General features: G+C 45.8%; 2 protein-coding genes across 6 annotated transcripts; both read left to right on the top strand.

The window, feature by feature from the left end:
* Nucleotides 1–29,875: 29,875 nt before the first annotated feature.
* CYSRT1 (cysteine rich tail 1) lies at nt 29,876–39,464 on the top strand. 4 transcript variants are annotated; one of them, XM_073640507.1, is made up of 3 exons: nt 29,894–30,021; nt 32,834–32,981; nt 37,807–39,464. In XM_073640507.1, the coding sequence occupies exon 3, from the start codon at nt 37,871–37,873 to the stop codon at nt 38,282–38,284; it is 414 nt and encodes a 137-aa protein (XP_073496608.1). In that variant the 5' UTR covers nt 29,894–30,021; nt 32,834–32,981; nt 37,807–37,870; the 3' UTR covers nt 38,285–39,464. The 4 variants fall into 4 exon arrangements, with proteins under 4 accessions (XP_073496610.1, XP_073496608.1, XP_073496611.1 ...); XM_073640508.1 differs by having other exon boundaries at nt 30,002–30,026; XM_073640509.1 differs by lacking the exon at nt 32,834–32,981 and having other exon boundaries at nt 29,876–30,021.
* A 692-nt stretch (nt 39,465–40,156) lies between these two features.
* RNF224 (ring finger protein 224) lies at nt 40,157–133,106 on the top strand. 2 transcript variants are annotated; one of them, XM_073640506.1, is made up of 2 exons: nt 40,157–45,299; nt 132,316–133,106. In XM_073640506.1, exon 2 carries the CDS (start codon nt 132,323–132,325, stop codon nt 132,836–132,838), a length of 516 nt encoding a protein of 171 aa, XP_073496607.1. In that variant the 5' UTR covers nt 40,157–45,299; nt 132,316–132,322; the 3' UTR covers nt 132,839–133,106. The 2 variants fall into 2 exon arrangements, with proteins under 2 accessions (XP_073496607.1, XP_073496606.1); XM_073640505.1 differs by lacking the exon at nt 40,157–45,299 and adding an exon at nt 57,257–57,366.
* The last annotated feature ends 11,073 nt before the right edge of the window (nt 133,107–144,179 follow it).

Genomic DNA, 144,179 nt, shown 5'->3' with positions numbered 1-144,179 from the left:
GCACGTCACAGGGCCCTGTAACAGGCCCTGTGACGTGCACTGTGCTCCCTGATTTCCCGGGCATGCGCAAAGCACCGCTCACATAGAGTCAGGGAGCACAGTGCACGTCACAGGGCCTGTTACAGGGCCCTGTGACGTGCAGGGGAGGGGGGATATGATAATTAAGCAGAGAGGCGGAGGTTTAGGGGAATAATAAGCAAATAAGTGGGGATTGCTTGGCGTCCCCCGGACGCCAAGCCTGTGGAAAAAAGAATTGATTAAAGTGATTTTCTCAGACCTCTACTATGGACCATATAGGTATGTATAGATTTACTTTTCTATCACCTGTATGGCCATAGTAGAGGTCTGATATCGCCCAGGGGGGTGACACATTCCCTTTAAAGCCTGGCCGGTATAACTGCTGTCTGACATGAAAGGTGAGCCACGGCTCCAGGCATTACCAGAAGATCTGCCACCAGTGCCGCTCCCCTGCCGCTGACCTATGGCACGATGGGGGGCTGCAGCTCCTCCAGTAACTAACGGGAGGGGGAGGGAGAATCCTGTACATTGGATGGTACTGCACACTCCTCACCATCAATCTCTATGGTAATGTCAGTACAGTCATCAGACGGATTATCTGGCACAGGAGAGTCCACATTGCACCGCACATCAGCGCCCACATTATCCTGCACATCAAAGTCCACATTGTTCTGTACAGCAGAGCCCATATAGTCCTGCACAGTTATAACAGGAGCGCCATGATGTGCTGCTGCACCAATACTTTCAGATAAAAGTCTACTGTTTTGCTTAGGCGTACTTACCGTACTGCTGGACATGTGGAGCCACGCCAGAAGACACTGCAGCTCTTTGCTGCTGCTGCTGCTGCACACTTGCTGCGTCTCTCCAGTACAAATTTCCTCTCAAAAGGGAAACTAGCTGGGTGCAATATCAGTCTTGCATGGGACTGCTGCGCACTGTTTACAGGATGGTCTCTCACAGGTAGAATTTTCTCTCCTCTTATTCCTGGCACAAGTCTCTGCTGGTTCTTACTTGCTGCAGCTGATAGCAGGTCAGAATCTCCAGACTGGAGTCCAGGTCCTGGTGTTTTTCCAGCGGCTGCACTAGCGGCACCATGAAGCCTGTCTGATACTTCTCCTTTGGTCTTTACAGCTTTCTGTTTGCAACTAGATCGCATGCAGTGGTGAATTGTCTGCTTCTGCAGAGACTTTTCTCTGCCTGCACAGGGCAGGGAAGGGTTACACTGATCACCTGCAACTGCTTTTACCAAACTTTTACTTTCTGCTGCAACAGTATCTTCATTCTTTACTGCAATAATTTTCTTTCCATCATTGCTTACACAGGAACCGCTGCCACAACGTTCCCTCTGTCCTTCCAGAACAACTTTAGGATTTCCATTCACAAACTGAGCCTGGGAGTTAGTTACCAGTGTAGGCCTGGAAGCCTGGGCCTCGCTTGGGGAGCTTCCCTGCCCAGGATGTCCCCGCCCTAAGCTTTCTCCAGACAGGTGCGCCCCTCCTATCCCCCCCTCACACACACACACACCCACACACCCGATGTATCACGTGACATGTCACCTGATCCCCTGTGATAGATCATGTGATAGTTCACGTGAAATTAATTAGGCACAATATTAATATATTAATTATAATATTTTTTTACATTAATTGTATGACTTAATATTGAGCACAATTAAGTGTGCTGACATCCCCTATATATAGTATGAGACCCTACAAACAATATGAGCTGCCACAATCCTCCTATACACAGCAGGAGGCCGCACGTAGCCATCTATACACAGCGGGAGGCCGCATGTAGCCATCTATACACAGCGGGATGCCGCACGTAGCCATCTATCCACAGCAGGATGCCGCACATAGCCATCTATACACAGCGGGAGGCCGCATGTAGCCATCTATACACAGCGGGAGACCGCACGTAGCCATCTATACACAGCGGGAGGCCGCACGTAGCCATCTATACACAGCAGGAGGCCGCACGTAGCCATCTATATACAGCGGGAGGCTGCACGTAGCCATCTATACACAGCGGGAGGCCGCACGTAGCCATCTATACACAGCGGGAGGCCGCACGGCGCCATCTATACACAGCAGGAGGCCGCACGTAGCCATCTATACACAGCGGGAGGCCGCTCGACGCCATCTATATAGAGCAGGGGGCCGCACGGCGCCATCTATACACAGCAGGAGGCCGCACGTAGCCATTTTATACACAGCGGGAGGCCGCACGGCGCCATCTATTTACAGCAGGGGGCCGCACGGCACCATCTATACACAGCAGGAGGCCGCACATAGCCATCTATACATATCGGGAGGCCGCACGTAGCCATCTATACACAGCGGGAGGCCGCACGGCGCCATCTATGTACAGCAGGGGGCCGCACGGCGCCATCTATACACAGCAGGATGCAGCACGTAGCCATCTATACATAGCAGGAGGCCACACGGCACCCCCCCAGATACAGCGAGAGGCCGCACGGCCCTCCACAGAGACAGCGGGAGGCCGCACGCAGTCATGCACACACACAAACATATACAGAAATATACAAACACGCATAAACACATTTGAAACACAATAATACATATAAACAGACATCAAACAATGATATCTGCCTGCACACACACACACACACACACTCACTCACCATTCCCCAGCTCGGCTCCAGTCCTCCAGCTCCTCTCTGGTGCAGCAGTGCAGCGCGCACTGCGTGACGTCACACTAGCAGACACGGCCGCGCAACGGGCCATGTCTCCTAGTTGTGACGCGGCCGGGCCAGCACACAGGGAAGTTAACAGGTGCAGTGCTGACCCGGCCGAAGAAGAAGCCCCCGGGCCCCCCCACCTCTGCCTGCCGGTATGTGCCGCATTGGCGCCCACATATTATACTGAGGGCAATCTGGCCATGGGCCCCCGGGGCCCTGGGCGGTAGCCCAGATTGCCCTCATTATAATCCGCCTATGAGTATTATAGTAGTTATATTCTTGTACATAGGGGCAGTATTATAGTAGTTATATTTTTGTACATAGGGGCAGTATTATAGTAGCTATATTCTTGTTCATAGGGGGCAGTATTATAGTAGTTATATTCTTGTACATAGAGGGCAGTATTATAGTAGTTATATTCTTGTACATAGGGAGCAGTATTATAGTAGCTATAATCTTGTACATAGGGGCAGTATTATAGTAGTTATATGCTTGTACATAGGAGCAGTATTATACTAGTTACATTCTTGTACATAGAGGCAGTACTATAGTAGTTATATTCTTGTACATAGGGGGCAGTATTATAGTAGTTATATTCTTGTACATAGGGGATAGTATTATAGCAGTTATATTCTTGTACACAAGGGGCTGTTTTATAGTACTTATATTCTTGTACATAGGAGCAGTATTATAGTAGTTATATTCTTTTGCTTAGGGGCAGTATTATAGTAGTTATATTCTTGTACATAGGGAGCAGTATTATAGTTGTTATATTCTTGTACATAGGAGCAGTATTATAGTAGTTATATTATTGTACATAGGGGATTGTATTATAGCAGTTATATTCTTGTACATAGGGGATAGTATTATAGCAGTTATACTCTTGTACATAGGGGGCTGTATAAAGTAGTTATATTCTTATGCATAGGGGGCAGTATTATAGTAGTTATATTCTTGTACATAGGGGCAGTATTATAGTAGCTATATTCTACTACATGTAGTGCCGGCGTCCCTGCCCTCTGCTAGGCAGGGACGCTGCTCCTCTCACCGCTCTGCTCCGTGCCCGGCATCCTCCCCCCGCTCTGCTGTCAGCGCGCGCTCCGTCCCGGCGTCCTCCTCCTGTTCTGCTCTCAGCGCGCGCTCCTTCCCGGCCCCTGTGCTTAGGGCGCGCGCGCGCGCGCTCCCCTCCTCTTAAAGGGGCCGCGCGCGCCGCCCTAAAGAGTCCCCGGCCAATGGCCGGAGGACTTCATCATATATAAGGCACCTCCTCCAAAATGGAGGTGCCCGAGCAATGTTGTTTGCACCTGTGTCTCACCTGTGCTTCAGCCCTCAGGTCCCGTTGCCAGTTACCTGCCAGTTACCTGCCAGTTTCCTGCCAGTTTCCTGCTAGTTACCTGCCTGATTCCTGCCTGAATACTTGTTACCTGCCTGCCTGCCTGAGGTCCGACGGTCTGCCTTACAACTCCGGTCAGTCTGTCTAAGGACCAACTTGTCCGCTCACCTGGGAGCGCACATCAGCTACCTGCCTGCTTGCCTGAGGTCCGACGGTCTGCCTTACAACTCCGGTCAGTCTGTCTATGGACCAGCTTGCCCGCTCACCTGGGAGCGCTTCTCCGCTACCTGCCTGCTTGCCAGCCCGGAGGCTCCGTTGTCACGTGCTGTGACCACCAGCTATCTCAGAGACTCTTGCCCGCTCACCTGGGAGCGCATCTCCGTTACCTGCCTGCTTGCCAGCCCGGAGGTCCCGTTGTCACGTGCGGTGACCACCAGCTATTCCAGAGACTCTTGCCCGCTCACCTGGGAGCGCTTCTCCGTTACCTACCTGCCTGCCAGCCCGGAGGTTCCGCCGTCACGTGCCGTGACCACCTGCTATTCCAGAGACTCTCGCTTGCTCACCTGGGAGCACACATCTACCATCTGCCTGCTAGCCTACCCGGAGGCTCTGCCATCACAGGTCGTACCTACCCCTTACCCAGAGACTGCCCTGATCACTTGCCGTAACTCCCTGTCCGTTCACCCAGAGACTGCCACCCGCTCCCTTACAAGGGCCGCCCCCTTGTATAGTAGCTCAGAGGTTCCGTCTCCCGGACCCGTTACAGTTTGCTCGGGCCATGGAACCCGGTGGCACCCAAGCTCCCTCGCTCTCGGACCTCTGTCTTGAACTGTCCCGTCAGAGGTCCCAACAGGAGGCCATCCTGGGTCACCTGCGGAATGTTAATACTCGCCTGAACACTCTGTCTGATCCACCAACAACCTCCGCCAGTGCCATATCTTGCAATCCGGCAGCTCCGCTGCCCACTAATACTATGGTATCCTACCCCGGACCCCGGCTCTCTGCACCTCCTCGCTTCGGAGGCGACCCCGTCCAGGCTCGGGGCTTCATAAATCAGTGCACCCTGCACTTTGAACTTTTGTCCCATCAGTTTAATTCCGACCGGGCCAAAATTGCCTTTATCATGTCCCATCTCACCGGGGAGGCCCTGGCCTGGCTAAATCCTCTATGGGAGAGAGGAGACCCCCTGGTGTCCAACTTGCCTGCTTTTCTCTCGGCTTTCCGGAAAGTCTTCGACGAACCCGGACGGAAGACCTCATCCGCATCCTCTCTGCTACGCCTCCGTCAGGAGGGTCTCACCGTGGGCCAATATGCCATACAGTTCCGCACCCTTGCCTCGGAGCTGGCCTGGGATAACGACGCTCTGGTATCCGTCTTCTGGGAGGGTCTGTCCGGTCGTATTAAAGATGAACTTGCTGGTCGGGACATTCCTACCTCTCTCGATGATCTAATAACCCTTGCCACCCGGATTGACCTACGGTTCCAAGAGCGTGCCAAAGAGGTCACCCGTGAGAGAAGGATTCCACGTTTAGCTCCTACTTTCCAGAAACCCGTCATTCCCTCCGTCTCTCCCCAGGTACACTCTCCTGAGCCTATGCAGGTCGACCAGACCAAGATGGTCAAAACCCGTCAGGACTCACGCCGTGCCGAGGGGAGCTGCTTCTACTGTGGCAGTAAGGAGCACCGGATCCGTGCCTGCCCGGAGAGGTCGGGAAACGCCTGTGTCTAGGTTCGCTCAGAGAGGTCCACCTAGACAAGAATAAATCCTCTCCATCCCTGCTGTTGTCTGTTTCGATCATCTACGGGGAGAACCGTTATTTCGAACTAGCCCAACTTGACTCTGGAGCAGCCGGGAACCTTATTTCACAGTCCCTGGTTGAGAAATACCGCATCCCCACCAAACCTCTGGCTGTACCCTTGTCTGTCGCTGCCGTGGATGGGGGCCTCTTACCTCGCCCCATTCAACTCATCACCGAATCCATTACCCTGCAGGTGGGAATGCTGCATTCTGAAAGTATCTCCTTTCATGTTCTGCCTGGACTCTCTCACGCCCTCTTGCTAGGTCTGCCCTGGCTCCAGAGACATGCACCCGTGCTAGACTGGCAAACCGGAGAGGTCCTTCGCTGGGGACAAGACTGTCATAAAACCTGCCTGGTTCCCGTCCATCCCGTCCGTCCTTCTCCTACCCCAGCTAATCTACCTGGACTTCCGATTCCTTATTGGTCTTATGCAGATGTCTTTAATAAAAAGGAGGCAGAGACATTACCACCACATAGACCATACGACTGTCCCATCGATCTGCTACCCGGTACTACTCCTCCCCGTGGGCGTATCTATCCTTTATCCGCTGCTGAGACCCGGTCAATGTCCGAATATATTGAGGAGAATCTGGCCAGAGGATTCATCCGGAAATCTACCTCCCCGGCGGGAGCAGGCTTCTTTTTCGTCAAAAAGAAGGACGGCTCTCTCCGTCCCTGTATAGACTATAGAGGCCTAAACCTGATCACGGTGAAGAATAAGTACCCCCTTCCGCTCATTCCAGAATTATTTGATCGTCTGAGGGGGGCTAGGATCTTCACCAAACTGGACCTTCGTGGGGCGTACAACCTGGTTCGTATTCGTCAGGGGGATGAATGGAAGACGGCATTCAACACCCGGGACGGCCACTATGAATACCTGGTAATGCCCTTTGGTCTCTGTAACGCTCCTGCCGTCTTTCAAGAGTTGGTCAATGACATCTTCCGGGACCTTCTCTACTCCTGCGTAGTGGTGTACCTGGACGACATCTTGGTCTTCTCTCCGGATCTCCAGACTCACCGGAGGGACGTTCGTCAGGTCCTGCTCAGGCTAAGGCAGAACCATCTCTACGCTAAATTTGAGAAGTGCCTCTTTGAGCAGACCTCGCTTCCGTTTCTGGGCTACATTATCTCTCAGACCGGCCTACAAATGGATCCTGAGAAACTGTCTGCCATCGAGAAATGGCCCCGACCGGAGGGGTTGAAGGCCATTCAGCGATTCCTGGGCTTCGCCAACTACTACCGCCTCTTCATACCACACTTCTCTTCCCGGACGGCCCCAATTTCTGCGCTCACCCGTAAAGGTACTAATCCCAAAGAGTGGCCACCCGAAGCAGAGGAGGCCTTTCTTTCCCTTAAACAGGCCTTCTCTTCCGCCCCGGTGCTGCATCGCCCAGATGGCAACAAGCAGTTCTTCCTGGAAGTTGACGCCTCCTCCTCTGGAGCCGGAGCAGTACTTACTCAAAAATCATCTTCCGGGAGGATGGTAACTTGTGGCTTCTTCTCAAAACTCTTCTCCTCCTCAGAGCGCAATTATTCCATAGGAGACCGAGAGTTATTGGCCATCAAACTGGCATTGGAGGAGTGGCGTTACCTGCTCGAGGGGGCTCTTCACCCGGTAATAATTTACACTGACCACAAGAACTTGGCTTACCTCCAGCATGCCCAGAGACTTAACCCGCGCCAAGCCCGGTGGTCCTTGTTTTTTGCTCGTTTTGATTTTGTCCTTCATTTTCGCCCGGCTGACAAAAACGTCAAGGCGGACGCCTTGTCTCGATCCTTTCTGGTGTCTGATCTCGAGGAGGATCCGAAACACATCATCGATCCCGCCAGAGTAATGCAGGTGGCTCCCGTGAGTCTAAATCGTCTTCCTCCTGGTAAGACGTTCGTACCAGTACCTGATCGGGAGAAGATCCTACACTGGGGTCATTCGTCTAAACTAGCTGGCCACGCCGGTCAGAAAAAGACCCTCCAGCTTATTACCCGGCACTACTGGTGGCCTAACCTGCACAAGGATGTAATTGACTTTGTTTCTGCCTGTGTGTCCTGCGCCCGCAACAAAGTTCCGAGACACCTGCCGGCCGGCCGCCTCCTACCTCTGCCAGTACCTGCTGCCCCCTGGCAGCATATAGCGATGGACTTCATAACTGATCTGCCCGTCTCTGCCGGTTGTACGGTCATTTGGGTGGTCGCTGACCGCTTTTCCAAGATGGCTCACTTCATTCCACTGCCAGGTCTTCCGTCTGCACCCGAGCTGGCTAAAGACTTTATCCGCCACATCTTCCGTCTTCATGGCCTGCCCCGTCACATCGTGTCGGATCGAGGAGTACAGTTCACTTCCCGTTTCTGGAGAGCCACTTGTAAATTGCTGGACGTCACCCTGGACTTCTCCTCCGCTTACCACCCACAGTCTAATGGTCAAGTGGAGCGGATCAATCAGAACCTGACCAGTTACCTTCGGCACTTCGTTAATGCCCACCATTCTGACTGGGTGGATCTCCTGCCATGGGCCGAATTCTCGTACAACAATCACGAGAGCGAGTCTTCCTCCAAATCCCCGTTTTTTGTAGTCTACGGTCAGCATCCTCGGATCCCGTTTCCCGTCTCCACCTCGGTGGACAATCCGGCTGCGGAATCTCTTGTTAACAAATTTTCCTCCATATGGGAGAGTACCCGGTCCGCACTCCTTCTGTCATCCGAGCGTATGAAAAGACACGCTGACAAAAAACGTCTGGACCCTCCTCAATTCCGCCCTGGGGATAAAGTCTGGCTCTCGTCCAAATATGTCCGGCTCAAGATCCCTTCCTATAAGTTAGGGCCTCGGTTCATCGGCCCACTGGAGGTCATCAGTCAGATCAACCCGGTGGCCTATAAATTGAAACTCCCGGCCAACTTACGGATCCCTAACTCCTTCCATGTGTCTCTCCTCAAACCTGTGGTGCTTAACTCTTTTTCCAAGTCTACAGGTACGCCTCCTGCTCCGGTTTCTGCTGAGGACGAGTTTGAGGTAGAGAACATTCTTGCCACCAAAAGGGTAAGAGGAAAGACCTTTTTTCTGGTAGATTGGAAGGGGTTTGGTCCTGAGGAGAGAACGTGGGAGCCCCGGGAGAACATCCATGCCCCTCTCATCCTAGCTAAATTTCTGTCTGGCCTAAAAAAGGGGGGGCCTAAAGGGGGGGGTACTGTAGTGCCGGCGTCCCTGCCCTCTGCTAGGCAGGGACGCTGCTCCTCTCACCGCTCTGCTCCGTGCCCGGCATCCTCCCCCCGCTCTGCTGTCAGCGCGCGCTCCGTCCCGGCGTCCTCCTCCTGTTCTGCTCTCAGCGCGCGCTCCTTCCCGGCCCCTGTGCTTAGGGCGCGCGCGCGCGCGCTCCCCTCCTCTTAAAGGGGCCGCGCGCGCCGCCCTAAAGAGTCCCCGGCCAATGGCCGGAGGACTTCATCATATATAAGGCACCTCCTCCAAAATGGAGGTGCCCGAGCAATGTTGTTTGCACCTGTGTCTCACCTGTGCTTCAGCCCTCAGGTCCCGTTGCCAGTTACCTGCCAGTTACCTGCCAGTTTCCTGCCAGTTTCCTGCTAGTTACCTGCCTGATTCCTGCCTGAATACTTGTTACCTGCCTGCCTGCCTGAGGTCCGACGGTCTGCCTTACAACTCCGGTCAGTCTGTCTAAGGACCAACTTGTCCGCTCACCTGGGAGCGCACATCAGCTACCTGCCTGCTTACCTGAGGTCCGACGGTCTGCCTTACAACTCCGGTCAGTCTGTCTATGGACCAGCTTGCCCGCTCACCTGGGAGCGCTTCTCCGCTACCTGCCTGCTTGCCAGCCCGGAGGCTCCGTTGTCACGTGCTGTGACCACCAGCTATCTCAGAGACTCTTGCCCGCTCACCTGGGAGCGCATCTCCGTTACCTGCCTGCTTGCCAGCCCGGAGGTCCCGTTGTCACGTGCGGTGACCACCAGCTATTCCAGAGACTCTTGCCCGCTCACCTGGGAGCGCTTCTCCGTTACCTACCTGCCTGCCAGCCCGGAGGTTCCGCCGTCACGTGCCGTGACCACCTGCTATTCCAGAGACTCTCGCTTGCTCACCTGGGAGCACACATCTACCATCTGCCTGCTAGCCTACCCGGAGGCTCTGCCATCACAGGTCGTACCTACCCCTTACCCAGAGACTGCCCTGATCACTTGCCGTAACTCCCTGTCCGTTCACCCAGAGACTGCCACCCGCTCCCTTACAAGGGCCGCCCCCTTGTATAGTAGCTCAGAGGTTCCGTCTCCCGGACCCGTTACACTACATAGGGAGCAGTATTATAATAGTTATATTCTTCTACATAGGGAGCAGTATTATAGTAGTTACATTGGGTAGGGAAAGTATTCAGACCCCTTTACATTTTTCACTCTGTTTCATTGCAGCCATTTGGTAAATTCTAAAAAGTTCACTTTTTTTTCTCATTAACGTACACTCTGCACCCCAACTTCACTGATAAAAAAACAGAAATGTAGAAATTTTTGAAAATTTATTTAAAAAGAAAAACTGAAATATCACAAGGTCATAAGTGTTCAGACCCTTTGCTCAGACATTCATATTTAAGTCACATGCTGTCCATTTCCTTGTGATCCTCCTTGAGATGGTTCTACTCCTTCATTGGAGTCCAGTTGTGTTTAATTAAACTGATAGGACTTGATTTGGAAAGGCACACACCTGTCTATATAAGACCTCACAGCTCACAGTGCATGTCAGACCAAATGAGAATCATGAGCTCAAAGGAACTGCCCAAGGATCTCAGAGACAGAATTGTGGCAAGGCAAGATTTGGCCAAGGTTACAAGAGAATTTCTGCATTACTCAAGGTTCCTAAGAGCACAGTGGCCTCCATAATCCTTAAATGGAAGACGTTTGAGACCACCAGAAGTCTTCCTAGACCTGGCCGTCCAGCCAAACTGAGCAATCGTGGGAGAAGAGCCTTGGTGAGAGAGGTAAAGAAGAACCCCAAGATCACTGTGGCTGAGCTCCAGAGATGCAGTAGGGAGATGGGAGAAAGTTCCACAAAGTCAACTATCACTGCAGCCCTCCACCTGTCGGGCCTTTATGGCAGAGTGGCCCAATGGAAGCCTCTCCTCAGTGCAAGACATATAAAAGCCCGCATAGAGTTTGCTCAAAAGCACATGAAGGACTCCCAGACTATGAGAAATAAGATTCTCTGGTCTGAGGAGACAAAGATAGAACTTTTTGGTGATAATTCTAAGCGGTATGTGTGGAGAAAATGAGGCACTGCTCATCACCTGCCCAATACAATCCCAACAGTGAAACATGGTGGTGGCAGCATCATGTAATGGGGGTGTTTTTCAACTGCAAGTACAGGACGACTGGTTGCAATTGAAGGAAACATGAATGCAGCCAAGTACAGAAATATCCTGTATGAAAACCTCTTCCAGAGTGCTCTGGACCTCAGATTTGGCCGAAGGTTCACCTTCCAACAAGACAATGACCCTAAGCACACAGCTAAAATAACAAAGGTGTGGCTTCAGAACAACTCTGTGACCTTTCTTGACTGGCCCAGCCAGAGCCCTGACCTAAACCCAATTGAACATCTCTGGAGAGACCTGAAAATGGCTGTCCACCAACGTTCACCATCCAACCTGATGGAACTGGAAAGGATCTGTGAGGAAGAATGGCAGAGGATCCCCAAATCCAGGTGTGAAAAACTTGTTGCATCATTCCCAAGAAAACTCATGGCTATACTAGCTCAGAAGGGTGCTTCTACTCAATACTGAGCAAAGGGTCTGAACACTTATGACCATGTGATATTTCAGTTTTTCTTTTTTAATAAATTTGCAAAAATTTCTACATTTCTGTTTTTTTTTCAGTCAAGATGGGGTGCAGAGTGTACTTTAATGAGAAAAAAAAATTAACTTTTTAGAATTTACCAATGGCTGCAATGAAACAAAGAGTGAAAAATGTAAAGGGGTCTGAATACTTTCCGTGCCCAATGTATATTCTTGTACATAGGGAGCAGTATTATAGTAGTTATATACTTGTACATAGGGGCAGTATTGTAGTAGTTATATTCTTGTACATAGGAGGCAGTATTATAGTAGTTATATTATTGTACATAGGGAGCAGTATTATAGTAGTTATATTATTGTACATAGGGGGCAGTATTATAGTAGTTATATTATTGTACATAGGGAGCAGTGTTATAGAAGTTATATTCTTGTAGGGGGCAGTAATATATACTAGTAATATATAAGTATTATAATAGTTATATTCTTATACTGCCCCCTATGTATAAGAATATAATACTGGCCTTATGTACAGGAATATAACTACTATAACACTGCCTCTATGTACAAGAATATTAGTTATACTTGTATTTTGACTTCCTCCCCTGATCTAGGATAGAGAATATGTGTTTATACTTTTATCATGAAGCTCAGAAAGTTTTACTGCATGATCGATGTTGATTTAGCAGAGATTTCTTTCTAAAGCCTCTAATAAAGACATCTTCCAAATCTGTATAATGTGAGAGGAATGTGTCTTCATTATTATTTGTTATGCATTTGACAGAAAACATCTCTATTATCAAAATAAGATTTTATATGTAAACAGAGGGAAACAAGATTATATATCGTCCCTAAAGCCATAACAGAGAATAATAGAATTTACAGTATATCATATCTCTGTGTTGTCAAACAGGATCTACATGCTAGACAATGGGGAATGAATTTCCAAATATCTCACATGTCAGGAAGTGATAACTATTTTACTTTGTTGACCTTTGAATTTCTACAGCAGTAGTTACATCCAACAAGAACCACATATATAGCAAATAACTGCCAAGCAATCCTGTTACTTACTGCCTGGTGCACTAAATATTACTGCTCCCCATGAACAAGCACATACTGTAACTGTTATATTATTGAACATAAGGGGAAGTATAGTAGTTATATTCTTGTTCATAGGCGGCAGTACAAGAATAACTACTATAATACATCCTCCTATGGACAACTACTATAATACTGCTCCTATGTGCAAGAATATAACTACTATAATACTGCGCCTATGTACAAGAATATAACTACTATAATACTGCTCCTATGTATAAGAATATAACTACTATAATACTGCTCCTATGTACAAGAATATAACTACTATAATACTGCCCCTATGTACAAGAATATAACTACTATAATACTGCCCCCTATGTACAAGAATATAACTACTATAATACTGCCTGCTATGTACAAGAATATAACTACTATAATACTGCTCCTATGTACAAGAATATAACTACTATAATACTGCCTCCTATGTACAAGAATATAACTACTATAATACTACTCCTATGTACAAGAATATAACTACTATAATACTGTCCCCTATGTACAAGAATATAACTACTATAATACTGCCCCCTATGTACAAGAATATAACTACTATAATACTGCTCCTATGTACAAGAATATAACTAATATAATACTACCCTCTATGTACAAGAATATAACTACTATAATACTGCTCCTATGTACAAGAATATAACTACTATAACACTGCTCCTATGTACAAGAATATAACTACTATAATACTGCTCCTATGTACAAGAATATAACTACTATAATACTGCTCCTATGTATAAGAATATAACTACTATAATACCACCTCATGTACAAGAGTATAATTACTAGAATACTGCCGCCTTTGTATAATAGTATAATTACTATAGTACTACCCCCTATGTACAAGAATATAACTACTATAATACTGCAAGAATATAACTATTATAATATTGCTCCTATGTACTACAGTATAACTACTATAATACTGCCTCATGTTCAAGAGTGTAATTACTATAATACTGCCCCTTTTGTTCAAACTATAATTACTATAATACTGTCCCCTATGTACAAGAATATAATTACTATAATACTGCCTCCTTTTTACAAGAATATAACTACTATAATACTGACCCCTATGAACAAGAATATAACTACTATAATACTGCCCCTATGTACAAGAATAGAACTACTATAATACTGCCCCTATGTTCAAGAATATAACTACTATAATACTGCTCCTATGTACAAGAATATCACTACTATAATACTGCCCCCTATGTACATTATAACTTCTATAATTCCGCCCCCTATGTACAAGAATATAACTTCTATAATACTGCCCCCTATGTACAAAAATACAAATTCTATAATACCGCCCTTATGTACAAGAATATAACTTCTATAATACGGCCCCTAGGCACAAGAATACAACTACTATTGTTAGGGTGAACACTTTGGTATGTTCACTAGTTGCCTGCTCCTGGCCTAATGGATATGATCAAGTGCATGCAAGAAAGAATACTGTAACGGGTCTAGTAAGCGGAACCTCTGAGCTACTATACAAGGGGGCAGTCCTTGTAAGGGAGCGGGTGGCGACCAGGGAAGACGGGCAGGAGGTCACAGCAGGTGACCGGGACAGTCTCTGGGTGAACGGGCTGGAGGTCACGGCAAGTGACCGGGGCAGTCTCTGGATGAACGGGCTGATGGTCACGGCAAGTGACCGGGGCAGTCTCTGAATGAACGGGCAGATGGTCACAGCAAGTGACCGGGGCAGTCTCTGGATGAACGGGCAGATGGTCACGGCAAGTGACCGGGGCAGTCTCTGGATGAACGGGCAGATGGTCACGGCAAGTGACCGGGGCAGTCTCTAGGTAAAGGGTTGGTACGACCTGTGGCGGCTGAAGATAGACGTGAGCTCCCAGGTGAGCAGGCGAGAGTCTCTGGATGAACGGGTGGTCACAGCATGTGACGGCGGAGCCTCCAGGAAGACCAACAGACAGGCGGCAGATGAGCGCTCCCAGGTGAGCGGGCAGAAGTCTCTGGACAGGCGGGTGGTCACAGCACGTGACGGCAGAGCCTCCAGGTAGGCTAGTAGACAGGCAGCAGATGAGCACTCCCAGGTGAGCGAGCAGGAGTCACTGGACAGGCAGGTGGTCACAGCACGTGACAGCGGAGCCTCCAGGTAGACTAGCAGGCAGGTAGCAGGTGTGTGCTCCCAGGTGAGCGGGCAAGCTGGTCCATAGACAGACTGACAGGAGTTGGAAGGCAGACCGTCGGACCTCGGGCAAGCAGGCAGGTGGCTGATGTGCGCTCCCAGGTGAGCGGGCAGGCTGGTCCTTAGACAGACTGACAGGAGTAGTAAGGCAGACCGTCGGACCTCAGACTAGCAGGCAGGTAGCAGATAATCAGGCAGGAATCTGGCAGGTAACTGGCAGGTAACTGGCAACGGGACCTGAGGGCTGAAGCAGAGTAGTGAACAGTGCAACAACATTGCTCGGGCACCTCCATTTTGGAGGAGGTGCCTTATATATGGTGAAGTCCTCCGGCCATTGGCCGGGGACTCCTTAGGACGGCACGCGCAACCCCTTTAAGAGGGAGGGAGAGCGCGCGCGCGCGCCCTAAGCACAGTGGCCGGGAAGGAGCGCGCGCTGCCAGCAGAGCGGGAGGAGGACGCCGGGCACGGAGCAGGGAGGTGAGGGGAACAGCGTCCCTGCCTAGTAGAGGGCAGGGACGCCGGCGCTACAGTACCCCCCCCTTTAGGCCCCCCCTTTTTTAGGCCAGACAGAAATTTAGCAAGGATAAGAGGGGCATGGATGTTCTCCCGGGGCTCCCACGTTCTCTCCTCAGGACCAAACCCCTTCCAATCTACTAGAAAAAAGGTCTTTCCTCTTACCCTTTTGGTGGCAAGAATGTTCTCTACCTCAAACTCGTCCTCAGCAGAAACTGGAGCAGGAGGCGTACCTGTAGACTTGGAAAAAGAGTTAAGTACCACAGGTTTGAGGAGAGATACATGGAAGGAGTTAGGGATCCGTAAGTTGGCCGGGAGTTTAAATTTATAGGCCACCGGGTTGATCTGACTGATGACCTCCAGGGGGCCGATGAACCGAGGCCCTAACTTGTAAGAAGGTATCTTGAGTCGGACATATTTAGATGAGAGCCAGACTTTATCTCCGGGACGAAATTGTGGAGGATCCAGGCGTTTTTTGTCAGCGTGTCTTTTCATCCGTTCGGACGACTGAAGGAGTGCGGATCGGGTACTCTCCCAAATGGAGGAAAATTTGCTAACGAGAGATTCCGCAGCCGGGTTGTCCACAGAGGTGGAGATAGGAAAAGGAATCCGAGGATGCTGACCGAAGACTACAAAAAACGGGGATTTGGAGGAGGATTCGCTCTTGTGATTGTTATAAGAGAACTCGGCCCATGGTAGGAGATCCACCCAGTCAGAATGATGGGCATTAACGAAGTGCCGGAGGTAACTGGTCAGGTTCTGATTGATCCGCTCCACTTGACCATTGGACTGTGGGTGGTAAGCGGAAGAGAAGTCCAGGGTGACATCTAGCAGTTTACAAGTGGCTCTCCAGAAGCGTGAGGTGAACTGTACCCCACGATCCGACACGATGTGGAGGGGCAGGCCATGAAGACGAAAGATGTGATGAATAAAGTCTTTAGCTAGCTCGGGTGCAGACGGGAGGCCTGGCAGGGTAACGAAATGAGCCATCTTGGAGAAGCGGTCAGCGACCACCCAAATGACCGTACAACCGGCAGAGACTGGGAGGTCTGTTATAAAGTCCATTGCTATATGCTGCCAGGGGGCAGCAGGTACTGGGAGCGGAAGGAGGCGACCGGCTGGCAGATGTCTCGGAACCTTGTTGCGGGCGCAGGACACACAGGCAGAAACAAAGTCTATTACGTCCACCAGTAGTGCCGGGTAATAAGCTGGAGGGTCTTTTTCTGACCGGCATGGCCAGCTAGTTTAGACAAGTGACCCCAGTGAAGGATCTTCTCCCGATCAGGTACTGATACGAACGTCTTTCCGGGAGGGAGACGATTTAGACTCACGGGAGCCACCTGCATTACTCTGCCGGGATCGATGATGTGTTTCGGATCTTCCTCGAGATCAGACACCAGAAAGGATCGAGACAAGGCGTCCGCCTTGACGTTTTTGTCAGCCGGGCGAAAATGAAGAACAAAATCAAAGCGAGCAAAAAACAAGGACCACCGGGCTTGGCGCGGGTTAAGTCTCTGGGCATGCTGGAGGTAAGCCAAGTTCTTGTGGTCAGTGTAAATTATTACCGGGTGAAGAGCCCCCTCGAGCAGGTAACGCCACTCCTCCAATGCCAGTTTGATGGCCAATAACTCTCGGTCTCCTATGGAATAATTGCGCTCTGAGGAGGAGAAGAGTTTAGAGAAGAAGCCGCAAGTTACCATCCTCCCGGAAGATGATTTTTGAGTAAGTACCGCTCCGGCTCCAGAGGAGGAGGCGTCAACTTCCAGGAAGAACTGCTTGTTGCCGTCCGGGCGATGCAGCACCGGGGCGGAAGAGAAGGCCTGTTTTAAGGAAAGAAAGGCCTCCTCTGCTTCGGGCGGCCACTCTTTGGGATTAGTACCTTTACGGGTGAGCGCGGAAATTGGGGCAGTCCGGGAAGAGAAGTGTGGTATGAAGAGGCGGTAGTAGTTGGCGAAGCCCAGGAACCGCTGAATGGCCTTCAACCCCTCCGGTCGAGGCCATTTCTCGATGGCAGACAGTTTCTCTGGATCCATTCATAGGCCGGTCTGAGAAATAATGTAGCCCAAAAACGGAAGCGAGGTCTGCTCAAAGAGGCACTTCTCGTATTTAGCGAAGAGGTGATTCTGCCTGAGCCTGAGCAGGACCTGACGAACGTCCCTCCGGTGAGTCTGGAGATCCGGAGAGAAGACCAAGATGTCGTCCAGGTACACCACTACGCAGGAGTAGAGAAGGTCCCGGAAGATGTCATTGACCAACTCTTGAAAGACGGCAGGAGCGTTACAGAGACCAAAGGGCATTACCAGATATTCATAGTGGCCGTCCCGGGTGTTGAATGCCGTCTTCCATTCATCCCCCTGACGGATACGAACCAGGTTGTACGCCCCACGGAGGTCCAGTTTGGTGAAGATTCTAGCCCCTCTCAGACGATCAAATAACTCCGGAATGAGCGGAAGGGGGTACTTATTCTTCACCGTGATCTGGTTAAGGCCTCTATAGTCTATACAGGGACGGAGAGAGCCGTCCTTCTTTTTTACGAAGAAGAAGCCTGCTCCCGCCGGGGAGGTAGATTTCCGGATGAATCCCCTGGCCAGATTCTCCTCAATATATTCGGACATCGACCGGGTCTCAGCAGCGGATAATGGATAAATACGCCCACGGGGAGGAGTAGTACCGGGTAACAAGTCGATAGGGCAGTCGTATGGTCTATGAGGGGGTAGTGTCTCTGCTTCCTTTTTATTAAAGACATCAGCATAAGACCAATAAGGAATCGGAAGTCCAGGTAGATTAGCTGGGGTAGGAGAAGGACGGACGGGATGGACGGGAACCAGACAGGTCTTATGGCAGTCCTGTCCCCAGCGAAGGACTTCTCCGGTCTGCCAGTCAAGCACGGGTGCATGTCTCTGGAGCCAAGGTAGACCTAGCAGGAGGGTGTGAGAGAGTCCAGGCAGAACATGAAAGGAGATACTCTCAGAATGCAGCATTCCCACCTGCAGAGTAATGGATTCGGTGATGAGTTGGATGGGGCGTGGTAAGAGACCCCCATCCACGGCAGCAACAGACAAGGGTACAGCCAGAGGTTTGGTGGGGATGCGGTATTTCTCTACCAGGGACTGTGAAATAAGATTCCCGGCTGCTCCAGAGTCCAGTTGGGCTAGTTCGAAATAACGGTTCTCCCCGCAGACGATTGAAACTGACAGCAGCAGAGATGGAGAGGATTTATTCTTGTCTAGGTCGACCTCTCTGAGCGAACCTAGACACAGGCGTTTCCCGACCTCTCTGGGCAGGCACGGATCCGGTGCTCCTTACTGCCACAGTAGAAGCAGCTCCCCTCGGCACGGCGTAAGTCCTGACGGGTTTTGACCATCTTGGTCTGGTCGACCTGCATAGGCTCAGGAGAGTGTACCTGGGGAGAGACGGAGGGAGTGACGGGTTTCTGAAAAGTAGGAGCTAGACGTGGAAACCTCCTCTCACGGGTGACCTCTTTGGCACGCTCCTGGAACCGTAGGTCAATCCGGGTGGCAAGAGTTATTAGGTCATCGAGAGTGGTAGGAACGTCCCGACCGGCAAGTTCATCTTTAATACGGCCGGACAGACCCTCCCAGAAGACGGATACCAGAGCGTCGTTATCCCAGGCCAGCTCCGAGGCAAGGGTACGGAACCGTATGGCATATTGGCCCACGGTGAGACTTCCCTGACGGAGGCGTAGCAGAGATGATGCGGATGAGGTCTTCCGTCCGGGTTCGTCGAAGACTTTCCGGAAAGCCGTGAGGAAGGCAGGCAAGTCGGACACCAGGGGGTCTCCTCTCTCCCATAGAGGATTTAGCCAGGCCAGGGCCTCCCCGGTGAGATGGGACATGATGAAGGCAATTTTGGCCCGGTCGGAGTTAAACTGGTGGGACAATAGTTCAAAGTGCAGGGTGCACTGATTAATGAAGCCCCGAGCCTGGGCGGAGTCGTCTCCGAAGCGAGGAGGTGCAGAAAGCCGGGGTCCGGGATAGGATACCATGGTATTGGTGGGCAGCGGAGCTGCCGGGTTGCGAGTCATGGCACTGGCGGTGGTTGCTGGTGGAGCAGTCAGAGTGTCCAGGCGAGAATTGACATTCCGCAGGTGACCCAGGATGGACTCCTGTTGGGACCTCTGACGGGACAGTTCATGACAGAGGTCCGAGAGCGAGGGAGCTTGGGTGCCACCGGGTTCCATGGCCCGAGCAAACTGTAACGGGTCTGGGAGGCGGAACCTCTGAGCTACTATACAAGGGGGCAGTCCTTGTAAGGGAGCGGGTGGCGACCAGGGAAGACGGGCAGGAGGTCACAGCAGGTGACCGGGACAGTCTCTGGGTGAACGGGCTGGAGGTCACGGCAAGTGACCGGGGCAGTCTCTGGATGAACGGGCTGATGGTCACGGCAAGTGACCGGGGCAGTCTCTGAATGAACGGGCAGATGGTCACGGCAAGTGACCGGGGCAGTCTCTGGATGAACGGGCAGATGGTCACGGCAAGTGACCGGGGCAGTCTCTGGATGAACGGGCAGATGGTCACGGCAAGTGACCGGGGCAGTCTCTAGGTAAAGGGTTGGTACGACCTGTGGCGGCTGAAGATAGACGTGAGCTCCCAGGTGAGCAGGCGAGAGTCTCTGGATGAACGGGTGGTCACAGCATGTGACGGCGGAGCCTCCAGGAAGACCAACAGACAGGCGGCAGATGAGCGCTCCCAGGTGAGCGGGCAGAAGTCTCTGGACAGGCGGGTGGTCACAGCACGTGACGGCAGAGCCTCCAGGTAGGCTAGTAGAGAGGCAGCAGATGAGCGCTCCCAGGTGAGCGAGCAGGAGTCACTGGACAGGCAGGTGGTCACAGCACGTGACGGCGGAGCCTCCAGGTAGACTAGCAGGCAGGTAGCAGGTGTGTGCTCCCAGGTGAGCGGGCAAGCTGGTCCATAGACAGACTGACAGGAGTTGGAAGGCAGACCGTCGGACCTCGGGCAAGCAGGCAGGTGGCTGATGTGCGCTCCCAGGTGAGCGGGCAGGCTGGTCCTTAGACAGACTGACAGGAGTAGTAAGGCAGACCGTCGGACCTCAGACTAGCAGGCAGGTAGCAGATAATCAGGCAGGAATCTGGCAGGTAACTGGCAACGGGACCTGAGGGCTGAAGCAGAGTAGTGAACAGTGCAACAACATTGCTCGGGCACCTCCATTTTGGAGGAGGTGCCTTATATATGGTGAAGTCCTCCGGCCATTGGCCGGGGACTCCTTAGGACGGCACGCGCGGCCCCTTTAAGAGGGAGGGAGAGCGCGCGCGCGCGCCCTAAGCACAGTGGCCGGGAAGGAGCGCGCGCTGCCAGCAGAGCGGGAGGAGGACGCCGGGCACGGAGCAGGGAGGTGAGGGGAACAGCGTCCCTGCCTAGCAGAGGGCAGGGACGCCGGCGCTACAAATAACATCAGACACACACAGTCGGATGTAAGTTCTCCTTGATCAGCTATGGCACAGCTCCAAGTGTCTTTATTCAACCCGAACATAGACTTATATAAACACTGTATGTGGGCTCGGTTAGCCCAGAATGTGAGTAGCCAGCTGTATTGATTGGTTAGTCCAGGGGGCGTGGTCCATGAGGTCATCAGGGGGCGTGATCCATGAGGTCATCAGGGGGCGTGATCCATGAGGTCATCAGGGGGCGTGACCCATGAGGTCATCAGGGGGCGTGATCCATGAGGTCATCAGGGGGCGTGATCCATGAGGTCATCAGGGGGCGTGATCCATGAGGTCATCAGGGGGCGTAGTCCATGAGGTCATCAGGGGGGCGTAGTCCATGAGGTCATCAGGGGGGCGTAGTCCATGAGGTCATCAGGGGGGCGTAGTCCATGAGGTCATCAGGGGGGCGTAGTCCATGAGGTTATCAGGGGGGGCATAGCCCATGCGATGTGTCGCTCTGTGGTTGGTTAGTCCTTCTATAGAATGCAGCTTCCTCCCAGAACAGAGCATGGTGTGATGAAACAGGAAATGGCAGCCATCTTTTGATCTAAACAACCTTATGTAAGGTGAAATAATACACTTTGTGGGTCTTTCCTCTCAATCTCCTATGTCTGGAGGTTAATTAAGTATTTGAGCGTATAGCTCTCCTCAACACTATAATACCGCTCCTATATACAAGAATATAACTACTATAATACTGCCCCTATGTACAAGAATATAACTTCCATAATACCGCCCCTATGTACAAGAATATAACTACTATAATACTGCCCTCTATGTACAAGAATATAACTACTATAATACTGCCCCCTATGTACAAGAATATAACTACTTTAATACTGAAAGTCATAGGAAACCTTGCGGTAACCTGGTATTCAGCTCACCCATGGACCGAGGATCTCCTCTGCACGGACGGTCTTGTAGTATAGAAAGGAACAATGAAGAGAAAAGGAAGGTACATCCAACACTGGGTCCTCATAAAAAAAATCTTCTTTATTGCAAATCCATAAAAACTCCAGACATACAGTCATGGCCAAAAGTATTGAGAATGAGACAAATAGTAATTTTTCCAAAGTTTATTGCTTCATTTTTTGTAATGGTAATTTGCATATACTCCTGAATGTCAAAGAGTGATCAGCTTAACAGCAATTACTGTACTTGCAAAGTCAATATTTGCCCAGAAAATGAACTTTAACCCCCAAAACACATTTCAACATCATTACAGTCCTGCCTTAAAAGGAGCAGCTAACATCGTTTTAGTGATTGATCCATTAACACAGGTGTGGGTGTTGATGAGGACAGGGCTGGCGATCAATCAGTCATGATTAAGTAAGAATGACATCACTGGACACTTTAAAAGGAGGCAGGTTCTTGGTATCATTGTTTCTCTTCAGTTAACCATGGTTATCTCTAAAGAAACACGTGCAGCCATCATTGCACTGCACAAAAATCGCCTAACAGGGAAGAGTATCGCAGCTATAAAGATTGCACCTCAGTCAACAATCTATCGCATCATCAAGAACTTCAAGGAGAGAGCTTCCATTGTTGTCAAAAAGGCTCCAGGGCGCCCAAGAAAGACCAGCAAGCGCCAGGACCGTATCTTAAAACTGTTTCAGCTGCGGGATCGGACTACCAGCAGTGCCGAGCTTGCTCAGGAATGGCAGCAGGCTGGTGTGAGTGCTTCTGCATGCACTGTGAGGTGGAGACTCTTTGAGCAAGGGCTGGTTTCAAGGAGGGCAGCAAAGAAGCCAGTTCTCTCCAGAAAAAACATCAGGGACCGACTGATATTCTGCAAAAGGTACAGGGAGTGGACTGCTGAGGACTGGGGCAAAGTCATTTTCTCTGATGAATCCCCTTTTCGATTGTTTGGGACATCTGGAAAACAGCTTATTCGGAGAAGAGGTGAGCGCTACCACCAGTCTTGTCTCATGCCAACTGTAAAGCATCCTGAAACCATTCATGTGTGGGGTTGCTTCTCAGCCAAGGGAATCGGCTCACTCACAGTCTTGCCTAAAAACACAGCCATGAATAAAGAATGGTACCAGAATGTCCTCCAAGAGCAACTTCTCCCAACCGTCCAAGAGCAGTTTGGCGCCCAACAATGCCTTTTCCAGCATGATGGAGCACCTTGCCATAAAGCAAAGGTGATAACTAAATGGCTCATGGAACAAAACATAGAGATTTTGGGTCCATGGCTTGGAAACTCCCCAGATCTTAATCCCATTGAGAACTTGTGGTCAATCATCAAGAGACGGGTGGACAAACAAAAACCAACAAATTCTGGCAAAATGCAAGCATTGATTATGCAAGAATGGACTGCTATCAGTCAGGATTTGGTCCAAAAGTTGATTGAGAGCATGCCAGGGAGAATTACAGAGGTCTTGAAGAAGAAGGGGCAACACTGCAAATATTGACTTGCTGCATTAACTCATTCTAACTGTCAATATAACCTATTGGTACTCATAATATGATTGCAGTTATATTTCTGCATGTGATATAAACATCAGACAAACACTAATAAAAACCAGAGGCCAGCAGATCATGTGAAAATATAATTTTGGTGTCATTCTCAAAACTTTTGGCCATGACTGTAGAGTAATCGCATACGCATTTCAGACAATTACGTCCTTAGTCATTACATCCTTTTCTCGTCATTGTTCCTTACTATAATAGTGCTTCTATGTACAAGAATATAACTTCTATAATACCGCCCCTATGTACAAGAATATAACGTCTATAATACCGCCCTTATGTACAAGAATATAACTACTATAATACTGCTCCTATGTACAAGAATATAACTTCTATAATAAAGCCCCTATGTACAAGAATATAACTACTATAATATTGCCCCTATGTACAAGAAAATAACTAGTATAATACTGTCCCCTATGTACAAGAATATAACTACTGTAATACTGCTCCTATGTACAAGAATATAACTACTATAATACTGCCCCCTATGTACAAGAATATAACTTCTATAATAAAGCCCCTATGTACAAGAATATAACTACTATAATATTGCCCCTATGTACAAGAATATAACTAGTATAATACTGTCCCCTATGTACAAGAATATAACTACTGTAATACTGCTCCTATGTACAAGAATATAACTACTATAACACTGCTCCTATGTACAAGAATAAAACTACTATAATACTGCCCCTATGTACAAGAATATAACTAGTATAATACTGCTCCTATGTACAAGAATATAACTACTATAATACTGCCCCTATGTACAAGAATATAACTACTATAATACTGCCTCTATGTACTAGAATATAACTACTATAATACTGCTCCCTATGTACAAGAATATAACTACTATAATACTGCTCCTATGTACAAGAATAGAACTACTATAATACTGCCCCTATGTACAAGAATATAACTACTATAATACTGCCTCTATGTACAAGAATATAACTACTATAATACTGCTCCCTATGTACAAGAATATAACTACTATAATACTGCCTCCTATGTACAAAAATATAACTACTGTAATACTGCTCCTATGTACAAGAATATAACTACTATAATACTGCTCCTATGTACAAGAATATAACTACTATAATACTGCCCCCTATGTACAAGAATATAACTGCTATAATACTGCCGCTATGTAGAAGAATATAACTACTATAATACTGCCCCCTATGTACAAGAATATAGCTACTATAATACTGCCCCTTATGTATAAGAATATAACTACTATAATACTGCTCCCTATGTACAAGAATATAACTACTATAATACTGCTCCTATGTACAAGAATATAACTACTATAATACTGCCCCCTATGTACAAGAATATAACTACTATAATACTGCCTATATGTACTAGATTATAATAAATTGAGCATAAGCTCCTGAGAACTGTTGCCAATTAAATGTAAATGAAAATATAACGTATATGGTCAGTGCGGTATTATATAACTTTGAGCAGTGTCTACTAATATACCTTCTGTAACATTATGGACTCATGATTGACATTCTCTGTGTCGATTTATTATCAGATTATTTCTACTCGCGCTGTGATTCATCGCTCAGTAGTGTACAGTGTGACCGGTGATGATGGATGTGGTGCACATGGTGGTTGATGTAATAATCTTGGGTTAATTATGTGAATGGCTGATCAAAGTCTGTATATTATATGTACTGCTGTAATGTATCTGCCATACAGTCAGGGGGCTCCACTGATCTGGATGTAGGGTGGACCTGGACTGGCGAAGGGATGGTGAGGTGACATATCCAATGTGCCCTTCCTTCAGAACATATCCATAATACATCTTCGTGTGCACCTATGCTCTTTTGGACTTTTTGGGAAATTTATACAAGGTCTTGAAAGTGTGGGCTATTTATTTTGTGTAGAACAGCCGTCCTCTGGAGGCAGGGGGTCTTAGACCCTGGTACCAAGACCTGTGCTACCAAGAAGTCGTCACACCGTTACATAAAGAGACAATGTACATACACCGCCCCCCCCCTGCATACACAGAGCCGACTGCTGTGATTTGTAGTGCATCTCTATGAAGGCAAATCTTTTAGCTTTTGGTGGGAGTTACTTAATAGGAGACCCTCCCCCTACTAGATAAACTGGTTTTACCCTCGATGAACAGTTGTCTCATCCTTTCAGCACAGACCATTGATTTTCACTTCCACATTGTGGGAAATGATTAATGGTGTAAAAATAATCCTGTCTGGTCCATCAGGTATTGTTATTAGTAGTCCAGGATGACTGAGAGCCGCTCTGACCAGACCTACCAGGAGGTTACATAGAGCACCCAGGACTACAAATCCTGAGGGTTTTGTCCCCATAACTTTTTAATAATCTTTATTTTTTATATAGCGCTGACTTATTCCGCAGCGCTTTACAGACATTATCATCGCTGTCCCCATTGGGGCTCACAATTTAAATTCCCTATCAGTATGTCTTTATGATGTAGGAGGAAATCAGAGAACCCGGAGGAAACCCTAAATCAAGTGTAACCAGGGACCCCGCCAGCCGAACCGTGACCTAGGCATCAATGTCAGTCAGAACAAAATATGGGCAAGTTTCCAAAGTACTTCAATGCCCCCAGCCACAGTCCCTTTTACCTACCAGGATGTTACCAATACTAGTGATACCTGTACCAGCCACAGAGCCCCAGTTACCAGCCACAGTGCCCCAGTTACCAGCCACAGTGCCCCACTACCAGCCACAGTGCCCCAGTACCAGCCACAGTGCCCCAGTACCAGCCACAATGTCCCAGTTACCAGCCACAGTGCCCCACTACCAGCCACAGTGCCCCAGTACCAGCCACAGTGTCCCAGTTACCAGTCACAGTGCCCCAGTACCAGCCACAGTGCCCCAGTTACCAGCCACAGTGCCCCAGTTACCAGCCAGTGTCCCAGTTACCAGCCACAGTGCCCCAGTTACCAGCCACAGTGCCCCACTACCAGCCACAGCGCCCCAGTACCAGCCACAGTGTCCCAGTTACCAGTCCCAGTGCCCCAGTACCAGCCACAGTGCCCCAGTTACCAGCCACAGTGTCCCAGTTACCAGCCACAATGCCCCAATTACCAGCCACAGTGCCACAGTACCAGCCACAGTGCCCCAGTACCAGCCAGTGTCCCAGTTACCAGTCACAGTGCCCCAGTACCAGCCACAGTGCCCCAGTTACCAGTCACAGTGTCCCAGTTACCAGCCACAGTGTCCCAGTTACCAGCCACAATGCCCCAATTACCAGCCACAGTGCCACAGTACCAGCCACTGTGCCCCACTACCAGCCACAGTGTCCCAATTACCAGCCATAGCGCCCCAGTTACCAGCCACAGTGCCCTACTACCAGCCACAGTGCCCTAGCCACAGTGCCTCAGTTACCAGCCACAGTGCCCCAGTTACCAGCCACAGTGCCTCAGTTACCAGCCACAGTGCCCCAGTTACCAGCCACAGCGCCCCAATTACCAGCCACAGCGCACCAGTTACCAGCCACAGTGCCCCACTACCAGCCACAGTGCCACAGTCACCAGCCACAGTGCCCCAGTCACCAGCCACAGTGCCCCACTACCAGGCACAGCGCTCCAGTTACCAGCCACAGTCCCCCACTACCAGCCACAGTGCTCCAGTTACCAGCCACAGTGCCCCAGTACCAGCCACAGTGCCCCAGTTACCAGCCACAGTGCCCCAGTACCAGCCACAGTGCCCCAGTTACCAGCCACAGTGCCCCAGTAACCAGCCACAGTGCCCCAGTTACCAGCCACAGTGCCCCAGTCACCAGCCACAGTGCTCCAGTTACCAGCCACAGTGTCCCAGTTACCAGCCACAGTGCCCCAGTACCAGCCACAGTGCCCCAGTACCAGCCACAGTGTCCCAGTTACCAGTCACAGTGCCCCAGTACCAGCCACAGTGCCCCAGTTACCAGCCACAGTGCCCCACTACCAGCCACAGTGCCCCAGTACCAGCCACAGTGTCCCAGTTACCAGTCACAGTGCCCCAGTACCAGCCACAGTGCCCCAGTTACCAGCCACAGTGCCCCAGTTACCAGCCACAGTGCCCCACTACCAGCCACAGTGTCCCAGTTACCAGCCGCAGTGTCCCAGTTACCAGCCACAGTGCCCCAGTTACCAGCCACAGTGCCCCAGTTACCAGCCACAGTGCCCCACTACCAGCCACAGCGCCCCAGTTACTAGCCACAGCGCCCCAGTTACCAGCCACAGTGTCCCAGTTACCAGCCGCTTTGTCCCAGTTACCAGTCACAGTGCCCCACTACCAGCCACAGTGCCCCAGTTACCAGTCACAGTGCCCCAGTTACCCGCCACAGTGTCCCAGTTACCAGCCACAGTGCCCCAGTTACCAGCCACAGTGCCCCACTACCAGCCACAGCGCCCCAGTTACCAGCCCCAGTGCCCCACTACCAACCACAGTGTCCCAGTTACCAGCCACAGAGCCCCACTACCGGTCACAGTGCCCCAGTTACCAGCCACAGTGTCCCACTACCAGCCACAGTGCCCCAGTTACCAGCCACAGTGCCCCAGTACCAGCCACAGTGCCCCACTACCAGTCACAGTGCCCCAATTATCAGCCACAGTGTCCCACTACCAGCCACAGTGCCCCAGTTACCAGCACAGTGCCCCAGTACCAGCCACAGTGCCCCACTATCAGTCACAGTGCCCCAGTTACCAGCCACTGTTCCCCAGTTACCAGCCACAGCGCCCCAGTTACCAGCCAGTGTCCAAGTTACCAGCCACAGTGCCCCACTACCAGCCACAATGCCCCAATTACCAGCCACAGTGCCCCACTACCAGCCACAATGCCCCAATTACCAGCCACAGTGCCCCACTACCAGCCACAATGCACCAATTACCAGCCACAATGCCCCAATTACCAGCCACAGTGCCACAGTACCAGCCACTGTGCCCCACTACCAGCCACAGTGCCCCAATTACCAGCCATAGCGCCCCAGTTACCAGCCACAGTGCCCTACTACCAGCCACAGTGTCCCAGTTACCAGCCACAGTGCCCCAGTCACCAGCCACAGTGCCCCACTACCAGGCACAGCGCTCCAGTTACCAGCCACAGTGCCCCAGTTACCAGCCACAGTCCCCCACTACCAGCCACAGTGTCCCAGTTACCAGCCACAGTGCTCCAGTTACCAGCCACAGTGCCCCAGTTACCAGCCACAGTGCCCCAGTTACCAGCCACAGCGCCCCAGTTACCAGCCACAGTGTCCCAATTACCAGCCACAGCGCACCAGTTACCAGCCACAGTGCCCCACTACCAGCCACAGTGCCCCAGTTACCAGCCACAGTGCCCCAGTCACCAGCCACAGTGCCCCACTACCAGGCACAGCGCTCCAGTTACCAGCCACAGTGCCCCAGTTACCAGCCACAGTCCCCCACTACCAGCCACAGTGTCCCAGTTACCAGCCACAGTGCTCCAGTTACCAACCACAGTGCCCCAGTTACCAGCCACAGTGCCCCAGTTACCAGCCACAGCGCCCCAGTTACCAGCCACAGCGCCCCAGTTACCAGCCACAGTGTCCCAAGTACCAGCCACAGCGCACCAGTTACCAGCCACAGTGCCCCACTACCAGCCACAGTCCCCCACTACCAGCCACAGTGTCCCAGTTACCAGCCACAGTGCCCCACTACCAGCCACAGTGCCCCAGTCACCAGCCACAGTGCCCCAGTCACCAGCCACAGTGCCCCACTACCAGGCACAGCGCTCCAGTTACCAGCCACAGTCCCCCACTACCAGCCACAGTGCTCCAGTTACCAGCCACAGTGCCCCAGTTACCAGTCACAGTGCCCCAGTTACCAGCCACAGTGCCCCAGTACCAGCCACAGCGCCCCAGTTACCAGCCACAGCGCCCCAGTTACCAGCCACAGCGCCCCAGTTACCAGCCACAGCGCCCCAGTTACCAGCCACAGTGCCCCAGTTACCAGCCACAGTGCCCAACGCACTTGAACCTTGTTCCTGTGAGTTTCTGCACTGGAGATTCCCGAGCCTCATCGATCTATGTGATCCTGGACAGAACAGTTGCCTTCCAAGTGGTAATAATCTGTATGTTTACCATGTGCGTAGCTATGGGGGCAGTCAGTGCAAGAGGCATGGTTGCCGGTGGGAAGGGGGTACACACATACACACATGTCTAGGCCTGGCTAAGTGCAAAGTTTGTGCAGTTAAATGAATGTTTGCTCAAGGTGACGGACACCCCAGCTATGACTCAGTTCTGGCACCGATCATCACCCCCATTCTCTCAGGATCAGGGGGTGCCCCAGCAGTCACTGCACCAATGATCAGTCTCCAATGTTGAGTCTTAAAACTCAATAGAAACCCTATTAAAAATGACCTTTCTATTTCCAATAAAAGCTCAGGGCACTGTGGAGCTCGCATGTGTTGTATCCATAGGGGAAGTCAGGTCACACTGAGGATCACACCATGAAATAACAAACAGGAGGAAGAAAATAATATCTGATCACATGGAGATTCGGGTGGAGCGAGATTTTATCAGCGGATGGCGTCCCGCCTCTTGGTATCTCCGGGCACTGTGTGACAGCATTGTAAGGTGTCGGACCACATTCCTGCAGGGTCGGGCAGTGGTTGGTGGAGCTCCAGGATTTCACAGTTGTCTTCATCAGTGACGTCTTTACTGCATCAGGTGAGGTATGCAGAGCGACGACCCTACCCGCAAGGGGCCGGAGATGTACGGGGACGGAATGATGAGCATTCAGCCCTAACATTAAGAAATCTCCAATAAGCCTGGTAAAAATGATCTGTTCCTGTGAAAGCTGATTGACAACTATAATATCCGCCATTATAAGTTTGCAGAGGTTGTCAGCAGCTTTTTAAAACTTCGCAACAGCAGAGCTAATATGAATGCCGGAGAGGGAGCCGGGACAAAGGAAGCTTACTGTCAGTACATAGGACCGGACTCAGATCACCCACTTCTTACATTACAAGACCGAGGAAACAACGAGCTGCATGAAGGCAGCAAATTACCCGTCACCTGCAGGAGTGTCACCGCGTCCTGTCCTCCAAGGACTTTACACATTTATGCCCGAGAATGTCTGACAGCTTCGCAGTCATCCCGACTCCTCCTGTGTGAGGTCTGGAGACCGCAGGCAGCAGGGAAAGGCCTTAGGGTGGTCTTGGGAAGGGATTTCTATTATTCGTGGGCAAATATCAGTGTTTGTTCCAATAAACTTTATTTACAAAGTCTGAGCACGCGCAGTGATAGTATCATTAAACTTTACTAACTCCTAAGAAATCCCTTTAAAGGTGTTGTCTAAGAATAGAAAAATGGCCACTGTAACTGAGGAAGAACCAAAGATCGGGAGGTTATGTACATTAAATGATGTAATCGTAAGGGCATCATGACATCACTACTCTGATCAGTCAGCCAAAGTAGCTGACTTCCACCGTGATGGCAGATGCTGAGGGAAAGAAAGCTCAGGCAGATGGATTTCAACATGCCCAATCCCTTGGTTCCCATAGGAGATAAGCTGCTGATAGAGATATGTCAGCAGCTTACTCCCCTGATAGCAGCTACTTACGACTAAGTTCACATGTCCAGTAATCACCTGTTGGAACGAATCCAGCAGCAATCTGATGAGGAAAAAGTTGTGCAGACATAACTTTTTTGTCCACCTGAAAAAAAAAACTGATTTCAATTGGATCTGTTTTTTTAACACTGAAGTTTATTGAAAACGGATCTCTTACATAGCCGTCCATGTGTTTTTCTCCCATTTGAAAATGATCTTTTTTTTGCTTACTGGATCAGTTTCAAATAGATGATTACTTGAAAGTTCACAGTATATGTTAAATGTTTAATTTTCCATCTCCAGTGATGATTACTGGACATGTGAACTTAGCCTAAATTGTATGGCTTTTCATGGTGTCCCTTGCCATGTAATCATGGTCCCATAAATTTCTAGAACAGGGTTCAGGAAATGCTGGGAGTTTCACAAAAGCTGCAGTACCACAGGTTGTTGACCCCAGTTCAAGAAGTAGAGCGGACGGACAGACAGACGAGGAGTATGCACTGAATGCTGTATGGTGAGGAGAACGGATATGATCCATCCTCATGTTACAAATGTAGCACTGACGACACACGACACAACACTGAGCACGGCAGAGATGAGGTGTCAGCAATGTGAAGAGGATTAAAATTCCTGTAATGTACGAAACACATGCGCTCCACACACACAACCCACAGAGAATGATACATGAGGCATGGAAATGTGTGTAACCTGCACTAGGATTTCATGCTGCACAAGGCCCTAAGTCCAGCAGGGAATGCGCCACATGGGAACAAGCCCTAAGGGCTAGTCCTCAAACAGTGCGATCCGACCGCAGCATAGATTGACATTCTGTGGATGTAAAATCTGCATCGCGGGTAAATCACACAGATTCCCAGCAGATTTTTTTAAACTGATGCTGTAACGCTAAATTCCCATAGTGCAAAAATAAAGCATATTTTCTGCAGTGAATGCGCTAGTGGAATGATCACACAGAGTTTTTTTTACAAGGATTTTGGAGCGGATTCTTCCAATCATGTTTGAATAAGTTTCCTTTTAATAATAATGGAAAATGTAAAAAAAAAAAACCACAATGTGCACTACAGATGCATTTTTCCAGTAGAATACTTGAAGGGTTTTTTATGTAGATTTTAGAGCAGAATCTGCTTAAAAATCCTTATTTACATACTCCTGAGGTATCTCCTCGTGTACCCTAAATGCAGAATATTTTCTGCTGATGATTCACAAATTTTTCACCCTGAAAAATCCACCTGAAAAACACTGCAAACAGTTGTTGTTTTTACATAATCTGCTTGTTTGGGGAAGGTTTCTGCGTCCATTGATTCAGTAGTAAAATTTAAAGCATTTTCTCGTGCAGGAACACGGTAGGTTATGTTCATAGAGACTTATTTTTTTTATATGTCTTTTCAAGCTGCTGCTCTTCCAAAATCAATGACAAAAACTGCAAAGCACCTAAAAATTCACAAGTGAGAAAGCCCAACACTATGTGCACTACAGGCGATTACTCGCTCAGATCAACCAGAAGCTTATTCAGAGCATGTAAAGTGGTTTTTTTCATGTGAATTATGGAGCAAAATCTGCTCCTAAATCCACCTGAAAAACTCAGTATAAATATATTCACCAGGCAGGAAATCTGGATGTAAAGGCATACTCGCCATGTGAACATACAAGGTCAGTATTTTATATTTTAGCAGTCAGATATTCTGTGATTGGATTGGTCAGCCACATTGGAGTTCTCAGACCATACCTGACATTTATTATGCGGTTTATTTCTGCTTAGGAGCAGGCGGTCACCTGTACGTGTGTGATCCGTGTCCGCCCCTCCCCACCCTACAGACAGTGGGCTGATTTACATGGTTCCTTATACTGAGCTATGTGAAACCTGCGTCACACCCTCCTGCTACAGAAACTCACCTCCTCCCTCCCCCTCAGGAGAAAAGTCAGCAGCAGGTGGAACAGTTTCAATGCTGAGCTGTTCTTCCCTGGGATCGCTCTGCTCTCTATGGTCGTGCTGGACGGGAGAGAGAAGACCCTGCTACCCCCAAAATAACACCCTGGCCGTGGAATGACCGCAGCACAGGTGAGAGACTACACATCCCTCTGTCCCTCCTCCTGGCAGTGTACTCCTTGTACTTTACTAAAGTCTTAGATTGCAATGTCAAACTTTCTGGAAAGCGACAAAACTAACAAGAGGTTCTGACCAGGTGGACAGCGAGGACATCGGTCCGCCACATGACGATTATATGACATGTTTGTGTATATGATATGCTCTGCCCTTTGCCCCTGTGCCGCACAGCGTTCTCGTTATCTCATTGCACTGTGATCTTTCGGGTTTCTTGGACAGAAGGAAGTTACTCTTTAAAGGCTGGGGTCATAAAGGCCGACGTCTAATCTGGCCCCCTTCTCCTGAATGAATACAGCTTTGATATTCTCCACTATGGGGTTTTATCTTCTGACTTCAATCAGGAGACTATTTGATATCGCAGCAGAATATTCTAGAACAGTGGTCTGTAACTACAACTCTCATCATGCCCTGACAGATGAATCGCTAAGAGTCATATAGTGAGACCAATGATCCATAACCATCCTCTAGTAGGGGGATGGCTGCATTCAGGTAATTCACGTCAGATGTTAAATGCAAATCAGGATAAATTTACCTATGAGCATAAACAGACGTGTAACCTCAATGGATATTTAAAGGTGACTGTGCCTCCTGGTGCTGGGCCGCGGGGCGCTGGGGTACAGGTGTAGATGCTGTACCTCTGCACTGTGCCCTAATTCCTGCTTGCTATCGGGATATGTGCACACGACTTATTCAGACAGAATCTTCCTGAAAATGTGCTGCAAAAAATGAGCCCTGCAAACCTCCTACCTGCCGGCATCACCGGGTAATTGAGAGGAGGCAGGCATGCCGGCAGGTAGGGCGCAGTTTGCAAGGTACAGCAGCCATGGACCATTTATTTGCTCGTGGCCCCGTGATCAGCTTATTGTTGGGGCCTTGTCCACAGTGAAGAACCCCTTGAAGGAGTATAAGGCACAGGTGGGGTGCACACAGGGGTGATAACTGTGCAAATCGTATACCCCCACACCGTGAGCACAAGCCCTGCCACTGCCACCCCATACTGCAACGTCTTACTGAAGGGGAAAGGGAAGAACGGAGCCGTCCGGTGCATTATTTATCTAGTCTCGGATCTCGTTTCTGTGTAATGAGGTAAACCTTCGTTTGTTGGGTGTAACTGTCACGAGCGACAGACAGGGGGGCCTTTGTTCTGTATTAAAGGTGCAATATCCTCACATCCGCAAACACCAGAGCTGGATTTATAACCCATGTACACGGGTGTGAGGGTCTCTAAAGACAATTCAGCCTCTGCCAAGTTGAATTGGCTGATAACAGAGGGAAATGCAGTGCATTCACCTATCCTATGAATAATTTTCCCTCATAGAACAATCGGATGTTAGGTAACAATGGCAGGCGCGCACACAGGTGCGTCTCTAATCCTCTGCCTGTGGTGTCGCTTTGCTTCTCCCGCGGTGTCATGGCTTCGAGTCCTTCCTGACTGGATCCATTACATAACCCTGAGCCATCTCATTATGCCGTAATAGCTGCTAATGATGCTGCGGATTTACAGGGTTTCCTCACTAGTCATACATCGCTGACGGCTCAGCTGCCAATCCTCAGCGTGTGCAAGGTGGCCACCATGGCTGACTGTCACACCAGATGGTGTCATGACTCAAGTACTGAAAGATGGCAGTCATTGTGGGAGGGACAATGTGGGCAGCTACAGTGACATGGGTACTGATGGGGGCATGAAGAGGGAAGCTCTTCTTCTTCAGGATTATGGACGAGGTGGCTCTGTTATGGTATAGAAAGTTCTGTGAGTCACGGTTGGCACAATTATAGGTGTGGTGGTTGGCACTGTATGGCGCTGTTATTTGGGGACTCTTTGGTAATGTTGTTACTGCAGAGGGTATGTAATATTATATTCCGGTCAGATTATTAGGTTGCCATAGGTTATTCCATATGTCCTGCAGAGAATCTGCTGCCCGTTCTTGCGTCACCCCAGCAACCACACAGATAACAGCTTAAATCTGCTGTGGGTGAGTGTGGAAATCCGGCACACGTCTCCCTCAGGACTTCTTAGGATTAATGAGGAGTGACCCACCATCCTAAAAGCAACGGTTTTGGGCAACCTAATGGCAGCAGATGGGATTCTTAACCTGTCAACTGCCATCCTGCCTGGCCTGTTCCTCCTGATCTTTGTGGCACTCCCCCCTCCCATCCAGCCTGTTCCTCCTGATCTCATTGTGGTGGCACCCCCCCCAATCTGGCCTGTTCCTCTTGATCTTATTGTGGCACCCCCCCCCCCCCATCTGGCCTGTTCCTCCTGATCTCATTGTGGCACCCCCCCCCCAATCTGGCCTGTTCCTCTTGATCTTATTGTGGCACCCCCCCCCCTCATCTGGCCTGTTCCTCCTGATCTCATTGTGGCACCCCCCCCCACCCCAATCCGCCCTGTTCCTCCTGATCTTATTGTGGTGGCACCCCCCCCCCCCCCCATCTGGCCTGTTCCTCCTGATCTTGTTGTGGCACCCCCCCCCCCCCCCCATCCTGCCTGTTCCTCCTGATCTCATTGTGATGGCACCTCCCCATCCGGCCTGTTCCTCCTGATCTCATTGTGGTACCCCCCCATCCGGCCTGTTCCTCCTGATCTCATTGTGGCAACCCCCCCCCCCCCCCCCTTATCTGACCTGCTCCTCCTGATCTCATTGTGGCATCCCTGCCCCCACCAGCTGGCCTGCTCCTCCTGATCTTTGTGGCACCCCCCTGCCCATCCGGCCTGTTCATCCTGATCTCTTTCTGGCACTGCCCCCCATCTGACCTGTTCCTCCTGATCTTTGTGGCACTACACCTACAATTGCATCCAATTGTTCTCTTCTGGGAATCCCACAAGTGGGGAGGGTCAAACAGCAGATGTGTTTTCCTTGTGACCTCTGTATATTGAGAGCCCCCACATGTGAGATAGCTTAGAAGATACCCAATATGATGGTCTCCACTGATACTCTCATGTCTATGGGGGAAGGTCCAACTCTGTGCAGTGAAACAAGGGGCAGGATGGTTTTTTGTTTTTTTTTTTACTAGAGAACAGCAGCACAAGAGCTTCCTGGCAGTCACTTATTCTGTTCCGTAATTTAAAAATAAATGTATACATTTTTTCTTTTATGCATGTGAATAAGTATAGATACTGGAACTTGCAAAACTGATTTGTTTAGATGCCTGTAGGTTTTGACAGCTCTGGAATACACTGGAAAAGATCCCATTCTTTGTATAACACTTGTTAATGTTGATGACAGGTTTTACATGGATGGGAGGTTGATGGACAGTGGATACATAGCGCATATTAAAGACTTGGATACAGTGGCTCAGCAGGTGATACACCAGATCAGCTGACAGTATCACATATGGTAGGCTTAGATGCATAGGATCAAAGTAAAACAGAAAGGTGAAGGGAATACCTGACGCCCTGGGCACCCTGCTGTGGTGCGCTCTCATTGTGTTCAGGTTTATTGGCTCAGGTGAAGCCTATCAGTAAACAGATTGAGCCGAGGGTGCAGGGAGCGTATAAAATACAGATCCGGGCGAGCAGACGTTGCCCTCCACGTCATAACACACAATAGAGAGGCAAAATACGGGCCACCGTCTGTTCACCTGCTGATCAGCAGTGTTCCACCCTGGCTTCAGATAAGCCTGTAGGGATCTAGTGAAGCTGTTACCACCGGGCCGTGGAGATAAAGAAGCAGTCTTCCAATAATAACATAATGACCTGATTTCCTTTCCTTGCCCACGCCTCAGTGACTCAAGGAGATACAGAATATTCTAATGTTATCTTAGGTTTGGAAGTTTCGCAGGAGTGGCCGAGCATTATGGAAATGCATCACTTTTCACATCCCGTCCATGTATGAAGGGTACGAGACAGGTGCGCTGCATGAGGAGGTTTGGGGGGTACAACTAATGAGTTAAACCACTCTCTGGGTGTGATCACATCTGTGTCTGCCGCAGATCCTGTGATATATTCAGCGGGAAGAACAGCGCAACAATGAGCGCTAATCTCTGCAGCAGAACGCAACAGATTACATTGTGAATCCAAGTGGTTGACTGATATCTCACAGGTGATGGATCCAGAACCGCGTCAAAGCTTCTGTTCATGATGGAAACTGTAAAACAGATGTGATGGCAGTCACAAAGTGCGGCACATGACGAGTTATTAGTTTTCTGATATTCATAAAGTGTGAGTAGGTAGAAACCTTCCACATACGCAGTGAAACTGACTGGACTGATTCCCTGAGTCAATATAATGTGAGGCCCGGTGAAACCCTGGACATTAGAGCACAATGTGCATTGTTAGATAATTAGCCTCTAAGACGCTTCAGTGATTTGAACAAAGTAAACAAAGGGCATTGTTGGCTGATTTCTGTGCATTATACGCTATGCATAGGACTTCTCTTGTGCTGCACCTGTTCTCTGGAATGCTCCTCCCAAATTGTATGAATGATATTAAAAAGGGTTTTCATCTTCATAAATGTTAAATTATTGACTTTGAACATGCAAACTGGTAGATGTATACCTTTCTGGGTATGCCAGGGGTTGAGTATGGTAGTTCTCACTTTTTCATAGTTCATTGGTCCATATAAGTAGCACGTTTTTGTCTGTATTATAGGACACAAGGTAAGTGGATCTTGACTGCATAGTCTCCTTTTATTAAAAAAAAAAAATCTGTTTTGAAACTACTCCTATGCCATCACTTGTGTAGATTTCAAGCTTTCAGTAAGAAAGCTTAACTTCTGCAGTGAGTGCAAACTTCACACCACTGAACCTGTAATAATCACTGTATTTTACACCTGTACAGGTATTGCTTTCCTTGAAGAAAAATTGTCTCCTTTAAGTGAAACCCGAGGACCACCAGATCCCAGATGGATAAAGGAGACAGCATCCAGAATCCTTATGCCAATGTGAACATCCCTCGAGCGCAGCTGAAAAGCAGCTTCATCCGGAACACACTTGGTGAGGATCTCGATGGCGTAGTTATCACCAACCCCTCAGTGGTGCCAACGTACCCCTCCTACATTACACAAGATGGCTACAGCAACAACAATCCTTTCCCTAACTCGGACAGCAATAAAATCCGTACACAGGAGTCGTGGAGAAGACCTTACAATCCGTATGGCAACAATAAGCCTCAAAACGGAGGCCACACCGAAGCCATGTACACCATCGACCTGGAGAAGCACTACAAAGAAGTGAACGTCGATGAGCAACCATGCTGCTGTTATCCCTGTTGTAAGTGCTGTCCGTGCTGTAGGAAGTCCTGCTGTGTCATCTCCTAATACTCGGCCACCCTCTTCCAGAGCCACAAAACAAAAAAAAAGATTGAATGGACTCCAAGGGAGAAATGTTCTGTGTTGGTGCATTGGTCAGTGATGAAGGACCTTCGCCTGTCTACCAAAATCCAAGGAGATCATCTTCTTCCAGTTCTCTGGTACATTCTGTGAACCAATGTTTTGTGCAATGACAAGGAGCTGGTCTACCGCTGAGGTGTAGATTTAATTGCCAAATTAAGATAATATAGTATTTGTAATGCCAACATCTATCCAATTTTCGAGACCTATTGACTTTGGATATCCATTCCTAATTTTTTTCTAATATAAAAAAATGTTTTAAGTTGTTTTGTACGAATTTAAAGGAGATGTTCACTTTTATCCAATGCTGCCCATATGGGGAAAAATACATTTTAGATCCATCCAAACCCAGAATGAATCCTTATTTAGCGTTCATTTGATATCACTAACGATTGAATTGAGACCAGACAAAAAAAAAAAGGAAGAGAGAAAAAAAAAAAAAAAACAGTCCGAAAGTGAACATCCCCTTTAAGTTTTCTGCTCACAGTATTTCATTCATGCAGCACTCCGGTGGCAGATCAGATGTAAATATCTGGTTTTAAATCTGCAAATTGAAGGAACAATATTTTAGGAGATTGACGACTGTCGAAGAGATGGAAGTCACACATTCTCTACAATGAAAGATAGGTTTTTAATTTTTATATATATATTTTTTTTCTAGATACTGAAAATAATTATGTATATTTGTACTTTTCTGGTGTAGTTTAAGGGAGTAAAGTACCATGAAACTTGTCAGGATTCATCACTGAGTTGATACTTGGCATTAGGTTGTAGTTTTAAAGCCACATCGCCTTTAAAGACCGTCTAGAGAGACATATAATGGGGCAGCATTGGTGACTGACCATCTCCTCCTAAACTAACGAGACAAGGTCATCCCTTATCACGTTTAGCCAGGTGAAATAACTATTATTAATGGATAATCTTCAGTAATTGATGCTCCTGATTAACAGAAAGGACTCTTCGGGCAGTGGAGATCGTTCCTCGGTGCTTCTCAGGGCTACGAAGTGTTAATATATGGCCTTTTATAATGAAGCCAGCTCTTGTGTGCAATGCCATTACCTTTTTATATATGACTTTAACTTTAATTAAATATGATACGGTAAAATAATGTTGGGTTTTCTAGTAAATGTTTTATTCAATTTTTTTTTTCTAATTAAAAAAGACTCTGGTCGAATCTCTTGTCCCATTCACATCAATAGGAGTTGAGCTGCAGTACCCAAGAGCGGCCACTACAGTGTGTTGGGTGTACCCTGGTGGTCGCTAGCAGCTGATTGATGGCGGTCTCAGAATAAGTCATCAGTTTCAGGTTGGGCCCCAACAATCTGATACTAATGATGTATCCCAAGGATCATGGTCCCGGACAACCTCTTTAAGGTCTCCTGATCCTTTGGGGAAAATAAGGATTGGGCATTGATTTTAAAATCAATCACCTGCTCCTTTTGTTCTCCAGGCAGGTGAGTCTGGCAGCGGCTTGCTTCACTTCCGCCACAGAGGGACACATTAACGGGGACTCGAGAAGAGGGTTTATGGGGGAGTCGGGGGAGAGCTGTCAGTCTGGACATCTTTAGATGGAAAACGTTACTGTCAGCTCCCGATAAACCCATCTCTGGGTCGGTTCTGACTTTTTCCTTTGTTTGCTCAGAGACATGATCTGCAGTCAAACAAACCTATCGTCATCACGTCTCGATTATTCCCAGGGTAAATAGCATCACTGTGCGTGTGATAAAATATATATATATATATATATATATATATATATATATATATATATATATATATATATATATATATATATATATATATATATATATATATATATATATATATTACACACACAGATATAGAGAGAGATGCATGTGTTTTGTATATTATCTTCAGATCTCAGCCAGCATGAATCCGGTGTCGGGCTCCTTTTCAATCTGAAATGCCCCATAGCCCTCCCTGGCTGGTGATGTGGCTTTTGCTCTGCTGACAGAGCCCTGTACGCTTGAGGGAGAGGATTTTACAGTATGCAAATATATATATATACAAATGTACAGTCATTGCCGGGTGACATCATGGTGTTTATTGAGGAAGTCCTAAACATCCAGACTGTATACATTTTTACAGGACTGTAAGGTCTATTCTTGTATGTATGATAAATGCTCCCTGTGGATAGGGGACGACTTACACACTTAGGATTATCCTGCAGGATGCAGCAAAGATGTGAATATCTGTCGCTACTTGCGCCTTGTACATGGGCTGTGGACGCTCCTGTAATCTTGCACTAGGAGTTATCTAAGAAGTGAACAGTGGTGCTCTCGTATGCATTGCATAGAAGTTATTCTGGTCCTGTATGGAGGACGTGGTTACACCTAATGGTGCATTAGCCGTCTCTGTATACAAAGCATGGATAAGCAGAGATGCAACGTGATGCTCCTGTGCCCCCATATCAAATCTGTACCCAGACCCGGGAGGAGGACACCAGGGGAATTTCCAGCCTGTCATACATTTCCCTTGCAGTGGCCATGAACGGCTGACCAAGGAATACAGGAATGGGATGGTTGTGCCAAAGAGAAAAAAAGATCAGCTGAGTTGTTCCCTTCATGGAGATTCCCCCCCTCTCTAATGTCTACAGGCCGGGAGTAGAGAATTTGGAAAGCAATTGTTTTAATTTTATTAAATTGTATTTCCACTTTATCACCTGTCCATTGGATAGGTGGTAAGTTAGGCTATGTTCACACGTTACACTTTTGCTGTGTTTTTTTTTTTTTTCCCCGCAGGTAAAACCTGCTCTCTTGGCAGTAAAGAAGCAGTGTCCAAATAACAGGTTTTGCGGAGTTTTTGCAGCGTTTTCGTCAAGGTACATCATTAGTCTCTTGTGCATACTGATAAAATTTAGTTCATATAAAAAAAAACAACCCTGATTTAACTTCCTCATGTGTTTGCACCAAAACTGCAGCGTTTTTGTACTACCCATTGCTTTCTATGGGTGAACAATGCTGCAAAAAACGCTGAAAGTGACGTGCTGCATTTTGCAAAAACGCAGATTTGTTTTTTTTCCCCAGATTTGGCAAACTGTTGCGTTTTTTATGCATATTTTAAGCTGCGTTTTACAGTACCAGCATAGTCTGAGATTTTGGAAATCTCATGTGTACCCACATTGCCAAATCAGTTAGGGGAACAAAAAAAACTGTGCATGAGATTTCTGAAAGCTCATAGACTATGCTGGTACTGTAAAATCTGCAAAAATGCAACGTGTGAACATAGCCTTAGACTGTGGTAGGCCCCATTTCTGGGATTTTCTCAGTGTAAATTATGTCCCCCCACTTGTGGGCAGGAGCACCTTCCCCGGTCACACAGGCTCCCTGCTGCCCTGGGCTGACACTGAAGGGCTGCTCTCGGCCATGCTCTGCAGTAAGGTGCAGCTGCTCCTGGTCACAGACTCGCAGCCATGGGTAGAACCAGTGCACTATCGCTGAACCTCCACATAGGTGATACTCATGCTGAAATACCCCTTTTAATGGGTCTATGCCTTTGTATGGGTGTGCACAGCAAATTCCTAGGATTCGAGCATATTGAATGAAGCAATGATTCGCATTTTGCCTGTCTCTGTCAAAAACAATGGAGAAATTTGAAAAATGTTGGGAACGTGGCCAAACGGTCACCACATCTATTATCTGTGCTACTGTGAGCAAGAACATGTTGTTCCTTATTGTGATTGTAGTAGATGGAGAAAACCCTCAGTCACATGCAGGTTCTGCACTGAGCCTCTGATCTGAATGATGGGGGATGGTGGATGATGTTTGGTTATTCTGCCCTGAGCCTCTGATCTGAATGATGGGGGACGGTGGGTGACGTTTGGTTGTTCTGATCTGAATGATGGGGGACGGTGGGTGATGTTTGGTTATTCTGCCCTGAGCCTCTGATCTGAATGATGGGGGACGGTGGGTGACGTTTGTTCTGCACTGAGCCTCTGATCTGAATGATGGGGGACGGTGGGTGACGTTTGGTTGTTCTGATCTGAATGATGGGGGACGGTGGGTGATGTTTGGTTATTCTGCCCTGAGCCTCTGATCTGAATGATGGGGGACGGTGGGTGATGTTTGGTTATTCTGCCCTGAGCCTCTGATCTGAATGATGGGGGACGGTGGGTGACATTTGGTTATTCTGCCCTGAGCCTCTGATCTGAATGATGGGGGACGGTGGGTGACGTTTGGTTGTTCTGATCTGAATGATGGGGGACGGTGGGTGATGTTTGGTTATTCTGCCCTGAGCCTCTGATCTGAATGATGGGGGACGGTGGGTGACGTTTGGTTGTTCTGATCTGAATGATGGGGGACGGTGGGTGATGTTTGGTTATTCTGCCCTGAGCCTCTGATCTGAATGATGGGGGACGGTGGGTGACGTTTGTTCTGCACTGAGCCTCTGATCTGAATGATGGGGGACGGTGGGTGACGTTTGGTTATTCTGCCCTGAGCCTCTGATCTGAATGATGGGGGACGGTGGGTGACGTTTGGTTATTCTGCCCTGAGCCTCTGATCTGAATGATGGGGGACGGTGGGTGACGTTTGTTCTGCACTGAGCCTCTGATCTGAATGATGGGGGACGGTTTGGTTGTTAAGAACCATGTTCAGAGCCACCATTCTCTCTCAAAACGAACTGAAACTGACGCCCCAGGATGCGACTAGCAATATCAACAATGAACAGGAAAGACTTTTAATATACCAGTCAACTAGTGCCTGGCTGAATGTCCAAAATTACCTGAGGAGTAAAAGGCGACCATCCACTGACAGTCGTCTGGCCGAATGTTTACCTACATCTGACCACTAATATCACAGGTGAAGAGACCTAGTGAAGGATCAGCTGTACAAAGGCACAGATAACCTCATCAGATTTATGGAACGTCCTTAGGAAAATCCTAGAACGGTCGCCTCAATGTACAAGTCCCACATGGGGACTCAATAAAGACAGCAAAAAGCGAGAGGGGCCAAAGGTCACATTGTTCTGAGAGTAAAAAACCCCAAAGATAATTACAAACTGTTGAAACTGTCGTCCTGGAAACATAAAACTTCAGTAATCCCCAGCAGAAAGCCACTCAGCAAGGAATAATGACTGCACCAACCCTGAGCCACAAGGAAAATCATATGTCCGAAACAACGGTGGCGTAATTATCCTGTACCCCCAGTGTCATTATCCCATACCCAGAGTGTCAGCGTCATTATCCTGTACCCCCAGTGTCATTATCCCGTGCCCAGAGTGTCAGCGTCATTATCCTGTACCCCCAGTGTCATTATCCCGTGCCCAGAGTGTCAGCGTCATTATCCTGTACCCCCAGTGTCATTATCCCATGCCCAGAGTGTCAGCGTCATTATCCCGTGCCCAGAGTGTCAGCGTCATTATCCTGTACCCCCAGTGTCATTATCCCGTGCCCAGAGTGTCAGCGTCATTATCCTGTACCCCCAGTGTCATTATCCCGTGCCGAGTGTCAGCGTCATTATCCTGTACCCCCAGTGTCATTATCCCGTGCCCAGAGTGTCAGCGTCATTATCCTGTACCCCCAGTGTCATTATCCCGTGCCCAGAGTGTCAGCGTCATTATCCTGTACCCCCAGTGTCCCTCAAGCTTCAGCACCATTATCTGGTACCCCATGTGTCGGTATCATTGACCTGCCCCATGTGTCGGTATCATTGACCTGTACGCAGTGTCAGATACCCGAGGGGTGCAGCCTCACAGAGGTCCAAGAAGTGAAGGGGCCTTTTCCACCTCCAAAGAAGACAGCATCCTCCATCACGGACACATAAATGAGTATATTATGAGAAACTATTGGACTACAAACAGCCCAAATACAGTTCTTGCACAGGGGCCCTGTTCTGTCTTGTCTACACCCACCTGTATCCCAAGCGTCAACATGTCATTGTCCTGTACCCCAAGTCCATGCCCTGTACCCTAAAAGTTTGTCCTTGACATAATTTTCAGCTGAACAGCTATTCACTTAGCTTGACTAAAACGGATACCATCCACCAACCCCACAAATGACGCCTCCAATCTTGGATAAAATAAAAAGTTTGTTTCATACTTTGCTTATTTTGCCATATAATCTGCCAGTCCCTATAGATTTTAGATCATTTTTGGGATCCTCTAACCATTAATAATATAGGATCTGAAATCACATAGCATGTATTGGGGTGGCAGCTGATCGTTGTCACTTATACAACTCTACAGCCAGGTATAAATCAGGACAGAATCTTGTCCCTTAGAGAAAGTTCCGATAACAGATAATAAAATCGTCTTAATCGCTGAGATTTAGTGAAGTCCAGGGCAGAGGGCAGAGGTTGTGTTTTCTTATGATTGGAGGAGCAATGACTATAATGATCACTGCTGCTGATAAGATCCTGCTTGTCTGCAGCCTCCACTAGGGGGAGTGCTCTGCATACATAGTTATGCAACATCCATTAGAGTCACATAAGACATTGCAGCAGCTCCACCTGGTGGTGGCTGTCGGAATCCTTTGTGGGATTTCAGCAGATCTTCTCTATCGCAGATTAATTTTTTTTGCAAGAAGAACTGTAAAACTTGCGTTTATGAGAGGATTCAGCTGATTAACCCACTGATGACTCTCCATGACGGGTGCAGTCTTCCTGCTGGGTGAACAGTAACCACCTAAACACTCATGACTATAATCGGGGTTAATCATTACCCATAAGTACCCACTTTCTGAGTTCTCTATCTACACTCAAGTTTAGAAATTTTCCTGGCTGCAATAAAAGATCCCATTAAATGGACAGGCATCATTGACAGGAAGTGAAGGTCATTACCACGAGACACTTCATTAACAAAGACCTGAGCGAAGCAAAGTATCACCGAGCAGTCACTCCCGAAAACTGTCACACAGCAGAGCACGACGTCTAGAGGCAATAAGGAACAGTCGTTATGGCAGGTCTTACAACCTAAGAACTAACAGGTAAGCAGCAGAATTTTGAATGCAGCTCTGGATGTGACTGCAGTAGACATACAATACAGAAAAGGAAGATATTTGCAAAACTGGTAAATTAAAGCGGTTTTCTGCTTTTGATAAAACCCTCTCACCCAGCTGCAGTTTGTTTAAAATAAAAAAGAGCAGTGCTTTATTCCCACTCCCCAGGTCCAAGGCGGAGTCTCCACTGATGCTCAGTCTGTTATTGTCTGACACCGCTTCAGCCAAAAACTGAGCTCAGCGACTGCCCGAGTTAATGGCCTGAGGCTCTGAGCTCAATGATTGGCTGCAGCGCTGTCTACGTGACGTCAGTGCTGCAGACAATAACAGACACCACCAGTAGCAGAGGTGAAGACTCCGTGCTGGACCGGGGGAGGGCAAGTAGACAACATTTTTTTTATTTATTTTTTTTTATTTTAAAACAAGCTGCAGATGAGGCCAGTGGTTTTCCAATCTGGAAACACCTTTAAAGCTCGTCTCCATCCACATAGTAACATTTTAAAGGCATTTGTAAATATTCCTCTTCACAGTATGTCAACTGACAGAGCAGCATTTTGTGCTCCAGTGCTGTCCTTCCTACTGTAACAAGACAAAGTTGCAATATTTTCCAAGTTATACCCCGCTTCCGCTCTTCTCTCTACACTTTTCATAGTAAGATTGTGCATTAAATTCCCTTACACTTCTCGCTACATTGTCTAGTTTTGTGCATGTTCCTCCTATATTTGCACCATCCTACAGTGAGATATAACAGCCCACATGCATCCTAGTAGCTAGTCATCCAAAGTTCCACCTTTAAAGTATATGTCGAGTAGGATCCATTGCAGAACAAGCGAGCATTGTGGCAGGAGGGACAGCTCAGACTATAGAGTCATTCACTGCAGGTATTTACTGTACAATGACAGGTCCAAGGAGAGCGTGACAGATGGGGATTGTCTGGCGGTCACAATGGAGAACCTGCATGTTATGTGTAAGCCCTGTCTTTGCAGGAGGAACCTGACAATGACAGACTTTGTTTGGCTACTGTGAGATGAATACCGGCTTTGTGCTGAGAAGCAACTTTATCCTATGTTACGTATCGCTGTATTCATGATCAATGGGACGCCAAACGCAGAGGTGAAGCAGATGGAACATAAAAATAGTCTATTCTGCAAATATGAATTCTGTCATGCCGAAGAACAGAGGAGGAAGCAGAAATCAAATGTCTGGACTGGAAGTCCCATAAATAACACACGATACATAGGATGCAAAACTAGAAAGCTTAAAAGACGTGTCGCTGAGCACCTTTCAAATATAGATAATAAGAACAGTTCCTATTCAGGTGCTGCTAGACATTTTGTAACAAGTAGTGATGATCGAGTATGCCTCATTAACCCTTTTGGCGAGCACGCTCGGTTGCTCGCCGAGTATTTTGGCTATCTCTGCATATGCAACGACTGTCTACCAGCTGTGACACTTGCAGGCGCGGCGACAATGAATGAAACGCCGAGCACGCCAAAATACTCGGCGAGCACCCGAGCGTGCTCGCCAAAAGGGTTAATGAGGCATACTCAATCATCACTAGTAACTACGCATGATAGTGATAACACATTTGAAGTTTTATGGCATTGAAAAGGTGCCCTACCCCAAAAGGGGATGGAGCTGGCGGAGACACATAGTCCTACATGAGGCTTTTTGGATATTAACTCTCAACACGAACTTCCCTGATGGTATGAATTTAAAAAAACAATCTTTTTAATGTATATTAGTTGTCATTGTTCTGCATTGGCATTTCGTAGTATGTTTTATATATCCAGGCAGAGATTTCTTGTTTGGTTATTTATTTATTGTTTCAGGTTCTTGCAAGTTTAAAATGAGACTCTCATGATTCTCTCGCATACTATGATTAAGGGCACTTTGTGTCAGAAACGAGTCAGTTTTAACACTGCATTTTGTAAGGTTCCACATGTTTTCACGATTATCAAATAAAGAAGTCTTTATCTTACCGGATGATTGTGTTGCACTACGTACTCATTTTCTCCATGGTTTGCTGTGCTCCATCAGCAACATTCAGCACCCACCGACTCCAAGTACTCCAGTTCCTAGTGTACAAGCAAGTTTGGGGAGCTCCTTCCTTTTTGCTTTACTACAGAGATGTGAGCATTCTAATAACCTCAATCCCTCTGAGTGCACTCTAATATAAAGAATAAAGATGTGAGCATCCTAATAAACCATATACACTGCAGAGTGAGCTCTAATACAGAAAAGTGAGCATCCTAATAAACCATATACACTGCAGAGTGAGCTCTAATACAGAAAAGTGAGTATTCTAATAAACCATATACGCTGCAGAGTGAGCTCTAATACAGAAAAGTGAGCATCCTAATAAACCATATACGCTACGGAGTGCACTCTAATACAGAGAAGTGAGCATCCTAATAAACCATAAACACTACAGAGTGAGCTCTAATACAGAGAAGTGAGCATCCTAATAAACCATATACACTGCAGAGTGAGCTCTAATACAGAAAAGTGAGCATCCTAATAAACCATATACGCTACGGAGTGCACTCTAATACAGAGAAGTGAGCATCCTAATAAACCATATACACAACAGAGTGAGCTCTAATACAGAGAAGTGCGCATCCTAATAAACCATATACACTGCAGAGTGAGCTCTAATACAGAGAAGTGAGCATCCTAATAAACCATATACACTGCAGAGTGAGCTCTAATACAGAAAAGTGAGCATCCTAATAAACCATATACGCTACGGAGTGCACTCTAATACAGAGAAGTGAGAATCCTAATAAACCATATAAACTACTGAATAAGCTCTAATACAGAGAAGTGAGCATCCTAATAAACCATATACGCTACGGAGTGCACTCTAATACAAAGAAGTGAGCATTCTAATAAACCATATACACTATAGAATAAGCTCTAATATAGAGAAGTGAGAATTCTAATAAACCATATACACTACAGAGTGAGCTCTAATATAGACAAGTGAGCATTCTAATAAACCATATAAACTACGGAGTGCACTCTAAAACAGAGAAGTGAGCATTCTAATAAACCATATACACTACAGAGTGAGCTCTAATACAAAGAAGTGAGCATCCTAATAAACCATATACACTACAGAATGAGCTCTAATATAGAGAAGTGAGCATTCTAATAAACCATATACACTACAGAATAAGCTCTAATACAGAGCAGTGAGCATTCTAATAAACCATATACACAACAGAGTGAGCTCTAATACAGAGAAGTGAGAATCCTAATAAACCATATACACTACAGAATGAGCTCTGATATAGAGAAGTGAGCATTCTAATAAACCATATACACTGCAGAATAAGCTCTAATACAGAGAAGTGAGCATTCTAATAAACCATGTACGCTATGGAGTGCACTCTAATACAGAGAATTGAGCATTCTAATAAACCATATACACTATAGAGTGAGCTCTAATACAGAGCAGTGAGCATTCCAATAAGCTATATCCCTCTGAGTGAGCTCTAATATAGAGAAGTGAGCATCCTAATAAACCATATACACTGCAGAGTGAGCTCTAATACAGAATAGTGACCATCCTAATAAACCATATACACTACAGAGTGAGCTCTAATACAGAGAAGTGAGCATCCTAATAAACCATATACACTACAGAGTGAGCTCTAATATAGATACGTGAGCATCCTAATAAACCATATTCACTGCATGCAGAATTATTAGGCAAATGCGTATTTTGATCACTTTGATACTTTTTATACATGTTGTCCTACTCCAAGCTGCATAGGCTTGAGAGCCAACTACCAATTAAGTAAATCTGGTGATGTGCATCTCTGTAATGAGGAGGGGTGTTGACTAATGACATCAACATCCTATATAAGGTGTGCTTAATTATTAGGCAACTTCTTTCCTTTGGCAAAATGGGTCAGAAGAGAGATTTGACGGGCACTGAAAAGTCCAAAATTGTGAGATGTCTCGCAGAGGGATTCACCAGTCTTGAAATTTCCAAACTTTTGAAGCGTGATCACGGAACATTCAAGCGTTTCATGGCAAATAGGCAACAGGGTCACAAGAAGCGTGTTGGCCAAAAAAGGCGCAAAATAACTGTCCATGAATTGAGGAAAATCAAGCGTGAAGCTGCCAAGATGCCATTCGCCACCAGTTTTGCCATATTTCAGAGCTGCAACGTTACTGGAGTATCAAAAAGCACAAGGTGTGCGATACTCAGGGACATGGCCAAGGTAAGGAAGGCTGAAAAATGACCACCTTTGAACAAGAAACATAAGATAAAACGTCAAGAATGGGTCAAGAAATATCTTAAGACTGATTTTTCAAAGGTTTTATGGACTGATGAAATGAGCGTGACTCTTGATGGGCCAGATGGATGGGCCAGAGGCTGGATCAGTAAAGGGCAGAGAGCTCCACTCCGACTCAGACGCCAGCAAGGTGGAGGTGGGGTACTGGTATGGGCTGGTATCAAAGATGAACTTGTGGGACCTTTTCGAGTTGCGGATAGAGTGAAGCTCAACTCCCAGACCTACTGCCAGTTTCTGGAAGACAACTTCTTCAAGCAGTGGTACAGGAAGAAGTCGGTATCGTTCAAGGAAAACATGATTTTCATGAAGGACAATGCTCCATCACATGCATCCAACTACTCCACAGCGTGGTTGGCCAGTAAAGGTCTAAAAGAAGAAAAAATAATGACATGGCCCCCTTGTTCACCTGATCTGAACCCCATAGAGAACCTGTGCTCCATCATAAAATGTGAGATCTACAGGGAGGGAAAACAGTACACCTCTGGGAACAGTGTCTGGGAGACTGTGGTGGCTGCTGCACGCAATGTTGATCGAAAACAGATCAAGCAACTGACAGAATCTATGGATGGAAGGCTGTTGAGTGTCATCATAAAGAAAGGTAGCTATATTCATCACTAATTTTTTTGTTTTTTGTTTTTGCATGTCAGAAATGTTTATTTCTAAATTTTGGGCACTGATATTGGTTTACCTGGTGAAAATAAACACGTGAGATGGGATTATATTTGGTTTTTATTAAGTTGCCTAATAATTCTGCACAGTAATAGTTACCTGCACAAACAGATATCCTCCTAAGATAGCCAAATCTAAAAAAAAACACTCCAACTTCCAAAAATATTAAGCTTGGATATTTATGAGTCTTTTCAGTTGATTGAGAACATAATTGGTGATCAATAATAAAAATAATCCTCTAAAATACAACTTGCCTAATAATTCTGCACACAGTGTACACTACAGAGTGAGCTCTAATATAGAGAAGTGCGCATCCTAATAAACTATATACACTGCAGAGTGAGCTCTAATACAGAGAAATGAGCATTCTAATAAACCATATACACTAGACTGTGCTCTAATATAGAGATGTGAGCATCCTAATAAACCATATACAATACAGAATGTGCTCTAATAAAGAGATGTGAGCATCCTAATAAACCATATACACTACAGAGTGAGCTCTAATTTAAAGAAGTGAGCATTCTAATAAACCATATACAGTATAGAATGAGCTCTAATATAGAGAAGTGACCATTCTAATAAACCATGTATACTACGGAGTGAGCTCTAATACAGAGAAGTGAGAATCCTAATAAACAATCTACACTACAGAATGAGCTCTAATAGAGAGAAGTGAGCATTCTAATAAACCATATACACTACGGAGTGCACTCTAATACAGAGAAGTGAGCATCCTAATAAACCACATTGTAGCGTCGGCGTCCCTGCCTCCTGCTAGGCAGGGACGCCGTTCCCCTCACCTCTCCGCTCCGTGCCCGGCGGCTTCCTCCCGCTCTGCTGGCAGCGCGCGCTGCTTCCCGGCCTCTGTGCTTAGGGCGCACGCTCGCTCCCCCTCTCTTAAAGGGGCCGCGCGCGCCGTCCTAAGGAGTCCCCGGCCAATGGCTGGAGGACCTCACCATATATAAGGCACCTCCTCCAAAATGGAGGTGCCCGAGCAATGTTGTTGCAAAGCCTTTCAACTCTGCTTCAGCCCTCAGGTCCCGTTACCAGATACCAACCAGTTACCTGCCAGATCTCTGCTTGATACCTACCTGATTCCTGTCTATCTGCTTGAATTCCTGTGGTCCGACAGTCTGCCTTCCAACTCCTGTCAGTCTGTCTATGGATCTGCCCGCCCGCTCACCTGGGAACGCTCACCTGCTACCTGCCTGCTAGCCTACCTGGATGCTCTGCCGTCACTTGCCGTGACCACCTGCCTGTACAGAGACTCTTGCCCGCTCACCTGGGAGCGCTCACCTGCTACCTGCCTGCTAGCCTACCTGGAGGCTCTGCCGTCACTTGCCGTGACCACCTGCCTGTCCAGAGACTCTTGCCCGCTCACCTGGGAGCGCTCACCTGCTACCTGCCTGCTAGCCTACCTGGAGGTTCTGCCGTCACTTGCCGTGACCACCTGCCTGTCAAGAGACTCTTGCCCGCTCACCTGGGAGCGCTCACCTGCTACCTGCCTGCTAGCCTATCTAGAGACTCTCTCCCTGCTGTCACTTGCCGTGACCACCTGCCTGTCTAGAGACTCTTTCCCTGCTGTCACTTGCCGTGACCACCTGCCCGTCTAGAGACTCTTATCCTGCTGTCACTTGCCGCCGTGACCACCTGCCTGTCTAGAGACTCTTACCCTGCTGTCACTTGCCGTGACCATCCGCCTGTCAAGAGACTGTCCCCGTCACTTGCCGTGTCCTCCTGCCCTTCTACCCAGAGACTGTCCCTGTCACTTGCCGTGACTACCTGCCCGCCTTCCCTGGGAGCCACCCGCTTCCTTACAAGGACTGCCCCTTTGTATAGTTGCTCAGAGGTTCCACCTCCCAGACCCGTTACACATATACACTACAGAATAAGCTCTAATACAGAGAAATGAGCATTCTAATAAACGATATACGCTACGGAGTGCACTCTAATACAGAGAAGTGAGCATTCTAATAAAACATATACACTACAGAGTGAGCTCTAATATAGAGAAGTGACCATTCTAATAAACCATATACACTACAGAGTGAGCTCTAATATAGACAAGTGAGCATTCTAATAAACCATATACACTACGGTTTGCACTCTAATACAGAGAAGTGAGCATTCTAATAAACCATATACACTACAGAGTGAGCTCTAATACAGAAAAGTGAGCATCCTAATAAACCATATACACTACAGAATAAGCTCTAATACAGAGAAGTGAGCATTCTAATAAACCATATACACTACAGAGTGAGCTCTAATACAGAGAAGTGAGCATTCTAATAAGCTATATCCCTCTGAGTGAGCTCTAATATAGAGAAGTGAGCATCCCAATAAACCATATACACTGCAGAGTGAGCTCTAATACAGAAAAGTGACCATCCTAATAAACCATATACACTACAAAGTGAGCTCTAATATAGAGAAGTGAGCATTCTAATAAACCATATACACTACGGAGTGCACTCTAATACAGAGAAGTGAGCATCCTAATAAACCATATACACTACAGACTGAGCTCTAATATAGAGACATGAGCATCCTAATAAACCATATACACTACAGAGTGAGCTCTAATATAGAGAAGTGAGCATCCTAATAAACCATATACACTACAGAGTGAGCTCTAATATAGAGAAGTGAGCATCCTAATAAATCATATACACTACAGACTGAGCTCTAATATAAAGATGTGAGCATCCTAATAAACCATATATACTACAGAGTGAGCTCTAATATAGAGATGTGAGCATCCTAATAAACCACATACACTACAGAGTGCACTCTAATAGAGAGAAGTGAGCATCCTAATAAACCATATACACTACAGAGTGTGCTCTTATATAGAGAAGTTGGCATCCTAATAAACCATATACACTGCAGAGTGAGCTCTAATACAGAGAAGTGAGCATTCTAATAAACCATATACACTAGACTGTGCTCTAATATAGAGATTTGAGCATCCTAATAAACAATATACACTAGAGTGTGCACTAATATAGAGATGTGAGCATCCTAATAAATATACACTACAGAGTGTGCTGTAATACAGAGATGTGAGCATACTAATAAACCATATACAATACACACTGTTCTTTAATATAGAGATGTGAGCATTCTAATAAACCATATAAAATACAGAGAGTGCTTTAATACAGAAATTCAGTATAAAGTAGTCACTAATGAATAACATAGTAATGTGCGTTTTCTAATTAACCAGTGCTATGGTAAATAACTATACTTTGCTTTATTATTTAGACAATTCATATATCTTTGATAATTTTGTATTTTAATATTACCTTTATAAGTGTTATTCATAAATAACAGGGTGTTGTCTCTGATATAGAGATGTATTAAAGCCTACCTTTGTTTCTGAACGTATAGTAAACTAGATATAGCCAGATCCTAAGGGATGCAACAGACTACATAATTTACAATTTTGTTTTTCCCAACTTATATTCCTTTTTAGGTAACATAATGTAAGCTACTCCCACTTTCCTTATCTTTGTGGTTTGTAATAAAAACTTGCGACCAGGCATCTGAGGTCAGACAAGTCTGGAACACAGACAAAATTGGTTGTGTGTTCTCTTGTCTCCAATCGATCCACTCCTTGATTTGATCAAAACTGTCAAACGTGTGAAACCTCTTGAGTTTCTCCTAAAACAGGCATGTCCAAAGTCCGGCCCGCGGGCCATTTGCGGCCCGCGGTCCGGACTAATAAGGCCCCCAGGTATCCAGCAGCATGTACCTTGCGGCCGCTGCCGCTCTCGTCGCCACCGCCGCTCTCGTCGCCACCGCCGCTCAGTACTCCGGCGCAGGGAGAAGAGCCGAAATCTCGGACATCGCGAGATTTCGGCTTTCCTTCTCCCTGCGCCGGAGTACTGAGCGGCGGCAACCGGCCAGCCAAGATCTCGCGACGTGCGAGATCTCCAGCCCCCAGGGGTTGTAAGACGTTCAGAGGTCAGATAGGCTGAAGACCTCAGCTTAGTTGTGTAAAATTATATAAATAATATATATATTAAGTTATATATAAGTCCCTGCGCCACCTTACACCTCCAGAAAGGTTAGGCCAGCAGGGCTCTCACACAAGCTTGTGGTAGCAAGCTGTCATACCCTTCATTAACCCCTGACTGCCTGTCACTGTGCTATAATTCCATTATCTGATGTGCGACTGTTGCACAGCTTGCTATTCTCTGCCTGTGTTATAAAGCATATAGCAGTATCTTATTTTTGCTGTTCCACCCTCTGCGCCTTTTAATCTCTCCCCTTCTGGCCAATTTTTATAATGGCAACTACAAATAAGAAACGAAAAGTTGACAGTGAGGGCCGCCGCTTCCAGGACAAGTGGAAAGTAGAATATTTTTTCACTGAAATAAAGAATCACTGTGTTTGTCTGATATGCCAAGAGACCGTTGCTGTTTATAAAGAATTTAATGTCAAGCGACACTATCAGACGAGACATAGCACATACGACAAGCTAACAGGGCACGACCGAAGTGAAAAGTATAAGCAACTTGAAGCTGTTTTATTGTCACAACAGCGATTTTTTACAAGAGCCCGTGAGTCAAATGAAAATGCCACAAAGGCGAGCTATGAGGTGGCAGCGTTAATTGCTAAAAATTGCAAATCTTTTGCAGAGGGTGACTTTATCAAAGAATGTGTTATGAAAATGGTAGAGAATGTCTGTCCCGAGAAGAAGCAAGAGTTTTCCAACATTTGCCTGGCTCGTAACACTGTAGCACGGAGAATTGAAGAAATTTCATCGGATATTAAGAGACAGTTAATGTCAAAAGGAGCTGATTTTGACTTCTTTTCAATAGCCTGTGATGAAAGCACGGACCTATCTGACACGGCTCAGTTGCTGATTTTTTTAAGAGGGGTGGACGATGAAATGAATGTGACTGAAGAGCTACTTGACCTCCAGAGCCTCAAGGATCAAACAAGAGGGAAAGATTTATTTGATTCTGTTAGTTCTGCCATAGATGACATGAAACTGCCTTGGAACAAAGTTACTGGGATTATTACTGATGGGGCACCTGCCATGACTGGTGAACGAAGTGGATTATCAACCCTAATCTGTAACAAGGTGAGCGAAGAAGGAGGCAAAGCTATTAAACTTCATTGCATCATTCATCAACAAGTTCTCTGTGCTAAACATCTCCAATATGATCATGTTATGAAACCGGTACTAAAGACCATTAATTTTATCCGCTCTAAAGCCCTGTGCCACCGCCAGTTTAAACAGTTTCTACTGGATATCCAGGCTGAATATGAAGATGTTTCATATCATAACGATGTAAGATGGCTCAGTCGGGGGTCTGCACTGCAACGTTTCTACTCTCTCAGAAAGGAAATAGGAGAATTCTTGGAAACAAAGGGACAAACGATGCGAGAACTATCTGATCCAATTTGGCTGGCTGATTTGGGGTTTCTAGTCGACCTAACAAAGCATCTGAATGTACTGAACATGAATCTTCAGGGCAAAGATGCAGCGGTGAACCAACTTTATTCACACCTCAAAGCCTTTGGAACAAAGCTGCAACTTTTCCTAAGGCAGTTGTCACAAACACCGCCCAATACCATCCATTTTTCAGCGCTACAGGAAATAATTAACAGTTTTCCACAGGATGATATCCATGCGCAAATAAGCAGGTATGCAGCAGACATCACATCTCTGGCTGGGGAGTTTCAACGGCGCTTTCAAGATTTTGCAGCTATTGAAAAGGAGATCAGCATTTTCTCCTCTCCATTCTCTGTTGACCCCGACAATGCTCCTGATCAGTTGCAGCTCGAGCTCATTGAGCTACATTGTGACAGCGAGTTACGCAGTCGTCATCAACAGCTCTCTCTTGTTAACTTTTACCGCCAACTGGATAAGAGCCGGTTTCAAGAGATTCGAACATTGGCTAAGAAAACCCTGAGCTTGTTTGGCTCAACATATTTGTGTGAGAAGACATTCTCTGTTATGAACTTTAACAAGAACCGCGTGAGGACAAGACTAAGTGACTCTCACCTGCGTGACATTTTGCGCATCAAAACCACGGCCATTGAACCAGACCTAGTCTATGTGCTGCAGTCCAGATCCCAGTTTCACCCTTCACATTAGTGCAGGCTAGTTTCTTTTTTTTAATTGAGATTAATATGTTGTAAAATCTCAATTAATGTCAGTTGGATAGACAGTTATATATTTGAACACATGTATACTTGCTGTTATGTTCCTGTTCACATTTTTTGAACTTATAAGTTGACAGACAACCTTACATTACTTTGTGTAATGTACTTTAAAATGTTCCTGAGATATCTCAGTTTCCTGTTTTTATTATATTAAAGGGGTTGTCCAAGTTCAGAACCCAGACATACCCCCTTTTTCACCCAGGCAGCCCCCCTGCCATGGGCATCAAAGCATCTCATGCTCCGATGTGCTCCCTTGCCCTGTGCTATTTACAATGACACACTGCCGGTAGGAGGCTTCACCGGCTCTAATGTGCAGGCTTTAGCGCTGCTCTAGCTGGTTTACTGGTGATAAAGCCCGCCCATCAGTGCCGGTGACGTCACTGGGCTTTCTGCCAGCCCCGTGGAGAGCCGGGTATGCCACTAGAACTCCAGAAAATGCCTTTCCTCTGCGCAATTTAGTGCAGGGCAAAAGTAGGACATTGGAGCATAAACTGCTTCGATGCTCAAATCGGGGAGGGGCTTCCTGGGTGAGAATGGGGGTATGTCTGGGTTAACCCCTTTAAGGCAGATTGATTAAACACCTGTTTAGATTTGTCATCCAAGTCACAAAATAAAAAGTATGCCGTTTTCAATAAACTTTGCAAAAAAAGTTTATTTGCATTCATTTTAATGGTCCAAAGAATGTCAAGCAAAATGATCGGCCCTCGCACATGTTCACTTCATCAAATTTGGCACTCTTAGAAAAAAGTTTGGACACCCCTGTCCTAAAACTTTCCATATAGGTTTCCCCATCATTACATGGTGCCGAAAATCCGGGATTGTCAGAACTGAACCTCCTTTGAACCCGACTGCAAGGATATCTCTCTCGGAAAACTGAATGATGATCCGTGGTAAGTAACCCATTGTGTTACTAAAAATCCAGTGTTGCCTAGAGGGCTCCAAGACGGGTATTTGGTGGTCCGAACAAGACAATCTCTGTTAAACCTTTGCTGGTATTTGAATTTTGTATGTATATTTTGTGGTCTGTCATATGTTTCAATGTGTCTTTAGATGTATAACTGATGATTGAATGATGGTTGAATGAACATTGAATGAAGTGACAAGTAGCCAACCTTGCTCAACGATTCTGGTCAGGGGCCTTTGCAATTCTGCCTGTATATTTCAGGAGTCGGAGGATTGTTAAAGTTGTGCTCAAAAGTTTACATACCCTGGCAGAATTTTTGCTTTCTTGGCCTTGTTTTAGAGAATATGAATGATAACAAAAAACTTTTTCTCCACTCATGGTTATTGGTTGGGTGAAGCCATTTACTGTCAAACTACTGTGTTTTCTCTTTTTAAATCTTAATGACTACCAAAAACATCCAAATGACCCTAATCAAAAGTTTACATACCCTGGTGATTTTGGCCTGATAGCATACACAGAATTTGACACAAATGGGTTTGAATGGCTAATAAAGGTAACATCCTTACCTGTGACCTGTTTGCTTGTAATCAGTGTGTGTGCATAAAAGCTGAGTGATTTTCTGGGATCCAGACAGACTCTTGCATCTTTTATCCAGCCACTGATGTTTCTGGATTGTGAGTCATGGGGAAAGCAAAAGAATTGTCAATGGATCTACGGGAAAAGGTAGTTGAACTGTATAACACAGGAAAGGGATACAAAAAGATATCCAAGGAATTGATAATGCCAGTCAGCAGCGTTCAAACTGTGATTAACAAATGGAAAATCAGGGGCTCTGTAAAAATCAAACCACGGTCAGGTAGACCAACAAACATTTCGGCCACAACTGCCAGGAAAATTGTTCGGGATGGAAAGAAAAACCCACAAATAACATCAGCTGAAATTCAGGACTCTGAAAACTAGATGTGTGGCTGTTTCAAGATGCACAATAAAAAGCCACGTGCAGAAAAATGGGCTGCATGGTCGAATCGCCAGAAGAAAGCAATTACTGCGCAAATGCCACAAAGTATCTCACCTACAATACGCCAAACAGCACAGAGACAAGCCCCAAAACTTCTGGAACAAGGTAATTTGGAAGGAAGAGACCAAAATTGAACCTTTTGGTCACAACCATAAACGTTACATTTGTTATATTTGGAGAGAGGTCAACCAGGCGTATGATGAAAGGAACACCATTCCTACAGTAAAGCACGGAGGTGGATCGCTGATGTTTTGGGGATGTGTGAGCTACCAAGGCACAGGAAACTTGGTAAAAGTTGAAGGAAAGATGACTGCGTTATCAGCAAATACTGGAGGCAATTTGAACTCATCAGCATGGAAGCTGAGCATGGGACGTACTTGGGCGTTCCAACATGACAACAATCCAAAACACAAGGCCAAGTCGACCTGTCCTTGGATACGGCAGAACAAAGTGAAGGTTCTGGAGTGCCCATCTCAGTCTCCTGACCTCAATATCATTGAGCCACTCTGCAGAGATCTCAAGCACGTATTTCATGCTAGAGAGCCCAGGAATTTACAGGAACTGAAGGCTTTTTGCCAAGAAGAATGGGCAGCTTTACCATCTGAGAAAATAAAGAACCTCATCCACAACTACCACAAAAGACTTCAAGCTGTCATTGATGTTAGAGGGGGCAATACACAGTATTAAGAACTGGGGTATGTGAACTTTTGATCAGGGTAATTTGGATGTTTTTGGTTGTCATTAATATTTAAAAAGATAAAACACATTAGTTTGACAATAAATGGCTTCACCCAACCAATAACCATGAGTGGAGAAAAAGTTTTTTTTGTTATCATTCATATTCACTGAAACAAGGCCAAGAAAGCAAAAATTCTGCTGCAGTATGTAAACTTTTGAGCACAACTGTATATGTTGTCCTCATTGTTTATGTTATTGTCAAGTCTTGAGTGATATTGTTGTAAACTATGAGGATCCTTGAATGTGGGACTGAATGTTTTTTGAGTGACCAATAAGGGACTACGGTCTCTGATTGATAAGGGATCCCATTAGGAGTGTTCCTTCACGTGTGGTGAAGAGAAAAATTGGTCCTTTACAGGATCAGGGAAGTGTGACTGTTCATAGCAGAGAAATCCTTCACAGTAAGGTAGCACTCTGAAGGTATTAATTGTTGTTATGATCTGCTACAAGCACTAAGGAAAGAAAGGAGATCTGTCCCTACAATAGAACTAAGCTAGATCCCTACGATGTAACGGGGAACCTGATCCTGCGATCAGACCCGCTAAAGTCCTCGGCTAGTCTGTACGAAGACCTATAGATGCAAGGGAGGGATCCCTACAAGAACTAGGGACTGGGATAAAGTTGGACACCTCCTAGCAGAAATTGTAGCAGTAAAAGAAAAACACACAACATAGAACATAAAGGTCCGAAGACCTAGCTAAACTGACTGAGAAAGGTAACTAAGCACCAGGCTAGCTTAAGAGTAGAAATTACAATGAAGTCCAGCAAGGCCAGGAGGGCGGAGCAGGATTGAATAGGCAAAAAAGGTCATGTGACCAGCAAGATAGAAAAACCTAACAGGAGAGTTCTAACAGTACCCCCCTCTTCTATGAGGATCCTCCGGATCCCCTAGGCCCAGGCTTATCAGGAAACCTCTTTGTGAAACGCTCTGACAAGTCTGGAAGCAGAAACATCATCCGCCCTCATCCATGAGTTATCCTCGGGTCCGAAACCCTTCCAAGCGACGAGATACTGCAAACTCCCTCTATACCGTCTAGAATTTAGGATGCGGGAAATTTCGTATTCCCCGTCCTCCACCACCGGAGGAACAGTGGCAGAGGCGTCTCCATCTGACACATAAGCTCTTTTCAACAGAGAAACATGAAACACCGGATTAATCTTCCAGGAGGTAGGAACCTCCAACCTAACAGCAGATTGGTTAACTACCTGAAGCACCTTAAAGGGCCCTACAAACATGGGACCCAATTTTTTAGAAGGAATCCTCAACCGCAGATTCTTAGAGGACAACCAAACCATGTCACCAATAGCAAACAAAACCTCTTGCCGTTTCCTATTAAAGTACCTCTTAGATTTTTTGTTAGCCTCCTGAAGATTACCACGTACATCCGTCCAAACTCTCTCCAAATCACCGGAAAAACTCTCCTCCTCAGGCACAGCCGATACCAATTTGGAGAATGACCCAAAAGACGGATGTCTCCCAGAGCAACGAAAAAAAGGCGAACAACCAGCAGAAGAGGATGTATGGTTGTTAAGAGCAAACTCAGCAAGTGGCAGAAACTCAGACCACCCCTCCTGATTGTCTGCCATAAAACAACGCAAGAACTGCTCAACATCCTGATTCTTCCTTTCTGTCTGGCCATTAGACTCAGGATGATATCCGGATGAAAACGACAAATGAACTCCCAACCTGTCACAAAAAGCACGCCAAAACGAGCCACGAACTGAGGTCCCCTATCCGAAACAATGTCAGTAGGAACGCCATGTAGTCTGACAATTTCCTTGACAAAGGCCTTAGCGAGTGTCTTAGCGCAGGGCAGTTTGATGAAAGGAACCAAGTGACACATCTTGCTAAAACGGTCCACGACCACCCAGATGACTGTGAAACCCTCAGAGGGGGGAAGGTCAGTAATAACGTCCATAGCCAGATGTGTCCAAGGTGCACTAGGAACCTCCAGAGGGCAAAGCAACCCCGCTGCAGGAGTATGTGAAGACTTAGATCTAGCATACACCGTACATTGATGCACCCACTTAATGACTTCCTTCTGCCATCCAGGCCACCAAAATCTGCGACCCACAAGTCTCTTGGTCTCAGAAATTCCTGGATGACCTGCCAACCGAGACTCATGACACTCAACAAACAAATCTCTCCTAAAGGTCCTAGGCACAAACAACCTCCCATGGGGAGTGTTAGATGGGGCATTCTCCTGTGCTTTAAGAATCTCATCTTCCAAAACGGAGTCCAATGCAGCAATCACAACACCTTCTTGTAAAATGCTCCCCTCCTCCTCAGCACCGACCATGGGAGAAAAGCTGCGAGACAAAGCATCAGCTTTAACATTCTTGGTACCCGGGATGTAAGTAACGGAAAAATTAAACCGCGAGAAAAAAAGTGCCCTCCTAGCCTCACGGGCATTCAAGCGCTTGGCAGCATCAAAATAGATCAGATTTTTATGATCAGTGAAAACCTGAATGGGAAATTCAGCACCTTCCAAGAGATGACGCCAGTGTTCAAATGCGAGTTTAATAGCCAGCAATTCCCGATTACCAATATCGTAATTAAGTTCAGTCTCAGAAAATTTTTTTTTTAAAAAAAAGCACAGGGATGTACTCCATCCTTGTTTTTCTGAGACAACACCGCACCGACCCCCACCGAAGAAGCATCAACCTCAACCAAAAACGGCTTAGTCACATCAGGCTGCATAAGGATGGGAGCAGAGGTGAACCTCTCCTTTAGAAACACAAAAGCTTCAATGGCCTCAGTAGTCCACTGAACCGCATTAGCACCTTTCCTGGTGAGATCGGTCAGTGGTTTGACAATAATTGAAATTTTTTTTATGAATTTACTGTAATAATTGGCGAAACCCAAAAACCTCTGTATCGATTTCAAACCAATAGGCCTAGGCCATTCCTGCACAGCTTGAACTTTCACCGGGTCCATCTCAAAGCCCTCGCTGGAGATAATGTAGCCCAAAAAACTAATTCTCTGTACAGCGAACTCACATTTCTCCAGCTTAGCAAAAAGCGAATTGTCAATTAACAACTGTAATACCTCACGTACGCTCCGCCAATGAGACTCCAGATCCGGTGAATAAATCAGAATGTCATCCAAATACACAACCACATTTTTGCCGATCAAAGGTCTAAGGATGTCATTAATAAGATTCTGAAAAAATGCTGGAGCATTGGTAAGACCAAAAGGCATAACCAGGTTCTCAAAATGACCCACAGGAGTGTTAAAAGCAGTCTTCCATTCATCACCCTCCTTCATGCGCAACAAATTGTATGCCCCCCAGAGATCAATTTTAGAGAAACACTTGGCCCCCACTAACTGGTTAAACAAATCAGGAATCAATGGCAGTGGGTAAGGATTGCGTACAGTAATTTTATTAATCTCACGAAAATCCAGACAAGGACGTAAACCGCCGTCCTTTTTTTTAACAAAAAAAAAATCCAACAGCCACAGGAGACTTGGAAGGCCTAATGTGACCGGCGGCCAAGCTTGTCTGTATGTATTCCTCCAAAGCCTTTCTCTCAGGAATAGTAAGATTAAATAAACGACTTTTAGGAAGAGTCGCTCCAGGGACAAATTCAATGGTACAATCATAGTCTCTATGGGGAGGCAAAATTTGTGACTCCTCCTCAGAAAAAACTCTCCAAAAATCCTGATTAGGTACAGGTAATTCCCCTTTTTCCACCGCAGCAATACGTCCGTTACAACACTTGTCATAACACTTAGGGCTCCAGGACTTAATTTCATTGGTAGACCAATCCAGTACAGGATTGTGCAATTTTAACCAGGTTAACCCCAAAACTACTGGAGAAGGCAAATTATTTAATACTACCAAATCCAAATTTTCTTGGTGAATACCATTAATAGTGAGGGGAAATTCACAGACCTTGTGAGTAACACTCTTCAAGGGGGAGCCATCGACAGAAACCACAGTAATAGGGGATGACAAAGGTTTGGGTTTTAATTTAAGTTTTTCCAAGAATCCCCCATCAATCACATTCAGAGTAGAACCACAATCTACAAATACCCAAAATTCAATTAATTCTTCCAGAGCAGCAGTAGTAGCAGAAAGAAATACCCCCTTAGTATTTAAACAGGCTATACGGGCGTAACTGACCTTTTTTTTTTCTTTGTTCATACGAAGCACACAGTTCTTAATAAAATGGTCAATTTCCCGCAATAAAAGCGGTCTTTTTCCTGAGAGCGGGGTGCCATCGCCCCAATCTCCATCGGCTCTCCAATGTCAGTACAGACCCTCTCAAGACTCGGAGCTGACATGGCAGAGGATTTACTCTCATTAACCCTTGCACGCAGTCTCCTGTCCACCCGTATAGCTAATTGCATTGCCTCCTGCAAGTTTCCAGGTGTGGGATAAGCAATCAGCAAATCCTTAACCCTTTCGCCTAGCCCTGCAAGAAACAAACTTTTCAAAGCTGAATCGTTCCACCCCACCTGGGCAGACCACCGACGGCAGTGAGAACAATATTTTTCCACATTACCTGATCCCTGCCTCAAACGTCTCAATTCAGTCTCAGCTGATGAGACACGATCAGGATCATCATGCAACAAACCCAAAGCAGAAAAAAAACTATCCACTGATCTAAAGCATGGATCACTAGGTTGGAGAGAAAAGGCCCATCTCTGAGGTTCTTTGTGCAAAAGTGACATTATGAACCCTATGCGCTGTAATTCATCACCAGAGGATCTGGGTCTCAAACGAAAATACAACAAACAAGCATTTTTAAAGGAAAAAAATTCTTGTTGATCACCAAAAAAATAAATCAGGCAAACGTACCTTTGGCTCCACAAAATGTTCTCCAGAACAGCTACTCACGTGTTGTTGGAGCTCGGCCACCTCCAGAGAGAGTCCCTGCAGGCGTTGAGCCAAATCCTGAACCGACACCAAGATGGAAACTGGAGGTCTTTCCTTAGAGATATTTTTGGGCAGGACTTACTGTTATGATCTGCTACAAGCACTAAGGAAAGAAAGGAGATCTGTCCCTACAATAGAACTAAGCTAGATCCCTACAATGTAATGGGGAACCTGATCCTGCGATCAGACCCGCTAAAGTCCTCGGCTAGTCTGTACGAAGACCTATAGATGCAAGGGAGGGATCCCTACAAGAACTAGGGACTGGGATAAAGTTGGACACCTCCTAGCAGAAATTGTAACAGTAAAAGACAAACACACAACATAGAACATAAAGGTCTGAAGACCTAGCTAAACTGACTGAGAAAGGTAACTAAGCACCAGGCTAGCTTAAGAGTAGAAATTACAATGAAGTCCAGCAAGGCCAGGAGGGCGGAGCAGGATTAAATAGGCAAAAAAGGTCATGTGACCAGCAAGATAGAAAAAACCTAACAGGAGAGTTCTAACAATTGTCCCCTGTAAATTGAAAAGGGCACTCTCTTGAAAGAGGCGCTGAATGCAGCCTTAGCCAAAATACAGCAGGAAGATTTTATACCAGTCATTTTGGAGTGTGGATTGAGTGACTGACGTATTGTAAAATTGTGTTGATGAATCAGAATTGTTGTCCTCAGTGCCTGTGCTCTGTTTTATGTGAACTAGTTCTGATGAATCATCATCCTTGGTGTCCATGCTGTGTGAACTCAAGAGAGAAAATGTAATAATAGGAGTTGTAGTCCATCCAGCCAGTATATTCAGAGAGGGGAGACATAACACAGATTTCTTTGTCAAGATGTGCCCCCTGCAGGATATTGAAGGGAATTCCTTGTTCGGAGTACTTAAAACCTGCCATTATGCTCTGATCTAAGTAACCCCTCCTCTTTTGTCTTATATGTAATCTGTCTGAATCAGAGGACATGGACAAAGGTCTTATTCTCCCATGACATGTTATTTTGACTAGTGGAACTAATTGCAATAACTATTGGTAGTATAGTTTTTGGATTGTTATTTGTTGGTTATGTATCAAAGTTGCATGGGTACATATGGCTGGTTACCTTATGTTGATATTTCCAAAAATTCTTATTTTTCAAGAACATTTTGGTTTTGGGAGTTAAATTCCTTCTCTTGCGAGCTAATTGGAAGCTGGGAGAAGAGTAGAGTCTTCTACGGTTAAGACTCTACTGGCCCATTCAGTTCTTTGGTTAACTGCGGGCATTAAAGTTGCAGTCATGAGGACTGGCAACTGAAAGGAAGTAAGCAATCTGAGAGGTTCCACCTTTGTCCATGTATGTGATACAGTGAAAATACTAAGAAGAAAAGGGAGAAGTGTATTTGCAATTGGGAAGGATTACTGGAAGATAGATAAGAGGAGAATTGAGCTGGCTAGGATTTGGTTAGAAGTATTCAAAGCGTCTCTCAATGAGTGAACATAAATCAGAGGAAAAAAAAATAAAGACATAGAACTGTATATGTAATCTATGAAAGAGATCCCTGTAGTGTCTGTACTTGATGTAAAACTTGCATCCTTTGTGGCGCCCCTGCCTTATGCAGAAATTACAGATATTGTGTACAGAATCCCTGTGGGGTTAATTACTGTGTCCTATGGGTCCCCATGTACATGGATGTCCAAGGTGCCTCTGCCTCCATGAGGACCACGTTATGTACACTTTCTACCTCCTAGGATAGAAAATAACTTGCTGGTACATGATCTACCATAGGTATAGCCAATAGAATAACCATGGCCCTGGTCCCCCAGTGAGCTCATCGCTCTTTGTACCAAGCTCCTGGACCCCCCTAACATTTATAATGCTTTTCCATGGTGTTGAGGAGGCATATCGGGCCACAAGGGATGATCTAGTCTCAGTCATTTTACAGTGACCACTTATTATTGCTGCAGTGTTTCATGAAGGGCCGTAGACCTATAGTCATCACCGTAGGATGCACTAGTCGCCTGGAGTGGCGCAAATTGCAATAGGTTGATCTGAAGAAAATAGCCTGGGGTGCTGAAGTAGAAAGCATGTCAAAGGAAGAGTTAATTAGGACCCTGCAGCAAGAAAAAGAAGAGGGAGAGGGAGAAGCAATCATAAAGAAATAGAGACTGCAGAAAAGTGCATGTTAGTGTTGTGGGAAAGAAAAAAAGGACTTTTTACAGCCAAATGTCCTGCAAAATCAACAGCTACTATCCTGAACCCCCTATAGGAAACTGGAAATCCAGATGTCTCCCTGTGCCCCGCTGTCACCCCTCAGGGACCCACACTCACTATCCCCATTTCTCTGAGAGGGAGAACTGTTACTTTCATGATAAATACTGGAGAAGCCAGTACCGTATTAATGCAAGAACACAGATCAGAAGTCATACTGTCCCTCGAATATGTAACTTGTGAAGGGGTAGAGGGACGAGCTACTAAATTACAAATGTCTCATCCCCTCCAACTGAATTTGCATGATTCAGTTCAATTGTGACCCAGGTTTAAGTTTCTCCTGATGTATCTTTTAATTTGTTAGGGACAGAAGTGTTGCAGAAAATTGGAGACTGCATAGAATTCTCTCCAAATAGCCTTAAGATGACTACCCCCTTATACTAAGACACCCTGTGTAGTCTCTTGTCCCTGACACATTCCTACAGCCATGTACAGTACACGCTCTGAACCCCATTCCCTACATACTTGGTTCAAGAACATACCCAGCCAGCTGTGGGCATGTTACAAACTTGATTTGGGAAAACTACCCATTCCCTGGTGACTGTAAAACTTAAACCAGGTGTCCACCCCCCTGTATAAAGCAGTACCTTATAAGTATTGTCCAGAATGCGGTGATACATGATAATGTCCGAGAGCCCCAGAGAGGAGGTCCTATTGTCCCTATAACCTCCTTGTTTAATATTCCCTGTAATGCAGCGGCTTGCGGCATTACTGCAATGGTCCAGGTTGTGTTCTGGCTGACCATGTACCTCCCCCTCAGGTGACTGATCACATGACTGTGACATCAGCACAGGTCCTGTGCACACAGAAGGACTGATCACATGACTGACATCAGCACAGGTCCTGTGTGCACGGGAGGATATATAAACCCTGGTAGTTTGAAACAGAGGGTGGAGAAAGGCGTGAGGCCTGTTCCCGATGTGTGGGACACCGTTGGCCTGGTGACGCCTAGAAAGAGAGGCCTGGTGAAGCCTGGAAGGCAGATGCAGGATCCCCTGTGTTTAGGATGCCAGTAGCCTTGGAGAGCGAGAGGCCTGGTCCCTGTGTGGGACTCCACTAGCCTGGAAGGCAGCGGCTGGATCTCCCCTGTGTTTTTTGAGATACCAGTAGCCTTTGAAGGTACGAGGCCTGGAGGCCCATCTGGGAAGCCATGAAGCCACAGTGGTGGCAGAACCGAGCTGAGAGAAGCAGCTAAAACCCGGCAAAGGTAAAAACGCTGTATGATATGGACATTTATATTGTTACCTTGCTGAAGGCTGTATCTGGAGACAAGTGGACATATCTGTCACTGGAAAAGCTCTTGGACACTATATGTGTAATATGTCGGCGAGCCACTGAGATGGACTCGGTTATGAGCGGTTTATGATAAATAATAAACTGCTGGATTGTGAAATACCGGAAAGACGTTGCATGTGTGCTTTAATTGACCAGGTGAAGCGAGTGCCCCTCAGTATGACGAATAGCGCCAATCTATTTTGCCATCAAAAACGCTGAAAAAATGCTGCTGCGTTTTTTTATGCGGTTTTTTAAGTGTTTTTGTTTCAACACCCGTTACTTTCTATGGGTGAAAAAACGCTGAAAGAAGTGACATGCTCTATTTTCCAAAAACCCAACCGAGGCACAAAATACACAGAAAGGAACAAACAAGATGTGTGCACAGAGAATTCTGGTTTCTCATAAACTTTGCTGGTACTACAGAACGCAGCTGAAAATTTGCATAACATCTGCAGCAAAATACGCTAAAAACCCAATGTGTGTGAACAAAGCATTATATACATATTGTATTCTGGTACAATATATGTTACAAAATTGTATTATAGCACTTCTAACATTTTCCCATAGTGGGCAACAATGTGTGAACATTAACCTAGTTTAACCATGGCATGCACTTTTTCCAATCAAATTGTTTTTTTCTCACCCCACTGTGTTTAGTTTATAACATCGCATACATTTCTTATAGAAATAAGATCATACACTCATCATACGGGTGTGCTGCTTCTTCTGATATAATTATACCAGGTTTGCTGCTTTTTTCTTTCCCCTTTCCTTCTACTTTCATTGCTATAACATGAACAGGCCTTTTTATATGGTAACCTTGCTGGTGCTATTACTCTGCTATATTGCCATACTGTCATTCTGCAATTTTGTTAGTGATATAATATTTTCCAATCTTACACTGTGTTCCAAATTATTATGCAAATAATATTCTCTCAGATTTTCCCAAATTACCTATATGAATTGCAGTCATTGTAATTTTCCAGTCAAATAACTATTAGAGTACAATTGAAAGGTTTTTGTACAATCTGCCTATGATAACAGTATATTTTTTAAAAAATAAAAAACTCAAACTGCACTCAAAATGCATGTTCCAAATTATTATGCACAGCAGAGTTTTCAACCTTTTCATTTTAAAAAAGAACAAAAAAAATGGTCATTTTTGAAATTATAAGCATTAGCAGGTTATTACACACTGAAATCAAACAGTTTTCAACTCAAAACTTTATTCTAGGTGATGTTCCATTTGCACATAGGACCGCTTGTTCGAAAGGAGCTTCTGAACTCTCTCGTCCATTGAATTTGTCAGGTTTTGGATGGTTTCTGCTTTAATTGTTTTGCATGAGGACAGAATACCCTCCCAGAGCTGTTTTGATGATGCTCCAGAGGTTCTCAATGGGGCTATGTGCCCATGATGCAGAAATGCTCCGGATTTTTTTTTAGCGTTTCTGCACCTCCCTGGCAGAAAAAACGCATGTGGATTTTACATGCGGATTGTACATGCGTTTTTCCTGCCAGGGACTTGCTGATGTGAAGCGTTCTTCACATGCATTTCCGCATGCGGGTTGACAAGGGCTTTCTGTCACGGGTGTGTCGCCACGAAGATCGTCACGAGTACACAGCCTGACTTCTCGCAGCTGACTTGTTGGTGCTTTGTGTTTTTCGGCAGTGAGGGAGTTAATTCTCTCTCTCTCTGTGCTAGACGAGGTCCAGCCTCGCCCAGCTGCAATCAATACTTCTGTAGTGAGACTCCTTCAAATGCCTGCTGGTCTGTTTGGGAAGTGTCGGTGAAAGCATTTCATTCAGACTTACAGAGCGGATCGTTGTGTTTGGAGTTTCTGAGATAAGTGTATTTGGAGTGTCTTTTCCCTTCCTCGCTTTATCATTTATCTCCTTTCCCGTTGGTGTTCCCTCTGTTGTAGTTGTGTAGTTGTTGTATGCAAGGTGGTTTTGGTTTTTCCCTTGTACTGTCTCGTTCGTCTAAGTACTGTGTGTGGGCATATTATTACTTGTCCCCTTTTGTTGTGATCGGGGTCCTTCTCAGGACTAGATTACTTAGGTGCAGGGATCCTCAGGAGGTAGGGGTTACGCTGGCGGCCTGGACCTCTGTACCTTTAACAGTACCTCCAGGTTGAGGGATTAGTCAGGGCCCCAGCTTAGGGTCAGCTTAGGCCCCCTACCTCCAGTATACAGAGACAGCGTGACATTTTCACCGACCCACTTAGTTTTTCTCCAGCTACCATGGATCCAGTAGCCGGTCTAGCTCGGCAGTTGCAGAGTTTGTCCATGGAGCTGGCGGACGTTAGGTCCAAGGTTTTGCATCCTCAGGAGCAAGCCGGACCAGAACCTAAAGTAGCTCTCCCTGACAGGTTCACTGGGGGGCGGGACAAGTTTTTTGTTTTCTGGGAGGCATGCAAGTTGTACTTTCGGCTGCGGCCTCGGTCATCGGGGAGTGAAGAACAAAGGGTGGGAATTGTCATCTCGCTCCTACAAGGGGACCCACAATCTTGGGCGTTCTCTCTTCCCCCGGGCTCCCCGGCTCTCCAGTCAGTGGATAGGTTTTTCGCTGCTCTGGGACTCGTATATGATGACCCAGATCGGATCTCCCTTGCTGAGTCTAAGTTACGTAGGATCCAGCAGGGAGATCGTCCGGCGGAGGAATTCTGTTCGGAGTTCCGTAGGTGGGCCACGGACACCCAGTGGAATGACCCGGCTCTTAGGAGCCAGTTTTGTCATGGTTTATCTGACAAATTACAGGATGTGTTGGCACAGTATGACTCTCCCGCGTCACTGGAAGCCGCTATGGCCCTTGCTATTCGCGTTGACAGACGGCTTCGGGAGAGGTGCGGGATAACTCTACCCCCTGTGATGACTCCACCTCCTACAAGGTCCCCTCATATGGTGGTTCCCCTGGTCAGTCCAGAGGAGCCTATGCAATTAGGAGGGACATCATTTCGGGGGAGGGGACCGGTGGTGCGCCATAAGACAGGAAGGTGTTTCTTCTGCGGGAGAAAGGGACATTTTATTAGGGGGTGTCCATCCCGTCCCTTGCAGAGTGAAGAGTCGTCGGAAAACTGTTGATCCCAGGTTGTGTGGTGGACGGCAATCTGGGAGTAGGTATTTCGTCCCTAGGTTCGTCTCAGTTTCTCGTACCGGCGGAGGTGGTGGTGGGTACGAGAACTGAGAGGATATCTGTTCTTCTGGATAGTGGGGCCGGGGCTAATCTGGTTGATGCTCGGTTTGCTCGGGTTCAAGGTATGCGATTGAGTGAGTTGGCTAAACCCATCCCCATATTCTCGATCGATGCCAGGCCTCTCGGTCAGGGAAGTTTTTTGCAAGCTGTGCATGACGTAAAACTTCAAGTGGGGGCGATACATAAAGAACTGTTGTCTTGCTACGTGTTGGAGGGTCTTCCCACTCCTATAGTGTTGGGCCTTCCTTGGTTAACTAAGCATAACCCGGTTATTAATTGGCAAACCAGAGAGATAAGCCAATGGAGTAAATTCTGTAATAAAAACTGCATGAACACGGTCATCGGTGCGGTTACTCCTTGGGTCTTACCTCCATTTCTGGCGGACTTTGAGGATGTATTCTCGGAGAAAGGGTGTCAGGAACTAGCTCCTCATTGCGAGTATGACTGTTCTGTAAAACTGCTCCCTGAGGCCAAGTTACCTAAAGCTAGGTTGTATAACCTTTCTGGTCCTGAGAGGCAGGCCATGAAGGATTATATTTCAGAAAGTCTGGCTAAGGGGCATATTAGACCTTCATCTTCACCGGTGGCTGCGGGGTTCTTCTTTGTTAAGAAGAAAGATGGAGGCCTACGCCCTTGCCTGGATTTCCGTGAACTTAATCGGATTACGGTCCGAGATCCGTATCCGCTCCCACTTATTCCCGATCTCTTTAATCAGATCGTGGGCGCCAAATGGTTCTCTAAGTTGGATCTCAGGGGGGCGTACAATCTGATTAGGATGAAGGAGGGGGATGAGTGGAAGACGGCGTTTAACACTCCGGAGGGGCATTATGAGAACCTTGTCATGCCATTCGGTCTGACTAATGCCCCGGCGGTGTTCCAACACTTTGTTAATGACATTTTTCGCCGCCTGGTGGGACAGTTTGTTGTCATATATCTGGATGATATCTTAATTTACTCGCCGGATCTGGTGTCTCATCAGGAGCACGTTAGGCAGGTGTTACAGATCTTGCGGGATAATAAACTGTATGCCAAATGGGAAAAGTGTGTGTTCGCCGTACAGGAACTCCAGTTTTTAGGCTTCCTGGTTTCAGCGTCCGGTTTTCGTATGGACCCTGGGAAAGTGCGGGCAGTTCTTGAGTGGGATCGGCCAGAGAATCTTAAGGCACTACAACGTTTCCTGGGGTTTGCTAATTATTACCGGAAGTTCATTCGTAATTTCTCGTCCATGGTTAAGCCTCTCACAGACATGACTAAAAAGGGGACGGATTTTTCTAGGTGGTCTGACAAGGCTTGTCAAGCATTCTCCTCCTTGAAAAAATGTTTTGCCTCGGCACCCATACTCATTCAACCTGATGCGTCACAGCCATTCATTGTAGAGGTAGACGCTTCCGAGGTAGGGGTGGGAGCAGTATTGTCACAGGGTTCGTCCCCTGGTAAGTGGCATCCGTGCGCCTTTTTCTCTAAAAAATTGTCGTCCGCTGAGAGGAATTACGATGTCGGCAATAGGGAACTCTTGGCCATTAAGTTAGCTTTTGAGGAGTGGCGCCATTTTTTGGAGGGGGCAGTCCATCCAGTCACCGTCATCACCGATCACAAGAACCTGCTATATCTGGAGTCCGCGAAACGTCTGAATCCCAGACAAGCTAGGTGGTCATTGTTTTTTACCAGGTTTAATTTTGTCGTTACATATCGTCCTGGGTCAAAAAATGTAAAGGCGGATGCCTTATCTCGTAGTTTCCCTGGGGCCGGGAATACGGACGACCCGATTCCTATCCTTCAGGAGGGGGTGGTGGTTTCGGCAGTATGCTCTGAGCTGGAGGAGGAGGTATTGGAGGCTCAGGGGGACGCCCCTGTTGGACCTCCGGGGAGACTGTTTGTTCCAGATCAGTTGCGACAAAAGGTGATCGAGGCACACCATAACTCAGTTTTTGCAGGACACCCGGGGAGTAAAGCAACTGTGGATCTCCTCTCGCGTCGGTTTTGGTGGCCTAACTTACATAAGGAGGTGGTAACTTTTGTCGCGTCCTGTGGGGTTTGTGCGCGCTCTAAGACCTCACATACCCGTCCGTCTGGGGCCCTCTTACCTTTGAAGATCCCGGAGCGTCCTTGGACTCATCTGTCTATGGACTTTATTACGGACCTCCCTCCGTCTTCGGGTAAAACGGTCATACTCGTTGTAGTGGACAGGTTCAGCAAGATGGCACATTTTATCGCTCTTCCGGCTCTCCCTAATGCTAAAACTCTTGCGCAGGTGTTCATTGGGGAGATTGTGAGGCTTCACGGGGTACCCTCCGAGGTGGTGTCTGATCGGGGGTCTCAGTTTGTGTCCAAGTTCTGGAAGGCGTTTTGTGCACGGCGGGGGATGCAATTGTCATTCTCATCGGCTTTTCATCCTCAGACCAATGGTCAGACGGAACGTATGAACCAGAGCTTGGAGACATATCTCCGGTGTTTTGTGTCAGAGAACCAGGAGGACTGGGCTTCTTTCTTACCTCTGGCAGAGTTTGCTCTTAATAATAGGCGGAGCGAGTCCACTGGTAAGTCCCCGTTTTTTGGGGCATATGGTTTTCACCCCCAGTTTTGTACTTTCAGTAGGGGGGGCTCTTCGGGGGTTCCTGAGGAGGAACGATTTTCCTCATCACTCGCTTCAGTATGGAGAGGGGTGCTGAAGAATCTGAATACTATGGGGAACCGATACAAACGTATGGCTGATAGGAGGAGAGTGTCTGGTCCGGACCTAAGTGTGAACGATCGGGTATGGTTGTCTACCAGGAATATTAAACTTAAGGTTCCCTCCTGGAAACTGGGTCCCAGGTTCATCGGGCCGTACAGAATCAGTTCTATTATTAATCCGGTGGCATTCCGTCTTGACCTCCCCCCTACGTTTAAAATTCACAACGTGTTCCACAGATCATTGCTTAAGAGGTATGTGGCGCCGGTGGTACCGTCACCTTTACCTCCCCCTCCAGTGGTGGTCAATGGTAACTTGGAGTTCCAGGTATCGAGGGTCATCGATTCACGCTTTAATCGCCGGTCCCTTCAGTACCTGGTTCATTGGAAAGGGTATGGTCCTGAGGAGAGGATGTGGGTTCCTGCGTCGGATATTAACGCAGACCGATTAGTTCGGGCCTTCCACACGACTCACCCGGATAAACCTGGCCCTGAGGGTCCGGAGGCCCCTCGTAGAAGGGGGGGTACTGTCACGGGTGTGTCGCCACGAAGATCGTCACGAGTACACAGCCTGACTTCTCGCAGCTGACTTGTTGGTGCTTTGTGTTTTTCGGCAGTGAGGGAGTTAATTCTCTCTCTCTCTGTGCTAGACGAGGTCCAGCCTCGCCCAGCTGCAATCAATACTTCTGTAGTTAGACTCCTTCAAATGCCTGCTGGTCTGTTTGGGAAGTGTCGGTGAAAGCATTTCATTCAGACTTACAGAGCGGATCGTTGTGTTTGGAGTTTCTGAGATAAGTGTATTTGGAGTGTCTTTTCCCTTCCTCGCTTTATCATTTATCTCCTTTCCCGTTGGTGTTCCCTCTGTTGTAGTTGTGTAGTTGTTGTATGCAAGGTGGTTTTGGTTTTTCCCTTGTACTGTCTCGTTCGTCTAAGTACTGTGTGTGGGCATATTATTACTTGTCCCCTTTTGTTGTGATCGGGGTCCTTCTCAGGACTAGATTACTTAGGTGCAGGGATCCTCAGGAGGTAGGGGTTACGCTGGCGGCCTGGACCTCTGTACCTTTAACAGTACCTCCAGGTTGAGGGATTAGTCAGGGCCCCAGCTTAGGGTCAGCTTAGGCCCCCTACCTCCAGTATACAGAGACAGCGTGACACTTTCCAAGAGATTTTAGCATCACTTGGAAAGTGCTTGACAACTTGGTCACACTATATAAATCCATGCAACCGGCATGGATTTATATAGTGTGACCGTAAAAGAATGGTAAAAAATAATTATATAATTACCTTTTGATGGCCTGCCGACGTCAGCGGTCGCGTGACCCGTCACATGACTAAATTACGTCACGGCAGGTCCTTTTCAGACCATCGTGAGCTGCCGGCAAGCCAGGATGCATCAGATAAAGACACCGGGGGCCATCAGAAGGTAAGTATAATATTTATTTTTTATTTTCTTTTTTGACAGGTTCTATGGTATCCGGGTCCAGAGGAGAGTCTCCTCTTCTCCAAACCCGGGTACCACCCGCACATTGAAACGCATGGATTCTGCATGTACAGATGCAGTGATGCGGATTCCATGCGTTCCAATACAAGTCAATGGCGGTGAAAGCGCCGCGCTTCCGCAAAATAATTGGTAGTGCTGCGGATTTTTCCGCAATGATAATGAAATTTCCGCAGCATGTGCACAACACATGCGGATTATCATTGGGGAACATGGCAGACCTTCTGCCAAGCGTTTTTAAGCGTTTCTGCAGCGGAATTGCAGCTGCGGAAACGCTTAAAAAACGCATAGTGGGCACACAGCCTAAAAAAAATTATTATAATTAATATTGTGCCAAATTAATTTCACGTTAACTATCACATGATCTATCACAGGGGATCATGTGACATGTCACGTGATACATCAGGTGTGTGTGTGTGTGTGGGGGGGGGGGCGCGCCTTCTAAACTGCCCGGGGCCCTTGCTACTCTTAATCCACCCCTGGATCTAACCACTATATAAATGCACCAGCAATGGTCAGTTATTATCATGGCTAAGGGTGTTATGTACCTGAAAGAGGTAGATCTATAGTATGCCTTCTCCATGGATCCTGTAGCCATGCTATGAATTTGGAATTTTAACTAATTATTTTCATTGGATTACTATTATTCACTAATCAAGAAAATATATATATTTAAAAAAAAAAGTTTGTGAAGCTGGATTTTGTACCTTTTCCCGCCATTAGAATATAACTACTATAATACTGTTCCCTATGTACAAAAATATAACTACTATAATACTGCCCCCTATGTACAAGAATATAACTACTATAATACTGCCCCTATGTACAAGAATATAACTACTATAATACTGCCCCCTATGTACAAGAATATAACTACTATAATACTGCCCCCTATGTACAAGAATATAACTACTATAATACAGCCCCTATGTACAAGAATATAACTACTATAATACTGCTCCTATGTACAAGTGTTAGAACTCTCCTGTTAGTTTTTTTTTTAGTTTGCTGGTCACATGACCATTTTTGCCTATTTGGTCCGGCTCCACCCTCCTGGCCTTGCTGGACTTCATTGTATTTACTACTCTTGAGCTAGCTTGGTGCTCTGTTGCCGTTCTCTGTTAGTTTTGCTAGGTCTTCTGACCTCTATGCTTTTTGTTGTGTGTTTGTCTTTGACTGCTACTATTTCTGCTAGGAGGTGTCCAACTTATCCCAGTCCCTAGTTCTTGTAGGGATCCCTCCCTCACATCTATAGGTCTTCGTACAGACTAGCCGAGGACTTTAGCGGGTCTGATCGCAGGATCAGGTTCCCCGTTACATCGTGGGGATCTAGTTTAGTTCTATTGTAGGGACAGATCTCCTGTCTTTCCTTAGTCCCTGTAGCAGATCATAACAGTAAGTCCAGCCCTAAAAGAAAAAAAAAAAAAAAAAATTTTCTCTAAGGAAAGACCTCCAGTTTTCCATCATGGTCTCGGTTCAAGATTTGGCTCAACGCCTGCAGGGACTCTCTCTGGAGGTGGCCAAGCTCCAACAACACGTGAGTAGCTGTTCTGGAGCACATTTTGTGGAACCTAAGGTACGTCTGCCTGATTTATTTTTTGGCGAACAACAAGATTTTTTTTCTTTTAAAAATGCTTGTTTATTGTATTTTCGTTTGAGACCCGGATCCTCTGGTGATGAATCACAGCGCATAGGGTTCATAATGTCACTTTTGCACAAAGATCCTCAGGGATGGGCCTTCTCTCTCCAACCTAGTGATCCGTGCTTTAGATCAGTGGATAGTTTTTTTTCTGCTTTGGGTTTGTTGTACGATGATCCTGATCGTGTCTCATCTGCTGAGTCTGAATTGAGACGTTTGAGGCAAGGATCAGGTAATGTGGAAAAATATTGTTCTCACTTCCGTTGGTGGTCTGCCCAGGTGGGGTGGAACGATTCAGCTTTGAAAAGCTTGTTTCTTGCAGGGCTAGGTGAAAGGGTTAAGGATTTACTGATTGCTTATCCCACACCTGGAAACTCGCAGGAGGCAATGCAATTAGCTATACGGGTGGACAGGAGACTGCGTGCAAGGGTTAATGAGAGCAAATCCTCTGCTATGTCAGCTCCGAGTCCTGAGAGGGTCTGTGCTGACAATGGAGAGCCGATGGAGATTGGGGCAATGGCACCCCGCTCTCAGGAAAAAGACCGCAGGCTTTCTGAAGGCTTGTGCTTCTATTGCGGAAATTCTGGTCATTTTATTAAGAACTGTGTGCTTCGTATGAAGAAAGAAAGAAAAAAAAATGGTCAGTCATGCACGTATTGCCTGTTTAAATTCTAAGGGAGTATTCCTATCTGCTACTACCACTGCTCAGGAAGAATTAATTGAATTTCGGGTATTTGTGGATTGTGGTTCTACTCTGAATGTGATTGATGGGGGATTCTTGGAAAAACTTAGATTAGAACCTAAAACTTTGTCATCCCCTATTGCTGTGGTTTCTGTTGATGGCTCTCCCTTGAAGAGTGTTACTCATAAGGTCTGTGAATTTCCCCTCACTATTAATGGTATTCATCAAGAGAATTTGGATTTGGTGGTATTGGATAATTTGCCTTCTCCAGTAATATTGGGGTTACCCTGGTTAAAATTGCACAATCCTGTACTGGATTGGTCTACCAATGAAATTAAGTCCTGGAGCCCTAAGTGTTATGACAAGTGTTGTAACGGACGTATTGCTGCGGTGGAAAAAGGGGAATTACCTGTACCTATTCAGGATTTTTGGAGAGTTTTTTCTGAGGAGGAGTCACAAATTTTGCCTCCCCATAGAGACTATGATTGTACCATTGAATTTGTCCCTGGAGCGACTCTTCCTAAAAGTCGTTTATTTAATCTTACTATTCCTGAGAGAAAGGCTTTGGAGGAATACATACAGACAAGCTTGGCCGCCGGTCACATTAGGCCTTCCAAGTCTCCTGTGGCTGTTGGATTTTTTTTTGTAAAAAAAAAAGGATGGCGGTTTACGTCCTTGTCTGGACTTTCGTGAGATTAATAAAATTACTGTACGCAATCCTTACCCACTGCCATTGATTCCTGATTTATTTTACCAGTTAGTGGGGGCCAAGTGGTTCTCTAAAATTGATCTCCGGGGGGCATACAATTTGTTGCGCATGAAGGAGGGTGATGAATGGAAGACTGCTTTTAACACTCCTGTGGGTCATTTTGAGAATCTGGTTATGCCTTTTGGTCTTACCAATGCTCCAGCATTTTTTCAGAATCTTATTAATGACATCCTTAGACCTTTAATCGGCAAAAATGTGGTTGTGTATTTGGATGACATTCTGATTTATTCGCCTGATCTGGAGTCTCATTGGCGCAGCGTACGTGAGGTATTACAGTTATTAATGGACAATTTGCTTTTTGCTAAGCTGGAGAAATGTGAGTTCGCTGTACAGAGAATTAGTTTTTTGGGCTACATTATCTCCAGTGAAGGTTTTGAGATGGACCCGGTTAAAGTTCAAGCTGTGCAGGAATGGCCTAGGCCTATTGGTTTGAAATCGATACAGAGGTTTTTGGGTTTCACCAATTATTACAGAAAATTCATAAAAAAAATTTTCTATTATTGTCAAACCGCTGACCGATCTCACCAGGAAAGGTGCTAATGCGGTTCAGTGGACTTCTGAGGCCATTGAAGCTTTTGTGTTTCTAAAGGAGAGGTTCACCTCTGCTCCCATCCTTATGCAGCCTGATGTGACTAAGCCGTTTTTGGTTGAGGTTGATGCTTCTTCGGTGGGGGTCGGTGCGGTGTTGTCTCAGGAAAACAAGGATGGAGTACATCCCTGTGCCTTTTTTTTTAAAAAAAAATTTCTGAGACTGAACTTAATTACGATATTGGTAATCGGGAATTGCTGGCGATTAAACTCGCATTTGAACACTGGCGTCACCTCTTGGAAGGTGCTGAATTTCCCATTCAGGTTTTCACTGATCATAAAAATCTGATCTATCTTGATGCTGCCAAGCGCTTGAATGCCCGTCAGGCTAGGTGGGCACTTTTTTTCTCGCGGTTTAATTTTTCCGTTACTTACATCCCGGGTACCAAGAATGTTAAAGCGGATGCTTTGTCTCGCAGCTTTTCTCCCAAGGTCGGTGTTGAGGAGGAAGAGGAGAGCATTTTACAAGAAGGTGTTGTGATTGCTGCTTTGGACTCCGTTTTGGAGGATGAGATTCTTAAAGCTCAGGAGAATGCCCCATCTAACACTCCCCATGGGAGGTTGTTTGTGCCTAGGACCTTTAGGAGAGATTTGTTTGAGTGTCATGAGTCTCGGTTGGCAGGTCATCCAGGAATTTCTGAGACCAAGAGACTTGTGGGTCGCAGTTTTTGGTGGCCTGGATGGCAGAAGGAAGTCATTAAGTGGGTGCGCCAATGTACTGTGTGTGCTAGATCCAAGTCTTCGCATGCTCCTGCTGCGGGGTTGCTTTGCCCTCTGGAGGTTCCTAGCGCACCTTGGACACATCTGGCTATGGACTTTATTACTGACCTTCCCCCCTCTGAAGGTTTCACGGTCATCTGGGTGGTCGTGGACCGTTTTAGCAAGATGTGTCACTTGGTTCCCTTCATCAAACTGCCTTGCGCTAAGACACTCGCTAAGGCCTTTGTCAAGGAAATTGTCAGACTACATGGTGTTCCTACTGACATTGTTTCTGATAGGGGACCTCAGTTCGTGGCTCGTTTTTGGCGTGCCTTTTGTGACAGGTTGGGAGTTCATTTGTCGTTTTCATCCGGATATCATCCTGAGTCTAATGGCCAGACAGAAAGGAAGAACCAGGATGTTGAGCAGTTCTTGCGTTGTTTTGTGGCAGACAATCAAGAGGGGTGGTCTGAGTTTCTGCCACTTGCTGAATTTGCTCTTAACAACCATACATCCTCTTCTGCTGGGTGTTCGCCTTTTTTTTTGTTGTTCTGGGAGACATCCGTCTTTTGGGTCATTCTCCAAATTGGTTTCGGCTGTGCCTGAGGAGGAGAATTTTTCCGGTGATTTGGAGAGAGTTTGGACGGATGTGCGTGGTAAACTTCAGGAGGCTAACAAAAAATCTAAGAGGTACTTTGATAGGAAACGGCAAGAGGTTTTGTTTGCTGTTGGTGACATGGTTTGGTTGTCCTCTAAGAATCTGCGATTGAGGATTCCTTCTAAAAAATTGGGTCCCAAGTTCGTAGGGCCCTTTAAGGTGCTTCAGATAGTTAACCAATCTGCTGTTAGGTTGGAGGTTCCTACGTCCTGGAAGATTAACCCAGTGTTTCATGTTTCTCTGTTGAAAAAAGCTGATGTGTCGGATGGTGACGCCTCTGCCACTGTTCCTCCGGTGGTGGAGGACGGGGAATATGAAATTTCCCGCATCCTAAATTCTAGACGGTATAGAGGGAGTTTGCAGTATCTCGTCGCTTGGAAGGGTTTCGGACCTGAGGATAACTCATGGGTGAGGGCGGATGATGTTTCTGCTTCCAGACTTGTCAGAGCTTTTCACAGGAGGTTTCCTGGTAAGCCTGGGCCTAGGGGATCCGGAGGATCCTCTTAGAAGAGGGGGTACTGTTAGAACTCTCCTGTTAGTTTTTTTTTAGTTTGCTGGTCACATGACCATTTTTGCCTATTTGGTCCGGCTCTGCCCTCCTGGCCTTGCTGGACTTCATTGTATTTACTACTCTTGAGCTAGCTTGGTGCTCTGTTGCCGTTCTCTGTTAGTTTTGCTAGGTCTTCTGACCTCTATGCTTTTTGTTGTGTGTTTTGTCTTTGACTGCTACTATTTCTGCTAGGAGGTGTCCAACTTATCCCAGTCCCTAGTTCTTGTAGGGATCCCTCCCTCACATCTATAGGTCTTCGTACAGACTAGCCGAGGACTTTAGCGGGTCTGATCGCAGGATCAGGTTCCCCGTTACATCGTAGGGATCTAGTTTAGTTCTATTGTAGGGACAGATCTCCTGTCTTTCCTTAGTCCCTGTAGCAGATCATAACAACAAGAATATAACTACTATAATACTGCTCCTATGTACAAGAATATAACTACTATAATATTGATCCTATGTACAAGAATATAACTACTATAATACTGCCCCTATATACAAGAATATAAGTACTATAATACTGCCCCCTATGTACAACAATATAACTACTATAATACAGCCTCCCATGTACAAGAATACAACTACTATAATACTGCTCCTATGTTCAACAATATAACTAATATAATACTGCCCACTATGTACAAGAATATAACTACTATAATACTGCTCCTATGTACAAGAATATAACTACTATAATACTGCCCCTATGTACAAGAATATAACTACTATAATACTGCCCCATATGTACAAGAATATAACTACTATAATACTGCCCCCTATGTACAAGAATATAACTACTATAATACTGCTCCTATGTACAAGAATATAACTTCTGTAATACTGCCCCCTATGTACAAGAATATAACTACTATAATACTGATCTCATGTACAAGAATATAACTACTGTAATACTGCTCCTATGTATAAGACTATAACTACTATAATACTGCCCCTATGTACTAGAATATAACTAATAGAATACTGCCCCTATGTAGAATATAACTACTAGAATACTGCCCCTATGTACTAGAATATAACTACTATAATACAGCTCCAAGGCACAAGAATATGACTACTTTAATACTGCCCCCTATGTACAAGAATAGAACTACTGTAATACTGCCCCTATGTACAAGAATAGAAATACTATAATACTGCCCATATGTACAAGAATAGAACTACTGTAATACTGCCCCTATGTACAAGAATATAACTACTATAATACTGCCCCCTATGTACAAGAATATAACTACTAGAATATAACTACTAGAATACTGTCCCCTATGTACAAGAATATAACTACTAGGATATTGCTCCTATGTACAAGAATATGACTACTATATTACTGCCCCATATGTACAAGAATATAACTACTTTAACACTGCCCCTATGTACAAGAATATAACTACTATAATACTGCCCCTATGTACAAGAATATAACTACTATAATACTGCCCCCTATGTCCAAGAATATAACTACTATAATACTGCCCCCTATGTACAAGAATATAACAACTATAATACTGATCCCATGTACAAGAATATAACTACTGTAATACTGCCCCTATGTACAAGAATATAACTACTAAATACTGCCCCTATGTACAAGAATAGAACTACTATAATACTGCTCCTATGTACAAGAATATAACTACTATAATACTGCCCCCTATGTACAAGAATATAACTACTGTAATACTGCCCCCTATGTACAAGAATATAACTACTATAATACTGCCCCTATGTACAAGAATAGAACTACTATAATACTGCTCCTATGTACAAGAATATAACTTCTGTAATACTGCTCCTATGTACAAGAATATAACTACTATAATACTGCTTCCTATGTACAAGAATATAACTACTATAATACTGCCCCCTATATACAAGAATATAACTACTATAATACTGCCCCTATGTACAAGAATATAACTACTAGAATACTGCCCCCTATGTACAAGAATATGACTACTATAATACTGCCCCATATGTACAAGAATATAACTACTTTAATACTGCCCCTATGTACAAGAATAGAACTACTATAATACTGCCCCCTATGTACAAGAATAGAACTACTATAATACTGCCCCTATGTACAAGAATATAACTACTATAACTACTAATATAACTACTATAATACTGATCGCATGTAAAAGAATACTACTGCCCCCTATGTACAAGAATAGAACTACTATAATACTGCCCCTATGTACAAAATATAACTACTATAATACTGCCTCCTATGTACAAGAATATAACTTCTGTAATATTGCTCCTATGTACAAGAATATAACTACAATACTGCTCCCTATATACAAGAATATAACTACTATAATACCACCCCTATGTACAAGAATATAACTACTATAATACTGCCCCTATGTACAAGAATATAACAACTATAATATTGCCCCCTATGTACAAAAATATAACTACTATAATACTGCTCCTATGTACAAGAATATAACAAGAATGTGCAAGAATATAACTACTATAATACTGCTTCCTATGTACAAGAATATAACTACTATAATACTGCTCCTATGTGCAAGAATATAACTACTATAATACTGCTTCCTATGTACAAGAATATAATGGCTATAATACTGCCCCTATGTACCAGAATATAACTACTAGAATACTGCCCCCTATGTGGAATATAACTACTAGAATACTGCCCCTCTGTACCAGAATATAACTACTAGAATACTACCCATATGTACAAGAATATAACTACTATAATACTGCTACTATGTACAAGAATATTACAACTATAATACTGCCCCCTATGTACAAGAATATAACTAGTATAATACTGCCCCCTATGTACAAGAATATAACTACTATAATACTACCCCCTATGTAGAAGAATATAACTACTATAATACGGTCCCAATGTACAAGACTATAAGTATTATAATACTGCCTCCTATGCACGAGAATATAACTATTATAATACTGCTCCCTATGTACAAGAATACATCGACAGCAGTGGCATAACTACTGCGGATGCAGGGTTTGCCGCTACGACTGCCCAGGCCAAGCAGGTGAGGGGACCGCCGATGCCAGCAAATACTTCAGCTGGATGTGCGTCCATCGGGTCTGTGCATTATAGTGTATGAAGGACTATGGGCTGTGCATTATACTGTATGAAGGGCTATGGGCTGTGCATTATACTGTATGAAGGGCTATGGGCTTTGCATTATAGTGTATGAAGGACTATGGGCTGTGCATTATACTGTATGAAGGGCTATGGGCTGTGTATTATACTGTATGAAGGGCTATGGGCTGTGCATTACTGTATGAAGGGCTATGGGCTGTGCATTATACAGTATGAAGGGCTATGGGCTGTGCATTATACAGTATGAAGGGCTATGGGCTGCGCATTATACTGTATGAAGGGCTATGGGCTGTGCATTATACAGTATGAAGGGCTATGGGCTGTGCTTTTTACTGTATGAAGGGCTATGGGCTGTGCATTATACTGTATGAAGGGCTATGGGCTGTGTATTATACTGTATGAAGGGCTATGGGCTGTGCATTATACTGTATGAAGGGCTATGGGCTGTGCATTATACTGTATGAAGGGCTATGGGCTGTGCATTATACTGTATGAAGGGCTATGGGCTGTGCATTATACTGTATGAAGGGCTATGGGCTGTGTATTATACTGTATGAAGGGCTATGGGCTGTGCATTATACAGTATGAAGGGCTATGGACTGTGCATTATACTGTATGAAGGGCTATGGGCTGTGCATTACTGTATGAAGGGCTATGGGCTGTGCATTATACTGTATGAAGGGCTATGGACTGTGCATTATACTGTATGAAGGGCTATGGGCTGTGCATTATACTGTATGAAGGGCTATTGACTGTGCATTATACAGTATGAAGGGCTATGGGCTGTGCATTATACTGTATGAAGGGCTATGGGCTGTGCATTATACTGTATGAAGGGCTATGGACTGTGCATTATACAGTATGAAGGGCTATGGGCTGTGCATTATACAGTATGAAGGGCTATGGGCTGTGCATTATACAGTATGAAGGGCTATGGGCTGTGCATTATACTGTATGAAGGGCTATGGGCTGTGCATTATACAGTATGAAGGGCTATGGACTGTGCATTATACAGTATGAAGGGCTATGGGCTGTGCATTATACAGTATGAAGGGCTATGGGCTGTGCATTATACTGTATGAAGGGCTATGGGCTGTGCATTATACTGTATGAAGGGCTATGGGCTGTGCATTATACAGTATGAAGGGCTATGGGCTGTGCATTATACAGTATGAAGGGCTATGGGCTGTGCATTATACTGTATGAAGGGCTATGGGCTGTGCATTATACTGTATGAAGGGCTATGGACTGTGCATTATACAGTATGAAGGGCTATGGGCTGTGCATTATACTGTATGAAGGGCTATGGGCTGTGCATTACTGTATATACGGAGATGCATTATAATATATGGAGGAATATGAAGGATAGCACATAAGGATGGCATATAAGGGGTTGTCTTGCATAAATCCCCTCTGCTGTATGGTATTGTAGAATTTACAATAGCTATCACTCATGTAATGTAAGAAGTGAAATCTTTGGCATTGTACTATACCTACATTTCTCTGCTGTATCATGAATCGTGGTATGTGTTAACGGGGCCCACCGAGACTCTTTCGCCCGGGCCCACGAAAACCTGGAGCCGGCCCTGCAGAAGACATTCAATAAACGCCATAAACAGGAATAAATCGCTGGGCTAATCCAGGCGGTCATTCATCATTGGTAAATTAAACACAATCAATTCGCCCAGAGGCGGAAAGTGACTGTAATTACTGTCTGGATGTATCCGCTGCAGCTGCTGAACGCTGGTGTTTTCACTGCCGCTGTGCACTGATACAATGCCCATAATGTTTTCCCAGACAACTAGTGAGCAAGTCTGCAAGTGAAACAGATAAGAAGAGGTACTTTATAACTAAGAAGAGTTAAAGGAAACTTGAAAAAAAATGTTATACCGCTCATCCAAACTTGTATGTGTGCAGGGACTCACTAACGGAAACCCAGAAAATGGAGACCTTCCAGTGACTACTGAAATAAAGGAAAAGTACATCAGTGAGTTCTACCAAACTCTACTCAGTTTTTCATTATTCATAAAACATGCTGCTGCCCTCTAGTGATGATGATAAATTGTTCAGTTTGAGAAGAGAGTCCTGTTACAATTGTATTGATACCGAGATACGGCTTGAACATGCTCTAGAGCAGCATTCATAATTCTGCAACAACTTACTTATACTAGGAAAAGCCATTTTTATTTCAGACACTGTACAGTTATCAGATGTAAGAAAAACTATTTGCAACCCCTTCTACTATAGAATCTCAAATAAAGCTGTTAAGGTTCAGAATCAGTAATGTAATGTATGTACACAGAGATAGCACCTGCAGAATAGTGAGTGCAGCTCTGGAGCATAATACAGGATGTAACTCAGGATCAGTACAGGATAAGTAATTTATGTACACAGTGACTGCACCAGCAGAATAGTGAGTGCAGCTCTGGAGTATAATACAGGATGTAACTCAGGATCAGTACAGGATAAGTAATGTAATGTATGTACACAGTGACTGCACCAGCAGAATAGTGAGTGCAGCTCTGGAGTATAATACAAGATGTAACTCAGGATCAGTACAGGATAAGTAATGTAATGTATGTACACAGTGACTGCACCAGCAGAATAGTGAGTGCAGCTCTGGAGTATAATACAGGATGTAACTCAGGATCAGTACAGGATAAGTAATGTATGTACACAGTAACTCCACTAGCAGAATAGTGAGTGCAGCTCTGGAGTATAATACAGGAGGTAACTCAGGATCAGTACAGGATACAGTGGGTACGGAAAGTATTCAGACCCCTTTAAATTTTTCACTGTTTTCTAAGAAAATCATTTTTTTCTCATTAAAGTACACTCTGCACCCCATTTTGACTGAAAAAAAACAGAAATGTAGAAATTTTTGCAAATGTATTAAAAAAGAAAAACTGAAATATCACATGGTCATAAGTATTCAGACCCTTTGCTCAGTACTGAGTAGAAGCAGCCTTTTGAGCTAGTACAGCCATGAGTCTTCTTGGGAATGATGCAACAAGTTTTTCACACCTGGATTTGGGGATCCTCTGCCATTCTTCCTTTCAGATCCTCTCCAGTTCCGTCAGGTTGGATGGTGAACGTTGGTGAACAGCCATTTTCAGGTCTCTCCAGAGATGCTCAATTGGGTTTAGGTCAGGGCTCTGGCTGGGCCAGTCAAGAATGGTCACAGAGTTGTTCTGAAGCCACTCCTTTGTTATTTTAGCTGTGTGCTTAGGGTCATTGTCCTGTTGGAAGGTGAACTTTCGCCCAAGTCTGAGGTCCAGAGCACTCTGGAAGAGGTTTTCATCCAGGATATCTCTGTCCTTGGTTGCATTCATGTTTCCTTCAATTGCAATCAGTCGTCCTGTCCCTGCAGCTGAAAAACACCCCCATAGCATGATGCTGCCACCACCATGTTTCACTGTTGGGATTGTATTGGGCAGGTGATGAGCAGTGCCTGGTTTTCTCCACACATACCGCTTAGAATTATCACCAAAAAGTTCCATCTTCGTCTCATCAGACCAGAGAATCTTATTTTTCATAGTCTGGGAGTCCTTCATGTGTTTTTGAGCAAACTCTATGCGGGCTTTCATATGTCTTGCACTGAGGAGAGGCTTCCGTTGGGCCACTCTGCCATAAAGGCCCGACTGGTGGAGGGCTGCAGTGATAGTTGACTTTGTGGAACTTTCTCCCATCTCCCTACTGCATCTCTGGAGCTCAGCCACAGTGATCTTGGGGTTCTTCTTTACCTCTCTCACCAAGGCTCTTCTCCCACGATTGCTCAGTTTGGCTGGACGGCCAGGTCTAAGAAGACTTCTGGTGGTCCCAAACTTCTTCCATTAAAGGATTATTGAGGCCACTGTGCTCTTAGGAACCTTGAGTAATGCAGAAATTCTTTTGTAACCTTGGCCAGATCTGTGCCTTGCCACAATTCTGTCTCTGAGCTCCTTTGGCAGTTCCTTTGAGCTCATGATTCTCATTTGGTCTGACATGCACTGTGAGCTGTGAGGTCTTATATACACAGGTGTGTGCCTTTCCAAATCAAGTCCTATCAGTTTAATTAAACATAGCTGGACTCCAATGAAGGAGTAGAACCATCTCAAGGAGGATCACAAGGAAATGGACAGCATGTGACTTAAATATGAGTGTCTGAGCAAAGGGTCTGAATATTTATGACCATGTGATATTTCAGTTTTTCTTTTTTAATAAATTTGCAAAAATTTCTACATTTCTGTTTTTTCAGTCAAGATGGGGTGCATAGTGTACTTTAATGAGAAAAAAATAACTTTTTAGAATTTACCAAATGGCTGCAATGAAACAAAGAGTGAAAAATTTAAAGGGGTCTGAATACTTTCCATACCCACTGTAAGTAATGTTGTAAAGCAAGAGAAACAGAGATCAACTGGCGTAAAAAATCACATTTTATTAGTAGTGTCCCATGACATATACTTACATAATTGTATGAGTGGGTGTTTTTCACACAGCTTCCGACATATCCCCTTTGGGGTCGGTTTGTCTGTGCTTCTCTTGTATACTTCTGGCCTTTTTGATAATACTAAGTAATGTATATTTGTACACAGTGACTGCACCAGCAGAATAGTGATTCCAGCTCCGGAGTCAGGGGCGGACCTGCCGCTGATGCAACTGCACCGGGGCCCAGTGGTGCAGGGGGGCCCTTGCCGGGTGGCTAATGATGGAGCCAATCTGGCCTGCTTCTTGGAGCCCCAGGCTCCGGGGGGCCCATGGCCAGATTGCCCTCATCATATGCACCGGTCAGGGAACGATCCCTGCAGCTCTGCTGCTGACAGGAGGAAAATGGCAGTGGAGCGGAGGGATCCGTCTTCACCTCTGCTTCCTTCCCGATGCTTCCTTCGTGACACAGACCCACGCTGCTTGATGATATTATCATGCAGCGCGGGTCTGTGTCAGGTAGAAAGTTACCGGAGACGAGGATGCTGCGGCAGGGGAGCAAGCTGAGAGGTAAGTTGTGTGTGTATTTTTTTTATACTGAAACACTGGGATAGGAACAGGAGAATGAGGGGAGGTGGGGGAGTGCAATGATGGGGCTGGGGAGAGCAATGAGGGGAGGTGGGGGAGTGCAATGATGGGGCTGGGGAAAGTAATGATGGGGCTGGGGAGATCAATGATGGGGCTGGGGAGAGCAATGATGGGGCAGGGGTGAGCAATGACGGGGCTGGGGAGAGCAATAACGGGGCTGGGGTGAGCAATGATGGGGCTGGGGTGAGCAATGATGGGGTTGGTGTGTGCAATTATGGGGTTGGGGAGAGCAATAATGGGCCTGGGGAGAGCAATGATGGGGCTGGGGAGAGCAATGATGGGCATGGGAAGAGCAATGATGGCGCTGGCGTGAGCAATGACGGGGCTGGGGTGAGCAATGATGGCGATGGGGTGAGCAATGATGGGGCTGGGGTGAGCAATAATGGGGCTGGGGAGAGCAATGACGGGGCTGGGATGAGCAATGATGGGGCTGAGGAGAGCAATGATGGGAAAGGGTAGAGCAATGATGGGGATGGGGAGAGCAATGTCGGGGATGGAGTGAGCAATAATGGGGCTGAAGTAAGCAATGACGGGGCTGGGATGAGCAATGATGAGGTTGGGGTGAGCAATGATGGGGATGGGGAGAGAAATTATTGCGATGGGGTGAGCAATGATGGGGCCGGGGTGAGCAATGACGGGGCTGGGGAGAGCAATGATGAGGTTGGGGTGAGCAATGATGGGGGTGGGGAGAGAAATAATGGGGCTGGAGTGAGCAATGATGGGGCTGGGGAGAGCAATGATGGGGCTGGAGAGAGCAATGATGGGGTTGGGGTGAGCAATGATGGGGCTGGGGTGAGCAATGATGGGGCTGGGGTGAACAATGATGGGGCTGGGGTGAGCAATGATGGGGCTGGGGTGAGCAATGATGGGGCTAGGGTGAGCAATGATGGGGCTGGGATGAGCAATGATGGGGAGTGCAATGATGGGGAGAGCAATGATGGGGCTGGGAAGAGAAATGGTGGGGCTGGCATGAGCAATGATTGGGCTGGGAGAGCAATGATGGGGCTGGAGAGAGCAATGATGGGGATGGAGAGAGCAATGATGATGATGTTGGGGATGGGGAGAACAATGACGGGGGTGCTGGGAGATAGCAATGGCGGGGGGTTCACTTTGCTTGTACTGTAAAGCCTTGCATATTTTCCATGTGCACATAGCCTTACAGTTAATTGGGGAGAGTCACAGAGACTGAATAATTTATATTATTGGCTGGTGGAGATTATAGTTAATGGGGGGCACAGTGCGGCTTATCACTTTATATTTTGATTACTAAGTGACTAATAGTATATTAAAGAAGGAGGGGTACATATCTGTATTCAGGGGCGCAGTGCGGGGGAGACACATGTACTGTATATATACAATATATGTGACCTTGTTATTTTATAGGCTGGAGATCATCGTGACAAGTCGTGGCTGGGAGATGTCGACATGAAAGTCTGACCAGACGAAGAAGCAGCAGAAACCTACTCTGATCAGATGAGATGTCAGTGGTAAGTGCCTGGATGTAAATATTATTCTGTAACTGCACTGTGTGACTTGGAGCGATCATGTTGTCTGTAAAATCGCTTATGCTGCATTCTCACATTTGTGTGAAATGTCCGTGTGTTGACAGATTTTTTTATCGGATGGTCCACGGACTCGTAGAGTTTTATAGATCTTATACATCAGCCATCATTGCATTATATATCTAACAAGAGAGGACAGTATGTAATAAAGAAGGGGCTATAAACAATCCAATATGTAAGGGACAGTGCCGTACATAACAAGAGAGGGTACTGTGTAATAAGGTACGTCAATATACATAATAAAGGACACTATGTAAGAGGTATATATGTGTGTGTGTAGCTATATATACATCTGTAGCTTTGTCGCCATAAAAGGTGGGGGGCCCAGACACATTTCTTGCACAGGGGCCCCAAGCAGTCAGTGTCCGCCCCTGTCTGGGGTATAATACAGGAGGTAGCTCATGATCAGTACAGGATAAGTAATGTATGTACACAGTGACTGCACCAGCAGAATAGTGAGTGCAGCTCTGAGGTATAATACAAGAGGTAACTCAGGATCAGTACAGGATAAGTAATGTAATGTATGTACACAGTGTCTGCACCAGCAGAATAGTGAGTGCAGCTCTGATCAGCTGTTGCTGACTGTGGTGATTGTGGGTGTGGTGGCTGCAGATCCTGCTGTGAACTCCTGAGCTCTGAGAACCAACACCTCTCCACCTGGGGACCTGCTCTCTCTCCTATCCAGGGAGTAAGTGGGTTTCCTGGGATGAGTGATGGAGCCAAGTCCCAGGCGTCTGCTTCCCGAACCAGGCCGGCGGGGAGTAGGAGAAACCAGGAACCGGCCTGCACATTGCAAGACTCGTGGGTGAGACGCTCCACTAGGAGTCGCAGCAATGTGGCTCCTACTCCCTCTGGGACTGTGGAGACTCAGAGAAGCCACAAGGCTTCCAGCATGGAGGGTTAGCCTGACAGCGTGCATGAAGACGCTCCTACCGGAGGAAAGCTGAGTGCTCACAGAGGTGAGGCCGACCTCACTGAGGAAGGTTGGGCGATTCAAAGTCCCCAGGAGTTCATCTCCACGTATGCCTCCCGGGTCATGAAACGCCTTCATGAGTATGAAGATGCGAGTAAGCTCGTCAGGAGGCTCTGGGAGGAGCTGCGCTGCACAAGCGCCAAAGCTGCAGGTGCCTCCAAACCGAAGAAGACAAAGCTCCAGGCGGAGGTAAAGAGCTCACAACTGAGATTAATGTGCTAGAACTAAGGAAAGCTGTCATCAGAGAGCAGAGTGGTCCTTTCAAGGAAAAACTGATAAATGAAGACCGATTCAGAGAAATGGCTGATAACAGAGAGCAAAGGCAAATGGGGCTGCAGCCTGAGAGCCAGGTGGATGATGAGAGTGATGATCACCAGCAGAAAGCCCCACCTGGCAGCCTGCAAAGTCACCCACAGGCCACGTGCAGCGAGCTCCCTGCAGGACAGGCAACAATGACATCTGGTTGCAGTTCTGCCGGCTCTGGGGAGGACAGTGACAGCAGCGGCCAGGGAGGGGCGCTAATGAAGGAAAAAAAGCTACTGGAGTCCCCAGTGTGCCTCCAGAACTTCCATCTTGGTGACGATCTACCAGAAGAGGCACCTGGGGGCCAGAAAAAGGCTAAGAAGAACAAGCCAAAACTGCAGGAAGCGGTAAGCTATGTATATGCCCCCCTCCCTGTACCCCCTGAGTCGGCTGCAGGGTCAGCTCGCTGTATAAGCCACGTTGCCCAGCCCAGCCCGGGTTCTGCTATGGATCCTGTGCAAAGGCAAGGGGAGATTACACAGCATGGTAGTGAGGCGCAGTGCTCCGTCTTTGCTTGTAGTAGTGGGAACGCAGCAGGAGGTGCATCAGCTGAGAGGCTGGACAGTGAGGGAGGCTCGGCTGTGGGCGTTCGGTCAGGCCACAATGCTGTGGTGCGCTCCTCAGTGAGAGGGGGGAGCAGCGGCACCTTCTGGAGGCTATAAAGAAGGGGGGAGAGATCACTAATGGTAGAGGGTCGAGAGGTTGATCTATCCTTCTGGATAGAGAGGCATGGCCTCGGGGCCTTCCGAGAGCAAAAAGAGGGGGATACAGTGTGGTCCCTCCCAACAGCCAGGCCAGGGAGTGTGCGTAGGAATGTGATACGTCTTCGGTGGAGGGGCAGTGATGCATGTCCTCCAAGGTCTAAAGTTGTGGAGCTCCTGTTGAGGATGGGCTTTAAGGCGATTGGCATTTACGCTTTGATACATCCCTATTCCACGCCTGAGTTTGATGTCAGCTTTGTTCGGCCGGAGGGGCTTGAGCTCTTCTGGATGAATTATGAGTTGGCAAAAAATGAGCCCGGCAGGCGAGACTTTGCCGTTCAGGCAGTGTCTTGCCAAAACCAAATCAAGAAAGTGAACGTGATGACTCGTAACGAGTCGCTTTCTTGTTATGACATCATGATGTGGCTTGATCGGTGTGGAGATGCCAAAGAAAAACATCGACGAGTTTGGTATCTGGTCAGGGCCTGGACGTTTATGGTAAAACTTAAATGTTCAGGTGGTATGGTTGCCCACATTCCATGATCTGCCTTCCTGGGTAGTATCCTGGTCTTCTACCAGGGGCAACCGAAGCTCTGTCACAGGTGGAGTGACCCCACACACCACTGCAAACTGCACTGTGCAGAAATGTGTGTTGTGTGGGTGTGTCGGCCATCTTGCTGCATCTTATGCAGAGATTAGGTGCCACCTGTGTGGTGATTTAGGTCACCCATTCAGCCGTTGTCCTCCTTCGCTAATGCGGTCGAGACCCTGGTGGGAGAAAGCCGTGAGGCCGATTCTGCTGGGGAGGGGACTAGCAGGGGTGGGGGAGCTGAGGGGCCAGAGAAGAAAAGCAATAAAAAGACGCCTGCCCAGCTGAGGCGTCTAGACAAGCGCAGACAGGAGAGGGAGAGGGACGAGCCCCGGGCTACTGCGGCAGCCCCTGTCCTGGATGCCAGTCTTGCTGCTGAGGCCCCGAGGGATGATGAGTTTGGATGAGGAGGTCAGGAGGATCCACAGGGAGGAAACCGCCTCTGCCTTAGAATCCTCCCATTATGAAAGTATGGATGAGGATAATAAGCGGTGGCTAGAGGACAAGCGTAAGCTCGGCACCAAAAAGAAGAGACAGAAGGGAGATAAAACATCTTCTCCCGCTCTGACCAAGGTATCTAAGGAAGGTAAAACTGACTCTCCTCTGGTTGGTCTTTCTAACCGGTTCCAAGCCCTTGATAACATCTCTTCCTCTAAGGAGGAGGCCGAGGGTGAGGTTCCGGCTTCGGCGGAGCTTACAGGGGGCGCCGAGTCTCCTTCTCCTGGGGATGCAGGGTCTTTGGGGGTAGGGACTGGCCCAGAGTCTGGAGACGAGGACAAAAAAAGGAAAAATGCGGGAATGGACACCTCTGTATCGTTAAAGAGGGGGAAGGATTCCTCATCTGAAGCAGAGGATAAGGGGAGTGGGAAGAAGAAAGCCATCTAACTCAATCATCAATGATGGTGGTACCCACTCCGTTGACGCTGGCATCCATTAATGTCGCCAGCATTAAGTCAAATATGGCTAGATTTGCGGCCTTTGATTTTCTCAGCCGGGTTGAAGCTGACATTTTCTTTTTGCAAGAGACCAGGCTGCCAAACTCGGGCCCTCCTATTGGTCTCTTGCGGCCGAGCTGTATAGTGGAGTGGCGGTCCTTTTTACCGCAAAGGTAGAATGCCGACGGGTTATTGAGTTAGAAATGGGGAGGTGCCTGATAATAGATGCCCTCATGAAGGGACAGGAGCTTCGGCTCATTAACATCTATGGTCCCCAATCTAAGTGGGACCGGAAGTGTCTCTTTATGAGGATCAAGCCCTACCTTTTTACAAGTCGGCAGGTCGTCTTTGGAGTGGACTTCAACACGGTCACGAGGCCCCGGGATAGAGGAGGTTCCAGAGACAAGCTGACTTATGATAGCGTCGCCCTTAATAGTATAGCTAGTGAGGCTCGCCTGGTGGATGTCCACATCTGGCACACCCCAGGCCACGAGGGGTTCACCTATCATAGAGGTAACTGTAGGTCCAGGATAGACAGGTTTTATTTAAAGGAGGAAGCCGTCTCTTCAGCAGTATCTGTTGTTGAGGTGGAGTTCTCCGATCACTGTTTGATTTTGTTTTTTCAGAATGTTACAGAGACCCCCCGGATGGGAAGAGGCTTTTGGAGGCTGAATTCGTCTCTCTTGGAAGAAGCGGAGATAAGACAGTCCTTTGAGGATTTTCTTCAGAGCCAGGTACCCTTACTGGATCTTTGTAGTAGTAAGTCAGAGTGGTGGGAGATGTTCAAGAAAAGGGTGGCGAGATTCTTCCGCCTGCTCTTGAGCCTCTGGAGCCTGGAAGGTACCGCCTGTATCAGGGCCTGAGGAGGAAACTCGAGCATCTTGTCTCAACTGGAGGTAGCCGCGAGGAGATCTCCAGAGTGAAATCTTTGCTAATGAGGTGCCAGTATGATAGACATGCATCTTTGGTTTTTGAGAGGGATTATGGGAAGTACCGCTCGCCCGACCCTTACAGAAACCGCAAGATGTCAGTGAATAGTAAAGTTGTTATAGGACTGGTTGACACTGCGGGTTCCCTGAAAAGATCCAGATCAGGGATCCTGGAGGTCGTCAGATCCTTCTACTCGCACCTCTTGGGGAAGAGGGATCTGGATTGGGATGAGATGTCGGCTTTTCTGGCTGAAGCCGTCCCCGAACCAGGGGTAGACCCCTCTCTTGGCGTTTTGACAGAGATGATCAGGGAAGAGGACGTTAAGTTGGCAATTGAAGGGCTTGCCCTAAAGAAATCTCCTGGTCCAGATGGCTTAACATCTGAATTCTATAAGACCTTTAAGGACGCCTTGGTTCCCCTCTTGACTGAGGTATTCAATGAGTGTCTTTCCTCAGGCACTCTGCCGAAGTCAATGAGGAGATCTGCCCTGATCATCTTGTCAAAGGGTAAGGACCCATCTTGCATTGAGAATTGGCGTCCCATAGCACTTCTCAATTCAGACAGGAAGGTTTTGGCAAAGGTGCTGTTTAATCGGCTGGTGAAATTTGCGCCCCGGCTCCTTTCAGGAGCCCAGCATTGCTCTGTTCCGGGCCGCAGTACAATTAGTGCTGTACTCTGTGTCCGAGAGGCGGTGGAGCAGGGTAGGGCTGGCCACTGGAAGGGGTACATGCTGTCATTGGACCAGGCAAAAGCGTTTGATCGGGTTAATCATGAGTACCTCTGGTCTGTTCTTCTGAGGTATGGCCTGCAGGGGGGGGTTGTTGATTGGCTTAAGACCTTGTATGCTGGGGCAGAGAGTTTCCCGCTTGTGAACGGTTGGATTGGCAGCTCTTTTGAGATTGGGTGTGGTGTTCGCCAGGGTTGACCCTTGAGCCCGCTGCTGTACGTGTTCGCGATTGACCCACTTCTTAGGAAGGTGGAGCGTGGACTGTTGGCTAGGATCGGGATGGACCGGGCAGCACAGGAAGCCACTCTGAGAGTGGTGGCGTATGCCGATGACGTCACAGTTTTTGTTTCCTCTTATGGGGAGGCAGAATGGCTGATGTCAGTGGTGAATCGCTACTCGGAGGCATCTGGGTCTAACATCAACCGGGATAAGTGTGAGAGTCTCTGGCTGGGAGGAGGAGATCCTGGTTTTGATCTCTCTTCAAGGACCCAAAGTCTCTGCAAAAGTTCTTGGCATCGAATTTGGCCAGGGGGATTACCCCAAACAAAATTGGGATAACAGGCTAGAGATCGCCACTCAGAAGGTGAACCAATGAAAGGGTTGATCTTTGACCCTAAGGGAAAGGATAAACCTGATCAAAACTTACCTGCTCCCTTTGCTGATCTATTTGGGCAGTGTGTGCATCTTGCCGGAGCCTCTCTGGACTCGGGTCTACAGTTTGTTCTTCCAACTGTTATGGGGGAATAGTCTGAACCTGGTCAAGAGGGAGGTTACTTACCGTACGAGGAGACTAGGAGGGTTGGGTATGGGCAATCTTGTGGTATTTCTTGTGAATACCTTGCAATGCTCTGGAAAGAGAGGGCTCCTCCGTGGGTATTCTCCTGTAGGGGATGGTTTCAGCCTTTCTTCCAGGAGACAGGAGGGCAAGTGAAGGATCTACGCACAGCGCATGGACATATCCCGGCTTACGCTACCCTGGTTCTGAAGGTAATTCGCCGCTGGGATCTGGCAATGTGGGAGGTCAGGACTCTGCTGAGGAAGCTCCTTGACAAAAGGGTTCTGTTGACCCATTTTCAGAGGCCTCTGGCGCTCAGGGATTGCCCAAGTTGAGATCTTGGGGTGGGTCTGCATCTTTTGAATTCTATCCTGATCCCCTCGAAGTTTTGGGACTTGGCTTGGCACTGCTTCCATGGGAAACTGTGTGTGAGGGACAATCTGAAGGGTAGAAGCTCTGAGGACAGGAACTGTCCTCGGGAGAATTGTGGCACCATGCTGGAAAGCATGGACCACTTCCTCCTTCGTTGTCCCTTTTAACAAAGAGGTGTACAACAGGGTGGGCACCTCCATTGGCTGGCCCCGGCTGGCCGGTCTCTCTTATGTGGAATGTGCCTATGGAGCAGTCGGAGACCTGGGTGGTCGGGACCGCTGCACCTTATTTCTATTAGCACAGTGGTTAGGTTTCACACGTGGAACGCACGGTGCTTAGTATCGACGCAACGGAAAATCCTCCCAGTGGACGATTTGTTTAGGACCATACTCGGTGACCTGGAGAAGGTGCTTTCTCTGGAGTATGAGAGACTGGGCACACGAAGGGCCGCTCTCTTCTGGAGGGGCTTTTCTTTTAGTGTGCCCTAGTCTGGTCATCTCCTTTCCTGGTGGCGGGCTGCTGCTGACACCGTAGATTTTTGTTTTGTTTTGATTAGTAAACAGTGATGTAGGGCTGCAGGCACCGAACTTAGGCTTTGTCAGTTGTGGTTATTGTATTGTTTGTTATTGTATTGTTTGTTTCTGTATATATTGTATATCAGGATATGGATTTGGGTGTAGGTGTTAGGTTGGGTGGTGGGAAAAGAGGGGGAGGTGGGTTCATCTTGTGGGACTTTGGGACACTGGTTATTTGGGTGAAAAACTTGCACTGCCTGATCTGGCCTATGGACGTTAAACATGGACTGAAGCATGAGACGCAGGACCAGCCCTCAGGTCAGTGCCGGGGTTGGGAATGGTGGGCTGGAGTGTGGGCTGTTTTGTTTAGCCTTGTATATATTTGTATAGTTACTATTTATTTTATATTAATTAAAAAAAAAAAATTGTATATATTTTGTCAGCTATTGTTTATTTTGTTTATGTTTATTTAATTTATTGTTTGTGGTTATTATTTTGTTTGGTAACCGGACCAGAAGTCTGTAGTATAAGTAGTTATTATTCTCTATATATGTATAATATGTGTGTGAGGATAGAGTGAGCGGCTGGACCAGTTTCATTACATTGTTTATTTTGTGGTTGTTAATTTTGTTATATTTCTGTTATTATTATTGTTATGTTTTTCATTTTTATACTAAAAGATCTACAGGAGGTAACTCAGGATCAGTACAGGATAAGTAATGTAATATATGTACATAGTGACTGCACCAGCAGAATAGTGAGTGCAGCTCTGGTGTATAATACAGGATATAACTCAGGATCAGTACAGGATAAGTAATGTAATGTATGTACACAGTGACTGCACCAACAGAATAGTGAGTGCAGCTCTGGGGTATAATACAGGATAAGTAATGTATGTACACAGTGGCTGCACCAACAGAATAGTGAGTGCAGCTCTGGACTATAAAACAGGATGTAACTGTAACGTTAATACCGGCGTTCCTGCATGTTTCCTCTCCCGCCTCCCGGCAGGGACGCTAACATACTCATTACTCTGGCTGCACGGCGGTGTCTCCGTCTCTTGCACGGCCTCCTGGTCCCCTGGGCCTGCGCATGTCGCATAGGTCTCCTGGCAGCAAGACTAGTGCACGCTAACACTCTCCAGTTCTTAAAGGGGCAGCGTGCCCACTTTGGAAATGCCCCCAGCCAATAGCTGGGAGGCATCAGGTATTTAAGGCACACTCACCTGTGGGACCACGTTGTTGAACCGGCTTACTCTGAACTTCAACCTGTTCTACCTGAAACCGCTCCGGCGGTACCTGAACCGGAAGCCGCTCCGGCGGTACCGGAACCTGCACCAGTGTCTATCCTGTCAAGTGTTCCAGGATCCGTACTGTCTGAACCTGCACCAGTGTCTATCCTGTCAAGTGTTCCAGGATCCGCACTGTCTGAACCTGCACCAGTGTCCATTCTGTCAAGTGTTCCAGGATCCGTACTGTCTGAACCTGCACCAGTGTCCATCCTGTCAAGGGTTCCAGGATCCGTACTGTCTGAACCTGCACCAGTGTCCATCCTGTCAAGTGTTCCAGGATCCGCATTGTCTAAACCTGCACCAGTGTCCATCCTGTCAAGTGTTCCAGGATCCGCATTGTCTAAACCTGCACCAGTGTCCATCCTGTCAAGTGTTCCAGGATCCGCATTGTCTAAATCTGCACCAGTGTCCATCCTGTCAAGGGTTCCAGGATCCGCATTGTCTAAACCTGCACCAGTGTCCATCCTGTCAAGGGTTCCAGGATCCGCATTGTCTAAACCTGCACCAGTGTCCATCCTGTCAAGTGTTCCAGGATCCGCATTGTCTAAACCTGCACCAGTGTCCATCCTGTCAAGTGTTCCAGGATCCGCATTGTCTAAATCTGCACCAGTGTCCATCCTGTCAAGGGTTCCAGGATCCGCATTGTCTAAACCTGCACCAGTGTCCATCCTGTCAAGTGTTCCAGGATCCGCATTGTCTAAACCTGCACCAGTGTCCATCCTGTCAAGTGTTCCAGGATCCGCATTGTCTAAACCTGCACCAGTGTCCATCCTGTCAAGTGTTCCAGGATCCGCATTGTCTAAATCTGCACCAGTGTCCATCCTGTCAAGGGTTCCAGGATCCGCATTGTCTAAACCTGCACCAGTGTCCATCCTGTCAAGTGTTCCAGGATCCGCATTGTCTAAACCTGCACCAGTGTCCATCCTGTCAAGTGTTCCAGGATCCGCATTGTCTAAACCTGCACCAGTGTCCATCCTGTCAAGGGTTCCAGGATCCGTACTGTCTGAACCTGCACCAGTGTCCATCCTGTCAAGGGTTCCAGGATCCGCATTGTCTAAACCTGCACCAGTGTCCATCCTGTCAAGTGTTCCAGGATCCGCATTGTCTAAATCTGCACCAGTGTCCATCCTGTCAAGGGTTCCAGGATCCGCATTGTCTAAACCTGCACCAGTGTCCATCCTGTCAAGTGTTCCAGGATCCGCATTGTCTAAACCTGCACCAGTGTCCATCCTGTCAAGTGTTCCAGGATCCGCATTGTCTAAACCTGCACCAGTGTCCATCCTGTCAAGTGTTCCAGGATCCGCATTGTCTAAATCTGCACCAGTGTCCATCCTGTCAAGGGTTCCAGGATCCGCATTGTCTAAACCTGCACCAGTGTCCATCCTGTCAAGTGTTCCAGGATCCGCATTGTCTAAACCTGCACCAGTGTCCATCCTGTCAAGTGTTCCAGGATACGCATTGTCTAAACCTGCACCAGTGTCCATCCTGTCAAGTGTTCCAGGATACGCACTGTCTGAACCTGCACCAGTGTCCATCCTGTCAAGGGTTCCAGGATCCGCATTGTCTAAACCTGCACCAGTGTCCATCCTGTCAAGGGTTCCAGGATCCGCACTGTCTAAACCTGCAACAATCTTCGTCCTGTCAAGTTTTCCAGGATCTGCACTGTCTGAACCTGCCTTAGTATCCGGTCCCGCATTGAACTACGAGCCTGTGTCTGCGATCCTGACCCTTGGGGTCAGCTACCGCAGTACCAGGGACTTCCCTTGTAGTGGTACCTGGCGGCCACCTACAGCTCAAGTCTAGCTCCACCGTCAGGAGCTCTAGCGAAAACCAGGTGGCCGCTTAGCCATGCCCATCCAAAGGTAAGCCTGGACCGTGGCGCAGTGGGTCCACGATCCACCTACGTGACAGTAACTTAAAATCACTACGTAATAGGCAATGTAATATTTACTCATGCTGACTGTTATGGCTTCTTGGATGATTTTTCTAATTTTCTTTTAAAAGGACAATTTGATACCTGATTGCCATGGATAATACAGCATTTTAGGCTATGTGCCCACGATGCAGAAATGCTCAGGATTTTTTCCTGAGCGTTTCTGCATCTCCCTGGCAGAAAAAAACGCATGCGGATTGTACATGCGGATTGTACATAAGTTTTCCTGCCAGGGACATGCGGATGTGAAGCGTTCTTCACTTGCATTTCCGCATGCGGGTTGACAAGCGCTTTCCAAGCGATTTTAGCATCACTTGGAAAGTGCTTGTCAACTTGGTCACACTATATAAATCCATGCAAAAGGCATGGATTTATATAGTGTGACCGAGAGAATGTCAAAAAATAAAAAAATAAATATATACTTACCCTCCGATGGCCCGTGCTGTCTTGCTTCGCTCGGTCCCAGCGGCCGGCAGCGGTAGAGTGAAGGACCGGCCGACGTCAGCGTCGCGTGACCCGTCACATGACTATGACGTCAGCGCAGGTCCTACATTCCATCGCGAAGTGCCGGGAAGCAAGGAGGAGCACAGCGCGGGCCGCCAGAAGGTAAATATATATTTATTTTTTATTTTATTATTTTTTTACAGCTTTTTTAATGGTACCTGGGTGTGGATGAGACTCTCCTCTCCTCTCCACCCGGGTACCATCCGCACATTAGAACGCGCCAATTATTCAAGTACAGATGCAGTCTTGCGGAATTGGCGCGTTCTAATGCAAGTCAATGGCGGCAAAAATGCAGCACTTTCGCAAAATAATTGGTAGTGCTGAGTTTTTTTCCGCAATGATAATCCGCAGCGGAAATTTCCGCAGCATGTGCACAGCACATGCGGATTATCATTGGGGGACATGGCAGGCCTTCTACCATGCGTTTTTTTAAGCGTTTCTGCAGCGTTTTTGCCGCTGCGGAAACGCTTAAAAAACGCATCGTGGGCACACAGCCTTACTTTGATTATGTTATTTAAATGTCAGATATTTTCCATTTCCTTAAAGTATACCTTAAAAAGGCTAATGTTGCCCCCTACTGGTGATTAATGTAACGTTGCATTTAATTGAATGATAGCATATGTGCCCTATCTCATACCTCCCTATTTAAAACAAAAAAAGAGTAAAGAAAGGCATTGCTGTAATTTCTGTTAGAGCTAAGCCACTTTCCTAACTTTGCCCAGTCCTCTCTATGTGCCCAATGGTCCAAATGAAGCCCATTAGGGTCTATGCCCACGATCAGGAATAGCAGCGATTTGGACACAGCTCACCTGCGCTGTGTCCAAAACGCTACTTTCTACAGTACAAGCACAGTAAATGGGATTTATAGAAATCCCATGCCCACTGTGCTTGTTTTTGATGCTGTTTAAACTCCCCTGCGGTGCGAGTTTACCAGCTGCAGCATGGCAATTTCTGTAGCTGAGATGCAGATTTTGACTGATTGAATGTCATTACATGTGGTGGATCCGCATGTACTGACAAAACAAGTGCGGCATCAGAACGCAGCACTTTGGAAGCAGCGAAAATACGCTGCGTCCAAAGCGCTGCTGGCTACTGATCGTGGCCACATACCTTTAGTGTTCCCAAACAGTATAGTATCATTTTCATGGCCCCCAAAGTACCCCCACAGAATTATATCCACTCAGTACATTCCCACCACACAGTATGATGTCCCCATAGTACATTCCCCCCACACACAATGATGTCCCGACAACACATTCCACACGCACACTATGTACATTCCTCACACACAGTATGATGCTACTGCTGTACATTCCCCCACAGTATGATGCCTCCACAGTACATTCCCCACACACAGTATCATGTTCTAATTGTACATTCCCCCCACACACAGTTTGATGCCCCACGTACATTCCCCTCACACAGTATGATGCCCCCACAGTACATTCCCCAAACACAGTAAGATGCTCCCACTGTACATTCCCTCCACACAGTATGATGCCCCACCGTACTTTCCCCTCACACAGTATGATGTCCTCAAAGTACAATCCCCACACACAGTATGATTCCCATGCTGTACTTTCCCACACACAGTATGATGTGACCACACACAGTACTATCTGACTAAACTTTAAACCAATCATAAGAAATGCGCATTAAAATGTTTATTGTTATTTGACTATTATATGGTAGTAATATTTCAGCACAGCATGGAAATATTATTTCAGCAATATATGTTGGTATTATTTGGAACCATATACTGAAGATATGCTACAGAATACAGATCACACCCGTTCCATACTTTTATTTAAACAATCATGGGAGCTGTTGTGCTTCCCAAATTAACCCTTGGATATTACTGTTGCGATATCACTCAGAACTTTCCTTCCTGCATTATAAATCTAGACGGAAAACATATAGAGATAACAGCCACGTATGTTCTGCATCTGGTCATAAAGTGGTTAAAATTTAGTATAATGTCCTGTTACTCCCTCTGATGCCTGAACCAGTTTAATGTCCACATCTGGGACAATCTAGTCTGTATCTTGTGAGCTGCGCGATTATAGACTGTAAGAGATCGGCAATAGATTATAACAATGTGTTTTCTGCTTTCTGGTTGCAGTTTCCAGGAGGTTCTAATTCATCGAAATCTCGACAAATACCAATAATCATCTATACTATCCCATAATGATCTGTATCTTATTCTCTTTGATCTTTGGAGACCCTACAATTAGTTATGTTAAAATTCCTTTAATTAGGCATGAACATAACTGTACAAGTGACGGATTATCAAGTGATAATAGTTAAAAGGGATTGCACGGTCATGATTTTTTTATGTTGCTAGAATTTATTTCTGATAGTCTGCGTTATGGTATGTGCACGTGACATTTTTCAAGAGTCAGATGCTTAGGGAAGTGTCTTTTTTAGTATTTTTTTGGTAGTTTTCTGAGCAGTTTTTTTAACGTTTTTGGCTGCTGTCATTTTTTGAGTATTTTTCCAGCGTTTTTGGGACGCCTTTTTCACTGGCATTTTCTAGACTTTTTTTTTAACTCTATTCAACAACAAAGAAACCAGTACTGTTTTTTTATGTCAAGTAAAAATGCAGCCAAAATGCGGAAAAAGATGTCCACGAGTCTTTTGAGGCTTCCCATTGACTTGTATTGTGGAGCATCTTAAGAGAGGAAAACGGCTGAAGAATGTCAGTTTTTTTAATTGCTTGGTGACTTTGGAAACCTCAAGCGGTAAAAACTGTTCAATAGACTGAACATATCCACAGCAAGTCGTTTTTATATATGTGTTCATTCTTTTGAGCATTTAGGTCCCTTTTTTCAAGGCAGGTTTTCAGAGCGGATACGCCTGAAAATAGTTGAGTGGTAAGGATTCTTGAAGCCAGGACAGGTCATAGTTTGGAGAGGCTTCCTTCTTGATCTGCTGCAAAGATTTTTTTTTCCCACCAGGAATTTTTGAAAGAAAAAATAAAAAGCTCCAGATCCTCCTAATAACAGAAAAATTGATTTCTCATAGAAATTAATTGTAAGAGTTATCTAAACATTTTTGATCTGCTTTTTTTTTTTGCAGGATTTTGGAAATGATCTAAAAAAGCAAACAAAAAAAAACTCAGTGTGTAACTGTCAAGTTCGGGTCAGGGGACCCCTTAGACGAAATGGGTGACTTTCATCTAATGTGTATGGAGCCTTAAGACATAATTGCATGAGACTGACTTGTATAACTTTTTTCTTTATTATTATTATTACTGACCGTGACATTTTCTGGAATGTCATTTTAATGTTTGTCAAACTAGAGAATTTCTGGGAAAGAGTAATCTCAGTAATAAGAAGGGTAATTAGGAAGTATGATGTATACAGTCTTTGTTCAGCTCCAGCTTTGCTCATCTGCCGAAGGAGCAGGAACAGTTAATAAAGAGTCTTAAGAGGCAGATGAGTATATTGGGTTTCTGAAGCTTTTGTCAGGTCAAGTCCACAGTAAGGCAGGGTTTCTCTGCAGAGCCCATGGTGTGATACACTAGCTGACTGACACACGTAACCTGAGCCTGACATAATTACACGAGTGATACAGAGAGCAGGAGCCCGGACGGCACCTTACATAAGATGGACCTTATGGGAAGCACAACGTCTTCGTACCCCTAGAACCTGCGGTCGACCCTTCATGGCTCGCAGATAAATATGTAGATGGTTACCTTGGCCAGATGGCGTTCTCATAGTTTCTTCCCTCGGTGACTATCCTCATGGACACGTTTTTGATGTTCATTCTTCTCACTGGGACCAAGTAGATCCGTCTCGTCCGCTTTTTCGAGGTCATGTATTTCCCAAAAAGGAGTCTGGAGTCCAAGGTAAGAGCATATTTTTTTATTGAAAATCAACCTTTGGGTGCAGCAAGGCTTGGTGCTCACGTCAGAAAGACCATAGTCTCCCTACAGCCATCACAAACTTTTTGTCATCCTGCCCTGCAATAACTGTAGAGGCAGCTGAGCAGATAAATTTGTTGGACATATAACAGGTGCTCCTCTAAGAAAAAAAGACCCCAAATGTAGGTTTTTACAAAATAGACAACCCGTTTAACTCATAAAGTCTTTTATAATGATATTTTACATTAAGGAGATTGGAAACTTGTGATAACTTATTTGGGGGTCATCTGAGAATCGGAAAATTAGGCAGTACCCAAGGGTTCAACAGCTGATTAGGCGCAGTGCTGGAACCCCACCTTCTTCTGTTCATCTCATTGAGTGACATCACTTGGTCAATCATGATGCAGTTCTAGTCCAATCAGACTTCAGGTCTTATTTGGAAAATGGCATTAAACAAAAAGTACATATTAAATTGCCAGACAAGGATGGCGTGGGGTACATTCCTGAAATGTCAACTAGTCGTGATATTCTGCAATTCAACCCACTGAATTAATCTTCAACTAACATTTATTTTGAAACATCACAGCAGACTGTAAATTGAGATGGTCTTCTTCACTAGTGTACTATGATATGCTGACATCTGGTGGTCAGTATGAGAACAGCAATATTGTAATATTGGGAGCTTCCAGATCATCATGTAGTCCTGGATCCTCAGAATTGCTGGATCATGAAATGCCAGATATGACTTTCTTTCATGCTTATAGCTGTTTATTAATTACTAGATGGTGGCCCGATTCTAACGCATCGGGTATTCTAGAATATGTATGTAGTTTACTCTGTCATCCTCACTGGCGTATTTTCGCTTACGACCCATTGAAAGACAGGAAGCGTAAATTGTGATAGCGTACAGTAAAGAAGTATCTGTTCAGCGCACTGTGACTGACAGAACTTGTTCAGTAAACGTGAGTGAACTATGTCACGCTGTGACTGGGGGTTAAATTCCGCGCCAATATCTCTGATTGGTTGCGGCCGGTCGGGCGCGACCAATCCGCGACTCGGGGTTTAAATTGCGTACCAATATCGCTGATTTGTCGCGGCCGGCCGGGCGCGACCAATCAGCGAAGCGGGGTTTAAAGGGGTTGTCCACTACTTTAAATTAACCCCCGAATGTATCCCCCCGGGGCCCCTAATGAATTTTGTAAATACCCCATGTTGCCAATACTGCCTGTGCGCGGCGCTATCACTGACCGCGCACAGGCAGCATGTGACCCCCAGCTGCAGCCGGCTCTTGCTTCCGCTTACATCATGACTATTTGCGGCATCAGCCGGGGGTCTTCTGTTCCGCATTCCACGGTGAGTGACGGGTTGTGGGCGGGGTTATCCCCCATCGCGCCACACACGGTATCCACCGCGCGCTCTCTCAATGAATGGTCCTCTCTGACTAGCTATCGTCCCATATGAATTCTCCCCTATGCCTCAAAACTACTGGAGCAACATGTCCACCTTGAACTGTTCTCCCACCTCTACTCCTGCTCCCTATTTGACCGCTTACAATCTGGCTTCCTACTGCATCACTTCACTGAAACTGACCTGACTAAAGTCACAAACAACCTACTAACCGTCAAATCCAAGAAACACTACTCTGTCCTCCTCCTCCTGGACCTGTCATCCGCCTTCGACACAGTGAACCATTCTCTCTTACTACAGACTCTCTCATCTCTTTGCATCACAGACTTGGCCCTATCTTGGATCTCTTCATACCTAACAGACCGGACATTCAGCGTCTCCCACTCACACTCCACCTCCTCATCTCACCCCCTATCTGTCAGTGTCTCCCAAGGTCCAGTCCTAGGACCCCTGCTCTTCTCCATCTACACCTTCGGCCTGGGACAGCTCAGAGACTCATGGCTTTCAGTATCACCTCTATGCTGATGACACACAGCTTTACCTCTCTGCACCCAATATCACCTCCATACTAACCAAAATCCCACAATGTCTGTCGGCTATTTCATCTTTCATCTCTGCAAGATTTCTAAAACTTAACATGGATAAAACTGAATTCATCATCTTTCCTCCATCTCACTCAAGCCCCCATCTGACTTATCCATCAAAGTCAATGGCTGTCCATTCTCCCCAGTCCCACAAGCTCACTGCCTCGGGTAACCCTGGACTCTGATCTCTCCTTCAAACCTCATATCCAAGCCCTTTCCACTTCCTGCCGACTCCAACTCAAAAATATCTCCCAGATCCGCACATTCCTCTACCACGAATCTGCAAAAACATTAGTGCACGCCCTCATCATCTCCCGCCTTGACTACTGCAACCTCCTCCTGTGGCCTCCCTTCTAACACTCTCACACCCCTCCAATGTATCCTAAACTCTGCAGCATGACTAATCCAACCTGTCCCCCTGCTGTTCCAGGGACTCTCCTGCCTGTCAGTCCCTTCACTGGCTCCCCATTACCCAGAGACTCCAAGTTCAAAACCCTAACCTTGGCATACAAAGCCATCCACAACCTGTCTCCTCCATACATCTGTGACCTAGTCTCCCGATACTTACCTGCATGCAACCTCCTATCCTCACAAGATCTCCTTCTCTACTCCCCTCTTATCTCCTCTTCCCACAATCGCATACAAGATTTCTCCCGTGCATCCCCCCCTACTCTGGAACTCTCTACCCAACACATCAGACTCTCGCCTACCGTGGAAACCTTCAAAAGGAGCCTGAAGACCCACCTCTTCCAACAAGCCTACATCCTGCAGTAACCCTAGCTCCACCATAAAGCTGCACGACCACCTACTGTATCCTTACCCATCCCTTGTAGACTGTGAGCCCACGCGGGCAGGGTATTCTCTCCTCATGTACCAGTTGCTGACTTATATTGTTCAAGATTATTGTAATTGTTTCTGCTATGTATACCCCCTTTTTTCACATGTAAAGCTCCATGGAATAAATGGCGCTATAATAATAATTAATAATAATAATAATAATAAATACATATACATATATTCAGTGGCGACCAAAAGTTTTGCATTTATTTTTAAAGTGTGATTACTTCTGCCTGGTTGTTGTGATGCCATTTCCCTTGTGATGAATTGAAAGTGCATGAAGTTGTCATCATACAAGACCTTCATTTAAACCAAAATGCTTTTGAATATAGGTATGGTCATTTAATTAAAGAAAACTGACTACCAAAAGTTTTGTACATACTATTTATTGATCACAACATAGAGAGTAATTCATGGCTTACAATGCCATAACTTAGTATTTTGTAGCATAACCTCTTGCTTTATTTACTGCACCACACCGACGGGGCATTGAAACTGCTAGGGTAATTCAAGACATCTTGAGGGATCTTACTCCATTTGCAAATCTGCAAACAATTCATCTTTATTGCTATGGGTACAGGCCCAAACTTGTCACCCTAACTCATCCCAAAGGTGCTCTATAGGGTGTAAATCAGGTGATTGACTTGGCCATTGCAACAGGCGAATATTTTTCTTTGCTAATCAATTTTTTACTAAATTGAATTTGTGCTTAGGGTCTTTGTCTTGCTGGAATTTCCATCCCCTGTCTACTTTGGTTTTACCATGTGGCAGCATTAAATTCTCCAGTATATCCCTGTACATGGTATCATTCATATTTCTATCAATTCTATGCACAGGGCCAATGGCAAATTCAGAAAATCATTCCCAAACCATGACATTGCCACCATCATGCTTGACTGTAGGTGTTTGGTATCTTACAGCATTACGTTTTCAATGTGGGTGGTATATATAGTGCTTGCCATCACTACCAAACAGATTGAACTTGGATTCATCCGACCACAACACCTTAGACCAATCTGTCTCTTTCCATTGGCTGTGTTCTTTGTTCTTTGGCAATCTCAAGTCGGACCTTCCGGTTCTTTGCAGAGATGAAAGGCGTCTTGACTGGAACTCGTGCATTCAGCCCTACTGTTCTTAGCCGTCGCACCACAGTTTGGCGACTCACTTTGACCCCATATTCTTCGTTTATTTCGTGCAAAATCTGTACAGCACTTTTATGTACATCAGATACTGACATTTTCTTAATAATGTGATCAACTTTGGAGGAAGTTTTCCATGGTCATCCACTTCTCGGTTTGTTAGCTGTTTTTTTTCTTTCTTTAATATATGTGACACATGACTCTGAGAACAGATGATTTTCATAGCTACCTCTTTTTGGCTTTTGCCTGACTTCACTCTCAGAATACTAAGCTTCCTGACATCTGGTGAAAAATTTGGCTTTGGCTTTTCATGTTTTAACCTAAAAACACACACACAAAAAATAACAGAACATTTTAGGCAAAATTTGACTACTAATGACAAAATATGCAAAACATGTGACCTAGCAAATGTTGAAAACTAATACATAAAGGGATAAAACAATGTCAAACACAATTTTTGTTCTTACAGCTGACAACCATTTGTTTCCGGTTTACTAAAAACACCAGGAAAATGGCATCACAACAACCAGACAGAAGTAATCACAATTTAAAAAAAAATGCAAATCTTTGCCACTATATATATATATATATATATATATATATATATATATAGATATAGATATATATATATATATATATATATATATAGATATATATATATAAAGAAAGCGCAGCAGCACTCCATTATGGCCAAGATACATAGAGACAATAAAACCATTTAATTTAAACTGTGTTATTACTCAATAAGCTTTACTTACAAAAAATGGAGGTTCTTAGCGCATAAATTGGCCAATTCATGTGTGCCCATCAACCGCTGCAAGGTGACCTCCCATCTGATGGGTACTACTCTGCCTACATGCCTCTCTTGGGCTACAAGCCTATAACTCTGGACAGAACATGTCACTTCTGGGCTAAAACACCTACAATTTAAATGGGCTGGTAGAATAGATTATACATCACCTGCTGGTTAAATGGGGGGAGTGCAAGGTCAAACAGGAGGCAGTTCCCACCTCCTATAGTAATATGTCAAAAAAACTGTAGGTAAATTGTAGGTGTTTTAGCCCAGAAGTGACATGTTCTGTCCAGAGTTATAGGCTTGTAGCCCAAGAGAGGCATGTAGGCAGAGTAGTACCCATCAGATGGGAGGTCACCTTGCAGCGGTTGATGGGCACACATGAATTGGCCAATTTATGCGCTAAGAACCTCCATTTTTTGTAAGTAAAGCTTATTGAGTAATAACACAGTTTAAATTAAATGGTTTTATTGTCTCTATGTATCTTGGCCATAATGGAGTGCTGCTGCGCTTTCTTTTTATATATCTTATGCAGTTTCTGCAGCTTGCACCTGTTCACATTTGGGATGTGCTGGTCAGTTTTTTTGACATATATATATATATATATATATATATATATATATATATATATATATATACTGCTCAAAAAAATAAAGGGAACACTTAAACAACAGAATATAACTCCAAGTAAATCAAACTTCTATGAAATGAAACTGTCCACTTAGGAAGCAACACTGATTGACAATCAATTTCACATGCTGTTGTGCAAATGGAATAGACAATAGATGGAAATTATTGGCAATTATCAAGACACCCTCAATAAAGGAGTGGTTCTGCAGGTGGGGACCACAGACCACATCTCAGTACCAATGCTTTCTGGCTGATGTTTTCGTCACTTTTGAATGTTGGTTGTGCTTTCACACTCGTGGTAGCATGAGACGGACTCTACAACCCACAGAAGTTGCTCAGGTAGTGCAGCTCATCCAGGATGGCACATCAATGCGAGCTGTGGCAAGAAGGTTTGCTGTGTCTGTCAACGCATTGTCTAGAGGCTGGAGGCGCTACCAGGAGACAAGCCAGTACACCAGGAGACATGGAGGGGGCTGTAGGAGGGCAACAACCCAGCAGCAGGACCGCTACCTCCGCCTTTGTGCAAGGACGAACAGGAGGAGCACTGCCAGAGCCCTGCAAAATGACCCCCAGCAGGCCACAAATGTGCATGTGTCTGCACAAACGGTTAGAAACCGACTCCATGAGGGTGGTATGAGGGCCAGACGTCCACAGATGGGGGTTGTGCTCACAGCCCAACACCATGCAGAAGGCTTGGAATATGCCACAGAACACCAGGGTTGGCAAAGTCGCCACTGGCGCCCTGTGCTCTTCACAGATGAAAGCAGGTTCACACTGAGCACATGTGACAGACGTGACAGAGTCTGGAGATACCGTGGAGAGTGATCTGCTGCCTGCAACATCCTTCAGCATGACCGGTTTGGCAGTGGGTCAGTAATGGTGTGGGGTGGCATTTCTTTGGAGGGCTGGACAGCCCTCCATGTGGTCGCCAAAGGTAGCCTGACTGCAATTAGGTAACGAGATGAGATCCTCAGACCCCTTGTGAGACCATATGCTGGTGTGGTTGGCCCTGGGTTCCTCCTAATGCAGGAAAATGCCAGACCTCATGTGGCTGGAGTATGCCAGCAGTTCCTGCAAGATGAAGGCATTGAAGCTATTGACTGGCCCGCCCGTTCCCCAGATCTGAATCCGATTGAGCACATCTGGGACATCATGTCTCGCTCCATCGACCAACGTCACGTTGCACCACAGACTGTCCAGGAGTTGGTGGATGCTTTAGTCCAGGTCTGGGAGGAGATCCCACAGGAGACCATCCGCAACCTCATCAGGAGCATGCCCAGGCGTTGTAGGGAGGTCATACAGGCACGTGGAGGCCACACACAATACTGAGCCTTAAGGACATTACATCAAAGTTGGATCAGCCTGTAGTGTGTTTTTCCACTTTAATTTTGGGGGTCACACCTAATCCAGGCCTCCATTGCTTAATAAATTTGATTTCCATTGATGATTTTTGTGTGATTTTGTTGTCAGCACATTCAACTTTGTACAGAACAAAGTATTTAATGAAAATATTTCATTCATTCAGATCTAGGATGTGTTATTTGAGTGTTCCCTTTATTTTTTTGAGCAGTGTATATACAGTATATACTGTATATATATATATATATATACAGTACAGACCAAAAGTTTGGACACACCTTCTCATTTAAAGATTTTTCTGTATTTTCATGACCATGAAAATTGTACATTCACACTGAAGGCATCAAAACTATGAATTAACACATGTGGAATTATATACTTAACAAAAAAGTGTGAAACAACTGAAAATATGTCTTATATTCTAGGTTCTTCAAAGTAGCCACCTTTTGCTTTGATGACTGCTTTGCACACTCTTGGCATTCTCTTGATGAGCTTCAAGAGGTAGTCACCGGAAATGGTTTTCACTTCACAGGTGTGCCCTGTCAGGTTTAATAAGTGGGATTTCTTGCCTTATAAATGGGGTTGGGACCATCAGTTGTGTTGTGCAGAAGTCTGGTGGATACACAGCTGATAGTCCTACTGAATAGACTGTTAGCTGCTTTTTTCTTGCCATAATACAAATTCTAAGTAAAAAAAAAACGAGTGGCCATCATTACTTTAAGAAATGAAGGTCAGTCAGTGGGAAAAATTGGGAAAACTTTGAAAGTGTCCCCAAGTGCAGTTGCAAAAACCATAAAGCGCTACAAAGAAACTGGCTCACATGAGGACCGCCCCAGGAAAGGAAGACCAAGAATCACCTCTGCTCCTGAGGATAAGTTTATCCGAGTCACCAGCCTCAGGAATCGCAGGTTAACAGCAGCTCAGATTAGAGACCAGGTCAATGCTACACAGAGTTCTAGCAGCAGACACATCTCTACAACAACTATTAAGAGGAGACTTTGTGCAGCAGGCCTTCATGGTAAAATAGCTGCTAGGAAACCACTGCTAAGGATAGGCAACAAGCAGAAGAGACTTGTTTGGGCTAAAGAACACAAGGAATGGACATTAGACCAATGGAAATCTGTGCTTTGGTCTGATGAGTCCAAATTTGAGACCTTTTGTTCCAACCACCGTGTCTTTGTGCGACGCAGAAAAGGTGAACGGATGGACTCTACATGCCTGGTTCCCACCGTGAAGCATGGAGGAGGAGGTGTGATAGTGTGGGGGTGCTTTGCTGGTGACACTGTTGGGGATTTATTCAAAATTGAAGGCATACTAAACCAGCATGGCTACCACAGCATCTTGCAGCGGCATGCTATTCCATCCGGTTTGCGTTTAGTTGGACCATCATTTATTTTTCAACAGGACAATGACCCCAAACACACCTCCAGGCTGTGTAAGGGCTATTTGACGAAGAAAGAGAGTGATGGGGTGCTACGCCAGATGACCTGGCCTCCACAGTCACCAGACCTGAACCCAATTGAGATGGTTTGGGGTGAGCTGGACCGCAGAGTGAAGGCAAAAGGGCCAACAAGTGCTAAGCATCTCTGGGAACTCCTTCAAGATTGTTGGAAGACCATTTTCGGTGACTACCTCTTGAAGCTCATCAAGAGAATGCCAAGAGTGTGCAAAGCAGTCATCAAAGCAAAAGGTGGCTACTTTGAAGAACCTAGAATATAAGACATATTTTCAGTTGTTTCACACTTTTTTGTTAAGTATATAATTCCACATGTGTTAATTCATAGTTTTGATGCCTTCAGTGTGAATGTACAATTTTCATAGTCATGAAAATACAGAAAAATCTTTAAATGAGAAGGTGTGTCCAAACTTTTGGTCTGTACTGTATTTACACTACCGTTCAAAAGTTTGGGGTCATTTAGAAATTTCATTATTTTTGAAAGAAAAGCACATTTTTTTTCAATGAAGCTAACATTAAATGAATCAGAAATACACTCTATACATTGTTAATGTGGTAAATGACTATTCTAGCTGCAAACGTCTTGTTTTTATTGCAATATCTACATAGGTGTATAGAGGCCCATTTCCAAAAAACACCACTCCAGTGTTTCAATGGTACATTGTGTTTGCTAACTGTGTAAGAAGGCTAATGGATGTTTAGAAAACCCTAGAAAAGCCTTGCACAAGTATGTTAGACCAGCTGAAAACGATTTGGCTGATTTGAGAAGTTATAAAATTGACCTTCCTTTGATCTAGTTGAGAATCTGGAGCACTACATTTGTTTGTTCTATGAAACTCTCAAAATGGCCAGAAAAAGAGAACTTTCATGTGAAACTGGACAGTCTATTCTTGTTCTTAGAAATGAAGGCTATTCCATGCGAGAAGTTACCAAGAAACTGAAGATTTCCTACAACGGTGTGTACTACTCCCTTCAGAGGAGAGCACAAACAGGCTCTAACCAGAGTAGAAAGAGAAGTGGGAGGCCCCGCTGCACAACTGAGCAACAAGACAAGGACATTAGAGTCCCTAGTTTGAGAAATCAACATCTCACAGCCAGGGGTGGATTAAGAGTAGCAAGGGCCCCGGGCAGTTTAGAAGGCGCGCCCCCCCCCCCCCACACACCTGATTTATCACGTGACATGTCACATGATCCCCTGTGATAGATCATGTGATAGTTCACGTGAAATTAATTTGGCACAATATTAATTGTGCTGCCCCATCTGAGAGCAGCACAATATAGGGGCAGATACCCTGATTCCAGCGATGTGTCACTTTTTCAGCTGCTTGTTGTCATTTTGAGAAAATCACCATTTTATCTGCTGCAGATCTAGCAGCTCTCTGAATGCTGAGCTCTGTATAGCCCCACCCACACCACTGATTGGCAGCTTTCTGCCCATGCTCAGTGTACACAGAAATCTACTGATCAGTGATGGGGGTGGGGTCCTACAGAACTCATTAATATGCTTGACTACCTGGCAGCAGATTTACTAGTCATCTAGTGATAATTACCTTCTGACAAGTCAATGATTTTATCAAAACAACACTAAGCAGCCCAGTAAGTGACACATTACTGGAATCAGTGCCTCTAACCATACATTATGCTGCTCTCAGATTAGGTGGCAAAAACCTGATGACAGATTCCCTTTAAAGGAGCTGTAAACACAAAAAAGTTTGTATTAAAAAAAATACAAGCCATTTGTGAAATTAACTTTTTTTCATTGTTAATTCACATTAGACTGTATCTTCAACACTTTTGTCAGTAGGTCTTATTACAGACTCTGAATAGGGCAGCTCTCTCCCTCTCCCTCAGCAGAAAGTCACAGCATGGTTAAAAAACGGGATCTTTTATGATTTTCTCATAATAAATAAAAAAGGACATGCAAGTCCTCCAAACTATTTTCCGTTTCTCTATAGGGGAGGTCCTAAATCTTTCTTGTTCTTTAGTTGATCACATGTCAAAAAGGCAAAGCATTTACTATGAACTCGCCTAAAAAAATATACACTTGGAGAGTAATATCATCATCTGCATGTAAATATTCCTTGACTCTAAGGGCTCGCTCACATTGTCGTATAACACGGCCGAATGCTATGTGATGTTTTATCGGATAGGACTCGGCCCTATGTTATACTATGGGACAGTGCAGATCTGCGATTATTGGCATGAGAAAATAATCTCATTCGATATTCGGACCATGTGCACCCATACAAGTCTATGGGTGCACGTAAAACATTGGACTGCACTCGGATGTCATCCAAGTGCAGTCCGATGAACACTCACAGAGACTATGGAGAAGATGGAGAAATTAAGTTCTCCATCTTCTCCATATCTGTGCTGCGAGAGAATCGGATCACACTCAGCTGAAGCTCTGACAGAGTTTGAGCCGAGTGTCATTAGCATAATTGACTCTATTCTCTTGCATGAGAGAATATATGGCTTAGTGAGTGGACCCTAAAACTGAATAGTAGTGACGGACAGGCACCTCACAAGCGGGATCCATGTAGCTCTCAGATGTCATGTAGGTAGGGCTTCATTCCATGGGGTAGGGCTTAATTTCAAGGTATATAAAAAAAAATGGACTTCAAATAAAAATTAAATGAACACAAAAAGCACTAATTGAATTATTTTTTTCGTATTTATGTTTGCAGCCCCTTTAAAAACCCTTTGAGGACCAAGGCACATATATGTCCCATAGTTTTAAACTGGAAAAAAATTTGATTGAATAAAATTTAAGGTCCTCCAAGGTTTAAGTAGGTCATAAATTCATATGAATACTTGCTTATACAATTGCACATGCCAAAAGATGAAGAAGAACAGAATCAAAAATATGACATTAAGTGGAGCACTTACAGGTATTCAAGGTGAAAGAGACCAGCAAAGGCATTGTCTCGAATGACAGTAAATGAGTTAGAATTCAGCAAGCTGAAAATGAAGACAGCAGGTTAGAAGCGAACCAGACTTTATGGTGCTCAGAATTAGTCAAGCAGAATTTATTGACTGCTCTTGCAAAGCACTGAGACTCCCGCTGTGCATAGATGGCGCCGTGCGGCCTCCTGCTGTGTATAGATGGCTACGTGCGGCCTCCCGCTGTGTATAGATGGCACTGCATAGATGGCTACGTGCGGCCTCCTGCTGAGTATACGTGTATAAATGGCTACGTGCAGCCTCCTGCTGAGTATAGATGCCGCACGGCGCCCCCTCTGAGACAGCAGGAGGCCGCACGGCGCCATCTATACTCAGCAGAAGGCCGCACGTAGCCATCTATACACAGCAGGAGGCCGCACGGCGCCATCTATACACAGCGGGAGGCCGCACGGCGCCCCCCCAGAGACAGCAGGAGGCCGCACGGCGCCATCTATACTCAGCAGGAGGCCGCACGTAGCCATCTATACACAGCAGGAGGCCGCACGGTGCCATCTATACACAGCAGGAGGCCGCTCGGCGCCATCTATACACAGGAGGGGGCCGCACGGCATCATCTATACACAGCAGGAGGCCACACGGCGCCATCTATACACAGCAGGAGGCCGCACGGCGCCATCTATACACAGCAGAGGGCCGCACGGCGCCATCTATACACAGTGGGAGGCCGCACAGCGCCATCTATACATAGTGGGAGGCCGCACGGCGCCCCTCCCCCAGAGACAGCAGGAGGCTGCACGGCGCCAACTATACTCAGCAGGAGGCCGCACGCAGTCACGCATGTAGTCACGCACACACACAAACATATACAGACATATACATACACGCATAAACACATTTGAAACACAAAAATACATATAAACAGACATCACACAATGATATCTGCCTGCACACACACACACACATATATACATACACATATACATACACATATACATACACATACACACACAGACTCACCATCCCCCGGCTACATTCCTCCTGCCTGCTCTGACTTCTCCGTTGCAGCAATGCAGGCCGGGCGCGCACTGCGTGACCTCACAGCTAGGAGACACGGCCGTGCACAGGGCCGTGTCTCCTAGCAGTGACGTGGCCGGGCCAGCACAGGGAAGTTAACTGCTGCAGTGCTGGCCCGGCCGATGAAGAAGTAGTGGCGGCCGCTGCTGGGGGAGCGGTCTGGGGCCCCCCCTCCCGCCACTGCTACCGGTATGTGCCGTGGCGGCCCGCACATGTGATGAGGGCAATCCGGCATTAGACACCCCGCCCGGAGCCGCGGGCCCCCAGCAGGCTCGGGGCCCCGGGCGGTAGCCCGGATTGCCCTCATTATAATCCGCCTATGCTCACAGCTCCTCAACTGGCAACTTCATTAAATAGTACACGCAAAACGCCAGTGTCAACGTCTACAGTGAAGAGGCGACTCCAGGATGCTGGCCTTCAGGGCAAAGTGGCATAGAAAAAGCCATATCTGAGACTGGCTAATAAAAGGAAAAGATTAATATGGGCAAAAGAACACAGACATTGAACAGAGGAAGATTGAAAATCAAAGTTTGAGGCGTTTGGATCACACAAAAGAACATTTGTGAGACGCAGAACAACTGAAAAGATGCTGGAAGAGTGCCTGACGCCATCTGTCAAGCATGGTGGAGGTAATGTGATGGTCTGGGTTGCTTTTGTGCTGGTAAAGTGGGAGATTTGTACAAGGTAAATGGGATTTTGAATAAGTAAGGCTATCACTCCATTTTGCAACGCCATGCCATACCCTGTGGACAGCGCTTGATTGGAGCCAATTTCATCCTACAACAGGACAATGACCCAAAGCACACCTCCAAATTATGCATGAACTATTTAGGGAAGAAGCAGGCAGCTGGTATTCTATTTGTAATGGAGTGGCCAGCGCAGTCACCAGATCTCAACCCCATTGAGCTGTTGTGGGAGCAGCTTGACCGCATGGTACGCAAAAAGTGCCCATCAAGCCAATCCAACTTGTGGGAGAGGCTTCAGGAAGCATGGGGTTAAATTTCTCAAGATGACCTCAGCAAATTAACAGCTAGAATGCCAAAGGTCTGCAATGCTGGAATTGCTGCAAAGGAGCATTCTTTGACGAAAGCAAAGTTTGAAGGAGAAAATTATTCTTTCCAATAAAAATCATTATTTCTAAAGTCAATGTCTGGACTATATTTTCTATTCATTTTGCAAGTCATTTGATAAATAAAAGTATGAGTTTTCATCGAAAACACAAAATTGTCTGGGTGACCCCAAACTTTTGAACGGTAGTGTATATATAAATATATACATATAGATATATATCTACATCGACTCACTCGGCTTCTTAAAGAGGCAGACACAGGAACCGTTTCTATTTAAGGTGCGGCTGGTTTATAGCAATCCTCATAAACCACGTCACCAGAAAAAGTAAATACAGCCTTTGTCCGGCAGAAGGCAAAACATAAAACAACAAGTCCATACTATAGTGCGGGATAGCCCATCTGGCTTAGAGTCCATCTTCCATGTCCTTTAACAAAGGCATTCAATCCAGGAAACCTGCAATCTCCATACATCCACATGTGTGAAACAAACAGCTCCAGAGCTTTTACCTCCAGGCCGACCCCACACCAAATGCTCTAAAGGCTGTGCATTTTATCCTCTGTCCCCCTCCCTCTCTACAGGTGTTCAAGCATCCTAGCACTAAAGATGCCTGATCAACTCCTTATTCCTTCATTTGCTGGAACCTTTTTCCTAAGTTTAATTACTGGAGCTAACAATCTCAGTGCTACATATCTCCCCCACAGCACTTTGCCAGTGACTTTGTCACAATACATACACACACACACAGTGGGGAAAATAAGTATTTGATTCAACTGCCGATTTTGCAAGTTTTCCCACCTACAAAGAAAGGAGAGGTCTGTGATTTTTATCGTAGGTACACTTGAACTGTGAAAGGCAGAATCTTAAAAAAAAATCCAGAAAATCACATTGTATGATTTTTACATAATTTGCATTTTATTGCACGAAATAAGTATTTGATACAATAGAAAAACAGTACTTAATCTTTGGTACAGATACCTTTGTTTGTAATACAGAGGTCAGACATTTCCTGTAGTTCTTGACTAAGTTTGCACCCTCTGCAGCAGAGATTTTGGCCCACTCCTCCATACAGATCTTCTCTAGATCTTTCAGGTTTCGGGGCAATCGCTGGGCAGCATTGAGTTTCAGCTCCCTCCAAAGATTTTCTATTGGGTTCAGTTCTGGAGACTGGCTAGGCCACTCCAGGACATTGAAATGCTTCTTACGGAGCCACTCCTTAGTTGCCCTGGCTGTGTGTTTCGGGTCATTGTCATGCTGGAAGACACAGCCACGACCCATTTTTAATGTTCTTACTGTGGGAAGGAGGTTGTTGGCCAAAATCTCGCAATCCATCCTCCCTTCAATACAGTGCAGTCGTCCTGTCCCCTTTGCAGAAAAGCAACCCCAAAGTATGATATTTCCCCGACCATGCTTCACGGTTAGGATGGTGTTCTTGGGGTTGTACTCATCCTTCTTCCTCCAAACACGGCGCCTGGAGTTAATACCAAAAAGTTCTATTTTGGTCTCATTTGACCACATGACCTTCTCCCATGCCTCCTCTGGATCATCCAGATGGTCATTGGGAAACTTCAAATGGGCCTGGACATGTGCTGGCGTGAGCAGGGGGCCTAGCGTGCCCAGCAGGATTTTAATCCATGACGGCGTAGTGTGTTACTAACGGTAATACATGAGACTGTGGTCCCAGCTCTCTTCAGGTCATTGACCAGGTCCTCCCGTGTAGTTCTGGGCTGATTTCTGACCTTTCTCAGAATCATCCTTACCCCAAGAGGCGAGATCTTGAATGGAGCCCCAGACCAAGGGAGACTTACAGTCATCTTGTGTTTGCTCCATTTTCTAATAATTGTGCCAACAATTCTTGCCTTCTCACCAAGCTGTTCGCTTATTGTCTTGTAGCCCATCCCAGCCTTGTGCAGGTCTACAATTTTGTCCCTGGTGTCCTTAGACAGCTCTTTGGTCTTGGCCATGGTGGAGAAGTTGGTGTTATGATCTGCAACATAAACTAGGGAAAGAAGGGGAGAGCTGTCCCTACAGTAAGACTAAGCTGAGTCCCTACATTGTAGCGGGCGACCTGTTCCTTGTGAACAGACCCGCCTTCGTCCTCGGCTAGTCTGAACAGAGACCTATAGAGAAAGGGAGGGGTCCCTAAAAGAACTAAGAACTGGGACAAAAAATGGGACATCTCCTAACAGAAGTTGTTGCAGAGCAAAAGATAAACTGACAAAAGTACTAGAGGTCCAGAGGACCAAGCAAACTAGAGATAGATAGGCACAAAAGCACCTGGCTAGATAGACAGTCTAAACAACACTGAAGTCCAGCAAGGCCAGAAGGGCGGAGCTGGAATATATAGGAAGATGGTCACATGACCGCAAAACACAAGATAGAAACAAAAACAAACAGTACCCCCTCTTTTATGAGGATCCTCCGGATCCTCCAGGCCCAGGCCTATCCGGAAATCTCTTGTGGAAAGCTCTGACAAGTCTAGGGGCAGAGACATCATCCGCCTTAACCCAGGAGCTATCCTCGGGACCAAAACCTTTCCAAGCGACAAGATACTGCAATCTCCCTCTATGCTCTCAGGAATTCAGGATACGAGAAATTTCATATTCGCCGTCTTCCACCACCGGAGGAACTGTGACAGTGGCCTCCCTATCCGATACATCATCCTTTTTTTAACAAGGAAACATGAAACACAGGATTAATCTTCCAGGAGGAGGGAACCTCCAACCTAACAGCAGACTGGTTAACCACCTGAAGCACCTTAAATGGCCCCACAAACTTCGGACCCAATTTTTTAGAGAGAATCCTCAACCGCAGATTCTTTGAGGACAACCAAACCATGTCACCCACAGTAAACAAAACCTCTTTACGTTTCATGTTAAAATACTTCTTGGACTTTTTGTTAGCTTCTTGAAGGTTACAACGTACATTAGTCCAAACTCTCTCCAAATCACCGGAAAAATTCTCCTCCTCCGGCACCGCCGACCCCAATTTGGAGAACGAACCAAAAGACGGATGTCTCCCAGTACAACAAAAAAAAGGAGAACACCCAGCATAGGAGGATGTATGGTTGTTAAGAGCAAATTCTGCGAGTGGCAGAAACTCAGACCACCCCTCTTGATAGTCCTCCACAAAACAACGCAAAAACTGTTCAACATCCTGGTTCTTTCTTTCTGTCTGTCCATTAGACTCAGGATGATAACCAGACGAAAATGACAAATGGACTCCCAACCTGTCACAAAAAGCACGCCAAAAGCGAGCCACAAACTGAGGTCCCCTATCAGAAACAATGTCGGTGGGAAAGCCATGGAACCTGACAATTTCCTTAAAAAACGCCTTAGCGAATGTCTTAGCGCAGGGTAGCTTAATGAATGGAACCAAATGACACATCTTGCTAAAACGGTCCACGACCACCCAGATGACAGTGAAACCCTCGGACACAGGAAGGTCAGTAATAAAATCCATTGCCAAATGCGTCCAAGGCGCACTAGGAACCTCCAGAGGGCAAAGCAACCCTGCAGCAAGAGTATGTGAAGCCTTTGACCTAGCACACACAGTACATTGACGCACCCACTTGATGACTTCCTTCTGCCACCCAGGCCACCAAAAACTGCGACTGATAAGTCTCTTAGTCTCACAAATTCCTGGATGACCTGCCAACCGAGACTCTTAATACTCCACAAACAAATCTCTCCTAGAGGTTCTAGGCACAAACAACCTCCCATGAGGAGTGTTAGATGGGGCATCCTCTTGGGCTTTCAGAATCCCTTCTTCCAAAACGGAGTCCAATGCTGCTACCACAACTCCTTCCTGTAAAATGCTCTCCTCCTCCTCAGTACCAACCATGGGAGAAAAGCTGCGAGATAAAGCATCGGCTTTAACATTCTTAGTACCAGGGATATAGGTAACAGAAAAATTAAACTGAGAAAAAAAAGTGCCCACCTAGCTTGACGGGCATTCAAGCGTTTGGCAGCATCAAGATAGATCAAATTCTTATGATATGTGAAAACCTGAACAGGAAATTTAGCACCTTCCAAGAAATGACGCCAATGTTCAAACGCGAGTTTAATAGCCAGCAATTCCCGATTACCAACATCGTAATTAAGTTCGGTTTCTGAAAATTTTTTCGAAAAAAAAGCACAGGGATGTACTCCACCCTTGTTCTCCTGAGACAAAACTGCACCGACCCCCACCGAAGAAGCATCAACCTCGACCAAAAAAGGCTTGATCTCATCAGGCTGCATAAGGATAGGGGCAGAACTGAACCTCTCCTTGAGATACACAAAAGCTTCAATGGCCTCAGTAGTTCTCTGGACCGTATTCGCACCTTTCCTGGTGAGATCGGTCAGTTTGAAATCTCTGTATTGATTTCAAACCAATAGGCCTAGGCCATTCCTGCACAGCCTGAACTTTCACCGGGTCCATCTCAAAGCCCTCGCTGGAGACAATGTAGCCCAAAAAACTAATTCTCTGTACAGCGAACTCACATTTCTCCAGCTTAGCAAAAAGTGAATTATCACTCAATAACTGCAACACCTCACGTACACTCTGCCAATGGGACTCCAGATCTGGTGAATAAATCAGAATGTCATCCAAATACACAATCACATTCTTGCCAATCAAAGGTCTCAGGATGTCATTAATAAGGTTCTGAAAAAATGCAGGTGCATTGGTAAGACCAAAAGGCATCACCAGATTCTCAAAATGACCTACCGGAGTGTTAAAAGCAGTTTTCCATTCATCACCCTCCTTCATTCATAACAAATTGTATGCCCCCCGGAGATCAATTTTAGAGAACCACTTGGCCCCCACTAACTGGTTAACCTTCCTCTTGTGTTAGGGTCGTGACCGACCCGTTTTAGGTTTTAAAAGCATACAAATTCTACATACATTTGTTTATTGCATCAAGACTTTTTGACTTTTTCAGGAATTTATTTTTAAACAAAATACAATAAATAAAACTATTTTACTAAATTGTAAAAATGCTCTTATTAAAATTATAACATTTGTGCTGTTGGGGTCAATTTCGACCCAGGTCTAATATAAGAGTAAAAAAACAATAATAAGTCCAAAAACTGAACTCATAAACACAATATAAACCAACAGCCCACAGCCAGCTCTACCTCCAACAACTTGAGTTAGGCTGTGTTCACACGATGCGTATTTCATGCGTTTCCGCGGCGTTTTTGCAGTTGCGTAAACGCCGCGGAAACGCATGAAAAACGCATGGTAGAAGGGAAGCAATGTTCCCCAATGGAAATCCGCATGTGCTGTGCCCATGATGCGGATTTTTCCGCAGCGTTAACGCTGCGGTCAAAAATCCGCAGCATGTCAATTAATTTTGCGGAAACGCGGCGATTTCGCCGCCATTGACTTGCATTAGAACGCGCCAATTCCGCAAGACAGCATCTGTACTTGCGTAATTGGTGCGTTCTAATGTGCGGATGGTACCCGGGTGTGGAGGAGAGGAGAGTCTCATCCACACCCAGGTACCATTAAAAAAGCTGTAAAAAGAAGAATAAAATAAAAAATAATGTATTCTTACCTTCTGTCGGCCCGCGCAGCGCTCCCGCTTGGTTCCCGGCACTTTGCAGTGAGTTGTAGGACCTGCGGTGACGTCAGAGTCATGTGACGGGTCACGTGACGCTGACGTCGGCAGGTCTTTCAATTCAAAGTTGCCGGCAGCCGGGAGAACAGATTGAGCAGGACAGCGCGGGCCATCGGAGGTAAGTATATACACGCTCTCGGTTCACACTGTATAAATCCATGCTGTTTGCATGGATTTATATAGTGTGACCTAGTTATCAAGCACTTTCCAGGTGATGCTAACATCGCCTGGAAAGCGCTTGTCAATCTGCATGCGGAAACGCATGTGAATCTGCATGTGGATCCGCATGTATTCTGCAGGAAAAACGCATGCACAATCTGCATGCGTTTTTTCTGCCAGGGAGATGCAGAAATGATGCAGAAATTTTCTGCTTCATTTCTGCATCGTGTGCACATACCCTTAGGGACATGTCCAGGCATGTATGGCCAAATCAGCTTAGAGTTGGTACTTTGCAGAGTATACATCTCCAGTTTACACATGCAACAATGAGGAGAAGATTTGATGTAAGCCAAATTCTGGATTATATCTTAGATGATAATGAATCAGAGGACACACAGCAGCAAACTGATACAGATGAACAGGTTTCTGAAGAGGAAGATGATGCGGAGTATCAACCGGAAGACACAGACAGTTCTGCTCAGTCTGATGAGGAGGTCACTGGTGCTGAAGCTGCTCCCGCTGAAAGATTCAAATCCAAAAGTGGCAAGATCAGTTGGAGCTCAGTACCTCCAGATGTACATGGCAGGGCTGATGCTGCAAATGTCATAAAAATGACCCCTGGGATCACAAGGTTTGCTGTGACAAGAGTAAGTGACATCAAGTCATGTTTTGATCTGTTTATGCCATTGTCAATAAAAAAAGTCATTATTGCTTTGACAAACCTTGAAGGAAAAAAAGTCCACGGCAACATGTGGAATGACCTTCATGATGATGTCCTGGATGCCTACATTGGTGTTCTTCTCCTTGCTGGAGTGTACAAATCCTGCAATGAGGCCACTGATAGTCTCTGGGACGCATCGACAGGCAGGAATATTTTCCGGGCAACAATGTCTCTTCAAAATTTTCAAATGATATCAAGAGTCCTCAGATTTGACAACAGAGACACCAGAACAAAATCTGACAAACTTGCTCCCACCAGGGATGTTTGGGAGAAATGGGTGCAGCTCCTTCCACTGATGTTCAACCCAGGGCCAGTGGTGATAGTAGACGAACGTTTTCTCCCTTTCCGCGGAAAATGCCCCTTCCGGCAATACATGCCAAGTAAGCCAGGCAAATACGGCATAAAAATTTGGGCAGCCTGTGATGCAAAAACTAGCTATGCATGGAATCTACAGATTTACACAGGCAAGTCTTCAAGCAGCATCCTTGAAAAAAAACAAGGAAAACGTGTAGTCCTCGATATGACTACTGGACTGCAGGGTCACAACATTACTTGTGACAATTTTTTTACCAGCTATGACCTTGGACAAGAACTTCTCAGGAGGAAAATCACCATGGTGGGCACAGTGAAAAAAAACAAACCTGAGCTGCCCGCTGAATTGTTGCAGATGAAGGACAGGGCTCCACTTTCCTCAAAGTTTGTTTTTACAGACACCACCACTGCTGTTTCATACTGCCCCAAAAAACGACGGAATGTGGTACTGATGTCCACACTTCACAAAGATGCAGCTGTGTCATCAGGAAGTGACAAAAAGCCCAGAATCATCCTGGACAATAACAAAAACAAAGGAGGAGTGGATAACCTGGACAAGCTGACTGCCACCTACACTTGCCAGCGAATGACTAGGAGATGGCCAATGGTTGTATTTTACAACATCCTTGATGTGTCAGCATGCAATTCATTTGTGTTGTGGACCCACATTCACCAAGGATGGAATTCAAAGAAAAAACACAAGCTGAGGATGTTTCTTGAGGAACTAGGAAGATCCCTTGTCAAGGCGCACATTGACCAAAGGGAACGAGTGCCCCGAGACCCAGCCGCTGCAGCCTTGGTCCGACAACTCCAGAGCTCAACAAGTGCTTCGTCCACACCCACAGCAACACAAAGAGCATCATCACCAGCATCCTCCTCAACCAGGCCTGCCTCAACATCAACCACGACGGCCACAACCCCAGTGAGACCACCTGATTCTAAAAGAAAAAGGTGTCAGGTCTGCCCTAGCAATAAGGACAGAAAGACAAACACTTCGTGCTTCAGCTGCAAAAAATACCTCTGCAAAGAACACACAAAAAGTGTCACTTTTTGCCACACATGCATCTAAATACTAATGCATCTAAAAACTAGTACTTGATTTCTGTTGATTTGCTTGATTGATTGTTGTTTGTTTGACCTAGAAAAGCTACTTTTTATTATTATTGCTATTAATGTTAATATAATTTTCATCTTTTATTTGTATTAAAGTTCTATAAAAAAAAATCTGTCTTTTGCCTTTTTCATAAAGTAGTTAGATATGGGTCAAAATTGAACCGTAACACCATAGATGTTACTAGAGTTAATAATATAAAATATATATATGTATACTTTTTTTTACATTTAAGAAATGTGTTCTAAAACCCTTCAGTAATAGTCAGGTAATATAACAAACTTTTTTAAGTTTATATTATTCTCTTGAGGTTCATTTGACAATATTTTTATATTGAAAATGAAGGGTATGCTCTCAAATGAAAGGCCCAGGGGGCCACAACAAAAAAATTAAAATCAATCCTTCCATGGATGAGAAACCCTAACAAGGTAACTAAGAGGTAAGAAACAAATTGGATCATAAATAACTGTTTTTAGGGTATCCTAGGGGTGATTTAAGACACGGGTCAAAACCGACCCGTTAACATGAGAAAGAGTAACAGAAAGCTAACACAAGAGGAAGGTTAAACAAGTCTGGAATTAACGGCAATGGGTAGGAATTGCGTACGGTAATCTTATTAATTTCACGAAAGTCCAGACATGGACGTAAACCACCGTCTTTTTTTTTAACAAAGAAAAATCCAACGGCCACAGGCGACTTAGAAGGTCTAATGTGACCAGCAGCCAGGCTAGTCTGTATGTACTCCTCCAAGGCCTTTCTTTCAGGGATAGTCAGATTAAATAAGCGACTCTTGGGAAGAGTAGCACCCGGAACAAACTCAATGGTGCAATCATAGTCCCTATGAGGAGGTAAAACTTGCGACTCCTCCTCTGAAAAAACCTTCCAAAAATCCTGAATAGGTACAGGTAATTATTATTATTATTATTTATTATTATAGCGCCATTTATTCCATGGCGCTTTACATGTGATATTTCCCCTTTTTCCACAGCCGCAATGCAACCATTATAACATTTACCATAGCACTTAGGACTCCAAGACTTAATCACATTAGTAGACCAGTCCAGTAAAGGATTGTGCAGTTTTAACAAAGGCAATCCTAGAACGACCGGAGAGGGTAAATTATCCAAAACAACCAAGTCCAAAATTTCTTGGTGAATGCCATTGATAGTGAGGGGAAATGCAGCAACGTTGTGAGTAATACATTTCAAAGGAGTGTTATCAATTGCAATCACAGAAATAGGTGATGACAAAGGTTTGGATTCCAATTTAAGTTTTTCCAACAACCCCTTATCAATCACATTAAGTGTTGAACCACAATCCACAAATACCTGAAATTCAATCAAATCTTCCTGCAATGAGGTACTCCCTGAAAGAAATACTCCCTTAGAGTTCAAACAAGCAATAAGGGCGTAACTGACCTTTTTTTTTTCTTTACTTAAACGAAGCTCACAGTTCTTAATCAAATGGTCAGATTTACCACAATAAAAACACAATCCCTTGGAATACCTGCGGTCTCTTTCCTGAGAGCGGAGTGACATCACCCCAACCTCCATCGGTTCTCCGCCGTCCGAGCAGACCCTCTGGGAACTAGGAGCTGCCATTGCAGGAATCTTTTCATCATAAACCCTGCCACGCAGTCTCCTGTCCACACGTATAGCTAATTGTATGGCTTCTTGCAAGGTTTCAGGTGCAGGAAATGCAATCAGCAGATCCTTAACCCTTTCACTTAGACCAGCAAGAAAAAAACATTTTAACACCGAATCATTCCATTTCACTTCTGAGGACCACCTTCTGAAGTGTGTACAATAATTTTCAACATCACCTGAGCCCTGATTCAAACGTCTCAGTTCTGTCTCAGCAGATGAGACTCGATCAGGATCGTCATACAATAGCCCAGGGTTCCCCAACTCCAGTCCTCAAGGCCCACCAACAGGTCATATTTTCAGGATTTCCTTAGTATTGCACAGGTGATGTAACTATTGCCTGTGCTGATGATGGAATTATCACCCGTGCAATACTAAGGAAATCCTGAAAACATGACCTGTTGGTGGGCCTTGAGGACTGGAGTTGGGGAACCCTGCAATAGCCCCATAGCAGAAAAAAAATCCTCCACTGATCTAAAACACGGATCATTAGGTTGGAGAGAAAATTCCCACCCCTGTGGTTCCTTGCGCAAAAGTGACATGATAAACCCAATCCGCTGTGATTCATTCCCAGAGGACTTTGGTCTCAAATGAAAATATAATAAACAAGCATTTTTAAAGGAAAAAAAATCTTGTTGTTTACCATCAAAAATATCAGGGAGTCCTACCTTCGGTTCCACAAAATGCGCTCCAGGACAGCTACTCATGTGTTGCCGGAGCTCGGACACCTCCAGAGACAATCCCTGCAGGCGTTGAGCCAAATCTTGAACAGAAACCATACTGATCCCCGGATTTCTTTCCTTAAAGTTTTTTTGTTTTGTTTTGGCTGGACTTACTGTTATGATCTGCAACATAAACTAGGGAAAGAAGGGGAGAGCTGTCCCTACAGTAAGACTAAGCTGAGTTCCTACGTTGTAGCGGGCGACCTGTTCCTTGTGAACAGACCCGCCTTCATCCTCGGCTAGTCTGAACGGAGAACTATAGAGAAAGGGAGGGGTCCCTAAAAGAACTAAGGACTGGGACAAAAAATGGGACACCTCCTAACAGAAGTTGTTGCAGAGCAAAAGATAAACTGACAAAAGTACTAGAGGTCCAGAGGACCAAGCAAAGTAGAGAAAGATAGGCACAAAAGCACCTGGCTAGATAGACAGTCTAAACAACACTGAAGTCCAGCAAGGCCAGAAGGGCGGAGCTGGAATATATAGGAAGATGGTCACGTGACCGCAAAACACAAGATAGAAACAAAAACAAACAGGAGGGTTCTAACAGTTGGATTGTGATTGATTGAGTGTGTGGACAGGTGTCTTTTATACAGGTAAGAAGTTCAAACAGGTGCAATTAATACAAGTAACGAGTGCAGAGTAGGAGGGCTTCTTATAGAAAAACTAACAGGTCTGTGAGAGACAGAATTCTTGCTGGTTGGTAGGTGATCAAATGCTCATTTCATGCAATAAAATGCAATTTAATTATTTAAAAATCACACAATGTGAAGTATAAAATACTCCCCACTCTGTATGTATATGTATGTATATATATATGTATGTATATGTGTGTATATATATATATATATATACAGTCATATGAAAAAGTTTGGGCACCCCTATTAATCTTAAGCTTAATGTTTTATAAAAATTGGTGTTTTTGCAACAGCTATTTCAGTTTGATATATGTAATAACTGTTGGACACAGTAATGTTTCTGCCTTGAAATGAGGTTTATTGTACTAACAGAAAATGTGCAATCTGCATTCAAACAAAATTTGACAGGTGCATAAGTATGGGCACCTCACCAGAAAAGTGACATTAATATTTAGTAGATCCTCCTTTTGCAAAAATAACAGCCTCTAGTCGCTTCCTGTAGCTTTTAATGAGTTCCTGGATCCTGGATGAAGGTATTTTTGACCATTCCTCTTTACAAAACAATTCCAGTTCAGTTAAGTTTGATGGTCGCCGAGTATGGACAGCCTCTTCAAATGATCCCACAGATGTTCAATGATATTCAGGTCTAGGGACTGGGATGGCCATTCCAGAACATTGTAATTGTTCCTCTGCATGAATGCCTGAGTAGATTTGGAGCGGTGTTTTGGATCATTGTCTTGCTGAAAGATCCATCCACTGCGTAACTTCAACTTTATCACTGATTCTTGAACACTATTGCCAAGAATCTGCTGATACTGAGTGGAATCCATGCGTCCCTCAACTTTAACAAGATTCCCAGTGCCGGCATTGACCACACAGCCCCAAAGCATGATGGAACCTCCACCAAATTTTACTGTGGGTAGCAAGTGTTTTTCTTGGAATGCTGTGATTTTTTGCCACCATGCATAACGCCTTTTTGTATGACCAAACAACTCAATCTTGGTTTCATCAGTCCACAGGACCTTCTTCCAAAAAGAAATAGGCTTCTTCAAATGTGCTTTTGCATACCTCAGCCGACTCTGTTTGTGCGTACTTGCAGAAACGGCTTCTTTCGCATCACTCTCCCATACAGCTTCTCCTTGTGCAAAGTGCGTTGTATAGTTGACCGATGCACAGTGACACCATCTGCAGCAAGTTGATGCTGCAGCTCTCTGGAGGTGGTCTGAGGATTGTCCTTGACTGATCTCACCATTCTTCTTCTCTGCCTTTCTGATGTTTTTCTTGTCCTGACACTTCTGGCCTTAACAAGAACTGTCCCTATGTTCTTCCATTTCCTTACTATGTTCCTCACAGTGGAAACTGACAGGTTAAATCTCTGAGACAGCTTTTTGTATCCTTCCCCTGAACAACTATGTTGAATAATCTTTGTTTTCAGATCATTTGACAGTTGTTTTGAGGAGCCCATGATGCCACTCTTCAGAGGAGATTCAAACAGGAGAACAACTTGCAAGTGGCCACTTTAAGTAGCTTTTCTCATGATTGCATACACCTGGCTATAAAGTTCAAAGCTCAATGAGGTTACAAAACCAAAAAAAGTGCTTTAGTAAGTCAGTAAAAAGTAGGCAGGAGTATTTAAAACAAGAAAATGATAAGGGTGCCCATACTTATGCATAGGTCAAATTTTGTTTGAATGCAGATTGCACATTTTCTGTTAGCACAATAAACCTCATTTCAAGGCAGAAACATTACTGTGTCCAACAGTTATTACATATATCAAACTGAAATAGCTGTTGCAAAAACACCAATTTTTATAAAACATTAAGCTTAAGATTAATAGGGGTGCCCAAACTTTTTCATATGACTGTATATATATATATATATATATATATATATATATATATATATATGTATATATACAGGTGCATCTCACTAAATTAGAATATCATCAAAAAGTGAAACTCATATATTATGTAGTCATTACAGAGTGATCTATTTCAAGTGTTTATTTCTGTTAATGTTGATGATTATGGCTTACAGCCAATGAAAACACAAAAGTCATTATCTCAGTAAATTAGAATACTTTATAACAACAGCTTGAAAAATTATTTTAAAATCTGAAATGTTGTCCTGCTGAAATGTATGTTCAGTAAATGCCTTCAATACTTGGTCGGGGCTCCTTTTGCATCAATAATTGCATCAATGCGGCCTGGCATGGAGGCGATCAGCCTGTGGCACTGCTGAGGTGTTATGGAAGCCCAGGTTGCTTTGATAGCAGCCTTCAGCTCGTCTGCATTGTTGGGTCTGGGGTCTCTCATCTTCCTCTTGACAATACCCCATAGATTCTCTATAATAGATTCTCTATGGGGTTAAGGTCAGGCGAGTTTGCTGCCAATCAAGCACAGTGATACTGCTGTGTGTAAACCAGGTATTGGTACTTTTGGCAGTGTGGACAGGTGCCAAGTCCTGCTGGAGAATGACATTTCCATCTCCAAAAAGCTTGTCGGCAGAGGGAAGCATGAAGTGCTCTAAAATGTCCTGGTAGACGGGTGCGCTGACTTTGGTCTTGATAAAACACAGTGGACCTACACCAGCAGATGCCATGGCCCCCTAAACCATCACTGATTGTGGAAATTTCACACTAGACCTCAAGCAGCTTGGATTGTGGCCTCTCCACTCTTCCTCCAGACTTTGGGACCCTGATTTCCAAATGAAAATTGGAACTCTGGGACCTTGTGGAGTGTGTCAATGACTGCCTTCTGGACATCTGTCAAGTCAGCAGTCTTCTCCATGATTGTGGAGCCTACTGAAACAGACTAATGGACCTTTTTAAATGCTTAGGAAGCCTTTGCATGTGATTTTTGTTAATTATTTTAATTTACTGAGATAATGACTTTTGTGTTTTCATTGGCTGTAAGCCATAATCATCAACATTAACAGAAATAAACACTTAAAATAGATCACTCTGTAATGACTCTATAGAATATATGAGTTTCACTTTTTGTATTGAAAAACTTAAATAAATTAACTTTTTGATGATATTCTAATTTAGTGAGATGCGCCTGTATATGATCCTTCACAAATTGCAAAGTTATGGGTGTTTGTAAAATTCTTCACTACTTTAATTTGCTTCCGTTGCTCTCAAACACCATGCTAAAAGTGCTGTTTTAACTCCTTGTTCATGCTCGTTTACAAGCTGCTTTGACTTGCAGCTTTAACAAGAATCCATACACAAACACTAACCATGTGTGCGCTTCTCTGCTCCCCTCCCTTATGATAAGACAGTGAGTGTTTGTAAATACTATTTGGGTATGAATTCTTACTAAAGGATCAGGTTAAAGCAAACAGTAAAAGAGCATGAACAAAGCAGTTAAAACAGCACTTTTAGCATGTTGTTTGAGAGACAGGGAAGCAAAAAAAGGTCATCGAGTATATTACAAAAATTCATAATTTTGCCCAGGCTGATCAATAATGATTAAATAAAAAATTTAGTTACTCTTTTACTGATAATTTTCCTTTTTCTTTCACTAGGTTGAGTATGTATCACAGTAATAACAATCCCGAGTGCACTGACAAAACAGATTCTGGCATAATTGGAAATGTGGCAGCCGAAGAGGAAGAGAAAAGGAACAGCCGTAAAATTGACTGCATCATCTGCTTTTCCAGCTATAATCTTTCTAATCGGCTGCCCCGGCGGCTGTACTGCGGTCACACTTTCTGTCAGGTTTGCATCAGGAAACTTGACTCGGTGACCAATGAGCAAAGATGGATCCCATGTCCACAGTGCCGCCAGAACACACCAACGCCCCGGGGAGGAGTGGCCATGCTAGACCTTGACCTTGCCGCCTTTCTAGCGGTTAAGTCTGAAAAGGACAGCCCTCGATCGGCCAGCAAGGCTTTAGATACTGACTCGGAACTCAAAGTATTCGTAAAGAACGTGCCCATCAGTCGACAACCAACGGGAAACTGTCTAGAGTCGGTCTCCCAGCTGCGGTTTCCCAGAAGAATTTGCTGTAAAAATTGGTGTTGTTGCTCTTGCTGCGCTTGTATTTAACAGAAAACGATGTAGGAAATGGCGGTCAACATTATGACGCTGAAGACATGACACAGTTATCATCGCATTGCACTGTTTTCTCTCAGGTTCCAACAATTTTCCTGGAGTGTAGCTTGGCATATAACATAACAATGTATCATTCACTCATCATATAAAATAGTCTATAGCATTCTTTTTTTTTGTCATCGTGTATGGGTTTTTTTGCACGAAATTTGTACGAAATGCTAACAAAACCTGTATCGTAAGCCAATAAATTATTAAATATCAGCAAGTGAAAATCCGGGCTATAAGGATGTCCATTCCTAATACTCTAGTGACCTTGGCCATGACTTGTAGGCCTTAAATGGGTTCGTTAAGGAATCCAGACTGTTCTAAAATAAAATAAAAAAAAAATCACTACGTTCTCTCCCTTCACTTCGACTCCTGTTTTGGCACTCTCCCAGTCCTCGCTGGTTTCTCTTTCAGGAAAAAAGGAATGGCTGGAAATCCATGTGCAGCCAATAACTGGCCAAGGTAGGTCACCACCAAGGACATTGATTGGCTGAGCAGTAAATTATGGTATGTCAAGGACGATCCTAGGAAGTAGAGATCAGGGGGGTCAGGTAAGAACCAGAAAGGGAGTTTCAGGAGGGTGAGTATAATTTCTGATGCATTTAATAAAACATGACTCAAAAATTCAAACAGCAAAGAAAGTAGTGATGCAACGTCCGTTTAGGGTATCACCCTTTCCTTGAGTTTTCCATAGTGCATTACATAAGACTACTAATCATCTTGGTCCCTAGTATCATTACTTGTTACCCAGTGCCCTTAGATATGCCTGGCTAACATCAGCTCCTGAAAATACAAAATAAATGTGTCCATAGGTATCTATTCCTCACTCGGAGGCCAACAAAGTATCCCATTAGCTTCCGTTGGCCCAGGAAAAAAAATAGGAAAATAGCTTGAACTTTATTTATGCTGTTTTAGAGAACGACGCTACCAAAACCAAGAAATATGGGAGTTCACAGCATTCTACACAATGACCACTAGAGGTCACCAAAGTCCGCTTTATATTCTCCTAAACTGTAAACCTTTCAGTAAGCAGCTAGCACAACCCACAACATTAGAAGATGTTACAGCGCCCACATAACAGAAAACACCCCAACGCCCCATAACTGTGCCGGCGTGCTGGTTTATTTCAATGGGAAGACCCCTCTGGCAATAGATGGCATGTCCGATCCCTCTTTTACCTGACATCTGCTGTCAGGAAGCTTGAGGCTGATACTAATGAACAAAAAAAAAAGCGCATCTGCGGGTAATTTATGAGAAATGGTTTCTCACAAGGATTTTTACATTGCGCTCCCTTTTCTGCTGTCAGCACATCGTCACATTAAGAAACAAAGAGCACGTGCAAAGCTTGCTGTAATCAAAGAGGCATGTTGGTCTGATAAGGAGCTGTAAATACAAAACGATAGAAAACTGGTTTCATTTTTTATTAGATGCTTTGAAAAAGATGGGGACATGGATGCAGAAGAGCCTCATACTTCAGATGCTTATCTCCAGGAAAACAAAGCAATAGAGAGAAAGAAATCGGACAAGGCGATCAACATCTTCCCCAACAATCAGTCGGCAGGTGCGGCCGGCATTAGTCTAATGTGCATGGGGGGCTGTAATGTGCTGCTTACAATCAATACAGATCTCGCCTTCACCACAGGGATTCACACTGGAAGCGTTCCCACAGCTTTTACCATGAGGTCATTATCACTATTTTTATAATATCTGATGATTGTAACGCCGACATCTCTGCCTTCTACCTCTCTCCCCTAGCGGAGACGCCGACTCGCTCTCCGGCCTGGCCCCAGTGTCCCGCTCCTCCCTCTTCTGGCTCTGATGCCAAGCGGGGTATGCGCACGGTGCGCAGATCCCTAGGCACTGTGCTTAGGACGCGCGTGTGCGCTCCCCGTCTCTTAAAGGGGCCGCGTAAACTGCCCTACGGTGTCCCCAGCCAATTGCTGAAGGACACTTAGTATTTAAGGCACCTCCTCCTAAATGGAGGTGACTGTGCAACGTTGTAAGTTTGTTCATAACACTCTTGTTAGTTCTCCGGTTCCAGAGCTTGTATACCTGTATACAGTGAGTACGGAGAGTATTCAGACCCCTTTAAATTTTTCACTCTTTGTTTCATTGCTGTCATTTGGTAAATTCTAAAAAGTTCATTTTTTTCTCATTAAAGTACACTTTGCACCCCATCTTGACTGAAAAAAACAGAAATGTAGAAATTTTTGCAAATTTATTAAAAAAGAAAAACTGAAATATCACATGGTCATAAGTATTCAGACCCTTTGCTCAGTATTGAGAAGAAGCAGCCTTTTGAGCTAGTACAGCCATGAGTCTTCTTGGGAATGATGCAACAAGTTTTTCACACCTGGATTTGGGGATCCTCGGCCATTCTTCCTTGCAGATCCTCTCCAGTTCCATCAGGTTGGATGGTGAATGTTGGTGGACAGCCATTTTCAGGTCTCTCCAGAGATGCTCAATTGGGTTCAGGTCAGGGCTCTGGCTGGGCCAGTCAAGAATGGTCGCAGAGTTGTTCTGAAGCCACTCCTTTGTTATTTTAGCTGTGTGCTTAGGGTCATTGTCTTGTTGGAAGGTGAACCTTCCGCCAAGTCTGTGGTCCAGAGCACTCTGGAAGAGGTTTTCATCCAGGATTTCTCTGTAATTGGCCTCATTCATGTTTCCTTCAATTGCAACCAGTCGTCCTGTCCCTGCAGCTGAAAAATTTCTCCATAGCATGATGCTGCCACCACCAAGTTTCACTGTTGGGATTGTATTGGGCAGGTGATGAGCTGTGTGTTTTTCTCCACACAAACCGCTTAGAATTATCACCAAAAAGTTCTATCTTCGTCTCATCAGACCAGAGAATCTTATTTCTCATAGTCTGGGAGTCCTTCATGTGTTTTCGAGCAAACTCTATGCAGACTTTCATATGTCTTGTACTGAGGAGAGGCTTCCGTTGGACCACTCTGCCATGAAGGCTCGACTGGTGGAGGGCTGCAGTGATAGTTGACTTTGTGGAACTTTCTCCCATCTCCCTACTGCATCTCTGGAGCTCAGCCACAATGATCTTGGGGTTCTTCTTTACCTCTTTCACCAAGGCTCTTCTCCCACAATTGCTCAGTTTGGCTGGATGGCCAAGTCTAGGAAGACTTCTGGTGGTCCCAAACTTCTTCCATTTAAGAATTATGGAGGCCACTGTGCTCTTAGGAACCTTAGAGTAATGCAGAAATTATTTTGTAACCTTGGCCAGATCAGTGCCTTGCCACAATTCTGTCTCTGAGCTCCTTGGGAAGTTCCTTTCAGCTCATGATTCTCATTTGGTCTGACATGCACTGTGAGCTGTGAGGTCTTATATAGACAGGTGTGTGCCTTTCCAAATCAAGTCCTATCAGTTTACTTAAACACAGCTGAACTCCAATGAAGGAGTAGAATCATCTCAAGGAGGATCACAAGGAAATAGACAGCATGTGACTTAAATATGAGTGTCTGAGCAAAGGGTCTGAATACTTATGACCATGTGATATTTCAGTTTTTCTTTTTTAATAAATTAGCAAAAATTTCTATATTTTTGTTTTTTTTCAGTCAAGATGGGGTGCGGAGTGTACTTTAATGAAAAAAAAAATGAACTTTTTAGAATTTACTAAATGGCTGCAATGAATCAAAGAGTGAAAAATTTAAAGGGACCTGAATACTTTCCGTACCCACTGTACCTGCCTGCCTATCAGCTGTGTCCACCTGCCTGTCTATCAGCTGAGTCCGGCTGTCTATCAGCCGTGTCCCCCTGCCTATCAACCGTGTTAGCCTGCCTGTCTATCAGCTATGCCAGCCTGCCTGTCTCTGCCGTGTTAGTCTGCCAGTCCACCTGTACCAGCCTGCCTATTCTCCAGTCGTGCCCACCTGTACCTGCCTGCCGGTGTGTCGGGCGTATCTGTCACTATACCACCAGTGTCAGCTTATCTACCGTGCCTGCCTCCTGTCCCTTGGGTGTCAGCTGCTATCCACCCGAAGTCAGTCCCGGAGTAGCATCTGGTCCTGCCCCCCCCCCGTCTCTCCACGGATCACAGAGTCGTCAAGCAGCTGTACTTCCGAGGTCAGCCTTGTTGAGGTCCCTAGTCACGCCTCTCCTTGCCCTCCTCGGGCCACGGCACAGTGGTTCCACCACCTTGCCCGTTACAGTTTGCACAGGCCATGGAATCCACAGGCTCTCAGGCATTCTCCATCTCAGTCCTGTATCAGGAGGCCTCTTGTCAGAAAGACCAACAGGACAAGATCCTGTCCTACCTGCGGACAGTGAACATCTGCCTGGACACGCTGCCTTCTCTGGCTGCACCCGCATCAGCCCAAGCAGCAACTACCTCAAATGTTCCTCCACAGTCTGCCAGTTTTGGACCCCAGCTGTCCGCACCCCCCATGCTATGGCAGGGACCCCACTTTATTTCGGGGGTTCATTAACCAGTGCACGTTGCACTTCAAACTCTTGGCACATCACTTCGCTTGTGAGAGAGCCAAAGTGGCCTTCAATATGTCCCACCTCACTGGCGAAGCTTTGGCGTGGCTCAATCCCCTCTGGGAGAGAGGAGACCCTTTAGTGTCAAACCTCCAGTCATTTCTAGAGTCCTTCCGAAGGGTTTTCGATGAGCCCGGCCGTGCGTCCTCAGCAGCCTCTTCTCTCCTCCTGCGTCAGGGAGATCTAACAGTGGGCCAGTACGCTGTACGTTTCCGCACTCTCTCATCTGAACTTGCCTGGCATAATGAGGATAACTTTTAAGAGGGCCTTTCTGGGTGAATTAAAGATGAGCTGGCCAGTCGTGATATACCCACCTCTCTGGATGACCTGGTGTCTCTGGCTACACTGATTGACATTAGGTTCCAGGAGAATTCCAAGGAGGTGACCGGTGTGAAAACACCTTTACGCGTGGCTCCCACCTTTCAAAAGCCGGTCTTACAGCAAGCCTCTGCCTCAGCATCCTCCCCAGAGTCTATGCAAGTTGATCAGGTGACGATGGCCAAACGTCGTGCCGAGGGAAGGTGCTTCTATTATGGCAGTTCTGAGCATCTAATCCATTCCTGTCCAGAAAGACTGGGAAACTCCAGAGCCTAGGGTCTGTGGAAGATACCACCCTGGGCAAAAATCACTCCTCTCCATCACTGTCTCTGTCGGTGACTGTTTCCTGTGGCAACATCCATTTTGTTGAGACAGCCTACTTGGACTCTGGTTCTGCAGGTAATTTCATCCAACAGGCTCTCATGGAGCGATATAAGATCCCAATCCTACATCAACAGGATCCATTGGTGGTTTCTTCGGTGGATGGAAGACCTCTCTCTGAAGCCATCCTTTCTGTTACCGAACCAGTGGAACTTCGGTTAGGTATGCTGCATTCGGAAAAGATTCCTCTTTGTGTACTATCTGTTCTGTCTCACTCTCTGCTCTTTTGTCTGCCATGGCTGCAAAAACAGGAACCTGTCCTGGACTGGAGGTCCGGAGAAGTACTCCGCTGGGGTCAAGACTGTCACGAGAGTTGCCTTACTCCCATTCGTCCTTCTTCTCCTGCTAATCTGCCTGGTTTGCCTGTGGCATATTGGATGTACGTGGACGTCCTTGGTAAAAAGAAGGCTGAGACTTTACCACCACATAGGCCGTATGACAGCCCGATTGACCTTCTGCTGGGCACATTTCCTTCATGAGGAAGCATCTATCCCCTGTCGCATGCTGAGACCCGTGCCATGTCCAAATATATAGAAGAGAACCTTGCCAGGGGATTTATCTGGAAGTCTTCCTCTTTGTAAAGAAAAAAGACGGTTCTCTACGACCCTGCATCGATTATAGGGGCCTCAACCAAAACACGATCAAGAATAAATATACCCTGCCTCTCATCTCCGAGCTATTTGATCGCTTGAAAGATTCCAGAGTCTTCACAAAACTCAACCTACGAGGAACATCTAACCTGATTCGAATTCGCCAGGGAGACGAATGGAAGACGGCCTTTAACACTCGCGTTGGCCATTACGAGCATTGCGTAATGCCATTTGGACTCTGTAATGCCCCAGCAGTCTTCCAAGAACTGGTAAACGATATCTTCCGGGACCTCCTCTACACGTGTGTGGTAGTGTACCTAGATGACATCTTGGTGTTCTTTCCCGATCTGCCAACACACAGGAGGGATGTTTGCCAGGTTCTACTGAGGTTTAGGCGGAACCGTCTGTACACCAAATTATGAAAAATGCATCTTTGAGCAGACCTCTCTTTCCTTTCTGGGGTATATCGTCTCAGAGACCGTCCTGAAAATGGATCCCGAGAAGGTATCCGCCGTCTTGAAGTGGCCCCGTCCAGACTAAAGGCTATCTAGCGGTTTCTCGGGTTTACTACCGCTAATTCATTCCGCATTTCTCCTCTTGGACTTCTTCTATTTCTGCCCTGACCCGCAAAGGGGCCAATCCTAAGGTGTGCACTCCAGAAGCAGAACATGCTTTTGTGTCTCTAAAACAGTCCTTCTACTCGGCTCCTGTGCTGCATCATCCAAACAATAAAAAGCAGTTCATTCTGGAGGTGGATGCTTCTTCCTCAGGGGCTGGTGCCGTTCTTACTCAGAAGTCTTCATCCAGTCGCATGGTGACCTGTGGCTTCTTTTCCACGATCTTCTTGGCTCCTGAACGTAATCACTCTATTGGCGATCAAGAAGTGCTAGCGATTAAACTTTCTATGGAGAAGTGGTGGTACTTGCTTGAAGGAGCGATGCACCCTGTGGTTATATATGCTGACCACAAGAACCCAGCCTATCAGCAATCCGCACAGCGACTTAACCCTCGACAAACCAGGTAGTCTTTGTTTTTTGCTCACTTCAACTTCACTCTCCATTTTCCGCTAGCCGATAAAAACGTCAAGACGGACCCTCTCTTCAGATCCTTCCAGGCTTCCGACCAGGAGGAGGAGCTTCAACACATCGTCGAGCGTACCAAAATTATTTCTGTCGCTCCGTTGGATTTGTCTCGGCTCCTTTCCGGAAAGATTACATTGCTGAATCTAACAGGAAGCGATTTCTTCTGTGGGGTCACTTGTCTAAGTTGGCTGGTCATGTCGGACAGAAAAAAACTTCTTTTATCATTTCCTGATTTTATTGGTGGCCGACCCTGCGTAAGGATATTGAGGATTTCGTCTCTGTCTGTCCCTCTTGTGCCCAGAACAAGACTCCGAAACAACTTCCGACCGGCCGGCTACATCCTTTGCCCGTACCGTCTGCAATGGATTTTATCACTGATCTCCCAGTATTGGCCGGGTGTACCGTCATCTGGGTGGTTGTGGATCGCTTCTCCAAGATGGCCCATTTCACTCCACTATCCGGTCTCCTGTCTGCTCCAGTCCTTGCAGAGAAGTTTATTTTACATATCGTCCGCCTCCATGGTCTACCACTCCACATTGTCTCGGATAGAGGCATCCAGTTTATTTCTCGCTTCTGGAGAGCCACCTGAAAATTACTAAATGTCACTCTTTATTTCTCATCGGCTTACCATCCGCAGTCCAATGGTCAAGTGGAGCGGGTTAATCAGATCCTGACAAACTTCTTACAGCACTTCAATGGCCACCACAGCGACTGGGCCGAACTCCTGCTTTGCACCGAATTTTCTTACAACAACCATGTCAGTGAATCCTCTGCCAAGTCTCCATTTTTTGTGGTCTACGGTCAACATCCCAATATTCTGCTCCCTGTTTCTATTACCTCTGATATTCCTGCTGCTGAGTCCCTTGTCAGGGTTTTTTCTATGATCTGGGAGGACACCGAGTCCACATTAATGAAGACCTCTGAAAGGCTGCGTGCCCACGATGCGTTTCCGCTGCGGAATTTCCGCAGCGGAAAAGCATCAAAAACGCTTGGTAATCCGCACCCCATGGTCCCCAATGGCATTCCGCAATGTCAATGCACATGCTGTGGATTTTTCCGCAGTGTTTCTGCAGCGCTCATAAATCCGCAGCATGTTCATTAATTTTGCGGAAGCGCAGCGGAATTGCCGCCATTGACTTGCATTGAGACGCATATAATCCGTGTCTGTACATTTGTACACGCGGATTATATGCGTTTCAATGTGCGGATGGTACCCAGTTCTGGAGGAGAGAAGACTCTCATCCAGACCTGGGTACCATTGTACCTGTAAAAAAAAGAATAAAATAATAAATAAAGTTTATATTCACCTGTCCGGCGGCCCCTGCAGCGCTTATCTTCCAGGACCTGAGATGACGTCGCGGTCATGTGACCGCAGGCTGTCTCGCGATAGCCCGGCAACCAGGAAGAAGCCAGGACGAGCGCGACAGCACACGCGGCGGCATCGGAGGTAAGTATAGCTTTATTTTTTTATTTTTACGGTCACACTATATATGCCGTTTGCATGGATTTATATAGTGTGACCTAGTTGTCAAGCACTTTCCAAGTGATGCTAATCGCCTGGAAAGTGCTTGTCAGTCCGCATGCGGAAACGCATGCGAATCCGCATGTATTCTGCAGGAAAAACGCATGCACAATCTGCATTAGTTTTTTCTGGCAAGGGAGATGCAGAAACGCTGCAGAAATTTTCTGCTTCATTTCTGCATCGTGGGCACATAGCCAAAGTATGAAGAAACACGCAGATAAGAGACGCCTGGATCCGCCTCTGTTTCATCCAGGGGACAAGGTCTGGCTGTCATCTAAATATGTCTGTCTCAAGGTACCTGTTAGGCGCCAGGCGGTTGCTGGATCTGAAATGGGTTCAGAATCTTCAGTGGATTCTGTGGTCTCCCATTCTCATCCAGCTGGGGCTGATGCTGCACAGCATCGCCATCAGTCCCAACGGCTAGCTAGTGCACGAGATGCACAGGTTGTATCTCGGGTGTTTGTGCCTAGCAATATGAAGTATAGGTTGTGGAGGGAGTCAGGGCTCCGGCAGCCTAAGTCCAAGATGCATCGCACTGAGCATGCCCGTGACAATGCGGACCGTGATTGGTGGTTCGGGATCCAGCTGATCCAGTGACCTGGCACCGCCTGATTGGTCGCGGGTGACGTCACCAATGGTGCAACGGTGGGCAGGGCTTAATCTTTAAAAGGCCCGCCCACAAACATGGCGGCGCGCTCTGATCTTTGAGCAGTGGTGGTGTGGTGTGTACGCTTGGTCGTTTGAGCTTCCCGTGAGCTGTAGTGGAAATAGGCAGGTCTAGTGGAAATAGGCAGGTCTAGTGGAAATAGGCAGGTCTAGTGGAAATAGGCAGGTAGTTTCGCCCGGCGGTCTGGCTCTGACAAGGGGGTTGCCATACACCCCGAGCCGTCTGCAGACGCCGTATTCCCGGTACCGCCTGTGAGCCACGTGGACCGAGTCTCCTCAGTCCGGTAGCACGCCGGCTGAGAGCACGTATACCCGGCGGGTATCACACCCGCACCCTAGCGCCTACTGAGTAGCCCCTGTGAAGTTAACAGGGCTACAGCTACTTCCCCGGTCGCACATCTCCCGTGCAGTTAATGGAGATTGAGCGAACCGCTATACCCATTCCTGTGTGCTGTAACATGGAAGGGTTTATATTTAAGTTGGTTGTTTTCCTTCTCACCCGGAAGGTGTTCGGCTGCAGTCCACCAGGCTGCATTGCGGACCCCGGGGTCGGTTGCTTTCCATTATAATAAAGTTTGTTTGCAACCATCCCCATAACAGTACCATCCTATAAACTGGGTCCTCGTATCATCTGTCTATTTTTGGTTCTGAAGCAGATTAATCCAGTAGCCTACAAGCTCTGACTCCCGGCCTTGTACGGATTCCCAATTATTTTCATGTGTCTCTCCTCAAGCCTGTTGTCCTCAGTTCTTTTTCAGAGATCCACTCCTGCTCCTGTGAGCTCTGAGGACATTTTCGTGGTAGAGAACATTTTGGCTACCAAGAGGTTAAGAGGAAAAATTTTTTTTTTTTTAGATTGGAAGGGGTTTGGTTCTCACTGAGGAGAGGCCTTAGGAACACCGGGAGAACATCCATGCCCCTCTCCTCCAGGAGAGATTCCTTGCGGGCTTGAAAAAGAGAGGGCGTAAAAGGAGGGGTACTGTAAAGCCGGCGTCTCTGCCTTCTGCCTCCCTTCCCCGGTAGAGACGCCGACTCTCTCACCGCCGTGGCCCCCGGCCAGAGTGTCCCGATCCTCCCTCCTCTTCCAGCTCTGATGCTGTCCGGAGTATGCGTATCTAATCCTATCCTGTGTGATACTGTCTGCTGAGCTGTGTATCTAATCCTATCCTGTGTGATACTGTCTGCTGAGCTGTGTATCTAATCCTATCCTGTGTGATACTGTCTGCTGAGCTGTGTATCTAATCCAATCATGTGTGATACTGACTGCTCAACTGTGTATCTAAGCCTATCATATGTGTGATACTGATTGCTGAGCCGCGTATCTATGCCTATCAGATATAATCTCAGAGAAATCATCTGTTGATTATAACTATTCTAATAATATTATATGAGCTTTTCTTGTGATGTTTATGGGCAATCAGTGACTTTGTAGTGGGGCTGTTCGGAGTTTGGCCGATAGGTGGTGCTCTGAGCATGTATATATGAATCAGTCGCTGTCCTGTGAATTATTGTAGATATAACTTTGCACAGTTTTTTGCGGTGAATAAAGAGTTCAATTATTTAGGCAATCTTTTTAGTTGAACGTTTTCGGTCCCACAATTGGACCTTCGTCAGAACTGATTGCCACTGGTTAGGAAAGTGCTGTTTGCAGTAACGCCTGGATATGCGACCCAAGTCGCTGCTGTACCGTGCTCTAGAGTTACTGCAAACAGCACCCTCCTAACCAGCGGCAATCAGTTCTGAGAAAGGTCCAATTGTGGGACCAAAAACTTTAACTAAATATTGCCTAAATAAATGAACTCTTTATTCACCGCAAAAAACTGTCTGAGTGCCAAGTGATATCTACACTAGTTACAGGCTGGAAACCTTACTTGGGCACCTCTTCACACTATTGGAGTGCCATATACTCTCTATTATGTCCTGTAAATTATGATCTGACATTATGGTACATTGATTAATCTGTCATCAATGAGACCTGAGAAGTGTCAGTGAATAAGGGATCCGGCTTTATTCAACAGGCATAGAAAGATTTATAAGAGTCAATTGTAATGGTAAGAAAACATCTGGCAGACCAGGACCCGAAAATGTAATGTTTACTCAAAATGTATATTAAAACCTTCTGGCACTTATCAAAGATGTCAACAGATCATCAAACACCAAAGACTGGAATACCAAACCACTCAACACCAGGGATTGGGTCATCTAACCACCCAATACCAACGACTGGGATCCCAAAGCA

The sequence above is a fragment of the Phyllobates terribilis genome, unplaced genomic scaffold (assembly GCF_046119375.1).
Source record: "Phyllobates terribilis strain yellow unplaced genomic scaffold, ASM4611937v1 Scaffold_7__3_contigs__length_470593459, whole genome shotgun sequence".
Classification (NCBI taxonomy): Eukaryota; Metazoa; Chordata; class Amphibia; order Anura; family Dendrobatidae; genus Phyllobates; species Phyllobates terribilis.
This window is presented reverse-complemented; position numbering and strand designations above follow the sequence as displayed.

Coding starts and splice junctions, on each gene's coding strand:
- CYSRT1 (XM_073640509.1), top strand. CDS start 37,871: ATGGATAAAGGAGACAGCATCCAGAATCCTTATGCCAATGTGAACATC.
- RNF224 (XM_073640506.1), top strand. CDS start 132,323: ATGTATCACAGTAATAACAATCCCGAGTGCACTGACAAAACAGATTCT.